Here is a 127,521-nt window from a genome sequence, read left to right as displayed (position 1 = left end):
AAAACTTATTCCAAGCGGCCCAAAACGTCGAAGGCAAGTCCCGGAAAGGCGTGTGACGTGTCGCCCAGTTCTCCGCCGAACTAATGGCAGGGAGCAGCCGAAGAGTGGGACCCACATCGATTAGTGTTTTTTCCCTCCGAAGAAGCATATCCAGAGAGAGAGAGAGAGAGAGAGAGACGTATAAGTCCGGGCTGCTTAGCTGGTTGGCCGTCGTGAGAATCACGTGTCAAATAGCTAAAGCAGCCGCATATTATGAAAAGAAAAAAGGACTGCCACAATTGCTTCATGCATGTCTGAGTTACGCACGTGTTAAAGAATTAAAAAATATATTTAAATTATTTACGATTGAATTTGATCTCACAAATTAAATCAGGGTAAATTATAAGTTTAGTGACTCAACTATTATATTTGTTCCGTTTCGGTTGTTTTGGTCATTCAATAATTATTTTTTAAATTATACATATCGTTACATTTTGATTTATTTTCATAATCAATCGTTAAAAATTTGACAAATCTAATGACATGATATTTTAAGAAAAATGTCAACAATTGCCAATGATCAACTATTTTTCGCAACAAAATCAATACTAAAATGTTTGAATTTCACTGATCGTTCATCTTATAAGATTATTTTTCTAGTAGATCACTAAAAAATAACGAAATTAAATAAAAAATATCATTTTTAAGATGTTTGGAGATTTTTTAGTTTTATATGATTTTTAATGTTTGTTTAAAAATTAAACAGTGAGAAACATTATTTTTAGAAGACGAAAAACATAACTCAAAACTAGTCTCATCGAATGATAATTAAAAGAGATTTGAGTATTAATATGTTAAACTTTTAAATGATTTTTTGTCAATTTTGAATGAATTTCGTAGAAGACTAATTCTTGAAGAATAAAGATAAGTGAAATGCGTACGTTATGGTACTTATATTGTCGTGAAATATGACTAGTGACAAACAATGATTGATCGTCGGTGGCGGTAAGAAAAGTAAAATATTTAAAAGTTCAATGACTAAAACAACGTGCCACTAAAGTTTAGTGTCTAAAACGACGTCGTTTTGAAAATTAATTGTCATCACCAAAACGATGTCATTTTTGTGCGACCGACCATATCAACAACCATTATTCATGTTATTATTATGTTATTAACTTAACGGTGGAATAACATAATTAATATTTAACGTTATAATTGTCAAAATTAAAAATTTAATTATATAAATGAGTTAACGAGAAATAATTAAAGTTCGGTAATATCTAAAATAGTTTACCCTAATTTTATATACCATCAATAAAAGGTAAAATTTTAAAAGTATTATCACAAGCTAAATTTTTTGGAACTTCCCAGACACTTAACAGAGACAAAACATCTTGAAGGTCGTTGAACTTATTCATCAAAACTGCTGCATCACCTTCTGTAATTGTATCGTCCCAACTCTTTTCCATTGCTAATCATTTTAAATTTTGCTTTCGGGGGAGAAAAAGCTTGAAGTAGGAGAAGCAAACGCTAGAAAATGGGAATCATGTGCCAGAATATCCATTGCCTTTGCATCTAAAGTGATGGTTGCTTCAATGCCCTTACCATTCTCGTTCGCTTTTAAGACGAAGTTATTGACAAATGGATAGTAGCGAGTCTCGCTCCACCCCAGGCGTAAAGGCATTGGCTGTCCCCATCCGAAATCGACGCCGTTTCCTCCGAGAGTGTTCATCCAACTGCTGCAATCGAAGCAATCCACAAACCATTTCTTCTTCCCTTAACCTTTAATCCTTGCTTTCAAGAGGTAAGAATTCATGATTTGACCTTTCATACCCTGCCTCAGTATGAAATCATACGTTTTGGGAAGCGGGTCAGAGCTAGAATGCACTAGGGTCTCGTCCATACCAAGAACAATGGTTCTGTTCGTCTCTAAGATTGGTAGTGAAAGTAAGCAATAGTTGAATATAAGAGTACGTGGAACGATTGAATTGCTCCCAATTCCATGATCTCTTTTGGGCTTTTGGACCCATGAAAGCAACGTTTAATTGTCAGATGAGTTGCTATACACTTCGAGAAAAGCCTCACAAGGTGACGATTGTATGTCTTTAGGGACTTACTGAGTCTGATGCAACACATGGGAGGTACAATTTGTAGGTGTTGTCGTTAAGGTGCGAGTGAGGGTTATAATTTGAGATATATGATTTTAGGTCTATGATTTAAGGGGCAGTCCCAGCATTCCGTGGGCATCCATTCATGAAAAAACAACCCAAAATCAATCCAATATCCAGCCAAAACTATGACAAACAAATCGGAAAAGTGACATGAGGCTTACCCCCAACGACAGACGGACGGAGAAGCGACCCACCAATTGGGTTTTGGTCGCAAGGCTTCAGGGAGCCTTGTGGTGACGGCGGTGTGGTGTTCGGGCAACAGAGGTGGCCAAAAATTACAAAAAACAGTTGCAAACCTTGATTTTTTTTCCAACTATCTTAGAAATTTTCTCCACAACAAACGACGACAACTTATGACGAAAGGTCAAAGGGGTTTTGGTTTCAGTTGCCAGACACTCCTACTGGTGACATTATTTAAAATTTGAAGATATTATTTTTACTAATTAAATGTACAATTAATTAATTAATATATACTTTTGTATCATTTCATCTCTAATTAATCATTTGTTTACTAAATTTTATAAATATATTTGATGCTATGGACGTGTTTATTAGTATAATGATATAAGGTTAGGCAAACGAAAATGATCTTTCAAAACCCCAAAAAAATGAAAAATATTGGACTTGTATAACGAAAATGATTTTTTTTTTAGAAAAAAAGGAAGTGATGAATTTAATAATTTATTACTATAGTGATTAAATCCTACATGGAATAATAATAAAACTATATTTACTGTATTCTCTAAAAAAAAATTAAAATTAAGATACTTTCGTTTGCCTAAGCGTATATAATTATAATAGTAGTAAGCACGTTGACAACATAAAATCATACAAAATAGCACAAGTATAACGTTGGGCAATATAGAAACAGGTCGATAACATTAAATATATTTATAAAACTTATTCAAAAACTAATTTATTAGAGATGAAATGATTTATAAATTTATTAATTATATATTTAAATATTAAAACAATTTGTTTAAATTTTGATTAATAACTTTTATTTATTTTAAACTATAAAAATATATAAGCACGTTGATAACATATAATATCTCAATGATACGTTAGGCAATTAAATACAGAGACAAGTTGATCGCGTCAAATCTCCTTATCAATGAAGTAGCTTGAGATAAAGCATTGCCTTAGCAAAGCTTATAAATACGTGTTTCAATGCCATAGTTTTCATTATCTAAACCAGCAAAGTATTACCTGTTGTTTCAGTTTTTTCGATTAGGGTTCATTTGGTCACTCTTTGGCCCAAATGTTAAAATTCAAAGTCAAAAAGGTTGATTGGTTTTCAACAAAGGGAGCACGATTTCAAAAATTGGGTATCGAATTCGATGTCCAATTTTGTTGAAAAATGTAATAAGATTAATTATATTTTAGTCCCTGCACACTTTAGAGTGTTTATAAGATTAGTCCTTAAGTTTCAACTATAAATACCTTAACACATTTAGCTTCAAAATCATCCCAAATCATTTCTTGCTCCCAATACTAGAGAGCTTTCGTGTGAGTTGTGGGTGTTTTGTAAACACCTGTAAATTTTCTCTCTTTAGTAAAAGATCTGCAACAGTCCGGAGAAATAGGCAAAATTGGCTGAACTACATTATCAATTTCGGGTATTATTTTTTCGTTTTTATTTCGTATTCTCACAAATCTGATTATATGGAAATTACTCATTTATTTCCCAACAACTGGTATCAGAGCTTTTTATTTTGAATTTTGTCAAATTTTTGTAAGGTTACTATTCACATAAATAGTGAATTTCGTGAATAGTAAAAATTTTGTTGGCGATACGAATTTGTCGACGGAGGTGTTTTAATACACAGTGGTTCGCGAAAATTGTCAGAAACGATCCAAACGAAGCCAGATTCGAGTGGGAGCGATGGCTGCAGACGAAGGGAATATGAAAATTGAGAAGTTCGATGGTGCGGACTTTGGCTTTTGGAAGATGCAGATTGAAGATTTTCTGTACCAGAAAAATCTATATCAATCTCTCTAAGGAAAGCAACCAGAGGGCATGAAGAATGAAAACTGGGCTCTTCTCGACAAACAAGCCCTCGTAGTTATCCGACTGACATTATTCCGCAATGTTGCTTTCAACATAGCAAAGAAAAAAACCACGGAGAGTCTTATGGCTGCTCTCTCCAGTATGTATGAGAAGTCATCGGCCTCAAACAAAATTCACTTGATGAAGCGATTATTCAATTTGCAGATGGCGGAAGTGGCATCAATGACTCAACACCTAAATGAACTCAACACAATCATAACCCAGTTGAGTTCAGTGGAAATTGAATTCGATGATAAAGTTCGAGCTTTAATTCTCTTATCATATCTACCTGACAGTTTGAATGTTACTGTTACAGCAGTCAGCAGGTCGTCGGGAAATAGTAAATTAAGATTCGATGATGTTCAGGATATGGTATCGAGTGAAGAAATTCAACGAAGAGAATCGGATGAAGCATCAAGATCCTCAGCCTTGCATACAGAGTCTAGAGGGAGAACTTCATAAAGAAATTCAAATCGTGGCGATCTAAATCCAGAACGAGAAAGAAATATTTTACCTGTTATAATTGTTGCAAGAAGGGTCACTTTAAAAGGGATTATCGAGCACTGAAGAAAGATACCGACGCACAGGAATCTGCTAACATTATAGAGGAGACAGGTGATGCCATGGTTCTAAGCGTCAACGGTCTGATTGAATCATGGATATTGGATTCAAGGGCATCTTTCCACTCCACCCCATGCTAAGAAATCATGGAGAACTATGTCAGTGGTGATTTTGGGAGGGTTCATCTAGCTGATGATGAAACCTTGAAGATCGTCGGAAAATGAGACATTCGATTAAAGTTGCCAAACCAGACCACCTGGACGCTGAAAGGAGTGAGACATATTCATGGCCTCAAAAGAAATTTGATTTCTGTAGGACAACTTGATGGAGAATGATATAACACAACCTTTTCAGGCTGTGAATGGAAGATTACCAAAGGAGCACTTGTCATTACTCGTGGTAAGAAGACTGGTTCTCTTTATGTAACCTCAAATTTAGATAATATCATTGCAGTAGCAAATACTGATAGAAAATCAAACATATGGCACCAAAGGCTTGACCATATGAGTGAGAAAGGGATGAAGACACTTTTGTCAAAAGATAAGCTGACAGATCTAAAAAATGTAGATGTCGGACTATGAGATGATTGTATCTTTGGCAAACAAAAGAAAATCAGTTTTGTAAAGATTACCCAAGGCTGAAAAGTTAGAGTTGGTTCATACCGATGTATGTGGACCATCTCCAGTTTCATCTCTTGCAGGCTCACTATATTATGTCACCTTCATCGATGATTCTACAAGGAAGGTGTGTGTTTATTTTTTGAAGAAGAAATTAGAAGTCTTTGATACCTTCAGAAAATGGAAGGCCATAGTGGAAAATGAGACTGGTTTGAAAGTCAAGCGGTTATGGTGGTTATGGTGTATTTCTTATTTACACATAAACTCTCCTGAAAGAAGTAAACTTGATGCCAAGTCCAACAAATACGTCTTTGTTGGTTATGGTGGTGATGAGTTCGGTTACCGATTTTAGGACTATGAAAATTGGAAGATCATCAGAAGCAAAGATGTCATTTTCAATGAGAATGTGATGTACAAAGATAGGTCATCCATAGAATCAAGTAGCTCCAATACCGAAGCTGAAACAAATTAATTTACTGAGTTCGAGGAGATTTCTGGAAATGATGTTCAGATCAGTCCTGAAGCAGTTCAAGAAGAACCAAGCACACCAGAAGTGAGACGCTCCTCCAGAATTCCTAAACCAAACCAACGTTATTCACCTTTTTGCACTACTTGTTACTGACTGACAACGGTGAACCAGAATGCTATGATGAAGCAATGCAGGTGGAGGATTCAGTCAAGTAGGAATCTTCCATGAAAGATGAGATGTATTTGCTTATGTCAAATCAGACGTGGGAATTAAATGAATTACCACCAGGCAAGAAAGCGCTCCATAACAAGTGGATTTACAGAATCAAAGAAGAGCATGATGGGAGCAAAAGCTACAAAACAAGATTGGTTGTCAAAGGTTTTCAGCAAAAGGAATGTATTGACTACAATGAAATTTTCTCTCCAGTCGTGAAACTGCCTACAATCAGACTGGTGTTGAAAGTTGTAGCTGCAGAAAATCTACATTTTGAGCAGTTAGATGTAAAGTCAGCTTTCCTTCATGGTGATTTGGAGGAATAAATCTATACGAGACAACCAGAAGGCTTCATAGATGTAGGCAAGAAAAACCTTGCATACAGGTTTAAGAAGAGCTTGTATGGTTTAAAACAAGCTCCTAGACAGTGGTACAAGAAGTTCGATAGCTTCATGAGTAACAGTGATTTTACCAGATGTCAAGCAAATCATTGTTGCTATATCAAGAAGTTCGACAACAACTTCATTATTTTATTGTTGTACGTTGATGACATGCTCATTGTATGTTCAAACATGCAAGAGATTATAAACTTTAAGCAAAAATTGTCGAAGCAGTTTGTAATGAAAGATATGGGCGCTGTAAAGTAGATTCTTGAGATGATGATTAAGAGAGACACAAAGTTGGAGATTTTGATGTTATCACAGGCTGAGTACATCAACAAGTACTCTTCAGGTTCAACATGCAAGATGCTAAACCAGTAAGTACACCTTTAGGTGTTCATTTTAAAATCTCCAAAGAACAATCACCAAAGACGGAGGAAGAATGTGGACACATGGTGAAGATGTCGTATGCCTCAACAATTGGAAGTCTGATGTATGCCATGGTTTGTACTAGACCAGATATTGCTCATGCAGTGGGAGCTGTTAGCAGGTACATGAATAATCTGGACAAGGTACACTGGGAAGTAGTCAAATGGATCCTCAAATATCTGCGGGGTATCACAAATAAAGCATTTTGTTTCAAAGGTGAATATACGATACTCACAGGCTATGTAGATGTTGACTTAGCTGAAAATGTTGACATCAGAAGGAACTACAAGGTATATCTATACTCTAGGATGTACTGCAGTGAGTTGGGTTTATCAACTACAGAAGATAGTTGCTCTCTCCACAACTGAAGCAGAATATGTCGCTGTTACGAAAGCCAGCAAGGAGATGGTTTGGCTCGTAAGTTTTTTGGAAGAGTTAGGTAAGAAACAAGAAAACAATGTATTGTACTGCGATAGTCAAAGTGCTATCCATCTAGCGAAGAATCCGTCTTTTCATTCAAGGACGAAACACATACAATTGAGATATCATTTTATCCGGTCTCTTCTGGAAGATGAGATTTTGAAACTTGAAAAGATTAGTGGAGCTCAAAATCTGACAGACATGTTGACGAAGATGGTGACCACGGACAAACTGAAGTTGTGTTCAACTTCAGTTAGCACGCTAGAATAACAAGACTAGAAATGTTGTTGCATTGATAAAGGTGTGAATAAATATTAAAATCAGTCTTCAAGTGGGAGATTGTTGAAATTGAAAGTCAAAAAGGGTGGGCTAGTTTTCAACAAAGGGGAGCACGATTTCAAAAATTAGGGGCAACGAATTCGTTGCCTAATTTTGTTGGAAAATGTAATAGTGTTAATTAGATTTTAGTCCCTACATACTTTAGGGTATTTACAAGATTAGTCCTTAAGCCATCTCAAATCATTTCTTTCTCCCAATACTAGAGAGCTTTCTTGTGAGTTGTGATTTTGTAAACACATGTAAATTTTCTCTCTTTAATAAAAGATCTGCAGCAATCCGGAGATGTAGGCAAAATTAGCTGAACTCCGTTATCAATTCCGAGTATTATTTTTCCGCTTTTATTTCGCATTCTCACAAATTGAGTTATAGGGAAATTACTCGTTTATTTACCAACATAAAATCGAGATGGGAGTTCATATTATTTCAAAGGAAATGGTTAAGCCATATTCTCGGAAAGTTTATCGTTGGAAGCCATTCTCATTCTCATTGTTGGATCAATTCACTCCATCACATTTCACACCATTCATCTTGTTTTAAAACAAACACGTGACGAAAGCCATAAATCAGTTTTACCCTTTGTGTGGTCGGACCATCGACAACCTCTAGCAATCCGGAGATGTAGGCAAAATTGGATGAACTCCGTTATCAATTTCGGGTATTATTTTTCCGCTTTTATTTCGCATTCTCACAAATTTGGTTATAGGGAAATTACTCGTTTATTTACCAACACAAAATCGAGATGGGAGTTCGTATTATTTCAAAGGAAATGGTTAAGCCATATTCTCGGAAAGTTATCGCCAGAAGCCATTCCCATTGTCATTGTTGGATCAATTCACTCTATCACATTTCACACCATTCATCTTGTTTTAAAACAAACACGTGACGAAAGTCGTGAATCAGTTTTACCCTTTGTGTGGTCGGACCATCGACAACCTCTACATCGGTTGCTACGATAAAGGCATGTCGTGTGTCGAAGCTAGCTGATTCCATTGCAATGCTTTTACATTGTCTCGATTTCAACATCGTCCGTCCTTAGGGACTATTTAAGTCACTGTCTTCGAGTGTGGCGGGATTATCATTGGCTTATGTGGCTTTCACAAGCTCAATGACACCACAATAGGGACAGTTTTCGTAAAGGCTTGGGCTGCTTTCAACCGAGGCTCCAACGACGAAATACGTAATCCCGACATGTTAAACGCAGGGTCACAGTTGTTCCCTCCGATGGAGTCGATCCCTCAAGACCAATTGAATTTAACCGAAACGCTTTTTCCGAGAAGGGTGGCATACCACTAAGAGATTCTTATTCCATGACGATGCAATAGCCACACTAAAGCTCAAAGCCAAAAGCAAACATCTCCAGCATCCAACACGACACGTAGCCCTCACAACATTCATGTTGGCTACTAGAGCATCATCGGGACGTCCGAGACCTTCGGTGTTAAGCCAATCAGTGAATTTACGACAGATCTGAACATGCAAACTTTGCATGATTCTCATTCTTAATCATATAATTCTCATTTCAGCAGTACATGGTTTTATTTGTCTACAATATTGTAAACTTTGCATGATTCTCCACAGGGAGGCCATTCGAGTATTCAAGCAACATAGCAACGATTTCGAGCAAATTTTTACTTGTCGGGGCTAAAGAAAATGTTGATTGTCTATGTAAAAAACTGTGATGTAAGCCAACAGACAAAAATCAAGCATGCGGCTAAGCTCGGTTTCCTATAACCATTACTGGTCTCTAATCAGGCTTGGGAAATAATTACCATGGATTTTGTGGAAGGTTTGCTTAATTCTCTGCAAAAAATTACATATTCGTAGTGGTCGACAAAGTAGTATGCCCATTTCCTAGCATTGCCTCACCCTTACACTGGGGATGTTGCCAAAGTTTACTTAGATAATGTCTACAAATTGCATGGTCAACTGAAGATGGACATTTCTTGTCGAGACAAGACATTCAAAAGTCTCTTCTGGAAAAAATAATGAAGCAACTAGGAACGAGCACACTCTACAGTACAGCCTACCATCCTGAAACGGATGGTCAGAGTATCTATGGGGGTTATACTTCTGCAAGCCATCTACTTGGGCTTGCTAGTTATCGCACACTGAGTGGTGGTGCAACACGACGTATCACACAACCCTCAACTTAACCCCTTTCGAAGCCCTCTACGACTATAAGCTTCTCACATTAGCTTGGCAAACTGATTCTACAGTACACAATGTAAATGACATGTTGGGTGATAGAGAACAACTACGAAAGTCAATCAAAGATCAATTGCAACTAGCCCAAAATCGAATGAAACAACAAGCTGACAAACATAGAAGTGAATACGAATTTCAAATCGGGGACTAGGTATACTTAAAGCTACAACCCTATCGTCAATCATCTCTAGCACTGAAAAAATCTGAAGTTATCAGCAAAATTCTATGGCCCTTACAAGGTTTTGGAACGAATTGGGAAGGTTGCATACAAGTTAGACTTACCAGAACAATCGAAGTTCCATCTTGTATTTCACGTCAACTTGTTGAATAAGAGAATGGGTGAGTCCATCGTTCCCTCCACTAATTTATCTACAATTGGTAATGATGGTCAGATTATGGTCTACCCTTTGAAGATTTTAGGAAGAATGGTAGTAAATTGAGTTAATAAACCAGTGACTCAACTGTTGGTTCAATGGACAAATCTCGATTCCACACACAATAATTGGGAGGATTATACCACTCTGCACGCTCAGTTTCCTGAATTCGATCCTTGGGGACAAGTATCCTCTCATGTAGGGGGTATTGTTACTGTTGAAAGAGAAGATGGAAGACTCGATGATAAGAAATTGGGGAAATTGAAGGAAAAAAGGGTTTGGGATTGAAAACACTGAATTGGGGGAAATTGCTATTGCCAAAGAGGAGAAACACATGAGTCACACACGTGAGAAACATGAGAAGCATGATACCTGCTTGCTGAACAAAGACACAGGCCTACAGCAATCCAAAGCCCATCATGGTAGAAATGTTCACAGCCTGCACAGATTATTCTAACCGTTAGCAAGGACAGCCAGTTGTAGATATTAGGTGAATTAGTACATTGTAGACAAATAAAACCATGTACTGCTGAAATGAGAATTATGTCATTATTGAACGAGAATTTATTTTCTAAAACCTAGTATTTTCCTTTCTATTTTACCCTCAAAATTCTCTGTTTTTTTATGTTCATAATAGATTACTATTGCTAGAAAGAGGAGAAACCTCAAGAGCAGCTACTACATAACTGTGAGGAGCACCAGTTTTTTTGGTGAGAATGCTTGTGCTCATGTTGCCTGTACAAAAAAAATTCTTCAAAAAAATTAAGAAACAAGAAACCAACCATTATTGTCTAATAAAAGATTGATTAACCATAATTAAAGTTTAGCCTATATGATTTAAGAATACACACTTAAGAAGTGGCATCCAACAAGTCTAGACTTTAAATTTCAACACTTATAACCTCCTCCATTATTCCTAGGTTGCGATCTCCTTTAAGAAAACTCAACTAATACAAGTTCATACTGCTTCAAACACATGGTTACCTTCCATCCTGAGAGTGATCATTAGCTTTAGCACCATTCCCTGGGCAGAGAAGAGGAAGTTAATTATATTCCCCATGTCAAGCATATCAAAAATGTATTAGCACTGTACTTAAATTTCACAAGGATCTCAAGTATTAAATCTGGAAATGTTATTTGATTAAATGACACCCAAAAGCACATTTGGATAGAAAAATTCCATGGAAACTTACCAAGTAAATGCAACATTTAAGAATCCTAATCTAGTGCAACATAAACTATTAATATTTACACCTTCCATTTTGAATTTTTTCATTATTACTTCAATAAAAATTGAGACATGGTTAACATAATTTGATCAACAATATTAATGTTTCATGAAAGAACATAGCAATATAAATGCCACAAAGTAAATAAGTGCATACCAAGAAGAAGTGTCATCCTCATCAAAAGCACGGTCTTTACCATAGCTCCTAGATCTTGTGTCTATTAATAATCATCAACACTTTCTACCTCGGTAGTGATCATCCCTGTTGTAGCGATCTTCATAATCTTTGTCATAACAATCTCCATCACAATTGTTTAAATCCCCAAATCTACCATACTTATCATCATCGCTATAACCCTACTCAAGGTCTTTTTCATGACCATTATGATCATCATAATCCCTGTTTCCATAACGATCATAATCATAGTTGTAGTCATATCCCCCTGAATCTGGCGTATACATTCCACATGTTGATGTATTTTGAAACCTATAAAACAAACAATAAAATATTATGAAAGAACTCAACATCCCTACTAATTAATATTCTCACATCAAGAATGAAACTCCAAAACAATATCTTTAACAAATTGTTTACAGGTTTGATCATGATCAAGAAATGTAACTAGAACTTACATGGAGCTTTTTTATTTGAGTTCCATTTATATGCTAATATTCTCAAAGTTTTATTACTCAAGAAAGGAAGAACAAATTTATGTCAACTGGTGAATGCATGAACAATGAATATCTTATAATTAAGGCAAGGAGAGAAAATACAATGCACATTTGGAGAAAAACCACTTTAATCGATCTCAATAATTTTCCATGGACAAATTAATGTGACATCAAAATGTAACTGATGTGTAGCATAAACGTGTCTCATGTTATGTGAACAACATATACACATAACACATCAAGTACTAAAGTTCAACCTATAAAACAGATAATGTTTCATCTAAACCTTACAAAGCAAATACATTTCATCTTAAGAACCGTTAAAACCAAAATAAACTTCAAAAAAGAAAATGTCTGGAAATTCATATAAAACTTAAGTCCTTGAAATTAAATGAATCAAAACAACAACAAATAGAAAGATGCACATTGATATCAGCACCACAAGAAATATTTGAAGATCTTTGATAGATGAAAATAAAAACCCCTTGACAGAGGTAGTGCCCCTAAACTTATTCCATTATCATTTTAGTCCCCTAAGGAAGTTGTTTCTTCTTCTAAGGTGGAATTATCGGAAGAAGCAACAAATGGACTGAATTTTAATTATAAAATTACAACAAGACCGGTTATATACAGAAAATAAACAAGATAACTAGATCCTAGACAATTTACCTCTGAAGTTGAACTTCGTGCTATAGCAGTAAGGAGTACATTCGCACTTGCAGTATTGCAGTATACTTAAAAACAAGGTTAACAGACAAAAGAGTCCATACCTGTCAGTAGAATAATTATCAAAAAACCACAAACCATATTCAATATACTTGTAGACAGAAAACAAAATTTACCATCTAAACCATTATCTCACTCAAGATGATCCATAACAATTTTTCTAATCTTATGGAATTAAAAACAAATCATGTCTGCAATCATTTTGCAAAAAAATAACATTTGAATTTCTAAAATCAAATTGAACAAAAATAAACATAAAGACAATAAGCATTCAAAAATAGCAGGCTTTCAGATGAATTATGTATTCCCTTAATTTTATAAAAAACATGAAGACTACAGAGAAAAAAATAAACATTCAAAAATAGTAAATCGAGAAGAAAGACTCTACATACATGAAGACAATCCAAAACTGGTTCAAGGATTTATATTTCAATTAAAATCAAACTGAAATAAGTCAGCGAAATAGTCTTTTAGGTTTTAATTTAAAATTCTCATCAGTATGTAACTAACAGTAAAAGGTTTAGGTCCCCAAAATATAATATCCCTATTTAAATTACTAACAATTTGCAAAAAACATGTAAACCAAAGATAAAAAAGTACACTAAAACATACCACATGAAAAGTAAATTAAATAATAGAATGAATTGAAGTAACGGAGCATGTCAAACCTAATATTTGGAAAACTAAGAAAACTACACGCTGAGATGTCAAGACAAAAGAACAGCACGTAAACTAAGTTTCATAATTGAAGATGACTATGACCATCCAGGTAATAGAATTAGAACATAGAAACCATTAAATTCATGTAGAATTTCATACTTAAAACTGAACCAAAGGAAGCAAATTCATTAGAGCCTCCACTTGATGATTTCAAGAAGCTGAATTATTAAGATCAAGGGTTGCTTGGTTAGGATTATTATTACTAGCAGCATGAGAAACCTCGGGAGCAGCTGCTACAGAAGTTTGGCAATCCTATCATAAAAGATATTTTTCAGTATGCATCATCAAACAAACACAATTGAAAGTAACATGTCTCTGAAAAGAAATACCTTTCACTATAAGAAGGGTTACCTTCCATCCTGAAAGTGATCATTAGCTCTAGCATAGTTTCCTCTAATAGAGAAGATGATCAAGCTAATTACATTCTCCATGTCAAGAAAAGCACAATCTGAATCTCACTTACTGCTTCTACATAACTACGAGGAGCACCAGCATTTAGGTGAGAATGCTTGCACTCATGCTGCTTGCACAAAAAAATATTTTTTCCAGAAAATTTAAGAACAAGAAACCAACAATTATTGTCTAATAAAAGATGACATCACAATTAAAGTTTAGCCTAGCTGGTTGAAGAATACACACTTAATAGGTGGCATCCAACAAGTCTAGACTTTAAATTTCAACACTTGTAACCTCATCCGTTATTCCTAGGCTGCAATCTCCTTTAAGAAAACTCAACTACTACAAGTTCATATTGCATCAACACATGGTTACATTCCATCCTGAGAGCGATCATTAGCTCTAGCACGTTCCCTGGAAGAGATGATCAAGCTAATTTTTTCCCCATGTCAAGCATATCAAAAAGGTATTATCATCATACTAAAATTCCACAAGGATCTCAAGTATTAAATTTGGACATATTATATAGTGAAATGACACCTACAAGTACATTTGGATAGAAAAGTTCCATGGAAAGTTACTAAATAAATGCAACATTTAAGAATCCATACCTATCAGGTAGAACAATTATCAACAAACCAAAACCATATTCAGTATACATGTTATAGACAGGAAAAATTTTACCACCATCCAGTGTGACATGTCGACAAAAGAACAACAAATGAAGTAAGTCTCATAATTGAGGGAAACTATGACCATCCTATAATAGAATTGGACTAAAAACCACTAAATCCATATAGAATTTCATACCTAATTGAACGTGAAGATTAATTCATCAAAGACCTAGACTTGATGATTTCGAGAAGTTGAATTACTAAGATCAGGGGCTACTTGGTTAAGATTATTATTGCTAGCAGGAGGAGAAACCTCGGGAGTAGCAGCTAGGTTCTATATAATTAAGAGGAAGCTAAACATTAACAAAAAAATAGAACCTAATTATGAGAAAAAAAATATAGATAAATGGATAGGATAATGAACATATATGTCATGTAATAGACTAGAAAGAATTATATTATATTGCCTCCTATTTACAGTAGACTCAAATACCACCATCAACTTATACGAATTTAACTTGCAATTCTTAAAGCACCCTCAAAATCTATTTCTTTATTGGTTAGTCTATATATACATTGAACCATGATCTATTTAGAAAGAAAAAAAGTTTCTACTTGCTTGTCACCGACAACTCTTTCACCCGGTCCCTAATTCCTGTGTTTGTATGTAATTAATGCATGATGCAATAGAGAAACATATAACCCGAAGATAATGTCCAAGGATGTTCTCTTTTTCTTTTGAAAAAAATTATTTAAATTGGAATTAAAAAATTGGATTTAACTGATGCGAGAAATTGCTTTATGTTTCATTATTGTCTTTTAACTCTTGAACAATCAGAACATAACAGCACACAGATTCAGGCGTACCATATATACTTATACTAGCGAAGTTGAAATACCATATTTGATCGTGTGAATTACCATTTGAAATCGTTGCTCGGTAATGGCACTGGTTGTTCAGATTTGAGGTTGTCTGTCGTCTTGCTCAGAACAAAATAGCTTCCAAATCCAGAACATAAGAGAAGTTGAAGATAGATCATCACCACCGGCACATTTGCGTATATTCCTGCAAACATCATAATTATGTATCATGATAACTTCAAGAACAAATGCTGATAACCATATCTATAGTTTTACTTTTGGCTGATGTTTAGCTATAGTCCATAGTGGTCAGAATGGTGTAACTATATACATTAAGGACAATTATGACTATATACACTAAGGACAATTATGACTAACTACATAAGATTATCATTTATGTCTATAGTCATAAATTCATTTATCAACATTTATCACAATTATGACTACATATTCCTGAAATCATGCTACTTGATGTTTAGCTATAGTCATAAATTCAAGAAGTATCGAGAGAAAATCTCGAGCTTCTTTTTTTCTTCGGGAAGTATCGAGAGAAAGTCATTGTGCAAAAATGATGCAAAATTAGGATTGGCTGCAGTGATTAGCATCGGGTTGAGGTTGACTATATGGATTAGCACTTGGCTGCACAGATTGACCACAAACATAACCCCCGCTGTGCAGACAAGAAGCTGGAAAAACATCAGCCAACAAATCATTTTTCTCATTTGGAGTTGAAAATTCTTGAGGCAGAAACTAGGAGTTTTGATGGACGTTGAACACTAGACACACTAGGTGCAAAGTAAGCATTGGCAGAGAATAAGTCCTCAAAGATGAAGTTTACGGCAGTCTCCGAATCCACAAAAGGGGGTTGAGGAATAAATGCATTTTGGTTTTTCGCAGAACGAAAGTAGGCATATAAGTCGAAATTAGTTGTGCAGCTAAGAAAACATCAATTGAAGGGACAACTTAAAAGGAACATCACCAAATGGATCATCAAAACCTGAATCAAGAACAATATAACATAAATATAGATGAAACAGATTAACTAAAAAAATAAGGGAAAGAGGAAATAGGGGAAATCTTTAAAAGTCCCTTAATTAAAAGAATCATATAGTCCTGATATCTCCTTACCATAGTAGAAATTTGAAGAAAAAATTCTGCTATAATATATGCACCTTTGTACAACAGGTGTAAATGTTGACCGCAATTGTCTGCCCGCCTGTGAGCTCTATCATCCTGTAAGAGACATGGAAGGGGAAGTAAGACAACTTATCAAATTGAAAACCCAAAAGTATATGTTTATAATGCTCTAGAGAAGACATGTACTTAAGCAAATTTGGGATTAAAAGATAAACTATTAAAAGAATTTAAGAACTCTCTCTAAGCTGCCTCCTTTCCTAGACAAGGTTCACAGAAAAAAATTAAAGAACTCCACAACCTTAATTTTTTTTAAAGCTTTATTTTCCAATTCAATTTCTAGAATCCAGTTTCTCTTTGCTTTGATCTCTCTTTCTTCAACAAATCTCATTGGACATATGCATTAAGAAAAATACAGAAATGATCAACTACTTTGTCTTCAAGACACTTTAATCTAGCACCAATTTTTTGCATATCTCATTTTTTTCAGCTCTTTTAGCAACATCAATTATCGTGCCATAAAATCTAGCAAACTGCCTCTAAAATTTTACTTCCATTTTATTTGTAATCTGCCTTCACCAATCAGAAAAAATATAAAGGAAAAAATCCTTTTGCAGTATATAAAAAACAAAAAAATATTTTGGAAAATAAAAAATAATGGTTTAAACAAAAGAATAACAAGCCAGTTGGTGATTCAAAAGTGCCACAAATCTGAAACTCCTACCAGCACTAATAAAAATAGGGTCAGTGCAATAACCTTGTGAATATGTTAGGTTTGAACTTTGAAACTCAACCTCTAAATATTTAAACATTTAACATTATTCCACGCACACAAAAAATTCATCGAGACTCGATTTCCTTAAAAGAGTAGTGGCTATTATTCAGTAAAACTAGCAAATTCTAACATGCACAAACCTGAAGCATCAGTGATGGTGACTGAGGCAGATCCATTCACTATGGGTAGGAATATGAATCCCGCTTGCTGCTTCTACATAACTAGGAGCACCAGCATTTTGGTCAGAATTCTTCCTGCTCATGCTACACATCAGGAAACCAAATATTAGCCAAAAGCTTAACCTAATTAAGAGAAAAAAATAATATGGATGAATGGATAATGAACATATGTGTCATGTAATACACCAGAAAGAAATATCTCATATTAACTCCTATATACAGTAGACGATTATGGCTCAAATACCACCACCAACTTACACAGATTTAACTTACAATTGTTTGAGCGCCCTCAAAATCTATTTCTTTATTAATATATATATATAGATATATTAATATCTATATATATATAATATATATATATATATATAGATATATATATATATAGATATATATATCATTGAACCACGATTTCATTTAGAAAGAACAAAAATCCAACTCGAAATAAAATATCTTCCGTATCCAAAACATAAGAGACATATCAGGTACCGATTCCAAACATTTATATTTAAAAGACAATACAACCTTATTGCAAAAAATAAGTAAATTCCACTAATGTGGAAAGGAATATCTAATTGGATATACCTTGAAAGAATTGCAAGTGATCTTGCACTCCAAACCATTAACCATTTTAAGTCCTTTAGACAACCGACATGTTGAAGATATTACAGAATGAAAAGAGTGCTACAACAAAACTAGAGAGTGGTGGCCACAACTATCTTTTTAAGAAGAATTAGATTTAGAGATATGAAAACCTTGTTGAAGAAACCAAATTAGCTTATTCAGAAGCAGTAGTCCACCAAAACCAATGAAATCATTAAAAACCTGAAAAAATGTATTTGTAGTAGTAAAAACTTAAATTCATATAACTTCAGTCGAGGATTTTTCACTTTTCTGCTAGGTGAACCCCATAATTCCCAATAAATAGGTACACCTCAATTTCTCAAAAATGTTTTAATGCATATGGAACACAAAGATATATTCAACAAACAAGCTTGTATTGTTTTTTCAATGAAGCATAAATAACTTCCAGAGTCATCAAGCAGTCCTAAAGAGTAAGAATACCTTTAATAAACCTAGACGAAAATATGGCCATCCATAAGCATAGAAGATTTCAGCAAGAATTAATTTGTTGATCTTGCCAGCAACTTAATAATTTTTCATGACATGTAGAAGGATCCATATTAGCTGGCAGCAAAAGCAAATCATCAAAGTAAAGCTGCATTAGCAAACCAGAATCCATTATGGAAGTGATTGATTTGAACACCATATGATCCCAAAAGCCCTGCATGCTTCTCTTTAACAACCGAGCAAACATAAAAAATAATAGTATCAGTTTATTTAATTTAGAAAATAAAAAAAGGGAAAACAAGACACATTTTGTACTGAAATACAAAAAATAAAAACAATACGATTTGTCACAGAAGTTTCTGGGATAGCTATGATATGGACAGCTGCTAAATGTGATGCAAAAGTCAAGAAGGCCTTGTCGAAGCAGGCGTGTCAAATAGATTCACGTTATTCAAACTAGGTAATTTTAAGACGAGCATTTCAGTGTAAGGCGGAGATACATCAGTTACTGGGATCTCCGTACAAGTGCACATGCAATCATCACGCCAAGCAGAGAATTATTATTTTCAGAGTATAGACTAAGTATGCATTTCATCAAAAGTAATGTGACTTTTTTTAAAAACTGAAAACTAAAACCATAAAATTGGATTCCATGAAAACGTCAGAGTTCAGGATTAAATTAGCTTCTGTGAAACTCAAGAAAATCTTAAATCACCAAATGGAAATAGTACGTTAAGAGTACATAATAATCCCCAAGTGTCTGTTTATATTCAGATGCATTCTTGGTGCTTCCTAGCAAGTTTTGAACAGTTTACTTCCAACAGATGGCTAATGGTAGAGAGCTCAACATGAATATCAAACTAGTGTAAAATAATTTTCCATTTACCATATCGACTAAGTTTCCTAAAAAAAATTGCTATGGGATTACCCCAAATTGATTTGCTAGGAAGAATTGACATTGAAAGTAAAAGAATGTGGAGGATCCAAACTCTTTTGGTGTAAGAACAAATAAGAAATAACACTAATAAGAGCACAGTTTTTAAAAATTATTTCTATAAAAATACAAATCAATAAACATTAAAGGCTGGGAAGCATGCATGAAAAAGTTGAGAAAACCTATGAACAAGCCATATCTCTCCTCAAAGTACTTTCGTCCTCAACCTCATGCGCTTTACCTCGGTTGTCACTTCGTCCGGAAAGAAATCACCTTTTAGCAGAAAAGAGTAATTCAAGCAAACGAAAAATTAATATGGATAAAAAGTAAAAGGAACCCCACCCCCATTTCCCTGAAATAAAGTAGAGTAACATAGTTAGTATACATTGTGTATATATCATATATGAAAGTAAAGTAACCTGAACCAAGAAGGTTTTTTTCTTTCTTTGGGGGTAGTGAAAAGTGTTTTTCATATATTAAAATAGTTTTCAAGTATGCGGTTGTTAAATTTTAATTTAATTAAATATAAACAACTAAACAAGATTTATGGAAGGAATAGAGACATATCCTTGAAGAAACAGCCATATGCATGCTGATTATAGGCAAAAATATCATATGAATCCTGATATCTCCCTACCATAGCCTGAAATGTGATGGGTATCTATGAATAGGTTAAAAAAAACTTCAAAACAGTGTAAGTAGACAATGCCACTTACACCTGCATCTTTGCCATTCTCATTTAGAAAGAATCCAAACTCTGCGCTATACATCCCGCACACAAAAATACAGTAAAACTATGTTTTTAATAAAAGAGCAGTCCATAAATAGTAAGTTGTCACTTTTTTTGGGTATTGGAAGGAGAAGAGATAGAGTAGATACTTCAATCTCTTTCATTGCTTCATATTTTTCATTTGTTGTGGATGAAACATGGTGAAGACTCTTCTTTAGATTTCGCCAATGTGACTCATCCAAAGTATCATGTAGTATGAGAAAACTATAAACCACATAAAAAATTAATTGCAGACAAATTTGAAGAAAATTTCTGCTATAATATATGCACACTTTGCACAGAAGATGTAAATGCTGATCCACTTGTCCCCCGCCTGTGAGCTCTCATATAACATTTACAAGAAAATACAATCTTATGGGAAAAAAAAAGTAAATTGCACTAATGTGAGAAGGAATATCTAATTGGATATACCTTGGAAGAACTGCAAGTGATCTAGCACTCCAAATCATTAACTATTTTAAGTCCTTCAGTCACCCGACATGTCGAAGATAGATCATCACTACCCGCACATTTGCGTATATTCCTGCAAACATCATTATTATGTAGCATAATAACTTCACGAAGTAAATGCTGAAAACCATGTCTATAGTCCTTAGTGTATATACCTTTTCAAGAAAATCTCGGGCTTCCCCTTTTCCTTGGGAACTACCAAGAGAAAGTCATTGTGGAAATATGGTACAAAATTAGGGTTGGCTGCTGTGATTAGCATTGGGTTGTGGTGGTTGACAATAGGATTAGCACTTGGCAGCACAGATTGCCCATACACATTAATCCCCCGATGTGTAGGCCAAGAAGCTGGAAAAACATCAGCCAGTAAATTATTTTCCTCGTTTGGAGTTGAAAATTCTAAAGGCAGAAACTGGGAGTTTGTTGATGGAGGTTGAACACTAGACCCACTAAGTGCAGAGTAAGAATTGGCAGAGAATGAGTCCCCAAAGATGAAGTTTGGGTTTGTCTCTGAATTCGCAAAAGTAGGCATGCAAGTTTAATTTGTTGCACAGCTGGAAATAGATCAGTTGAAGGGGCAACTTTAAAAGGATCATCACCAAATGGATCATCAAAACCCTGAATCAATAACAATATAACATAAATACAGATGGCAACAGATTAACTAAATCATCAGGCAGCAACACTGAAGCAAAGGGATTAGTTCCTCATCTAAGGGACGAATAAACTGATAACCAAATGGGTATTGCCAGTACCTCTTATGAAGGTAAACTTCCATTACTTGAATTTAACTCAAGTCCACCCTGAACTGCAGCATTACCAGGTCTGGAAGGAGTAGCAATACCTTGCAACAAAATATATTTCAACATTCCAGTTAACATTCTAGGAAAATTTAAAATTCAATTGCACAACTAAGCTTGACATAAAAAATGAATACTTTAGAGGCATAGGAAAACCTGAAGTATTCTCTAGGCAATAACAGATACATTTGAATTAACCAACCGCTAACTGGAACTAGCTTGTTTACTGACCCCTGCTACTTCACTGCCGTTAGAGGGACTAACCTGCATTCTATCTTGTTGAGGAGCATCAGAGGAGGAAACATTTTTATGACCAGCATGTCTATATCAGCAGAACTTTCTTGCTGAGGTCGTTATCCCCATTCCGCTACTAAGACCTACAAGAACTGGATTGCTCTGGTGGAATACTTCATCTTCATGTCTATAAGAATATTAAAAGGAAATACATTTTATACATTGTTGAACTAGATCATACCTGTTGAGCTTCCATAGCATTGTCTTCACTTTGTTTCACCTCAAAATATGCCTTTCTAAACTTTTCTTCAAAGTGAAGAATATATTAATATAATTTAAATTATATTTTCTATAATATTTTAAATTTATAATTTAAATATTAATATTATTATATTTATAATATTAATAAATTAAGAATAAATAACTTTAATTTAATTAAAGAATAAATTAATTTAATTTAAAAATAAATTAATTTAATTTAAGAATAAATTAATATATAGGGAGAACTAATTTTAAAAAGATTACTATATGTTTATACCAATGCCAAAATACATCATGATAAATCATGTGAGTTATTGCACACCAATAATATTTCCAAAAACAGTTTAGAAATTTAACATTAGAGAGGAAATAGTGCCTACAGAATTTTTCGCTAAAAATGTGTCCGGACGTTAACAGCCGTTAAAAGTCTAAGTTAAGTGACACATGTCACATTCTGATAATTTTGAGAATTTTTATTTAAAATAAAAAATATATTTAAAAAAACAAATCTTAAAAAAAACTCAAAACTTTAAAAACCATAATTTTAATCCTTTGCCACCGCCGGCCACCGCCAACACCGTCAATCGACCAAACACCCAACGACGTATGACTGGCCAACCACCCACGATGATTAACGACGTTGGTAGCGGTCGGCGGTGGCAACGGGATTAAAATTAAAGTTTTGAAAATTTTGGGTTTGTTTTTCAGATTTGAAAAAAATTAAGGGTTTTTAAAATATATTTTTAATTTTAAATAAAATAAAAATTCACAAAATTACCAAAACGTGACACGTGTCACTTAACGAATATTTTTAATGGCGGTTAAAGTCTGGGCACCTGAAATGGTAACAGAGAAAACGTTAAATACCTATTTTTAACGGAAACTTTTTTTGTCACTAAAACGTTTTTCGAGGTATAGTTTAGACACAACAAAGAAGAAAATAAACATTCAAAAATACTAAATCGGGAAAGAAAGACTCTACATACATATAGACAATCCAAAGCAGGTTCAAGGATTTTATGTTCTAATTTAAAAATCAAAACTGAAATAAGTCACCAAAATAGTCTTTTATGTTTTAATTTAAAATTGTCACTGGTAATAACTAACGACAAAAGGTTTAGCTCACCAAAAGTAATATCTCTATTAAAATGACTAACCATTTGACAAGAAAAATGTAATTCACATATAAAAAATTTACTAAAACCTACAACATGAAAAATAAAAAAAATAATAAAATTGAATGCGAAGCAACAGAGCAAGTCAAATTCTATGACCATCCAAATAAAAGAATTGGAACATAAAAATCATTGAATTCATATACAATTTCATACCTGAAACTGAACCGTGGGGATCAAAAATTCATCACAGACCTCCGCATAATAATTTGAAGAAGTTGAATTTCTAAGATCAAGGGCTGCTTGATTAGGATTAGGATTATTATTACTAGCAGGAAGAGTAGCCCCGAGAGTAGCTGCTATAGAAGTTTGGCCAACCCTATCATAAAAGATTTTTTCAGTATGCACCATCATAAAAAACACAATTGCAAGTAACATATCTCTTAAAATAAATACCTTTCACTATGGGTAAGAATCTGAATCACTCTTACTGCTTCTATTTAACTAGGAGCACCAACATTTTGGTCAGAATGCTTCAGCTCATGCTACACATCAGGAAGCTAAATATTAGCCAAAAGAATAACTTAATTAAGAGGGAAAAATAATATGGATGAATGGATAATGAACATATGTGTCATGTAATACACCAGAAAGAAATATATCATTATCTCCATGTACAGTAGACCACCACCAACTTACATATTAAACTTATAATTCTTAGAGCGACCTCAAAATATATTTCTTCATTTGGCTGGTCATATATATGAATGACACTACATTGAACCATGATTTCAATTAGAAAGGAAAAAAGTTTCCATTTGCTTGCCACTATTAACTCTCTTACTCGGTCCCTAATGCATGTGTTTGTATGTATTTAATGCATGAACAGACAGACAAACACAAAAATCCAAAAATAACATCCGAGGAAATTTCTTCTTTTTTGAAAAATAATAAAATCGGAATATAAGAAATTGGATTTAACTCATGAAAGAAATTGCTTTATGGTTCAATATTGTCCTTTAAGTATTGAGCAAATAGATTCAGACATACCATATCTACTTATGCTAGCGAAGTATATACCAGGAGTAATCTCTGATATCGTTGTAGCCTTCGTAGTCTAATTGAATTACCATTTGAACCCATTGTTCGGTTATGGCACTGGCTGTTCTGATTTTAGGCTACTTGTCGTCTAACTTGGAGCAATCTGTATCCAAAACAAAAGAGACCCATCAGATACCGATTCCAGTCATTTAACTTATCATATACTTCTATTTACAAGAAAACATCTTATGGGAAAAAAGAAGAAAATTCCACTAATGTGCGACGAAATATCTAATTGAGTATACCTTGGAAGAATTGCAAGCGATTTTGCACTCCAAACCATTAACTACTTTAAGTCCTTCAATCGCCCGACATGTTGAAGATAGATCGTCACCACCCGCATATTTGCGTATATTCTTGAAAACATCATAATTATGTATCATGGTAACTTCACGAAGTAAATGCTGATAACTATGTCTATAGTCCTTAGTGTATATACCTTTTCAAGAAATTAGGGTTGGCTGCAGTAATTAGCATCGGGTTGTGGTGGTTGACTACATGGATTAGCACTTGGCAGCACAGATTGCCCATACACATTAATCCCCGGATGTGCAGGCCAAGAAGCTGGGAAAACATAAGTCAGTAAATTATTTTCCTCATTTGGAGTTGAAAATTCTAAAGGCAGAAACTGGGAGTTTGTTGATGGAGGTTGAACACTAGACCCACTAAGTGCAGAGTAAGAATTGGAAGAGAATGAGTCCCCAAAGATGAAGTTTGCGTTTGTCTCTGAATTCGCAAAAATAGGCATGTAAGTATAAATTTGTTGCGCAGCTGAAAAAATATCAGTTGAAGGGGCAACTTTAAAAGGATCATCACCAAATGGATCATCAAAAACCCTGAATCAATAACAATATAACATAAATACAGATGGCAACAGATTAACTAAATCATCAACCAACAACACTGAAGCAAAGGGATTAGTTCCTCATCTAAGGGACGAATAAACTGATAACCAAATGAGTATTGCCCATACCTCTGATGAAGGTAAATTTTCATTACTTGAATTTAACTCAAGTCCACCCTGAATTGCAGCATTACCAGGTCTGGAAGGAGTAGCCATAAGACCTTGCAACAAAATATATCTCAACATTCCAGTCAACATTCTAGGAAAATTTAAAATTCAATTGCACAACTAGCTTGACATAAAAAATGAATAGTTTTAGAGGCATAGGAAAACCTGAAGTATTCTCTAGGCAATAACAGATACATTTGAAGCAACCAACCACTTACTGGAACTAGCTTGTTTTCTGACCCCTGCTACTTTACTGCCGTTAGAGGGACTAACCTGCACTCTATCTTGTTGAGGAGCATCAGAGGAGGAAACATTTTTATGACCAGCACTGTCTATATAAGCAGAACTTTCTTGCTTGAGGTCGTACAAGAACTGGGTTGCTCTGGTGGAATACTTTCATCTTCATGTCTATAAGATAAGATTAAAAGGAAATACTATTTTACACATTGTTGAACTAGATCATACCTGTTGAGCTTCCATAGCATTGTCTTCACTTTGTTTCACCTCAAAATGTGCCTTACTAAACTTTTCTTCAAAGTGAAGAATATATTAATATAATTTAAATTAATATATTTCTATAATATTTTATAATTTATAATTTAAATATTAATATTATTATATTTGATATATTAATATAAATTAAGAATAAATAACTTTAATTTAATTTAAGAATAAATTAATTTAATTTAAGAATAAATTAATATATTAGGGGAACTAATTAATAAAAACACAATTGCAAGTAACATATCTCTTAAAATAAATACCTTTCACTATGGGTAAGAATCTGAATCACTCTTACTGCTTCTATTTAACTAGGAGCACCAACATTTTGGTCAGAATGCTACGCATCAGGAAGCTAAATATTAGCCAAAAGAATAACTTAATTAAGAGGGAAAAATAACTAAATATTAGCCATAAATAAATATATATATCTCTAATGTACAGTAGACCACCACCTACACAGATTAAACTTATAATTCTTAGAGCGACCTCAAAATATATTTCTTTATTTGGCTGGTCATATATGAATGACACTACATTGAACCACGATTTCATTTAGAAAGGAAAAGGTTTCCATTTGCTTGCCACTATCAACTCTCTCACTCGGTCCCTAATGCATGTTTTGTATGTAATTAATGCATGAACAGACAGAAAAATCCAAAGATAACATCCGAGGAAATTCCTTCTTTTTTGAAAATAATATTTAAATCGGAATATAAGAAATTGGATTTAACTCATGCGAGAAATTGCTTTATGGTTCATTATTGTCCTTTAATTCTTGAGCAAATAGATTCAGACATACCATATCTACTTATGCTAGCTAAGTATAGACCAGGAGTAATCTCTGATATCGTTGTTGCCTTCGTAGTCTAATTGAATTACCATTTGAACCCACTGTTCGATTATGGCACTGGCTGTTCTGATTTTAGGCTACTTGTCATCTAACTCGGAGCAATCTGTATCCAAAACAAAAGAGACCCGTCAGGTATCGATTCCAGTCATTTAACTTATCATATACTTCTATTTACAAGAAAAACAAGAACAAGGGAGTTTGTTCCGTACGATTACATGGAACTCCAACCAGCAATTTCATTTTGAATTGAGCATATAAAATTCAAAACAAACAACAAAGGTTTAGCTCCCCAAAAAGTATATTCCCATTTAAATGACTAACCATTCAGGTTGGAACATGTTACAACAGAGAAATGAACAGCATCTACAAAAACAATGTAATCTTCAACCTTGCCCGAATACCTTTCCACAAGAAGCTTTGTTTTCTTTATTCGGAGCATTTTTAAGGTCAGGCATGATGGCTTTAAGTTTTTTCTTTGCTTTGGTCCACATTGACCTTCAATTCAGCGCATTGTTCTGTAGTAATGACAGCATGACAAGCCACACAAAGAGTCCTCATATTCTAGCCTGCATTCACATGGAATTTTGGATACATAATGAAAACCAACATTAAGCTCAATTTAACAGAATAGCAGTAAAACAAGTAGTTAAGAACAAAGAAAAGGTATGTTCTTGAACAATAATATACCTCCCCCTCTACAAACAGGGACAATGTGGTCCGCATGCCATGCATTGCCCTCATAAGGATCACTAACAAACCCTGCAGAAGGTAAATTAGGAAATTGGTTCATAGAAATTACTGTGATCTGGAATGTAATAGTGAACGACTCAATTTATGTGGACATTTGGCAGCAAAGTTGTTCAATACTTGATATGTCTAGGAGATCTCTTTACATGAAAACTCAAACTGTCACTGCATAATTTTCTACAACAAAGTATTCTGCAGTAAATAGGAAACTAGGAATCGGTAACTTATCCTGATTGATATACAAGCTCTTCTGACTTGCTATCTTCGGTGCAACTTTGTTTATATACTCCCGTCGTTTCTATAAGGATAAAGGTTTTAAGTTCTTGGCATTTCTGTAAGAAAGCCAGCGACATATGTTACAAATGGTACAGGAAAAGAGTAATTAGTTCTTACTCTCATGGTTTTGGGAGAGTTTGCAGAGTGGTTCATCAGTCAGGGTCCAACCCTGAGCTCACTGTTCTCTCTTTTTACTTTAACTATGCCGTAGATGGACCTTTTTCCAGACAACATTGGGAGATAAAGAAACATCTATCTCATAAAACGGTGTTGTACGCCGCTTGCTCCCACCTTTCTGCAATCCCTGCAATAGAATTACAAAGCAACACCTTAAGTCATTTATAATGAAAGAAAGAAGATATCCCAGCATAATACATGTTCATTCATACATACCCCCACTGTTATGGTTAATGCTTTCCTTCAAGTAGCATAACCAAGCAGACAAAGGGAGTTGCAACTTGCAAAGGCTTTCCACGTAATTTTCTTTGTTGGGTCTTGGTTTATTCCATTCATCAATGAAGGCTACAGAGCATGCATGCCTCCGCCGGAGATAAAGCAGATAGCTCATCAGCCGCTCCCAATTAAGCCTTCAAATCTCCGACGCCCATTACCTCCCCCGTAGATGCCTCCGCCACTATTGCTTCCATCAACGCCACCAAAAACTCCCCCGCCGAACCCCCTCAATTCCCTATCTCCTGATTCAACTCGCCTTCTTTCAAATCCTTGATTTCGTTTAGGGTAGAACGTAGTAGAAGAAGATCAAGAAGAGCACCGAGACTTACAAGATTTACATCTTCATTGGCCACCTTGAACGTGAAGGATCTCACGCATTTGTTTAGGGAAAGAAAAAGGAGAAACTGGAATGAAGAGAAAAGAGAACAAGAAGATTTGGAGGAAAATTGAAAGATGAATGGCGCTGCAACGGATGGTTTTTATTTATATTTCGCAGGTCGGTGAATTTTGTATCAACGGCTGAAAATAATAATAAGTAACGGCTGGAAAATAATAAATATGTAACGGCTGGAAATAATAAATAAGTAACGGCTGGAAATAATAAATATGTAACGGCTAGATATACTAGAATAAAAATAAATTATAATTTCAGAAATAACTCGTTTTACAATTAAATTGTTGTTGTAATTATTCTAATTCACGCGTTTTGTGGGTTAAATAAAGATAAAGTAAATAGGTTTAATTTTAGTTTCCATCCTTGAAAATTAATTTTTTTAATGTATCAAAACTTGATCTATTACCTTACTAAATTTAAAAATTTGTGTAATTATTTATAAATGCAAAATTTGAGTTGTTGATTTTTATTAATTTTTTATTTTAAATTGTTAAGGCGATTTTTACTAGTTATTTCAAATAAATATAAAATATTATTTTTTAAATTATTTAATATTAATATTAATTATACAAATAACAGTTGTTCATAATTAATTACGTAAATAACATCTATTCATGATTAATTCATGAAATGATATGTGACAGAAAATGGGTTATATCTTACAAAAGTTTGGTCAAAATGAAAGAAAGGAGAAAAGGACATAAATAATATTCTTATAATCTAAATTAATTTAATTTGAAATAATTTAAGAATATATTACTAAAATTGAATTTAGTTTAAGAAAAAAAAAACAATATATTATAGAACAAATACTAAAAATTCTCTAGAAATATTTATAACAATGCAAAATACGATAAATCATGTGAATTATCTGGATAATAAAATCTCCCTTAAACAAGTATTTGACTGCTTGATTAATAAATTATCTATTTTTTTATTTTCAATCAAATTGTTATTATTATTACAACAAAATTTCACTTCTTCGTTTCTTGAATTATTTCACCTAAATACCTAAATTCTATATTTGATTAGGAATCTAATTTTTTAAGCTTGTCCATTTTTTATTTTTCAAAAATAAAAATTGATTGATTTGTAAAAAATAAAATAAAATAGATCGGTTTATAAAAAAACCAATACTAAGCATTTTATTGCCCACGCTAGCAAGTATTCAAGTTTTATATATACTCAATTTGCAGTATGCAAAAAACCAAATATCAAATACTTTAAGCATCTAAACATGAGAATATCCGATAAGATTATCAAAATGTAATATTACTTGACATATTACTAAGAATGTTATAATAATTTGTAAGATTATCAAAAGAAGAAATTCGACAAGTGATATTCTCACTGGATGGCAACTCCGCTCTATGTCCGGACCGTTTTAATGTAGGTTTTTTTTTTAAAAAAGTTCTCACATTTTCTTAAAGAGGATATTGATAACTTCTCTAATGACTTTATCATCATCATAAATGAGAATATTGCATTAACTATTCATTTATCACTCTTACTCCTAAGAGACTAAATCCATAACTGTTTCAAGATTATCGTTAGATTAGCTTAGTAGGAGGGGTTCACAAGATTTTGGCGAAAGTATTGGCTAATAAACCTCAACGATGCATTGAGTGTTTGATCAATAGATCTCAGTCTGCATTCATCCCGGGCAGGCATGTCCTAGATTGCTCCTGTAATACCCCGAATTTTTATCTAATGACCAAAATGAATAAATTGAAAGTTTAGTGGCTAAAGTATAAAATTAAAAAATTAGGTATCAAAGTGTAATTTTAAAAAATTGTGTAATCTAGTCCCGTAAATGAATATTTTACCCCCAATAATGACATTTTCGTGGGTTTCAGATTTTTCGTACGAATTTTGTATTAAAAGCTATAAAGCCATATAAAGTCAAGGAAAATTTCGGATAATTTATTTTCTCGAAGCAATACAATTATATTTAATTATACAATTTTAAAATAATGATATGCACAAATTTTTAACTAGTGAAACACATACCCAATAAAATGAGGATAAGAGTTCACGCCATTAGAGTTTCTCCACGGTATATAGCAACACTAGAATTTAAATCAAAGGACCACTCTTAGATGTATTCAAAATAAACTTTAAGTAATTAATATATAATTATAAAATCTAATTAAACTCCAAGAACACAATTTTCATAATTAGAATCAATTCGTCACCTAATTATAAAATCATTGAAATCATATTTTCGTTTAAAACTAAGAAAAATAACTTAAAAATAAATAAATAAATTTATTTTAGAAACCAATGAGTAAATGACGTGAACAATACAAAAATTACATTTGTGAAACTATAATTGAAATTCCTCAATATTATAAGAAAACGCATTTTTTAAAAAAAGTAATCATTAAGGTCAAACTAATTACATTCCCGAGAAGAAGCCCCAGAGCAGCTGCTACAAAAGTTTGGCCAACCATATCGTAAAATATATTTTTTAGTATGCATCATCAAGCAAAACAGAATTGAAAGTAACATGTCTTTGAAAAGAAACACCTTTCACTATAAGAAGGGCTACCTTCCATCCTGAGAGTGATCTTAGCACCGCTTCCCCTGATAGAGAAGATGATCAAGCTAATTACATTCCTCGTGTCAAGCAAACACAATTGAAAGTAACATGTCTCTTAAAAGAAATATCTTTCAATATAAGATGGAATCTGAATCTCACTTAATGCTTCTGCATAACTGCGAGGAGCACCAGCATTTTGGTGAGAATGCAAGGTTTGTTTTTCCTGCAACCAACCCACACCATCATGTTTCTTCTACAACTGTTGTTGAATTCCTGAAAACAATGCCACAATTTTGACAGTGAAGGTGCTGATACTTTTTGAAACATACATATATATATATATATACCACTATATCAATGCAGGTCTCAATTGGGATTTGCAAGTGTTATAAAAAAAATTAAGCACAGAATTCTCTCCTGTTTTCATCAGTTGCCTTTGGTATAGTGGATCCAGTGTAAGATCAACTATTTGTTGATCTTGTCATTTTATGTAGTTGATTTGATTTATTAAGAATATCTTATTAGTTCTATTACAATCTTTGCACTAGTTAAAGGTCATAATCACTTTGGTTATGGTAAAGAGTTAGACCTTCCTTAAATAAGGTCTCGGGTTTGAATCTTGTGAATGAAAAAGACCAGTTTTGTTTTCATTCAGGGTTTCAATCCAGTTCGACTCTAGATATAGTCGTAGTCTTCATGATCAACAGACTCGATCTGGCTCGACTCTAGATATAGTCGGAGTCTACTTAGCAAAGGGGAAAACCATTTCCCTGATTATGTGAGAATTGTAATTTACAATTGTTTAAGACTGCTTTCCTCTTGGGGAATATGCATATAGAAGCGGTAATCTTTTAGTGGAGGTTTTTTAACCAACAATTATTACATATAGTAATTAAGCACATACACATTATTAAATAATTTCTTGAAATCTTGTACAAATAACTGAAGTAATTAGACATCCAAAACTTATGTAAACAACAACAGACTCCTCAATTTTTACAAAATAATTAGATCTATTTTAGGCATAAAATCAAGTTAAACTAATCAATAGCATTAGGGGGTTATTGCTTGAAGTCTTCGCGAATCGAGAACCCACCGATGTCTTCTATATCGCTCTCGGATAACCTGCAGAAACGTAGCAGTCAAGCCTGCCACTCCATTGAACGGTTGTTCAAGACCATGTTCTCCAGGTTTTGGAGAAAGAAGTGACATAGATTCGGTATGTGTAATGAAATGAAGAAAATATCGTAGTTGCAACTTCGGGTTTTCATGATTATTCAACGTGATTAGTTTTACGATGGGAAAAAGCCGGAAATCTTCAGCTGGTTGATCGATTTCCGGACTTTCTCACCATCCAGATCTTCTTTGGCAGCAAAATGAGGCCGATCCTTGCTTCATGGAAGATCATATGTCGATAATCCAATCTAATACTTCGTATGTTTCGGAGTAGTAAACATTAAAGATTACCTGAGCATGTCTCCTTTTTGCAGTTGCGGTCCACTTAATGCGGGTGAGATGCTGAAAGCATTGCCGTCGCTGTAAATTAAAGGGTGGGCAAGAGACATCGGTCGATCGGGAATCGGGGGGACTTCGATATCACCTTCCAACATTTTTAGTGCATCCAAAATGGTAGGCCTTAAAGCAACCATTACATGAGCACACAAATCCCAACCTGCAGAAATCTCTCCATTATAGCCTTTGGATTCGAATTCACAGAATCCTCACTATCATCAACGAACGATCCAAAGCCTCATCGACTTTTCCAGCCTTCATCAACGACCAAGCCCAATCGGTTATCAAAACGCTCGCGGTGAGCTTGATGAAGACAAATCAAGAGCTTTTCTCCCGCACATTATCTCCAATACAACGACACCAAAACTGTAAACATCGCTCTTCTCGGTCAGCTGCCCATATAGAGCGTATTCAGGGGCCAAGTATCCATGAGTCCCTGCCACTCTAGTAGTAAGGTGAGACTGCCCTTCCCTACTCTGCTTCGCCAACCCAAAATCCGACACTCTCGCTCTCATATCAGCATCGAGCAATATATTCGTAGCCTTAATATCTCTATGATATATCGCAGGCTTCACTCCGTAATGCAAATAAGCCAACCCCTTTGCCACATCCAAGATTATGTTCTTCCTCTGAGGCCAACTCAATGGTTTACTCCCCGTTTTCAATGGGAACAAATGGTCGTCGAGGTTCCCATTCGGCATATAATCATACACGAGATACCTCTGACTCCCTTCTCATGATCATTGATTCCAATCTCATCATCATCGATCATACAACACCCTCTAAGAGGCACAAGATTCCTATGCTTCAAGTTACTGATAATCTCGACCTCGTTGCAAAACTCTTCGTCGCCTTGAAACTCTGATTCTAAAATCCTCTTAACAGCAACCACCGTCCCATCAGGTAAAACCCCTTTGAAAACAAAACCGAAACCGCCTCTCCCTATGAAATTCTTCTTCGAAAAATTGTCGGTAGCCTTCTCAAGATCATGGAGTTTGAACCAAATCGAACCTGTATTAGGCCTTAATCTAGGCCTAGACCCTTGCTCCTCTAAATCATCAAAATTAGAAGCAGAGCTACCATTTTGTTCTTTCCAAATCGTTTTTCATACCAAAAGTAAAACCCCAGTAAAGTAGAGGTAACAAGAACAGCAACAGCAGCACCAGTTAAACCAAAAACAAGAGCCGAATGTTTATTACTCGAACCAGATTTTCCATTCAAAGCTAAAGAAAAGCACACGTAACAGCACCATTACTTTCAGGTCCAAATTCATTAACAATCCCAGCAGCATAAAGAACAATGAAATCGAAACAATCGGTGCCGTGGGAACTATTACCATCGATCGAGACCAACCTGGAATGAACCTCGGTCCCGGCACGGAGACAAGTATCACAAGCCGTGAGATCACTGAGATCGGCCCTGCAACCTTGGTCGAGAGCCGTGGATTCACCTAACTTAGCAACCCAATCTCGAGTTGTTTGTATGTTGGCGCAAAGATCAGGCGTGATCACGAACTGCATCGGGTCGAAACAAAGGGAAGCGACGTTATTGGGGAGAGAAAGAGAGTCGAGCTTCGCCTGGAAATCTCGGAGACAAGTGTTGGAAGTAGGCAAATCCGGGAGCTGAAAAAGGGTTGTTTCTTTGAGATGTTCGGCGAGTCCAATGCCGAATACTGATAATAGAGCGACACAGCAGTTTTGCTTCGAGATTTCTGCTTTGGGTGTCGAGTTAAGTGGGTGGAAATCACGGCAAACAGATGAGTTCCATGGGATTCTCGTCACGTAATTGAGATCCATTGGACATGAAGCAGCAGAGGTGAAGGAAAGGGTTGAAAGGAAAACAAGAAACGAAACCTGTAAAGCAATGATCTTCATTGATTCTTCTGTTTATGAGTGTTTTTCTGTGTTGGATTGAAGATTTTGGGGTCTGGGTTTTGGATTCTTTTAGGTGAAAAAGGAAAGGGAAGATTGATTCATTGAGGAGGTGCGATACAGAGGAAGGTGAAGTTGATGAGATCGATGGACTGAAAGTGACCCATTATTAGTCAAAGCCTCTTTCATTTCACTCTTCTTTGGCAGCTGAGTTTTGTTGTGTTTCTACTTTCATCGGCGGCGCTTGTTAGTCACGTTCAACAGATTGATTATACGCTGTTTATAGACCGGGCCGAGTTTATATCTGAATAATTTTTAAGGCTAAACCACATATTTAGTTACTCAATCATTTGAGTTGTTCAATTTCGGTCCCCAAACTATTTTTTAATTATATAACGTTACGTTTTGGTCATCCACCGTTAAAAATTAATACAATTATTGTCGTTAAATTTTTAATTTTTTCAATGATAACATGATATTCCCTTATTATGATATATCATTATCACTATTACTTTTTTAAAGGTGTGTGATCAAAATAAAACCAAAACGTAATATTGATATAATTTTTAAAAAATAGTCAGATGGTCAAAATAGAATTGCATAAATAGTTAAATGACTAAATACATAATTTATCATATTTAAAATATGTATATATTAAACTTTATTTAATTTTTTTTTAAATTCATAAATGATTAATCTAAATTCATTTTCGTTTCATATATATTTAGGGGTGTGCAAAAATACCCGACCCGGTTGACTCGACCCGTCGAACCGGATCTAAAAAAACCGGGTAATTCTCTAAAAAAATTACCCGGCCGGGTCGGGTACCCGGCCCGACATTTCCCGGGTCGGGCCCGGGTCACAAAATCTAGTTTTTCCGGGTAGTGCCCGGTTAGATTTTATTTTTTTTATTTTTTATATATTATAAAATATAATAAATTATTTATATTATGGATTATTATATTTTTTATTTTGAACTTTTAATGTTTTTAAATTTTATGTTCGGATATTAGAGTATGTAATTCGAAGTTTCGAACATTTAAATTTGTGTATATATTTTTTTAAATTAATAATTTGAAAATAAAAAATTAAAAACCAGGTATCGGGTACCCGATTACCGGGTACCCGCAAAATCCGGGTAGCCGATTACCGGGTACCCGTAACATCCGGGTCGGGACACGGGCCGAGAAATCGTTGACCCGGAAGTTTCGGGTACCCGGAAATCGGGTACCCGAAAATCCGGGTACCCGGATTTGCACACCCCTAATATTATTATTGTTATTTTAGAAGTAATTATTCTATTTTAAATTTTATATAATTTTTATCGAACTTATTTAACTTTTAGTCTTTTATGTATTAACTATTGAACATATTTTTTAAAGATTTATATTATAATATTACATATTAGCAATTTAATTTTTAAACAATATAAATATAATAATACTATATTATATTATATTAAACTTATAAAATAAACTTCATTTTGTCAAATTCGTATATTGAATGTTCGAGTATTGAGTAAGTATTATAAATAAGTCTAATATTTTTGTCCGGACAAACCTTCAATGGATATCTCAGCCGTTGAACAAGTCAAATGGACGGATGGAAATGGCTTTGGATTGGAGCGTTGATGACACGCTATTTGATTCACGCCATCTAATTTTCTTTCCATGATTTTTAAAAGGGTTAATTTCATCCTAACTTATCAAACTACAATTTATATTTTAAATTCGTCCAAATTTTTTAAAAAATTAATTGAATATCGCATCATATTAATCAAGTTTTTCTGTTAATTAGCAATCGTCTTGGCTATTAAATTGTAGCTCAAATCTTACATGGAGCAAGTAGCATATTCTATGTGGATCAGAATTTAAATATTTATATTTATTTATTTATTTATTAGAAATTAATTAAATAGATGTTGTAAAGTGTTGTCGCATTTTATGAAAATTTTAATTTATTATATAGTTTAAATATTTTCTTTATTTTTCATTAATAATTTAATTTTACACTCATAAAATTTATAATTTTATAAATTATATTTGTACATTTGTAGACTTGTCTAGATAACCTCAAATATTTTTAAAAAAAATATTTAAAAATGAAGAACAATTAGATTTTTAATAATATATTTGATCACATGGTTTTTCTCTTACATTAAAAATAAGGGAAATAGGTGAAAATTAAGTTTCAACAGAGAAAATACAGTTGACAATATTGACATTTTGTAATAAAACAAACATCTGACACACAATATCCAAAACGTGGGTGTTGTTGAATTACAGAGAAATCATCGTTGAATTTCCTAAATATGTTGTAATTAATTTCATGATGACTTAATTGTTTTCTTGTAATTACAACTCTGTGTTTTTTTCCTTTTATTTTCTTTGCCTCCATAATTCTCTCATCTGTAAAAATAAATAAATAAAGTTTTTAGTGAATCGATTCATGTTGACCATTAAGAATATCGAATTTTAATAAAATTCTCTCATCTGTATAATAAATAAATAAATAAAGTTTTCTCGTCATTAACAATGGTCTGATTTGGAGGAAAAAAATCAAATTTATTTTGATAATTATTAAATTAAGATCGAACTCAAGTTCATTGAGTGAACAAAATTTGAGTATCCCTTATGTTTGACTCTACCAGCACACGAGTTCGATCAACTTCTTTTCTTAAAAAATGATTGATAATAAAAAAGTATCAATTTGAGTCAAGTAGCTCGAGTTATTGAGTGAACCGAACTCGAGTATCCCTTACGTTTGACTCTACCAGCACATGAGTTTGATCAACTTCATTTTTTTAAAAAAAAAAATTCTCAATTTGAGCTTGAACTAGAAGTGACAATCAAGTTAACTGAACTTTGAAACCCAGATTTCGATCGAGGTTACTTCATTCAGCTCAAGCTCGGTTCAACTCGGTTACATTCCAGCCCATCATTATATACCATAAAAAGTATGCATGTTTTCAACTCTAAATATGGACATTAGAATACCACAAATATGAGCAACATCAATACAACGAGATAGTTATATCCGTATAATTTCAGTTGAATCAAGGCCTGGTGTTCTTTACCGGAGGAGATTGTCGAGAAAGAAAAGGAACATTTACAACTGTCCCGGTAATATTTTCTCCGACAATCACAGTGTCTCCATCTGAAGCTGCTTTTCTCTTGATGTAACCTAAAGCAAAATGGTCACAATCCTTTCTTCCAGTTGTATAGCTTGTTAGCTTCCCCACCTGCAGGAATTTAAAGAATAGCTTAATGTAAATTAGTTTCCAAAACCGATGTTACTCGGACTTGGGCATGAGTGCGGATACGGGTATGTATCCGGCAAGTTAGAATTAGTATTTTCTGAACCTTTCCATGTATTTAGTAGATCCTTGGATATCATATCTCATATCCATGGGTGGGACAAGACGTGTACTTCAATGAAACCGAAGAGTCCAAGCAACATAGCCGTAAACTACCCAAAATAGAAACCATACATATCACTTCAGGGAAAGAGTCAGATTAGAACCTTTTTCCCACCAACTGTAATGGGGCTGCCAGGTTCAGCTGGTGCGGACAAATGAATACCCCATATTCTCTGTTTAACTCCATCATATGTGATGAGTCTTGATATTGTCTCTTGTCCCTTGTAACAGCCTTGTTCAATGGTAAGTACAAAGTTTTAAAAAAAGCATGATTTGTACTTTTCTCAGCAGATATTCAATGGTAAGTATTAGGTACCCTTGTTCAATGAAATCGAGTTCCAAAGGCCAGCCTCCAGAACATTAAAATCATTGGTTAGCTCCTTCCCAGGAGCTGGTCTTCCTGCACAATTAAGTTAGATTTTCCAAAGAACTTGTTACAATAAGTCAACCATCACTAAACAACAAATCAAGAACTACCACCTTGTGTAACCCTTAGCTTTTCCCAGGCATTAAAACCTAAAGGAATAGCACCGTTAGATAGAAGAGTTTTCCAGACTGGACTAGCCGCCGCTGGGGACATCAACAATGAAAACCCATCTTCAGAAATGATATTTCCCACCCCAACAGTTAAAGGCATACCATTCACCTGAAATTGGATAACAATCTTCATTTTGATTCACTGAAATAAGCATTAAACAGAATGAACTTTTACTATTTTCTTATCCCAAGTATTGTTTTGACATTAGATTACCTCATACTACTACAAAATATAGAAGTACAGAATAGTTCATATGTTTAAACATTTACAACTTGGCATTGGCAATATGAAGATATCTTACACTGTAATGACGGTTTGTGCCGTATGGTTGTCCAACAAGATCGCCCAGATTCAAATTAGCCATCACCTGTTTTCACATTACAACTAAAGTCATTCAAGATTACCAAATCCAAGCCAACAATTAAAGAGAAATGCCATGTAAGAATACCGATTTATACGAAATTCCTTACTTGGGAGCACTTCGGACCTGCTAGAGCAAATAAGCAAGTTTGCTTGGTGATATCTTGAATCTCTACCTTGTCAGCAAAAAATATGTACCTGGACAAGAAAAACTAATCACTTAGTACTTTGTTTTCTTCATAAATGAAGGATCTAAAAGAGATTGATGCACTTACTTATTTAGCATTTCAGTTATGTTTCCACAGGTCTCTGGTGAAACCATCAGTATGACTGACTTTTTCTGTGAAAACATAAACAAAACTGTAGTAATTCAAAACCAATCAACTAGAATCAATCCATTTCTATGAGGGGAACCAAAGTCATTAGAAATAGTAAAGAAGACTACCATAATCCATGCATAAGCAATGTCAATAGTCCTCGCTGTTGGTGTAACAAAAACTGTATCACATCCCTAAGAATTTCATCAAACAGAATCCAATCAATTTGAACCAAAGAAGCAAAAGAGAAGCAGGAAAAAAGGGTAGATCTATCACCTGCCCTTCACTAAGACATTCAAAATTGGCAGTGGTTTGGTTATGAAGAAACTGAATCCGATCATCTCCGCTGACTTCAACAATTCCATCCAATGCATGTGTTCATAAGAATAAATTCATAGTTAAGCTTAAATTAATTGAAGTAGTAAAATAAGCAGTGACACCGACCTCTTATCCTTCCAAAATGCGAAAGGTCCATAACCTAACCAATTCGTCAAATCAAAAACAAAGAAAATTATTGGAAATACTAGTAAGCAGTAGACGACGTTGAAATTTAAAAGTAGAATCTTACCGCCCACACCATTATCGAATGCATCCAAAGCTTCATCGTCATTGTCGAACGTTTCTATTATCCCTTCATCTGAAACCTTTGCACCTTCAGCAGCAACTGAATCCTGCAAAATTTTTAAAATTAAATCACATAACCATAATATTACTTTTCTAGAGATTAAAGGAGGCAAAGGGGGATATACTAGGAAATCATGGTCAATAGGGGGAGGGGAGAGTTCGAAAGGTAAAGCGGCGATAGTAGATGAAGCATTTCTCGACGAGAGCTTGCTCTTGTACTCTTCTTGGTCCAAAACGCGGCGTTCCGGTAAAAAAGAGGAGCGAGTGCGGAGTATTGAAGACGAGTGGAGGAGCGGCCAACCAAGTGAGCTGCGTAAGGCGTCGTTGCCGCTGTCGCGGTCGCCATTCCTTCGTTGTATTGCAGCGGATGCCGGCTGGAAAGTGGAAAATGCTAGAATATAGATAGAAAACAAGGGTAAACTACAATCATGACCATTTTATTATTAGAATATTTTAATCTGACCACTAATCTTCTAATTTATCAGTTAAATCACTTAATTATTTAAATTATATCCATCAAACAACGGTTATAAACTCCCCTAATCAATTCAACATTCCGCTCGTAATAATCCTTAATTTATAATTATAATATAAAACGAATACGCCAACTTCATGATGGGCCGGCTTTGACTTTTTTTTGACCCGGGGTAAAATTAAAAAAATGGACTCTAATTTAAAAGAATATTAAAAAAATACACAATATAAAATTTTAATTAATTTTTATTAAATTAAATAAATATTAATTCATTACAATATTAAAAATGTCAAAATATATTTAAGCATATTAATATTTTAAAAAACATTGTCTTCGAGCATTTCTTTATGCAAAATCATTGATGATAGTGTCAACATCAATGCTTTCCAACATATTTTTCTCAATATATAACATAGCGAGTCCATTCAATCTTTCTTGTGACATTATTGACCTCAAGTAATTCTTCAATAATTTCAGCTTTGAAACTTCTTTCCGCGGATGCTACCGTTACCGGCAGTGTTAATAACATTAGGATAACAATCTCTAGCTTTAACAAACTCAAAAACTTCAAGCACTAACATGAATACATTTGGCAAAGTCAATTGTAGCACTTTCATTTCAGAAAAAAAATCATCTGCATCAACATCCGACAAATTATTATGAGAAAAAATAATCTTAAAATTATTGCAACATTCTTTTAATTTATTGTCATCCAATTACTTCAACCTTGTATAATCAACTAAAAATCCAAAATAATTTTCAAAAATCTTTAATTGTTCAAATCTATCTTTCAAAGAAGCGAGCGTCATATCAACAACAACAACAAAATAATTAACTTTAAAAGACTCCTCTGCTGATTGCATTTCTTCATCGTGGTCATTCTCATCAAATTGTCTTTTTCTAAAAATACGATGTTTAGTCGAAAAAATTGGCTCTATGTTCATATCTAATGCAAGACTTTTAGCAATATATACTAGCTTCGAACTCCTTATTTCTATAGTTTTCAAAATATGACATTACACCTTCCAACTCCTTTATGGTAGTATCAATGCACATTGATTTATATTGTAATTTCTTACTTACCGTGTTGATAGCAAATAAAATATCATACCAGATAACCATTCCAAGTAAGAATTCAAAACTTTGAAGGGCACTAGCTAAACTTTCTACTTCACTTTTTGCTTTTGCATCATTACCACAATATTCATATAATTGTAACAAAGCTAACCTTATTTTAGGAGTATGACATTTAATAGCTTTGACACTTTTAATTCGACTTTCCCATCGAGTATCAGATAAAGATTTCACAGTTTCCGAAACATTATCACATAAAATTTTCCACCTTTTGGTAGAACTTGCGAACAATGAATATATGTTGCACAATCCCAAAAAAAATAGCTTTAACACAAGAATGTGCTATATCAAAAAGAGAAAGATTAAGATTATGGTATATAAAGCTCTAGGATTTATTTCAAGCAATCTCTTTTGAACACCTTGGTGTTTTCCTTTCATATTAGAACCATTGTCATATCCTTGGCCCCTCACATCATCAACGTTCAACTCTAGAGATTGCAATGTATTTACTAATTCATTGAAAAGCCCCAATCCAGATGTATTATCCACTTTCAATAACTCTAAAAAGTATTATTCTATTTTTACTTTGTTGTTTGACATATTTACGCATCGCACTATTAGAGTCATTTGTTCTTGATGACTTACATCAGGGGTACAATCAAGAATAACAGATAAATACATTGCCTTCTGAATGATCTTTAGAATAGAAGTTCTAATACTATGAGCCAAGAGAGAGATTAGTTCATTTTGAATTATATGACCAAGATAATGATAATGAATATTTTCACTTTGAATACGCCTAATATGGTCTTGCATAGGCAAATCGAATTCAGCAATCATTTCAATTAATCCTAAAAAATTTCCATTATTCTCATCGTAAATTTTCTCACTAGATCCTCGCAAAACTAAATTATTTTTAGCAAGACATTTTACAACAAAAACTATTCTTATTAAAACTTGCCTCCAACGTTCTTTCTCTTTTGAAATTCCTTGTTGTAAATCTTTATCAAGTGTTTGATTAGTTTTTAATCTCACTCTTAATTCACTCCAAATATTCATGGTAGTCATATGTTCAATACTATTTTCATGTTGTTCGAGTCTCTCACTAAGATGCTTCCAATCATTTAATCCATCATTTGCTAAATAACTCTTATTGTTTTGTTTGTAAACAATTTACAACAAAAACAATAAACTTTGTCCACATGTTTAGAATAGACCAACCATTTTCTATCGCTAATCTCTCCATTACTCAACTTTTTAGAAAAATAAGCATATGAAAAAGGCCTAGAATTATTGGCTAAGGGAAATTTCAAATTCAATTCTCTTATATGCCCCTTTTCAACTAAAATATCTCTAGATTTGTTATCAAGATTACCCCAATTTCTAGGATCATAAATGTCTACAAAAGGGACTAAGGTGGTGTTTGTTTTTGAAGAGGTAAAATGTCTGCAGTCTGCGGACCACATCTGCAGGCATCTGCAGCAGAAGAGGTGGACCAAAAGTCTGCAGTCTGCAAGAAAAAGACTGTTTGTTTTTTAACGTCTGCAAACTGCTAAAATAAACTGAAATATAAATAAACTGATTTTTTAAACTTAAAAGAGTTTTGTAATACTGATATTTAAATAATTTTAGTTTTACAATACTAAAATTTAAATAATTATACAACTACAATATAATTTTTTTAAAAAACAAACACTACCTTATTAATTCTATTATACGTCGCACATAATCACATGTATTATTAGTTTTATAAGTTTTATAGAATAAAATTTATAAATGATCATTAAATTATATGATTTTTTTAAATATGTAATTTTGTAATACTTTTAATTTTTTTAAATATATATTCATAATTTTTTTTATAATTATATGATATTTTTAGAAAATATTTTTTAATTTATCAAATTATTTTACAATAATAATTTTTTTAATTGTGATTATATTTTAAAATTTTAAAAACATAATTTATAATTTTTTATATTTTAAAATCTTAATTATCAAACAATGAAATTATTTTTTATTAAGCAATGTGGTTTAAATACTTACACTTTGTATAAAAAGTTTAAATATAATTTAAAAATAACAAATCTAAAAAATATATTTAAACTTAAATCAAAATAATTAAAATAAATATAAAATTTTAATAATATATAAAATAATTTATATGATATAAAATTAAATATCTATAATATAATATTAAAAAATTAATATTTAATTTATTTAAAAATTAATATTAAAATTAATATCTATAATATAATATTAAAATATTAATATTTAATTTATTTAAAAATTAATATTAAAATTAAAATAAAATATATATAAATTAAATAAAACCTCTTTGAAGAGGTTAGAAGACGTCTGAAGACATAAGACCACGTCTGCGCCGCGCAGACCACGCGCAGACGTTAGAAGGGCTTCTGTCTTCTAAAAAACAAAGGGTCTGCGAAGCTCAATGTCTGCGCGTGGTCTGCGCGACGCAGACATAAGAGCTTTGCAGACCTTACACAGTAAAAACAAACACCACCTAAGTGTTGATCAATCCCAACATCTTCAACATTAGACTCATTTTGTGCATGATTATGGACATTTAAATTAGACTCATTTGAAGAACTATCAAGATTATTTAAATTCTCAGTAATATCATTTAAATTTTCATTAGAAGACTCTCCTACTCTATTTTTAAAGAATTTATCAAGAGTTCCCTTTTGTGATTCTATTAAATCATCTATTTGTTTTTTTTTTCTTTTTTCACTACCAGACAAATGTTTTTTAGGAAACATTATATAACAATGCAACTAATGTAGAAAAGAACAATAACATCTGTAAATGGGAAGATCCTCGATCGAAGTATTTATACGCCAAATTCGCAACACCGTAATGATTAAACTTAAAAGGAAGATGAAGTATATGCATATCCACGTTTGACATTTCATATCCAAAATTTATGAAACAAAAAAAAGAGAATAAGTTTATCTATAATTTAGAAATATAAAAATAAAATAAAAGAATTTGAAAACACAAACTTACTTAGGATTTTAAAAATATCTTCAATGACCACAATTGATGATAAGTAATTGTGTATGTGAATTGTGAATTGTGAAAAATATGAGAAATTGAAAATTGAGAACAATAAGAAATAAATTGATTTTACTTCAATGTTCTCCTATCATTTATAGGAAATAAAAAAAAGTAATCGTTAGCCCTCTTGGCTCTTGGCCTCTTGCATTAACGTTGAACATCCAACAACTTGCATTAATTTACACTAATATTTATGAGTCATTTGGCATTAATGTAGAAATAATATATTAATATTTGTTATGGGCCCTTGACTCTTGCATTAACGTTTATAAGATGAGAACATCCACAAATTTTAAATTCAACTTGCATTAATTTATATTAATATTTACGAGTCATCTTGCATTAGAAATAATATATTAATATTTATGGTAACCGGGCCCTCGTGATCATGATGAGAAATCATTTAAAATTGAACATTAATATTTATGGGCCTTTGCATTAATATAAAAAATAATATATTAATATATATGAGTCATGCTTTTAATTTAATTTATTAAAATATAATAAATTAATATAAATCAAAATTATAGGCCCTTGGCCTGCCCAGAGCCGGCCCTCATGATCACATAAACAAAACCCTTTCTTGGATCATTTGATAAATCGACAAGGAACACGCCATTGAGCCAAAACATTGTTAGCAGGCGATTCAACCTAAACTCCAATCTCGTCCGAGTCGCCATTAATGGACATTTTCAAACCTTCTTCTATAAATACTCACTTCCAGGCCGGAGCATCTCGTTCATTGCTTTCGTATCGACAATCCCAAAGCTAATAACAAAGCAATAGAGAATAAGCAAAAAATGGTGTCTCAAACGGATTCGAACGCGCGAGAGAGTGTGATCGTCGTGATGGATGCTAAGAGAAACAAAGGGATGGTGGATGCGCTTGACTGGGCACTTAAACACTGTGTTCGCCGGAAAGACACCGTGATTGTGATCGGAGTTTTGGGTGAGATGGGAAGAAGAACGCTGCTCATTGCTTTCCGTTGAATATGGGGATTAACATCTCTGGAATATGTGAGTCTTTTTATTTACAACTCCACATGTTTGTTGAAATGCTTCACCTTGTTTATGTCTCTTCGCTGTTGAATTGTGGGGTTGGGACCCTGGCGGATATCGGCAAAAGAGTATGTGGGGTCTATCTGAAAATTTAGTGAACTAAATAATTTATTTTAAAGATTTTAAAGGGTTTAATTTAAATTGTTTAAAAAATTGAGGATATGACTTTTTTTTTTTTTGAATTGTTCAGAGACTTAATGAGAAGTTTTAAAAGTTTTAGGAGAATGTTTACTTAAAAATATTAAAAAAAATTGAACATTTTAAAGATATTTAAGAGTTTAATTTAAATTGTCAAAAAATTAAGGGATGTAATTAAAATTTCTAAAATTTTTGAGAGATTTAACAAGAAATTTTAAAAGTTACGGGACAGGGTTTACTTTAAATATTAAAAATGAAAATTTTTAAAATTTTGAGGGACTAAACTAAAAAATTTTAAATTAAGAGATTTAAGGAGAACTTTTAAAAGTTTTGGGAGAGACTTGATTAAAAATATTTAAAAATTAATGATTTTTTTTAAATTAAAGGATTAAATTAGTTTTTTTTTCTTTTATGATTTTGAAGGGAATCAATTGTTTAAAAAAATTTAGGGATCTAATTAAATTTTTAAAAGTTTAGAGAACTTAACGAGAACTTTAAAAAGTTTTGGGAGAGGGTTTAATTAAAAACATTAAAAAATTTAAAAAACCAAATTAATTTTTAAAGGCAATTATGGGTTGAATATTCCATCATGTGTGCCCATAATAGGCATGCTAAACAGGTACGTACTTTAAATTGCAGTGGAGAAGTTGGAGTTTTCATCAGGACATACAGAACTGAAACCCAGAGATCTTGGAGAAGAACTCGAGAGAAAAAGGGAACAATACCAAGCTATCCTTCAACCATTCACTCGAAAATGTAAAAGAAATGAGGTAACCCAAATCTCATTTTTTCCAACAAAAGATGGGTTTTTACCAGCATCTCATCTGAAACTTTGGGTTGATCAGGTGAAGTTGGAGGTCAAACTTGCAGCAGGGATTTGTCCCATAGAAATAACACTCAAGAAGCTCAAAATTCCAACACACGATGGATAGTTCTTGATAGGTATTCATGGCAACAATACACTTTCGTTGCTTCTATTTTGCACTTTTGTTAAGAGTGTCGTGCCAATAACATGAAGACGATAACTTCGATGCTCCAACAATTCTAATGTATATATATTCTTGAACGGAAAAGGGGATTGAATATTGATGATTGTTGTGATGTTCTTGATTCTTGACAGCCATTTGAAGAAGTACAAAATGTGTATATACTGGAATGTTGAATGCAATGTTGCAGTAATGAAAGGAAAAGATGTTGCCACTTTAATGCCATCGAGAGCTCCCAAGCCCAAACACTCGCCGGTAAGTAGCGAAAGAGCGGATGCCGAGACTTGGCCCGACGATCAACCCCTGAATGATCCAGAAAATGTGAATCAGAAAGCAGTCGAGGAAGGGGAATCACCTATACTACAAACTCCACGGGGTCCCTCTTGGTATCCGTTGCAATATAGAGCCGGTTTCCCTAAAGAATTTTCGTTGGACGAAATCGAAGAGATTACAAATGGCTTCTCTGATATCATTTGTGAAGAGGGGAATCTTAAAATCTATGAAGGTGTATTGGAGAATACCCCTGTTATAGTCAAATCTATTCAAGACGATGAACGGTTTTGGTCGATGCTTACGATCCTCTTCCGTGTACGCCATCGCAACATCATGAACATCGTTGGATATTGCCTCAGTGGTACAAACGGATTACTCATATCCGACTATCCGTGTTTGTATAATTTTGCAATGAAATTGCAATGTATGATACCTTCAACTTATTGGCGTTCTTTTATCAGTTTGGATTCCACAGCCTGAGAGCAAAACATTCTTAACATTGTGCAGGTGATATTTCTGCAATTAACCTGACTTGGAGAGCAAGGTGGTATACCGCCATTGAAATAGGTGGCAGCTTGCGCTATCTTCACGAAGAATGTCCCGATGGACCGATTGTTCACCAATCGGTCTGTTCATCTAATATCGTTTATTCCCATGGTTACTCACCTATGGTAAGTATATACAAAACTATATGTTTATCTCAATTTTATCAGAATTTGCATGCAAATTACTGACTGATTCATATGGTTTTATTTTACCATATTGAAGCTAAGTAATTTTATAACATCTAAGTGGCACAAGGGTGAGGTTCAATGTAATGGGAATTCAACTGGCAAGTAAGAGAACTTTTCTTATATGATGCTCGAGCTTGAATATAATGCAATTTTCTTTATATATTGGAACTTTAACACATCTGCTATGTCAAAATATTTGATATAATTTCTCACTTTGGTGTTTGAAGATGTCCAAACCTAGAGGAAGACAAAAGGGTTTATGTGGATGTACATGACTATGGATTGTTCCTTGTGGAGCTTATTTCTGGAAAAGTTGCAGGTTGCTTTCCACATGAAAATGAGGGTCAGACCTTAAAGGACTGGGTAAGATGTTTGATCAACTTGTTTCCTATGCTAAGGCGGCTTTCCTTTCGGAAAGGTGTTTAGTTGTGGTTTTGATCCTCGGATTTTGTCTTTCGTACCGCACTTGGGGTGTAGGGTGTAAGAGGTGCTCCCATGTGCAGTACGAGAGATAAATCCTGGGGTTAAAACCTCATACAGATCAAATACCGGACCTGTTGAGAGGTCTACGATCGACTATTTGTGGACAAGACTTCTTCCAAAAGAGTCGGAACCCATCAAAAGAAACATTTTCAACTGTTTTAAGGAGTTTTGCCATGAAAGTGTTCATGCATTATCATGTTATACATACGCAGAGGCTGATTCTAGGAAGTTTGTAGGCATCTAGCATTCCTGAACAGACTATAAATTATATTACCGGATTTGGGTAAATGTCGAATACATGTGTCTAATAGGGGTATATTCGATTTTTTAAGTTTTGTCAATGTATCGGATGCATAAAAAGTTCAGTGACAGAGAATATAGATGTATTGTGAAGTATTATGATCCATTGATGACACTCTTCTACTGTGAATTTTTAATGCAGGCGCTGCCACTGCTTGAAAGCGATTCAGTCACTCACCTGATGGATCCAAGATTGTCTGATAAAGATGATGATTTGAAGGTCGTTCATTGTATGGCTCGGGCGGCATTGCTCTGTTTGAAGAGTGATTCAGGCCGCAGTATTTCCATTAGCGAGGTCTTAGCTGTGGTTCGAGGTGATCAGCGTGCAATACTTCAATTTTGAACCATTCCAAGAGCTTGTAAATTATTGTTTGCTCTCATGAACAATGAAAAAGAGATCTCTCTGTAAAAAAGAATACTGTTGAAGGAATAAAGAGCAGCACTTTATAATTGCAAATTGTTTGCATATGAACATCGGGATCAAACTGGGGCAATCATCAAGCCCCGAATTCTAAAACTCTGTATCCGTACTTGTATACTCGTAATTCTCGGATGATTGTACTTGTATTTGTATTTTTGAAAAACTGGGATTAAAACATCACTGCCCGTTCATTAAATAGAATACATCAGTTACATCTGCCATACTTTCACCTTAAGATACTCAAAAAGAGTTTCGTAAGGTTATGAATGTTTAATTTTTGCACTAAATTCATCAAAACAGTATCCGAACTACCAACTATCCCTTAAAAAATTCTAGGCACACAAAAATTGCAGGTTAGTAAGACCTAACTGTTTCCGAATCCAGTAGGATCAAAGGGTGAGGAGTAACCATCTGCTCCTTTCTTCCATGATGATGCTGAGATTCCAATGTACAGTACTTTTTTCGGTTGCTTGGAGACAAAGAGCAACACTAAAAGGAAACAGGTACTCACCTGGTAAACCTTATTATAGGTGATCGTATAAGAATGAATGAAAAATTCTATTCACAGGTAATAGAGACTACTTTGATCAGACTGAAGATAGGTTGTCTTGGGTAGTCGGCCGGAATGAGCTTCCTGCAACTGCTGTAGATACATGTGTTAGAAGAGGTAGGAGCCATAGGCCCCGTGGATCTTGACATTGGTGGCCTGTCAGCAGTCATCCTCTCAGGAGGCTTTGCGACTGAATTTGCAAAGTTTGTTGCGATTCTATTTGCAGTATTTGCTGGATGCATAGCTCTAGAGGAGGAAGCTGGCAAGCCCAATCAAGCTGTATCTGTGTTCGCTCATGGTAAAGCTTCTGCCTTGACCTGTCTATTTGCTCCTTTACCCTCATCATGACACCCTCCATTTCGTTAAAGAAAGCTAATTTGGCTTCCATCTTATGGAACTGCATCGAATTCCAGCTTCTGAAAATTTCAATTTTGTCCCAGTTGCAAATCTAGAAAAAGGAGACCGCACTGTTTTTGCAACTAAATTACCTGATTTTCTATCAATGATATCGTAAGTTGCCGGATTTGATCCTCTTCCTGGTCTGCCAGAAGTTTTGCTTTCACTTCTGCCGCTGAGAGTTCTGTTACTGCAGCAAACTTTAGTTTATCAATGCTACTATCATCTTTTGTCTCTGTAGGGGCATGACTCTCATTTTTACCTTCTTTAGTCGCATCTGCCCAGAATAATAATAAAAAATGAGACAGATGAAAAAGGTACTTCTTATACTTGCCGTTTATGTTTTACTTTACATCGTAAAGACATTCGCAAGGTTGAATTTCCAAGCTACTGTACATAAAATCAAGAAAGATGGACTATGAATAACCTTGTAGGACTGAGTATTGCATCTCTCTCTCCATGTATATTTTAAACCTAACGCACAAAATGTTTATACATACTCCCACAAAATATTAATAAAAATTTTCAGTGCAATTGGCTTGTGAACGAAAAATTCACAGGAAAAAGGAAAGAAACCTGTGATTGCTCCATTTTCATTTGTAGAATTAGATGTGACTGGTTGCTGAGGCTCATTCCTTTCTGACGGATGAGAACCGGACACCATTTCAACATCATTTGATGCATCTGTAGGCTGAGCAGGCTCTCCACCAGAACTTGATTTAGCTGATTGTTGCTCATTCTTCGCTCTGGAAGGAGAACTGGAAACTGTCTCTACATTTTTCAATGTCTTTGCTGCCTCAGATAGCTCTGCCACTGGCTTTGATGCAGCTGCCTCAGAAGGCTCATTCGTTTCCAATGGAACAGAATCAGGCATATCTACTTCCTTTACTACCTCTGTCTGTTGAGAAGGCTTTTTTGATGAGGCTTCCTTCCCCCCAGTCTCCTCCACAGAACTTGGCAGAACAACGGTTGACATGTTATCCGATCCCCTTGTTAGACTTGGTCCATGATCCTTTTTAACTTCCTTATTAGTTGCAGAAGTGTCTGGCTCTTTCTAATCTGTGGATAGGCCATTGGATGAAGCTGATGTCACCTTTTCTTCTAGAAGAGAAGCTTCCGCATTTTGGTCAGCATGGTTGCTGAGACTTTTCTGATCCTCCTTGAGGCTTTGGTTTTCTGAGTTTTCGACAATCTGGGCATCCTGATTACCGGCATCGTTGACAACACTGCCAAACTCTTAACTGACATCAGAAATAAGAACCACAAATTGCCAAGGAAATATAAAAGCTTGAAAAGGTTTACTTACCTCTCAGAAACAGTTGGTTCCTTATTGACATCTGGTGGATCTTCCAAAAGAAAGCAGTTCCTTGCAGCCAGTTGAATGCTGGGAGAACTACCAGATAATGCTTTAAGAGAACTCCGGGCCGAAGCAGTAGCTATCTTGTGCCCAACCAGGCATGCTAAAAATCCAGCCTGCGAAGGAAGTACCATTAAGTTGTAACATCACCACTGATTAGACAGATGCAAATAATGAAAAAGTGGAATAAATCAAGAACAAACATTTCAAGAGAAGCTGCAAAGTCGAATTGAAGCAAAAGTTTTATACAGAAGCAACGAAGATTATCCATAATTAAGCATATGTGGGCAAGAAATAAATAAAGGACCTTGTATAGCACAACAACCATTCAAAAAGAAGCAGATTCAAAAAAGAAACCATGAAAAAGCTATTGCAACTGAGAATAAGAGCAAAATGCAACAGCATTTTGGATTTTTCTCATTCATTTGATGACCAAGCAGGCCACCGTAACTTTTACGTTGCAGGTTGGCAAAATATGAATGTAAATCCAAGGATGCTTGGTGCCAATTTCATTAACAATAATTACAATCAATCACCTAAATAGAATCGTAAGGTTAGTTTCACAGATTCATTAACTTAAGAATCAGGTTAAACTGCACAAAGTACAGCTACATTAAGTCCAGTCATCAACCTTTCCAATCAGCTTATTTCACGCCTTGACTTAAATCCATGAACAAGTAAGTATTCTCATAAGACTCAAACCTGATAAAGCCATTTAAATTATTCAAACACAAATAAATCATTCCCAATTATTTTTTAAGATGAGAACATCATTTCAGAAGCCGTGTATAAATTTAGAAAGTTATAGGAAGTTTCTTTTCCTTTCAAAATATCAATTGATGAACCGCAAAATTATGAACTCACACATTCAAATACCAATGCCATGACAGGATTTCCCACATCAGCAAATGAGAGTGTCCTTTCAGATGTTAAATCATAACCAACAGCTTCAAATGCCTCCCTTAGAGCCATAATTGCACAATTTTCATTGGTTTTTTGTCCATCTTTTGCTTCTTTGGTTTGTTCTGGCTTCGATGTTTCTGGACCACCTTTTACGTCAGTTCCAGTTTCAGGTTTTGACATTTCCTCACTAACCCTCACTTCTTTCTCATCTGCAGGTTTTGAAGTTTCCAAAAGTGTAGTCTGGGTGTGATCCTCTTGAGGAGAAGTTTCCAAGAGTAGTCTGGGTGTGATCCTCTTAAGGAGTCATGTTACTCTCTTTTGTTCTAGGGGAATCTTTAGGGACGGATGATCCATCACTTATTGCAGCAAGTCCAGCAATTTCTTTGGAATTGGTGTCTACATTATCATCACAATTATAGAATGCATCCTCAATTGGCATTTGAACAAAGTGCAGAATGCATTGAGCTTTGGTTTTTGTAGCAACATGCTCTGCAATCTCATTCCAGTTTTCTTTATAAAGTTCAAGAGCCTCAAGAAGAAGAAGGGTTTCGTGATCTGTCCAATTGCCACCACTAAGACCAGGTGCATCAGCAGGCTCCATGAGAATAAAATCAGAAGAAGACATTCCAGAGCAAAACTTCCGGTTATTAAAGCAATCAGTACATAAGTCAAAATCTGCCTGTGTCAAATACAAAAATAGTTAGCACCATAAAGAAATGTATCTATAAGTCGATAACTAAAAATAAGCCAATTTACTAAATTAGTTAATATTCTCCATCGTCATCGTTCAATTCATACAAAGCTTCGCTCAATGCTCTATTGTTTAAGTAGTGTGCCAAACATTAAACAATATAAAACAGACTTGCTTCATGCAGATGGTGCAAAAGATTCATGTTGATTTCTTATATGATGCAAACCTATTTCTACACCACTTAGATGGGAAGCGAAAGCTAAAAAGGCTTGTGGACTTTTTGCTATCATTTGGCCTAAGAAAAAGAAGTCATAAAAACTAATCTTTTAGTGGTAGAATTCTTTCTTGCTCCGTTAGAAATATAAGTCCCGTGAAAAAAATATATAACAACAAAGGGAGAACTGGACAGACATTATTGGCGCAGTTATTTTCTTGCATAATGCAAGAAATGTTTTGAGGTTAAAACTCATTAATCACTATTCACTAACCTGCTTCTGGCAATGGTAACGCTTCCGAGAGCAATCAGCTGAACATGAGTTGCAATGGTAATCCACAGATGGTCCCTCGGGTCTCAGCAAGTCATCAAAAACTCCATATTCTGGAGGAAACCCAGATGATGCAGATGGAGTTGAAAGATTAGGTTTGGGAACAACCGGTGGGCGTGATTCAATCACCTCAAAGTGAAATACCTTTTCAAGCATAGAATCCTTTTTGGCTGTCCCATCACCACTGTCATTGACCACAGCTGAATCAGCTGGAGGGAATGGATGGAAGTTAATCAAACCCCAGTAGTCCAGGAACTCCAATATTCCAACTTCAATATCTGACAGATCTTTCAACTCAATTTGTCTACTTGGATTCTTCATAATCCTATTACGTATCTCCAAGTACACATCAGGGGTACGCATTGGGGATTTCCCGTTAAAGAATAAAGGCAACACACTCTCCTCCAAATGATGAACTTTCGTCCATGAAAACCATCCTGTGAGTACATAAAAAAGGATGAATACAAAAACTGACGGCAGGAGGAAACACCAAAGAGTAATATTTCATTTTCTTCTCCTTCAATATTTATAACATCAAATTAACAGGCATCCATGAAGCTAGTTTATTCAGAGACCTACTTTGTTACTGAAAACTATGATCAACATTCTCTAGCATGACTGACAAACAGTGAGCAGAATACTTATTATCATTTCCTTGTGAGAGAGTTCAGACAGAAAGACTTTCGAAGAAGAAGAAGCGATAGCATTTTAATCGCAAATGATCAAGTACATCACCGAAAACAATCACACCGACAAAGTAATCCCTCTCCCTAGCTGAAGTCATCGGAAAAATCTTATCCAAGATCCTCAATTATCATAAAATGCACACGTTGATGCAGAAAATAACTCAAATATCGATCAATTTAAAACCCGAGATGTTAATTTTCTCGATGTTGATCTCTATGACATCATCCAATCATATCATCATATAGTCTTAAATTAGTATAGAATTAGAAAAACGATATATATGAACCAAAGAGTGGCGATGGGGAAAGTGAGGATGGTGGGGCAAAGAGTAATGATTTTAGCATCCTGAAAACGCAAGCAAATGGATAAATCACAGGAGAACATCGACCAAAAAACGTGGACCACAGGGGGAAACGGCCAACCAAAAATGAGACCTTCAACATTCAACAAACCACGTTGTTGTGGGTAAGAGTGGGGCATTGGCACTGTTCCCATCAAACATATCGCTGCAAAATCTTTCCTTGTTTTGCCGCACACCGCATGGGACTCGGGTCCCAATTCTCCCCAACCCATCTTTTTCGAAAACGCTGACACCAGTTTTTAGATGTTGTTCGCGTCCGGTTTTTAGATGCATCCGTTGTGATTACAATGAAATTACCGTTATGCTTGTCATTCTTCTCTTTTGTGTTCTCTGTTTCAATCCAACGATTTTTTTTTTTTAGTTTTTGTCGGAGAAAATGACTGCTGCAAAACGAGACGTTGATTTCACATACGAAAATGACTGTTACAATGAAATATCACTTAAATCCATGTTAATTTCAAAATATGCAATTGGTCATTTTCAACTAAAATTATAATAAATTCCATTAAATAAATAAATTATCAAGTTAATTAATATATCAAAAGATTTTATTTAAAAGATTTTTTTAAATATAAAGGACACTGAATTTATTTGCCCTAACTTCAAATTTGGTCATATCACATACGATGCTAGGAGCCATGTAGGGCCCTAACATTGAAAATTCTTATTTAATTCTTGAAAATGTTCAAAAATTTTAGAATAATATAAACTTAAAATTGTATTTTGACCCACAAATATGCTAATTCAGAATTTAATATTTTTAAAAATTATAAAACTTTAAATAAAATATTGTATTTTGACCCTCCAACAAAATTAAAGATATTCGTCCCCAATAATTTTTTTATCTTCGTCCTTGAATTATATTATTACGCAGATTTTCATTTGATTTGTTTTGTAAGTTTAACTTGAACAAATTAATTTGATTTTATCTAAATTTTATTTTATTCAATTTAATTATACTTTTTAAAAATTAAATTAGAATAATAAAATAAAATTCATTAATTTAAATAATTTAAATTTTTACTTGTTTCAATTTAACGCTCATTCCTAATAAAAATAGCCATGTCTTCACATGTTTTTTAATTTTACTGATTTTTGAAATTCTAGAGCCAAATTTTAATAGTCGGTCGAGTTTGAATGGGTTTCACGAGCAACTCAGCTCGTGATTTAATTACATAGATGCGGTAGCTGGAGTTACGATGCACCACATGTAGCGTGACGTAGTTGTTACTTTCCATGCCAATCTCAAACTGTGAACAGAACATTCGTATTATGACTTGGACGGTAAATAATTCGGTTAAGTTCGAATATTGTTGAATTTTATTTAATTTAAAAGATTTAAAGTTGAATTTTACTTTTTTGAGAATTCACGTATTTAAAATTAATAAGTTTGACTCGAAATTAAAATAAAAAAAATAAGATTAACTTGAGTTAAAAAAAACTTAAAGTTGAAATATTAACACTTAACTTGATTGAAACTCGAACCTAAACTTTAAATACATGAAAAAATTATACTGCATTTAAAAATTAACATATAAACGTTAATATTATAAATAATTTAGTCTAAAAATATGGTATTTTTTGAATTGATAACAAGCTTTCCAAGTATGGTATCAAGTAGTTCCCTTCGATTCGTTAATAACTCGAATCGAGTTTAGACTTGAGTAAAATCCAAAAAATAAGAGTGTTAATTAAACTTTGATCGAATCAAACTTAAATAAATTATAACATGTCTCGTCTCATTTACAATATCAATTAAGACTTTAGAATTATATGTGTACTTATACACGCCTATATTGAATTTATGTTAGTATATATTCATATTGTTTTCCATATGTTTATTAAAACTGAACATTAATTAAATTAAGTTGAATTGTGGATTTAAATACAAAATAAACTAAAAATAAAACAAAAATTTCAAATTCATTCAACCTAATTCAGTTCATGAAAATATTTCAGATTTAACTTGTTGATTTTCATAAGATAAAGGACAGATATTGTTTCCTCAATGGTACCACAAGTGGTCCTAAGTGATAGAAACTCTTGTCTTCGTCTTTAGGATTGTAAATAAGACCAGACAAATCTCAAATTAATTGAATTTTATCCGATCAAAGTCCAGTTAATATTTTCGGTCGATATTTAGATCAAATGGACTCAATTTGAAATTAAATTCAAATAGAGTTATTAATGAGTCGAACAAATTATTTGATGTCCGATTCGAAAAACTCGTGAACAACTTAAAAAATAATATTATTAGAATGTTTAATATAAAAATAAGTGTTTAAACTATACATATTTTCTCATTTAGGTGTCTAAACTTTTTTCAATCAATATGGGTGTCTAACGTTACAGGCTTTATTATTTTAAATGTCTATGCCGTAACGGTCATTAAAAATTATTGTTAACCACTCAAAATACGACATATGGTGCATTTATAATTTTTTGAAAACTTTTATTTGAATTAAAAACTTAAAATTATTTTTTTAAATCCTAAAAGTTTTCTAAAATTTCAAAAAAAAAAAAAGCAAACCTCTAAAATCTTTAATTTCAAACCTCCATTACTGTCGCCAAACCATCTCCGGCCGTCACTACTGCCGTTGCATGGCCACTCACCAATCACCGATCACCCATCGACAATCACCCTTATCGTCGTCTCAAACTTTTAAACCTCAAAATTTCCAATAACTAAATCCCTAACACTAATATTTAAATTCGTAGAAAGGGTATGATTCGTAGAAAAATTGTTTAAATCCCTAGAAGTTGCTTAAATCTCTTAATTTTCGTTGGCAGAGATGTATGATTGCAACAATTGTTTTCGTAGAAAGGGTTTTCATGGTGGGGTGTTTCGTTCGTAGAAGGGGCTTATACGTGGTGGGGTGTATTTGTGGGAGTGGGGTGTTTGGCGACAAAGATGACGAGTGGGTGGTTGTTCAGCGATTGATGATAACGACGACGATATGAAATGAGACATGAATTTTAGATTAGGAATATTTTTAAAATTTTATAAATTTTAAGGTATTTTCTGAAAAATAAGAAATTTAGAGTTTTTTAAGATTTATAAAATTTATTTTTTAAATAAAAGAAATGAAAAATTAGGCTAACGAGTCAAACACTTATTTATTAACTGATTTCTAAACAATTGTTATAGTGTTGATACTTAAAATGGTAACGTTAATAATGTTAGACACCTATATTAACTGATAAAAAAATTTAAACTCGAGAAAAAAATATAATTTAAATTGTTTCTATATTAGGCCTAATTAGAATTAATGTGATCATTTAATAACAAAAAATATGGAATAATAATAAATAAATAAATAAAGGAGGGAAAAAGACGAAATGGTTTAGGTAGGAAGTTTACATTAGATATTCACATCCAACCTGGACCAAGGATGGGCATGGGTTGGGTTAGATCGAGTTTTTGGTCCACTCGATCCGATCCGAGAATAAGAGAGTCTTCACCTGAGATCCTACTCCACCTAATTAAAATAAGGTTTCACTTAATCCGAATATATGACTTATAAATCCGATCTGATCCGACCCTAAATAATAAAAATTTTATTTTTATTCAATAAAAACGGATTTAATTGAAAAAATATATATATAAAGGGTATTATTATAATTATTTCTAAATATATAAGGTAAAAATATATTTTTTCGGGTCGAGTATTTTTCACCCTAAACCCGAATTCAAACCCGATTTTTTTTATAAAAAAAATTCGACCCGATCGGATCGAGTTCGGGTTGAGTGCCCAACTCTAAACCTGGTGCAGTGTTTTAACGACAAATGACAAATGGGTTGTTAAAATATCCATGGAAATTCTACTCTGTTTTTAAAATTGTGATCTACGTAAAGGGCAAACTTGTCATTGACCCTCTAATGAAGGATGTTAGTTGAAGAAAAAGAAAACACAACTTTAATTTAACCAAATTCTAAAATCTTAATGACCTGGAGAATCTTTGTTCGAGAATTAAAGGACATGAAAGCCACGTTACTATTTGTATAAACAATAAATTCAATTATATATTTAGCCCTAAACAGTCAAATTTAAACTATTTTTGTAAAATTAAATCCAATTGAACAATAATTAACTGGACCATTATAATCTTTATTGCAATTAAAATTAATAAATTTAGAGTCATAGATTCATGCTAATACAAAAATTGCATTATTTACAATCGTCATTTTCAACTGATATTACAGCGTTTGGATATACATATATAACTTTTGATTTTTTTAAATGTATTCTAAAATCTAAATATATTTATTATTTATCTTAAATTCAAGTAAAATTAGACGTGAGATCAATTCAATTTGTTTTTGCCCGATTTTTATTTTTAAATTAAATTTCGTTTTTTTATTTTTTATCTTTATTTTGAAAAAATATTTTTTGATATTTTTAAACAAAATGACAAAGTATTTTTCATAAATTAATTTTTTATTTTTTTATGTATTTAAAATTTTTATTAGACATGACATGATTTGATAACAATAAAAATAAAATAATAATATATGAAATAAACTTAAAATATGTCACTTAAATCAAACTGAAAATTAGATTAAAATACAAAAAAAATATTAACACTTTTATTTTAATTAAAGCCGCTAATTTAAAAAAAAATTTAAATTACAACGAAGGTTTTTACAAATATAATAGTAAATTAAACATGTGATAAGGACATTTTTCTATAATTATTAACAAAATAAAATTAGTCACTTAAGATCATATAAGGAAAATATTAAAAATTTAACCAAATAAACTTGAACAAAAGATAGATACGAATAGATCTGATCGCTTTGATAAACGAACCACAAAGAGGATCAAGTTATTGAGAGATCATTGACAAACCGTTAATTAGATTTGTACGATATGAAAAAATTATCCACGAATATAACTCGCATATCCAATCCAAAGGTCCAAAACATGGAAGATCAACATGATAATAAATAAGTGTCATATTGATTAGTCGTGATGATGCCAAATTCAACTTTGAGAAAAAAGATAAACGAAAACAACATCAAAACGACCGAAAACGTGTAATAAAGGCAGAGAAAATCGTACATTAATGGCAGAAGAAAGCGTGACATAAAAACATAATTATTAAATTTAAAAAAAATATATACCATAATAAAATAAAGTAAAAATCATGAAAATCAGCGGTCGACGATCAACATCAAAACTAATGCCGTTACTAATATAAAATTAAAAAAATTTAACTATGATAAAGAAAAAAAGAAAAAAACTAGAACAAAACCCTAGAAAATCCAGTATTTCAAATATTAGCGAATAATAATGCTAAAGTTTAAACAATAACCCGTTACAAAATAGGGATATGAAGTTACTAATAGTTTTTTTAAAATTATATTAACACTTAAAATTAAGATGTCTAAATTAAAAAAAATAAACACCTATAAATATTCAGATTTGCACTATGTGTCTTTAGTCGTTCGATGTCATTTTAGTCATTTGATTAATAGAATTAGTAAGTGGCATTCTCGTAATAGATCCGCATAATCAAACCCAAAGTTATACAACTGATCCTCTTCTGCCTTCTTCACGCTCTTCCTTTGTTTTGTATCCCCGTTCGAAAGTTGAAACTTCACTTTTCTTCTTTCTCTTTAAAGCAACCAAACCTCTCCAACCCTTTAAATTTTGTTTCCCTTCCCAATTATAATTTTCCTTTACTTTCCCGAGAAAAAAGAAGAAGTTCCATATCTCACCGGATCCAATGCCGGTCCCCGGCGAAACCGACGGCAAATTCAACAAAACCAACTCCGTAGCCCACATTCTTTCCTCCAAAACACCGCTGTTCCATCTTAAGCTCTACGCATTAATATCGATTCTCGTGGTCTTGTTACTTCTTTTCTCTTTTATGATCTTCCTATGTTTGCGTTTGAACAGAAACGCGCGCAAGCGCAAAGTGAAACATAGCTCCGGTCTAATCCCGTTGGTCTCTAAAGAGATATTGGAGATCAAGGCGTTGAATCAGAACGCCGATTGCTTTGTCGAGGAGGGAAAGATCGGAGTCTCGGTTCCCAGTAAGAGTAGTGAGGGAGTTAGCGATGATGTATCGGGAGCCAGTGACGTGTCGTCGGCGGATGCTCAGAATATCGGTTGGGGTCGGTGGTACAGCATGAAGGAGCTGGAGATGGCAACACGTGGTTTCGCAGAGGAGAATGTGGTTGGTGAAGGTGGGTACGGCGTCGTTTTCCGTGGCGTTTTGCAAGACGGTTCCGTCGTCGCTGTAAAAAGTCTTCTTAATAACAAGTACGTAAACAGTAAAAATATACCTCTTATGATCGTTTCGAGATATTGTGCTTTTGCTCTGTTTGTTTGCCGGGAAAAGACAAAACATTTTCTGTGAAAATATTTCTCTTTGGTTATCTTATTCATGCATGATAGATCCAAGTCTGACCGTTGGAGATTATTTGTTTTTTTGTTCTTATAATTACTGGTTTGACTTTGCCTTTGCTTCAACATTTTTCTAATAATATTAAAAAATAGTATTTTCTGGTTCAATTATGCTCCTAATCACTTTATCTTTGCACATTTAAAATTTAATCTCTTTACTTTTAACAACAATAATTTAGTTCCTTTATTCTTTTGATTTAATAATTGAAGTCCGATTGATAATACTATCAAAGTAATTAAGTTAAATTAGATTATATATGTTCTATTTAACAGTCATTTTGCTCATATGACCAATGTTAAATGCGTGAAGACTGAATAAGCAAATAAAAAAATTAAATATGAGGATGGATTGTAAGGTTTCTGATTCTAAATCTGGGGTCGTAAGATTCCACGGTATTTTTTTTTCAGAGGAGCAAAGTTTTTTACTTTCTACCTAGAACTAAAAGTAGATAAATTAAATTGCAAATGTACGAAAAGTACAGGGACTAGAAACAGAATTAGACCATTTTTCTTGTTCTTATTTATTTCTTGAGCTTACTCAACATTTTTCCCGTCTGCACTTATTAGAAGAACCCTTAATTTTTTAACTTTATAAGTACTTTATAAGTAGTTTATAGGTACAGGGACTAGAAACAGAATTAGACCACTTTGTTTGTTCACAGGGGACAAGCAGAGAAGGAGTTCAACGTGGAAGTCGAAGCCATTGGCAAAGTGAGGCATAAGAACCTGGTGGGTCTGGTTGGGTACTGCACGGAAGGTGCTCAAAGGTAAATTTTTGTGTATGAATACGTCGACAATGGGAATTTGGAAATTAACAATCGAATACTAAATCATAACATTATTCATTCAAGGATTCTTGTGTATGAATACGTCGACAATGGGAACTTGGAACAATGGCTGCACGGTGATGTTGATCCTGTTAGTCCTCTTACGTGGGATATACGGATGAAGATCGCGATCGGAACCGCAAAAGGGTGGGGAGTTCCATCTTTTGTTCTGTCATTTTTCATGGTCTCATGAAGCAGAATGTTGAAACAGTTAGCAGAATGGTTTTGGTTTTAGCTTTTAGTTGTTGTTTTCTTGTTTATGTTTGCAGATTAGCCTATTTGCATGAAGGGCTAGAACCAAAAGTTGTGCACCGTGATGTCAAATCGAGTAATATCCTTCTGGACAAGAAGTGGAATGCTAAAGTATCAGATTTCGGATTAGCCAAGCTCTTAGGATCCGAAGCGAGCTACGTGACAACGCGTGTAATGGGGACATTCGGGTTTGTTCTCTTACAAAATCTCATGTCTATATGAATTTTTATGTACCTTACATTATTGATTCTTATTTTGGTAGTATTTGTTGTTCTCTGCAGTTATGTTTCACCTGAATATGCTAGCACGGGTATGCTGAATGAGGGAAGTGATGTCTATAGTTTCGGGGTTCTACTGATGGAGATCATTACAGGGAGAAGCCCGATCGATTATTCTCGGGCACCTGGAGAGGTGAACACTGTGTTTCTCTTGCAATGCTTTCATTGGATGCCCGGAGGCCTGAACACCATAAACAATGCCTTTTCTGTTTTGCTGTGCATTTCAGATGAACTTGGTTGATTGGTTCAAAGGTATGGTAGCAAGTCATCGTGGAGAACAACTCGTGGACCCTTTGATCGAAGTTCAACCCTCACCTCGAGCTTTGAAACGAGCCTTGCTAGTTTGTCTCCGATGTATTGATTTGGATGCCAATAAGAGACCGAAAATGGGGCAGATTGTTCACATGCTCGAAGCAGATGATTTTCCCTTCCGCTCTGTAAGCCCTCCTATCACATGCATGCAGCCTGGTGCACAACCTTCATAATTAATACTTTAGTATAAAGAGAATCATAGTTTCATGTTCCGTAAATGAAAGTTTCATTTTATGATTATCGACCGATGTTTTCGATGTCGGTACTCTTTTATTACACCACAACACATATTAAGCACTTCAGGTTGGCCCCAGGGCAGCAGTTGGTGATAATACGCCTATGGAATCCCTTAAAATGCTTTTTATTTTGCAGGAGCACCGACTGGCACGGGAGGGATCCTCAGTTCCATCCACTGTGCCGATATCCGCAAGAGTTCCACACCCGAAGAAGCACACCGAGAAGGTTGATGCCATGAAATCGAGAAGGAAATGATTGCTTCTTACTCAAGGCATTATGGTTACTGAGGTCAGAATATATTGTAGAATAAGTTTTCCATTTTGTCCAAAATGAAGACTGATTAAAACACCTTGGATGTGCATATATATATATATGTTTTCTTACTCGGTTACTTTTTATCGCCATTTTTGGTTTCCCCGAGCCTTGTATATATGGACTTGCTTCAATATTGATATAATACCAGAGTCTGTTTAACTCTGCAATATCAAAGTTCGAACTTCAGATTTATCGGATCGAGTTAAGTTTGGGGGTCGATCATAGATCAAATTGTTCGGTTGAACGGTTACTCTCGGGTTAACAGAAGAGGAAATGCTTGGATATTCGGTTTTTACCTAACCTGGTAACCCTGTTGGTTTCACCAACATAACAAGGCACAGGCAGCGCCTTTTTGTTTGTTTTGGAACGATGATGCCGTGTTAAAGTGCTCTATGGTTATTATTGTGGATGTGGACACCGAATATCTCGTTGTTTGTTGAAATAGGCCTATTTCTCCGTAGATTTTCAGCATGAAAATGGCAACTGCCGTTTGGCACAATGGCTGGAACAGCTTAAAAGAAAAATCACATTGCTGATTCCCTAATATATATATATATATATATATTCGTGTGTAGTACTCGAAGAAGACCACGAATTTACAAATATGTTTAAAATTAACACAAATTAAACAGATATCAGTTGTTAAATGGATGATTGTTATTCTGAGATATATTGGGTTCAAGTACATTGTATGCAGGGGTGTTTTGTGTTTGAACATTCATTATCAAATAGTTGAGTTGTTCGAATATGTATTATATTGTAATTATCCCAAATTAATAAAAAAATATTTAAATTATTAAATTAAAATAAAAAAATGTTTCAATTAATAGATGATGTATATTGTGATATTTGTCACTAGTAACACTATTTTTTAAATAACCTTAGAGAATCAGGATGGATTAAAACCTATTGAGTTCGAATCAAATACTCGTCCCTAATTTTCCCTAACTCTAAATTTCTTTAAAAAAAAGAAAAAGGCAAATGAAATTCTTGGAAATAGGAGTTAATGGACTAAATTTTCATTGTGTGAAGAGTATAGGGACTTAAAAGTATCATTAAATCTTATATTATTTTATTTTATAGTATATAAATTCTGTTTAATTTAATCCATTTGGTACATAAATCCACTTGACTGACGTCAGTTTTACGATGCAGGAACAGACGTTAATCGAGCTTTATACGACACGTGTCACTTTCACATTCAATATCTTAAAACAACTAGTTACCTCGTCATTACACTACACGTGTACAAAAATCAAGCCCCCTTAAAAATTGCAAATGAAATTAAAAAGTTAGTTATTACGACGATCCCTTCAAACTCCCCTCATTTGCTGTGTGGAAGTTTGGAATACATTTCGAGCGTTTCGTAGAGAAGAGTGTGTGTGGAAGTTTATTTTGCTATGGAGGCGAAGTTGGTCGAGAGGTTAGAGGCCGCAGTGGAGCGGCTGGAGGCTCTAGGCGCGGGTGTAGGAGTCTCCTCCAGGGGCCTTCCGGATATCGGTGTCGATATGTCTTCGGATCCGTCTATCATTGCGTTTGACGATCTGATTGATCAATATGCGGCGAAGGTTTCCGATGCGGCGGAGAAGATCGGAGGTCAAGTGCTGGATGTAACTAAATTGCTTCTCGAGGCATTTTCGGTGCAAAAGCAGCTTCTTAAGGAGATCAAGCAAACTCAGGTTACTGTTTTTTCTTTCCTTTCCTTTCCTTTTTATTTTGTTATAACTTTTTGTTGTTATTGCGTTTGTTTGAGATTTTTTTCCGGACGAATCATGTGAAATCCAGTGAACTAGATTCCGGCGCAATTTATCTTTAGCTCAGTGTGGTTTTGGCGATGAATTGTACAAAAGAGGGAAATGCGAAAAGATATCTTAGTCATTAGATAGCTTTCTTTCCAACCTGAAGAGTGTCCATTATGTTTATGAAATTTGACTATGATTGTTACACGACCTTAAGAAGCATTAGAATTATTGAGAAAATACAATATTATTTAGCAATTTTTTAAACCAAATAAATAATCACGAAGCATTTCACTGATAGAGTTTATAGGCAGCTATCCTAATAAGATGTTATCGAGGAGGAAGTTAACATTTGGTGGCTTGAGTGTTTCATATTGATTTTTTTGAATAAGTTGGTTCTAGCTACTATATGCTTTTATCCATTTATTCTGCAAGTATTGTATTCAGTGTGGCTACATCTTGGTAAATATTAATGAGACGTTTGAATGCGTTGCTCTGTTTGTACAGAAACCTGATATGGTAGGCATGGCTGAATTTCTCAAACCATTGAATGAAGTGATCATGAAAGTTACTGCTAAGGCAGAACAGAGAGGCTCCGAATTTTTCAACCACTTCAAGAGTGCGGGGGAAAGTCTTTCAGCTTTAGCATGGATTGCTTACACTGGCAAAGATTGTGGTATGTGAATGTATGTTGTGGCCTAGTTGCTCATAGCTATTTCTGCATTAAGTAGCCACTTTTCTCAATGATGTGACTTACGTGTAGGGTGTAGTGTACCATAAATCTTAACCAATTTTGAACAATGCTGGCGTCTGTTTCACACATCTGTTTAAAGTGTCGATTTATATTCCTGCCTTTGTTCAATGCTAGAATTAGGCTCATGCTTTCAACTAATCACAACACAGGAAAAGTGTGGCCTCCCTTCTCACTTTCATGCTTAGGCCTTTTGTAAAAGAATTTGAGAGGTGCTGCTGCTTGTATGTAACCATATCGAGTGAAGTTTGTGTTATGTGTAAATAGCCATTCTACAATTTTACATGACATTAGAATATGATCTCCTGCTTCTTGTTTGATTCTTTGTAATGTTTTCCTTATTCAAGGTTTGAGCATGCCTATTGCACATGTGGAAGAAAGTTGGCAAGCCACTGAATTTTACACCAACAAGGTACTTTTTATTTCCAGCAAGCCAGCAACTCAAGCTGGAAACTGTGATCCACTAACTTGTTTTCTATTATTTTGAAGCTAACGAATAAAATTAAGGAACATCATTGGATGCATAGCATAAAAGGGTGTTAAATCTTCTTATATTTATTTTGTTTCCTTTTCTCTTAAAAATATGGATCGATTATGATATTGTTGTTAGGCAGATTAACCTCTCTTTTTGATGCAATTGATCTATTTCCTCCAAAAATATGAAATACACACAAACACGCACATATTTATCAGAGTAGAAACTCTAATAAGTTGAAATTAGTAGTAAGTTGTGATTAACACATTATCTTTTCATGTAATGGTGTCAATTGAATTGATATGATCATATATTTAAGCAAAATGTCTAGTTGATCGGTATTAAAATATGTATTGTAAATTTCAGGTTCTTATGGAGTACAAAAGCAAAGATCCAAACCATGTTGAGTGGGCCAAAGCATTGAAGGAGCTGTATTTACCAGGTCTGAGAGATTATGTCAAAAGTCATTATCCTCTTGGACCGGTATGGAATGCCTCTGGTAAGAAGGCATATGCTGCTCCATTGAAAGCTCCTCCACCAGGTGCCCCAGCAGCTCCTTGTCCTCCACCTTCATCTTATTTCAGCTCAGAATCTTCTAAACCTTCTTCATCACAACCAAAACAAGGGTTGTCGGCTATTTTCCAAGAGATCAATTCCGGGGATGTCACTGCTGGTTAACCTCTTACCCCTCTCTCCCCCCTGCTTTCTTGACTAATTTTCACTTTGATGTTGAGCAACTATGATCTGATTCTCTTAATGTGTAGGCCTGAGGAAGGTTACTGATGATATGAAGTCGAAGAACCGTACTGATAGATCAGGGGTTGTTAGCACCAGTGAAAAGCGACCACGTTCCATCCCAGCTACTACTGCTCCAAAAGTCGGACCACCAAAACTAGAGCTGCAAATGGGTCGTAAGTAAGTCGGCATATTTCCTGTGTTAACTTTTATTTGGGCGGTTGATACTTGATAAAGGTAGTTGATTTATTGAGTGTCTATTACTTGTAATATTGGTAGGTGGGCTGTCGAGAATCAAATTGGAATCAAGAACTTGGTTATTGATGATTGTGATGCCAAACAGTCCGTGTATGTTTTTGGATGCAAGGATTCCGTTTTGCAGATTCAGGGTAAACTTATTATATCCATGGATGTAATATATTTATTTTTTTGACAATGCAATGTACTTTCTTTACATGTATGGTTGTTTGCTTTATCTCAGTGCTTTTTTTTTTTTTTGGTTCTATTAGAAAAGAGATGACTGTTGAAAAGTCATATACAACTTAGCGTTGTTATATTATGCAGGGAAAGTTAACAATATAACACTTGACAAATGCACGAAGATGGGAGTGATATTTAAGGTTTGTAGGGCAAGATCTACTTTTTACGTATATATCTTCTGAAGCATAATATGTACTCATTATGCCTTTTAAATCGACAGGATGTTGTGGCTGCTTTTGAGATAGTAAATTGCAATGGTGTTGAGGCACAGTGTCAGGTACATTCTTCATCTGGTCCTGTTCCGTGCTCTTAGCTTGATAATTTTACCATATACCACTGCTGTGGCCTGTACTTGGTGATAATTTCTATACCTGTGGTTATCTACTTCGTGTCTGTTCTAGGGTTTTGCTCCAACAATTTCAGTGGACAATACATCTGGAGCTCAGTTGTACTTGAGCAAAGATTCTTTAGATGCATCTATAACAACAGCAAAGTCAGTTGACGTCAATGTATTAGTACCTGGTGCCGACTCTAATTCTGACTGGGTAAGTTTTCAAGTTTTCGAACCTTTTGACTTACGGTTTTATTAATTACATAACTCTTGCTTCCTCTGTTTGGAATTCATTTGTTTTACTTATAGATAGTTGAGCTTGAATTATGTTGATATCCGTTTGATTTCCGTGTCTTATTTTTATGAGTTAATTGCATCATACATCCCCAAAGTATACCCAAATTCTCAATTGACCCCAAACTTCAAAATATTCTAATTGAACCTTTAATCTATCAATATCATTTCAATCAAGTTCTTTTAGTCCAGCAATATGTTTGAGCATTAAATGTCAACTTGGATCTGATGTAGAGTATGTCTAAAACACTTGGATCAAATCTTAAACACTTGTGCACATTCTACATGGATAATTTGGATCTGATATGTAAAAACTATTTGTGTAATTAAATTCTAATAAGGTTATTTCTCTTTTTAACACGTTAAATTCAAGTTGTTCATGAAGTATTTGTGCAAAGCTTAAAATTTTATACATGTGTTTTAAATATGTTCCGCATCATATCTAAGTTGACATTTAATGTTCAAGCTTATGGCTTGATTGACATAATGACATTGATTGCTTAAGGGCTCACTTATAATGTTTTGAACTTTAGGAACCAATTGATAATTTGATCCATAGTTTGGGGACCGCCTGCTGCAATTTACTCTTGTTTTAAACTGCAATATTCATGTGCAGTTAGAAGTTCGTTCTGCATATAAATTGAAAGACTATTAATAGCATGGCTAGGAATTGCAATTCTAATTAGAATTCGGTTATAAAATCGGAAGTATAACAATGGGTTAGCTTGTGGTACATTTGATACAAATACATAGGTATGCTCGATTGATTATGTCTTGATAGTTGATTCTTAATTTCAGTTATCGACAGTGTTATGATCACACATTCTAGAGACTAAGAAATAAAAATTATTTGAACTAATTAATGATATTATAAAAGTAGTGGGAACAAATATTACCTTGAAATCATCCTAGATTAATCAAAAAAATTATGTCAAATTAAATATAGTGACCAAATTCCAAATTTGAGCATAGTGAATGGACCAAAATTATAATTTAACATAGATTAATCTACGAGTAGTTTAATGCTTGTCATGTTCCATTCGGGGATATGCACTGCATGGTGCTTGGAAGGGCTCCTCACTTCTATGGTCAAATAGCATATTTGGTCCCTATAAGTTTAAATGTTTAATAAGTCCTTATTTTTTAAAGTTAAGCAATTTAAGATCCTAGTTTCGTCCCCTGTTCCATTATTATTTTTGTTTACCGTGAACGGATGGCTTACCATGTTTTTGGTCGTATAGGTGGAGCATCCTTTGCCGCAACAATATATCCATGTATATAAGAACGGCCAATTTGAAACTGGTCCAGTCTCGCACTCAGGAGCTTAAAGTAAGACACTTCAATCTATTTTTTTAGCATGTTTCTATTTTTTTAACTTAAAAATCTTTTATTTCCTTGGGATTTTGATCTCTTCTTTTTCTACCCTTAGATCAAATTTATGACACATACCTATATGTCATCATCTGAGTTTATTTCTTCGTTTTACTCGAAACAATTTGAATATCTTCCACGAGGACCTTTATGAACTCTTTCTATATTATGTTGCAATTTGAACTTCAATTTTGCAATGCTCAATTTTTCTTCTTCTTCTTTTTGGGGATTTAAGTTGCTTACTTATTTACGTTGTTGGATGTCCTGGAAAGAAGCTGGGTGATAAAAATATGAAAACGTGAAATGGGCTGCTTATGTTTCTGGTTATCGAGTCCATGTAAAGAGAAATAGTAAACCGGTATTGATGGTTCGATCGAAACTTTCAATATCATTGCTTCTCCAATTGGGTCATTCAGTCCTCCAAATTTGCTACTTATGTCTTTTAAGTCTCCAAACTATTCAATTATATTTTTATAACATTCTGTTCAAAACATTGGGGTCTTCTTAATCAAGACACTCCCAAGAATAGATAATTTTTTAAAGTTGAAACAATATCAAACATCATGGGAATATAATATTCTTTTATTTCTTATTGTTAAAGATTTAGACTAATATAATTGAGAGATCCTTCATAAATTTAAGTTAACATAAATATAAATATAAAATTTATTTAAATATATAGTTATTTAATTCGAAAATCTTTAAATTTAAAAATTAGTGTAAAGTACACAAATGGTTCATGACCATAAGATATTATTTTGTTGAGTTTCCTTACTATTGAAAGTTATAAAATGATCATTCGACTATAAGAGATTATTTTGTTGATATAAGAGATTATTTTGTTGAATTTTTCGACTATTAAAAGTTATAATATGATTACTTGACTATTCATATATTTCAAAATGATCATTTTTTATTAAAAAAATTGACGTTTGTCTGGTGATTGAGATATGATAAAATCTGAGAGTGAAACTCAAACACTTTTATATTCTCTCTGACCTCTAAAAATAACAATTATCTCTTTAATCACTAAGAAATTTTCATGTATTTGTTAATAAATTTTAAAACTCTAAACTAACCCGACACGTATATTTTACCCAAAATCACTATATGCACGCTTGGTTAATCAAATTTAGTTACTTTTCACCCTCTGCCCCCGTCTACTGGTGAAATGGCCGTTGATGAGAGGAATGGTTGGTGGACCACACGCACATGTGCGTCCTCCAAATAAGCATGACGCGTCTAGTATAGTTTTCTGATTTTTTTGGTATTTGGTTCTTTTTTTATTTACAGGATTGGTGTTTGAATTTGAAAACTGGTGTGAATGGGTCGGGATTTGACGTGTCGCAATACACAGCCACGCTCTTTCTTCATTCTTTGTCGTTGTCAAGTTAAAGCACATTGAATCGGATCGGATGGATCAGTTAAATTAAAAATAAATGTTTTAATCTATTAAATCGGTGGCTCAAAATTTACAATGCGGGTTTACTCCATCATCTTCCATTTCTCTCAACACTTGCGTCCATTTTAACTAAAACCAGAGCCAGGTAGGAGAAAGAAACACTATTTCGTTCTTTCAACTCAAAACATAAATACATAATCCGAAAAATTTACCTTCCCTCTAGAACTCGTTATTTACTTGACATTTCTTTGGTTCACATCTTGTCAGTTTTCTTCCTCCCCTACCTAAGGGTGAGCAACGAAACCGAGAAAATCGAAAAATCGATACGAACCGAGTAAAACGGTTCGGTTTGGCTTTAAACGGTTCGGTTCAGTTTGGCTTTAAACGGTTCGATTTTTGGTTCGGTTTAAAGGCTTCATTTTTTTGATTCGGTTCGGTTCGGGTTTTCCATATGGAACCCATTTGTTCCATATTAAACCGAATAGGCAATTTTTGTAAAAAAAATTATAGTTTCAAGTGATTTTTTTTATTGAAAAACCGAAAAATCGAACCGAACCGAACCGAAAAACTCGAACCGTTAAAAACCCGAACCGAACTGAAAAAACCGGTTTCGATTTTTTCGGTTTTTTAACTATTCGATTTCGGTTTCGGTTTAAATATTGAAAAACCGTTTATTTCGATTCGATTCAGTTTTTAATAAAAAATCGAACCGAACCGAACCGAATACACCCCTACCCCTACCCAACACTTTTTTTTTTGTTGTAAATTTTGGATTTAAGGCGTGAAAGCCCTTCGAGTGCAAATGAATCAATGTTTTGGTATAATCGCCACCTTATAAAAAAAATTTATATTTTAATATTTATATTTTTCATACTTCCATATTTTTAATATAGTTATTTTTAAAGGGTAAAATACATAAATGATCCCCGTCTATATGACATTATTTTTTTGAGTCTCTCAATCATTAAAAAATATAAAAAGATATTTTAACTATATGACATTGATTGGTGAGTTCCTCAATTATTAAACATTATAAAATGATTACTTGATTATTTATATGTTTCAAACTCATCATTTTTCGTTAGAAAATGACGTCGATCAGAGTTGGACGTTAAAATGTTAACTGAGATATGCTAAAATATGATTCTAGAATCTCAAACGACTATCATATTTCAATCAGCATGTTAACGTCTAGCTCAGACGACTGTTAACTTTTTATCAAAATAATAAGTTTGAAACATATGAATAGTCGGATGATCATTTTTAACTTTTAATAGTTGAGAAACTCAACAGAACAATGTCATATAATCAATAATTATTTTGTAATTTTTAATAATCGTCATTATATAATTAAAAATATATTTATATATTTTACCCTTTATTTAAAATTTCATATTTAGAAAGTGGAAAGCCAAATGACGAAATACAACTTGATTGGCGATTTTAGACAAAACACCATGAAAGTTTCTTTCATGCCCATCTTCCAAAGTAAGTTCAACAGTAGAGAGACATAAAACACACATTGCGGTCCCCGCATAAAGAAAAGAGCAGTGAGTGCATTATTCAATGGTGGAAAAATGGACAATTGGTCCCACCTCCCCAACACGAGGTAGTTGAAATGTTAAATTCTCATAACCTTTTTAACCGTTAAACGATATCCATATACATATACATAGCCTACACATTTTCCCAAACCCCACTTTCCTTATAGGGGTGTATTTGATTCGGTTTAATTTTTTATCAAAAATTGAATCGAATCGAAATAAATGATTTTTTAATATTTAAATTGAAACCGAATAGTTAAAAAATTAAAAAAATAGAAATCGATTTTTTTGGTTCGGTTCAGTTTTTTTAAATGCTCAAATTTTTCGGTTCGGTTCGATTTGGTTCGTTTATCGGTTTTTCAATGAAAATATCACTTGAAACTATAATTTTTTTTACAAAAATTGCATATTCAGTTCAATATAGAACAAATGAATTTCATATGAAAACCCGAACCGAACCGAATCAAAAAAATGAAACCTTTAAACCAAACCAAAAACTAAACTGTTTAAAATCAAACCGAACCAAATCGAACCATTTTACTCTATTCATATCAATTTTTCGATTTTCTCGATTTGATTGCTCACCCCTACTTTCCTACACAATTTCTCCCGTCATCTCTCTCCTCCACCATTGCAAATGTATATTGCATCTTCAATCAACATTTACAGCATGATTTTTTTTTAAATTAATAGTTTCTTATTATATTTAGATTATTTGAATTAAAATTTTAAATTAAATGTAACATGTAAATTCAATTTTTAAAAAAATATTAAATTTCTTACTATTATCTACTTAATAGATAGCATTTTTATTTTCATATTACGAGCATAAAAGAGTTTTGGTATACCTTCGGAAAAAATCATTCTAAATCATCGAATCTTCATTAACAAAGACCTTTTTATTTTTATAAACAAGTTCATATTTGATATGGTTGTAATGTATAAATTTATATATTAAAAATGAATTATATATTATTATTATTAAGATCATATCCTATAAATAAAATTAATCATCAATAATAACATAAAAATAAATGGAGTACAACAACAACGATATATAGATAATTGATTTTATCACAAATCAAGCATGATTTATTTGAATAATTTCACATATCTATAAATATAAAAGAATTAATTTTAAGTCTTAGATATAAATTAATAAAATAGCTAAATAAATATCAATTACGGATGTGAGATTAAATTTAAACTTAATAAAATATGATATATAAAAGTATATGCAAAAAATAAATTAATATCTAATAAATATAAACGAAATGCATTTTGAGTTTATTAAATGTGAATAATAGTTTTGCCCTTATATCAATTCATCCCTTTCCCAGCTTAAGAAATAAGCAAATACCCACACTCTCTCTCTCCGTCTCTCTCCGTCTCTTTAATGGCGACTTTAATCCTTTTCTTCTACCTCCTCCTCCTCTGCATTCACTTCTCAAGTAAGTTTCTTACTCCCAAAACGGCACCGCTTTCCTTTTCACTTCACCAAGAAGCAGCATCACCTTCAGTTACTGAACTTTCAATTTCCAATTAATAAATTTGTCTTTTTTTTTTCTTTCAAAAATAGGTGCTGAGCCGTTTATAGGAGTGAACTACGGCCAGGTAGCAGACAACTTACCTCCGCCGTCAGCCACCGCAAAGCTTCTGCAATCCACGTCAATAGAGAAAGTCAGGCTGTACGGTGCGGATCCGGCCATCATCAAAGCTCTAGCTAACACCGGAATTGGAATCGTTATCGGAGCTGCGAATGGAGATATTCCAGCTTTGGCCTCCGATCCCAACTCAGCTTCTCAGTGGATTAACTCGAACGTTTTGCCTTTTTACCCTGCTAGCAACATCATTCTCATCACTGTTGGCAACGAGGTCACTTTCCACAAATTGCCTTTCGCCCTTTACACTCCCTTTTCATTTTTGAAAAAAAAAAAGGTTCCAAATATTCTTAAATTTTAGTAAAAGTGAGCTTTTGCAGTTGAAAAGAAGCTGGAATTAATAGAATTTGGTTGTGTTTTGATTCGATTTTAATATTCTTATTATAATCAAATTAAAGCAAATTTTAGTTTTTTTTTTCCAATTCATAAATGTTATTATTATTTTACCAGGTTTTGACTACAAATGACCCGAACTTGATAAACCAACTGCTACCGGCACTGCAAAATATGCAAAACGCCATTAACGGGGCGAAACTCGGTGGTAAGATAAAGGTCTCAACTGTTCACTCAATGGCGGTATTGAGTCAATCCGACCCGCCCTCTTCCGGTTCGTTTAGCCCGAGTTATCAACCGGCATTGAAAGGCTTGCTTCAGTTCCATAGGGACAATGGATCCCCTTTTGCCATTAATCCTTACCCATTTTTCGCTTACGAAAGTGACTCCAGACCTGAAACGCTTGCTTTTTGCTTGTTTCAACCCAACGCGGGACGAGTTGACTCGGGAAACGGCATCATGTACATGAACATGTTTGACGCTCAGGTTAGTTAAAACACCATTACTCGGTTTCTTAATTAATCCTCAAATTAGTTTCAACATCTTATCAATTATTCCGTTTCACATATTTTAAAAAAATATTAATGAAAGTAAATAAAAACTTGATATTCGATAAATACACACACGAATGAATGTTTCAAAAGATTATTTTTTTTCTAGTAAATATGTAATTGTCGGTGGAATTTTGTCATTCTCATCACGTGTGAACAAATTTTAACCTTTTTTTTTCTGTAATGGGCTGAGCTGTGCTTTGTTTTTGGATCGAACCCAGTTTAAAAGTGGGATCCGAGTCAACCAACAACAATGACAGTATGGAATGAACGTGGGGACTACTTTAATTTTAGCCACTGGTCCATGACATTGACGTAGGATGTTTAGGGATTAGATTGCACGAATTATTATTATTATTTTAGACTAAAATCCGCAATTTTATTGTTCTTTCTTTGCCTAATCCTACTTCTTTTTCTTTTCAAATCAGGATGTTATTATTAGTGACGAATACAAGATTTTATGTCAGTAGAAACAAACTTTTATAATTTAAGAGATGACGAATTTATAAAATTTTAAGAAAAAAATAAATTACCAATAGAAAATATATAATAATTTAAAATTTTGAAAGGTGACAAATGTATCTAGCCGCTCCCATGTCCATCCCTACAATGATATTGATATTAGAAAATGTGGTTAGATGCAAGGTTTATCTCAGTGCATTTCCTTTAGGAAATAGCTGGTGACACTGACACCCTTAATCATGTATAGTCGATTAATTACTCTTAAAATAACGTAGATGATTGTTCATTCTGTCTTGTCTTTTCCATGGTTTTGATGAGGTGTTTTTTTGTTTCTTATTCCATATATCACTAAAATACAAATGAGGTGTTTTTGTTCCAAAGTTTGATTAAATTCATTATTTGTTACAATCTGCCAAGTATCATGTTATGGGGTGGCACCAGGGGTTGGTAAAAGTGTTATTTTGATCCCAAAATTGTAGAAATTTTATTCTTTAAAATGGTACTCTTTTGGTTCAAAATTGTAAAATGTTTAGTTAATAATACGGTGGATTTGCTCTTTGCGTACCCTAAAAATTTAGCAATTCAATCTCCATCATGTGAAATTATAGGCATTTTTCTGGGGCCTTTGCATGAAATAATTGTAGGCCGTAAGTGTAGTTGATTTGACTTATTGTGCTTGGTTACAGGCTGGCCATTGCAATAATTCTAAATTTAGCTCCATACTTTTGATTATGATTCTGCAGGTTGATGCCGTGCATTCTGCTCTGGGTGCTATGGGGTTCAAGGATGTCGAGATTATGGTTGCCGAGACAGGATGGCCGTATAGCGGTGACAGTAACGAAGTCGGAACTAGTGTCGAGAACGCAAAAGCCTACAACGGGAATTTGATTGCACATTTGAGATCAATGGTTGGGACTCCATTGATGCCTGGAAAATCTGTGGATACTTACCTCTTTGCTCTCTATGATGAAGACCTGAAACCGGGTCCTGGTTCCGAACGTGCATTCGGACTTTTCAAGCCTGACCTTTCCATGACATATGATATCGGCATTTCGAAGAGTAGTCAGGTGAGATATTTCTTAACCTTTTGAACTGCATAATCCATTGTAGTGGCTACTGTGGTAAGTGACATTCTTCCATAATTTTCCCTATGTTCCAGACTCCATCGACCCCTACAACTCCGGTGACTCCCCAACCAAAACCGACAGCAGCTGGCTGGTGCATGCCAAAAGCTGGTGTTTCTGATGCTCAATTGCAGTCAAGTCTAGATTATGCCTGCAGCCAAGGCATCGACTGCGGTCAGATACAACCAGGAGGTGCCTGTTTCGAACCGAATACGGTAGCATCACACGCTGCTTACGCCATGAACCTTTACTACCAGTCTTCTGCCAAGAATCCATGGAATTGTGATTTCTCACAGACGGCAACACTAACATCCCAAAATCCTAGTAAATATCTTCACTCCATTGACATCTCAAATCTATAGTATCTGTCTTTTACACAAAACTCAGTCGTACACGATACGAATATAATATCTGACTCACCCGAATCCGAGTAATATAGTAACGTAACACAGTATACACTCCTTTCTCTCATACACGCAACTCTATTTCCTTTAATTGCAGGTTACAGTAATTGCATCTACCCAGGTGGGAGCACTTGAATAAAAGAAGTCACATAAATGGGAACACTTTTAACTGTAAAGTTCTTCTCCTTTTAAATTATTTTATCTAATAAAGTTAGGGTTGGGATATTGAAGAACTTAAGTGGTTAAGAAAATGGGGTCACCCTTTGCTTCATGCATGTCTTATGTACCATGTTTTCATGCATCCAGTTATGTGTAAAATGTATTATATTATGGTCAACGACTTTGGCATTTTTAATGCCTAAATTCTCTAGATTTATGTCAATTCGTCTGTTGATTTTGATCATATTCTATTATTGAATATTGTATTATGATTAAAATATTATTCTCGAATCAAGTCATGTATTTTTCATCATGAACTCCAATTTGATCTGTCTTTGTTATTAAATTCAATTTGATTCGAATTTAATTTTTTAATCTAATTTTATAAATTAAATTAAATCAAAATGTCAAATTCAAATTAAATATTCTTCCCATTAGCAGCCATTCTAACCAATAGTATTAGTATTATTATTAGGATGATATAATGCATTGAAATCAAACTTCTACCTCTCAGCCATGGCTTTTGTTTCCTTTTTAACAGAGAAAAAATTTAATATAAAAAAGTGTCTAAATTATATTTTTTTTCTTATTTAGGTGCTTAAATTATTTTTTGGTGAATTTAGATATCTAACGTTTTCAATATTATCATTTAGGTGTCTATGTCGTAACGGTCGTTAAAAATTCATGAAAAATAAGTCAACAATCAATATTTTACACGTGACTGATTTTTTTTTATTTTCTTTTAATTTTTTAAAAAATAAACATAAATTTCAAAAAGATAAAACTTAAATTTTTCTATTTTTCATAAAATATTTCAATACATTCAATTATGGTGCTTACCACTATTACCGTCGGTGATCATCCACTCACCTATCAGTTATCATCCCGCCACCACTCACCTATAAGTTATCAACCTGCCACCACTCACCCACCCATTGGCATAGACGAGTGTTAGAATTTAGAGATTTAAGGTTTGGATTTAGGTTTAGAGATTTTGAGGGTTTGAAGTCACAATTGACGACCGATGATGGAAATGGCAACAACAATAGTCGACCAACGAGTGAGATGGATACTTTAAGATTAAGAATTTTGGGATTTATTTGAGATTTTAGAAATATTTTAGGGTATTTTAAAAATAATAATTTTAATTTTTTTTAAAAAAATAAAAAAATAAAAAATTATCACGTCACATTTTGAATAATTGACAATTTTTTTATGACTGTCATAGATCAGACACCTGATTGATAATATCGAAAACGTTAAACATTTTATTAATAAAAAAATAGTGCCTAAATGAAATGGAAAAAAAAAATATAGTTTGAACAATTTTTATTCTATATTAAGTCAAAAAAGAATTAAGAGAATTTTAACCTTGTTAACGGTGTAAAAGAAGGTGCAGCGGACATCCACGTGGAAGAGTGGTTGGGCCTGGCGGCGAAGTCAAAACACAATCGAAACACCTACCCATCCACCACCACCAGCCATAAACTCACCCTTTCTCTCTCTTTCAGAATCTTACAACAATCAATCATCAGTTTCACTAATAAAAACCCTTCCTTTTTCTGGGTTTTTTTATTTCCTTTTTGTTTTTCAATTATGGATCCATAGATAAAGAGTTGAGAGAACAATGTTTCCCTTTTGATTTAAAAAGTTTTCGAAGGAGAAAAAAAAGGGTAAAAAAAATGTCTGTTGCAGAGCTGAAAGAGAAGCACGCGGCGGCGACAGAGACTGTGAATAATCTGAGAGAACGATTAAAGCAGAGACGCCAGCAGTTGCTCGACACTGATGGTAAAAAAATCAATTTTTTTTCCATTTTTGGGTTGTTATAAATTATTTAGATTCTAAGATCTGTTTTGGTATTGGGAAAATTATGTGTAGTTGCCGGATATGCAAGATCTCAAGGAAAAAGTCCACTCACTTTTGGCCCAACCGATCTACTTTGTTGCAGAACCTTGCAAGGTCACACCGGCAAGGTAAATTTTTTTAGCCTATTTATTGCAAATTTTTTGTTTGATGATTGTTTTTTAAGCTTTAAGAAAGTTAAAATGTGCTAATTTGGTTAAAATTTTCTTCTTTTCCTGCAATTTTCTAGTGTTCTGATTGTTTTTTAAGCTTGAAGAAAGTAAAATTTTCTGCTTTGATGAGATCCCCTGAAGCAACCTTTGACTTCTTTTTTTACTGCATTTTTCTAATGTCATTTGGATAGTTTTAGAATTCTGCATGATGATAGGAAGGAAAGAAAATCAAATTAATTATGATTCATTTGTAGATCACTTGTTTTCGTGCCGATGGCTATCAATGAAGTTGTGTATTTGAACTTAATGTATATGAACTATGCAGGTATACTCTTTGGATTGGACTCCGGAAAGGAACCGAATCGTTAGCGCTTCTCAAGATGGACGCTTGATTGTGTGGAACGCCCTAACAAGCCAGAAAACACATGCCATAAAGCTGCCTTGTGCATGGGTCATGACGTGTGCTTTTTCTCCAGCCGGTCAGTCGGTTGCCTGTGGGGGTCTCGATAGTATGTGCTCTATTTTCAACTTGAATTCTCAGACCGACAGGGATGGAAACCTACCTGTATCGAAAACCCTTAGTGGGCATAAGGGTTATGTCTCATGCTGTCAGTATGTTCCTGATGAAGACATTCATATTATTACCAGTTCGGGTGATCAGACTTGTGTTCTATGGGATATTACGACTGGCCTCCGTACTTCTGTTTTTGGGGGAGAATTTCAATCAGGACATACTGCTGATGTGCTAAGGTATCTTACTTTTTTCGTTTTTGTTCTCTTCGTTCGATCTTATATGGTTATCAGCTTAACTATAGCAAAAGTTCATTTTCCGGTATCTGATTGGTTTGTTCTCGTTTTATTGGTATGGTGGACCCTATGACCAGTGATATTCATGCTCATAGAAACTTCTGATGAAAGATAATAAGTTCTCTTCTATACCTTTTTTTATTCTTTCAGTGTCTCGATTAATGGATCAAACTCAAGAATGTTTGTCTCTGGTTCATGTGATGCAACTGCCCGATTGTGGGATTCACGCGTGGCAAGTCGAGCGGTGCGTACGTTTCATGGTCACGAGGGTGATGTTAACACCGTGAAATTCTTTCCAGATGGCAATAGATTTGGAACAGGATCGGATGACGGAACTTGCAGGTTGTTTGACATAAGAACTGGTCACCAATTGCAAGTATACTATCAACAGCATGGTGATAACGAGGTTCCACATGTGACCTCCATTGCATTCTCCATTTCTGGAAGACTTCTCTTTGCTGGATACTCAAATGGGGATTGCTATGTATGGGACACATTATTGGCTAAGGTAATAACTTAACCTCGATCCACCCCTATTTGTCTCACTTTCTTCATCTTTCGATCCCTTTATATGATTCCCGGTATTTTCTTTTCAAGATGACACTTCTCCACTTTTGTTGGTTTTGACGTTCGTCTGAATCGTATCGGCATAGCCTCGATATGGTTTCGCCTTTTGCATTGTTAACATAGATGTTTAGTATGAACTACTTGCAATTATGCACTAGCTTTAATTGTTTACAGCTGATTGGGTTTGACATATAGCAGGCACCGTTTTATTTATTTATTTACTTTATCTGTTTTGTCAGGTTGTTTTGAATCTGGGATCCGTCCAGAACTCGCACGAGGGACGGATTACCTGTTTGGGTTTATCGGCCGATGGTAGTGCCTTATGTACAGGAAGTTCGGATACAAATCTCAAGGTTAGTCTGTTGTTTCTTTTATCACTTGCGTTTTCGAGTATGGACTGGTATGAATTGGTAAAATGAGAATTCAGAATTTGTTTTTAACGTGGAATGGATCTTGTAATGGCAGATTTGGGCATTTGGAGGGCATAGGAGGGTGATTTGATTTGTAAGACGGGAAACCGATTCGATATTGCCGAGTACTCTCCGTCTCAGGTTCACCCTACTTGCAGTATCCTACATGAATCCTAATCCTTTGTATTTCAGTCATGTCCATGGTTTAGGAACCCCTAATCTTTGTACTGTTGCTTGTAAACAAACTTCCATGTCTAAAACCCCAATTTGATTAGCGCATAGAGAGAGATTTTGGACCTTTTCCATCCCTATTCCTAAAAAGGTTACAAGTGATCCCACAAACTATTTTAAATTTGGTATATATATATACTGATTTCTAGGGGTTTTCAAATAGTCGGGGTCGGTTATTAACAGAACCAAATTCTTAAAGTTTTTAACCATTAATTGAACCAAAATTTTATAAAATATCATTAATTAAATCGAGTTAAGTTCTGTTGGTTTTTAAACTATCCAATTTTTTTGTTTTTTTTTAGTTTTTTTTAGTTTTGATTAAAAATAACAATTCAAGTAGTAATAAATTGAAAATGAGTTTCTTTTATTGGATATCTTTTATTACTAGTCTTTGTTTTTTTTCTTCTTTTGGGTTGGACTTAATTATGGAATTAAAATATAAATATTAGATTTTAGATATCATGAATCACTGATAAGATATTGACTTAAAATTAGAAATATATTAATTATATATTAAAATTTTGTTTATTCAATTAATTAATCGACCTCTAAATAAAGCAAAATATTGATCCTCTACAATTGAACCCCACATAAGAAATTTGTAAAAAATTAAAACATAATAATAAAAACAAAAATCCTTCCTATGGGCTTGATTTGCATGGTACAGGGTATTATTGGTAGCTTAAAATGTAACCCAAAAACCCAGAATCAATCGCATGCAATCTCTCTACAATTATTCGACTTCGGAGCACAATACAAAATCACCCCAAAAAAAGAGAAAAAACGACAAAACTAGCCGCTGGCTACAATCTCGTGAATGGCATCACTAACAGTTTCATCCTCGGACCTAACAGCGAGTTTCATGGCCACGTCCTTTGGTCCATCGAGTCCGAATTGCAGTCGTACAAGCACCTTCACATTGCCTATGTACACTCCGGATAGAAGACAAGTGTGTGACCTTGAATTTGGAGAGACAACCTCTGTGCCCTGAACACCAAAAGATAAAACATAATCATTATAAAGCAAAAACTGGGACAAAAGAATCAAACCGGTACTTACCTCACAGGGTTGCATGCCAAGAAGATCAACGACAGCATTGACGGCTTCAGCTAGGCTATCCCTAGGGCCAAGGCCATATTCATCTACACGTTCGAAGTCTGCGCCCATGCTTTCCCATGCATTCCTGAAATTAGAGACGCCCACCTTCAACATATAATCAGCTGCGACAACTTCAAGGTCCTCCAGTTGGTACTCATCCTCAACTCCATCGTCCTCAGCCACACCAGTACTTGGATCAACCAAGCGGAACCATTGCAAGCATGAGATATAGGAAAACAACCCAAAATGTTCTGTCCATTACGGAAATTCCTCAATGCAAGGTGAGAGAGAGAGAGAGAGAGAGAGAGGAGGGAATATAAATGAGATTTGCAAAACATGTTATCATTCAGAACCAGTTTAAACTTGATGTGCGGGCTTTGCAAAAATTTGTTACCATTCGGAACCGAGTTAAATCTGGGGCTTGGCAATCGTACATTCAAATAGTGGAGCAATAAACAAAAAGCACACATTCTTCCGGAGAAAAAAAGAGAAGACAAACCTCTTTTACGATAAACCTCAGCATGTTTGAAAACTTTCCAACAGCTGGGACCCCATCTGGCTTCTGAAATGCCACAAAGGTCTGTCCAGGTGAATCATATGGAAGCGACCTTAAAGGCTTAGAAGCTACTTCAGCAAATTCCTCAGCCTCTGAAGCATCCACAATAACGATGACCTGGTAACAGGCAGATTAAGTTATCAAAATAGTCTATCAGATGTTTAAGTAACTTATATAGATGCTCATGTAATTTGAACATTACATTCTCCAACAACTGCTCCGGTATGGTATTGGTACAGTTATACTGAAACACAACATGACCATCAAAAATATGTTTGACAACATTAACTGCATATTCTGTTTCTGCTTCTGTCAGCTCCACAGGTGGAGAGGACTGGCCAATCACAAAGCATCGGTAAGTTCAAAATCGGAATAAACGTATTATAAGCAATGAACAAACGGCAAAGTCAATGGTCGTACCTTGAAAAGCTTGCCAAAGTTTGCAAACTCAGGAATTGATGAAAGAAGCTTCTCATAAGCATCAACAGTTGATGACGGGCTAGGGGGAGGAGCACCAAGACCGGTTGGTTTTTTACCTGGAGCTTTCTTCTCAGCAAGTGGCTGGATCTTGACCTCCTTTGGCACGGAACTAATGTCAAAAGGCTTTTCTGATGGCTCCTGCACCCAATTTACACACATGAGATCATATGATCTGAAAGGAAGACAAAACTGTCGCAGAAATTTAGAAACTTACATAATTTTTCAAACTGTTCTCTAAGTTCATCAGAGGGATATCTAGTGAACCGAAGAGAAACTCCTTTACATCTGCACCAGTTTCAACAACAGCACCATCACCACCGAGTGTATTAAGATAGAGTGTAGCCCTGTCACGAACCTACAACACAAAAGATGTAGAACATGAAATTATTTGAATATTAACACACACACACACACACACACACACAGAGAGAGAGAGAGAGAGAGCAACACATTTGACTTCCCAAAAACACCATATTAAAAATGCAACTAACATAAATAACAAATGATCGGACAATAACACATATTACAGCATTTAATACAATTGTGAAAGAAAATGCAAAAAAACAGCAAAAACTATTCATGATAGACTAACCTCATCAGTGTCAAAGAGACAGCGTCTTAAGAGAACAAATACGTGGGGCTGAAAGAGATAGTGCAAGATTGTCCGGCTTAAATATGTGAGAAAGAGTCAAAAGTTGAGATTACACCAGAAAAATGAAAGTCATTAAAATTTCAAACCTTCAATCCATCAACCATAGCACCAAATTTTGCTAGGGTGCTCACTGCACCAGCCCAAACAGTGGCATTCTCAAGATGCATGCGGTTGTAAATATAACGTATATATTTGCTTGGATCAGAGGTTTTTGGGCCTTCAATCCCCAAGAAATGAAGTATCTATAATACAATGTTAAGACAATTAACAGAAACTCAAATATGGGAGAAAACTGGAAAAAAAAAGTAAATAAAAACAGAACATGACAAAGGTGATGCAAGATAACGGATGAAAATGCTACCTGTGTAGAAAGATAGGTGAATTCACAATCTTCAATGAACTCACACAAATGAAGCAATCCAGTCTCCTTTGCTTCAGGGATATCTCTGATTAGAATCACAATTGAATCTACAATGGCCTTTTTGTACTCAAAGCCACCTTCTTCCCTTAGAATATTGCTTAAGAAATTCATCCTGAATATAACAATGGATAAAAAAGTACTTTAAGGGACTAGAAGAGAATCATTTACTGAAGCCTACTAAACCATAATGCAAAGCCAAGTGTCACTTACAAAGATCTGTGCTTCAATGGAAACTTTAAGCACAGTGATCTTATAGCTTCCACAACAACAATTTTAAATTCATCGGCAATATCAGACATAAAATTAGTTATCTGCTTCATCAGGCGATCCACACTTGACTCATTTCCAGTCTTGAGAAGGGTAGTGATTGCAAGTGTGGCAATGCTTCTATTTTGGTCAGAAATCAAACTCTCCATGTCAATATTGCAGTTTGTGACAGCCATCGGATGAGTCATTGCAACCTAAAAGGAAGATAAGTCACAAAGTCAAACAATCAGGATGCACATAAGCTTTCAACATGCTCCATAAGCATGTTTGAACTTCTGAAATTTGCAGATAAAACTATCCAGGCCACTCCGACTAAAGTGCTTTGCTGAGCTTCTTCTGAGCCAACAATAGATCTAATAATAGAGAGATATATTAATTAGCTAAGGAAAATAAATAAACCTTGTTCAGCGTACGAACTGCAGCAAATCTAAGCACTGGCTTAAAAGAGCTTAAGAAAAGCTGAAGAACTGTGATTGCTGGTGTCAATTCTCGGCTTGTCACACCATTGAGCTCCGTGATTGCTCTAGCAGCCTCAAAAATCACCATCTCAGCCTTGTGGCGCAGACACCCCTCTAGAAAATCATAAAAAGGGCGATCCCCTGTTTGGGTGTTATTGGCTGACTCGCGAATGACCTGCAGACTCAACAATTACTTGACAATTTTCATGAACAAAAAAGGTCAGCAGAAGGGAAAGATATTTCAGAGTTGGGAAGTACCTGACTGGTATAACGTATCAAGAGGCATTGGGCTATAGGTGAACGCACACTTCCCCTAGTCAAACTACTAACCAGCTTATTAACAGCTAGTCGATCATTTTGTCGTACCTGCAAGTATGAAATCACATAGATTCATCATAGATGTGAATCAATTTAATGAGCATTGCCCCAAATCAAACCATGCATATAGACAGACATGCAAGGATGAAAAAGTACCATGGATTTGCATGAAATTACTATACTTTCCTTTGTCACATACATTTTAATATCTACATGCTGCACTATGAGTTAAATTGCAGTAAAAAGATAACGACAGTGTGCTAAAATTTGTCTGAAGAATACAATACCTGGTGGAGCAATGCTAGAGCATGAAACTGCACAAGGGCTGCTCTTGATTGAACAGCTTCTTGAACCTCATTACTCCATCTTTTAACAATCTCAGGGTTTGTCTGCCAAAATGTTTTTGACATGTTAATAAATCATAGATGTCTTGTTATTAATTTAAAAACTATGTGTGCGCATGTGTGTGTGTAAAGCAACCCTAAGACAATTGTTACCTGCAGTAAGTGGATACCACTGACTAAGGCTGCACTTGCAACAACTGGGTTTTTGTCAACAATTGCTTGTTTCAAGTATCGTTCAATCTGGGTTAGAAGAGTTCCATCTGTTATCCGACAAAGAACACGAATTGCATTTGCTCGATACATATCAGTCTTGCTAGTCATGTCCTTCATGAGAGAGCTTGTAACAATAATAACCTATTATCAACAAAAGGAAGGATTAATTAGTACCTAAATACACAATCATGCATGCACAAATGCACAAAAAGTTATTCAACGAACATGGAAAATTCAACACATATTACCTCATCTGCTGATGGAGATAGCTCCTTTATCATCACATAGACCATTCTCCTCAAACCTATATCCTTTGATTGGAACAGCTTTGTCACAGCAAAGAAAACCTCTGTCGCTTCAACCTATCCATATAACACAAGAAAATTGTCATTCAACAAGGGAAATTTTAATTACGGTAGAGCACATTTCCTTCACCATACATACTTAACTACAGATGAAATCCATACTTAAAAAAATGGATTTGATCCTTTTCAAAAAAAATGGATTTGATCCTTTCCCGTACAATTAGAAAAGAAAGACCAACCTTAGTGAATGCTTCTCCTTGGTTCAGTAGATAAAGAAGCTTTGTGATAACCTACATAAAAAATTATAAACAAGCATTCCTCTATAAAATGATAAATCAAACACAAAATAGAAAATCGAGACAGACTAAAAAAAGAAACCTGAGAGCATCTTCGAGGATCAAGCTAAGGGTCATTGAAAACTCTAGCATCTTGAAGAACAGCACCCTTCTCAATCCCCAAAAATGGAGAGTAATCCGCTGTTTAACAAACAAAAGTGCAATAAGAAAAAACATTCTCCAAACACCAAAAAGCTAGAAGAACTCAACAACACTACAAATAAAAATCGAACAAAATGCATTCATAAAGCCTCGAGATCCACGTCATATCCACTGAAATCACACGCATCCATCCAAACTAACAAGCTACATTTCCCCTTCAAAAAGATAAAATCTAGTATACCGATAGAATAAATAAGATCAACCGAGAAACTAAAACATTACACTAAAACTATAGCGTAATCCCTCGAAATGAAACCTATAGTCACGCAATGCATCTCTAAATCAATTGAAAAGAATCAAAAGAGCACAGATCTAGAAGCTAACAGCTTATCTAACAAAATCGCGAACATAAGATTTACGATTAATTAAATACGAAACAAACATTCTATTCGGAGTAAGAAACAAGATACATAAAAACTGTGAAAAAGCAGACAGAAGATGAATCGAAGGGAATGAGAATTGAATTTACCTTCCTCGTCGCGATCATCGTCTTTCTTCACCAAAGGCTGTGCCATCGCTAATCGACAATTTGAATATTCGAGATCTAACCTGACTTAAACGAATATTCTCTAATATATATATATTTACAGGCGCGTCAATATTTTCCCTCTTTATTTCTTCTCTCTAGCGCTCGGTAGCTCCCTGCTATGCTTTTAACGCATTTGTTTTCCCAAACGAGGGGGGCGGAGGGTGTTCTAGAACGCAAGCAAGTGAAATGGTAAACAGGTGGGTGATTGGGTAGATCTGGTAGTATATTTCACAAGTTAGATATTTATATATTATTTATTTATATAGTTAAATAAATACATATAAAATTTCTATAAATTTAAATAAATACATATTCAATTTATTTATATTCGTTAATAAATTTATTTGTTAACTTTTATCAATTTATTTATTTAAAGTCAATACTTTCTTCGTAATACTTAAAACTATTTATTTTTGTTATATTTATATATATATATATATAAATATTCATTTATAATTGTTTTTTTATTATTTATGAAAATTTTCTAATTGTTTACAAACATATTAAATTATATATTTATGAAAATATTTATTTAGTATTCATTTAATGTGTGTGAACGTATTAATAAATATGTTTGTGGATATTAAATATACAAATATTAAATAAAAATATAAACAAATATAATTTTAAATAAACGACATGAATAAAAACTTTAAATTCTTAGCGAATATGAGATAAATTCAAATATTTTTTTAATAATTTCAACATAGGGGAGGGGAAGGGGAATTTTTAGTATTAATAGGTTATTGACAAACTTGAACAAACTTAAAAATAAATAAATAAATATAAATTATAAATTTAATAATAGATAATAGAAATTAAATTTATTATTAAATTTTTTTTATAAGAAAATATCATAAAAACAAGTTTAATTAAAAAATAAGTGTTCAAATTATATTTATTGTTGATTTTAGGTGTCTAAAGTGTTTTATTTATTTATTTAGGTGCCTAACATTTCAAAGTTATCATTTAAGGTATCTAACAATTAATAATCGTTAAAGAAAATCGTTATTCAATCGGTGTTTGACACGTAATATTTTTTATGTTTTTATTTTAATTAAGAAACTAAAATCATTAATTTTCTAAAAGAATCCTAAAATCTGGAAAATCTCTAACCATAATCTTTAAAGTCTATATGCAACTACTAATCATCCACCATCGATCACTTCTGTTATCATCAAACTCCTATCGATCGATCGTCTCTCTTGTTATCGCATGTCGTATGGTGACCATATTTAGATAATTTGATAAGAACGAGACAATTGAGGGAAATGAAGTATATGTCTTGAATCATTTGATGCTTTTCATTGTGTGTGTCAAAACTACGTCTTGAATCATTGTATGATTTGGGAAACGCTAGGCATTACACGAACTTTCGACTGTCGCTTGTTGCTTGAATTCTGATTGTTTAAGATAATTTGAAGATTTAGGGATTAGAAGATTAGATATTTGGAGGAGATTTTTTTTCCTTCGGAATTTTTATGTTTTTTATCTTTGAGAAATTAATTGTTAAGAAATTAATGTTTCATGTAAAACAATAATTGAATGGTGTATTTTTTTAACTTGTGCTTAGGGATGGCAAGCGGATACAATTTCGTTGATTCCGCACCGCACCCGTTCCAATTGGGGCAGGGATAGGTATAATTTTAGTGGGTAGTGGGCGGGTGTGGATTTAGAAAGTGGTACACGTCGCGGGTAGTGGGCGGGTAATGAGTTTGAAGACCTTACCCACCCCGCCCCGCATCCGCACCACATCCACCCGTCCCACATCCGCCCGCCCAACTAAATATCCATTAAATTTTGAACCATTATGAATTTAGGTGTAATTTTAAGAGACTAATTTATAAATCCTAATATTTTATAAGATATAACTTGTAATTTAACCAAATATTAGGGATAAATTTATGCATAATTTTTTTTTCTTTCAAACCTCTTGTCTTCACTCTCCAGCTTATTCAGGTATGTTTCTTCCATTTTTACTTAAAATTTAATTTTTGTAAGAGTCATTTCCGTAGTCATTTCGTTTTAAGCTCCTCTGCATTTCGTTTTAAGAGTTTAATTTTTATTTGCTCGTATTGATTTTTTAAATATTTTTTAGATTCATCTCAATGTTTGTTTTAAGCTTAATTTCTTAATGTTCTACAAATCAGTATCTTGTGACTGAGCACCCACGTTTTTGACTAACAGAGTCAGATCATTGCTTCTCAAATCTCTATTTGTAACGCCACTGAATAGAATTAAGTGTTTCAATTGAAACTGACCTTTTCAAATTTAAATTTCAACCGAGTATTTTGCAATACTGGTGTTTTATTATGGTCTTTTATGAGAATGATGATTGTAATACTGGAGTATCAGATGTCACAAGTATTGCTTGAAATTTTAGAATGTTGTGCCAAAGAACAAAAACATTATGTGTTTGTCATTTATGTTTCTAGACTTTAATTATGCCTTTTATTATGATGTTTTATGCACTTTAAGATTTATATTAACACTTAACTCAGATAATCATTGGTTTATTGTATTATGTTTCTTGTTTATGTATAACTTAAGTTTGTTGTCTGGCGGTTCTAGCTGGGTACGTCTCCAGTGGGTAGAGGGTATGAGGATGGATTTGAGAATGTACCCGCGTGGGCGGGTATGGATTTGAAAATTTTTACCCATCATGAATGGCAGACGGGTGGTAGATTGAAAAATATTAGGTGTGTATGGGGATGAGGATGGGGAAGGGGTATCCGCACTCGACCCGCCCGTTTGCCATCCCTACTTGTGCTAATGGGATGATCTTAAAATGGTAACAAAATAAATTTTTAGACACTAACGAAAAAAACATCAAGCACATAATTTAACAAAAAAAAAATTTAACACTTAAAATTAATAAAATATATTTGTAGCTCTTTAAAAAAATAATTTTTTCATATAAGATGTTAGGGAAATTATTTTGTTATATAAGATGTTAGGGTGATTATTTTGTCTTATAGTATTTTTAGATACTTATATTTTTATTATTTAAGGATGACTTTTGAAAGACGTCTGAAAAATTCAACGATTTTCGACGATTTTTAGAATATATCCAGAAGACATAACGTCTTCTCCAAACATCATGTAAGTTAATAAGATTACGTCTTTTCATAAGACATTAACCATGTCTTTTAAGCATCTTTAAAAAATTATCAAATTTCTTAACGTATTTTATAGAACATTAAAACATTCATCTTAAATCAAAAACTAAACATCCTAATTCCTTGCATGAGAAACTCATTTTTCTCACAACATTAATCAAACCAAATTTGTCCTAAAAAATTAAACTTATTGAAGTAAATTAAAAATACAACATCAAACAATAAAATCCTATTTTCATATGCAATGGGATAAGTGGAGGTACGATAGTAGGCTGTCCCCAACGCTAGATTGAGAGTAACTTCCGTGGAAGACCTCCGGCAGTCAGAAAGTTAAAAATAAATATAAAATGCAATGCATATATAAATAAATAAATATATAATTAAACAATCTTTATATGTAATCTTCATATACACGTCTATAATAAAAAATAATCCCTGTAAAAATAGGTTACCTTCTTTAAATAGACTTTATATTGGGTCGTTCTGCGGTGCGGCGCCTAAAAAACGGCTAATATACGGCGTGACCGGTTAAACAAGTGACCGGTTAAAATTTAGACCGGTTATGTTATATTATTTAACCGGAAATATTATAAAGTACAATAACATACTAGGTAGCGCTTATATAATGTAATAGGTAGCGCTTATATTTACCTATTTTATAAGTAAACCAGTATATTTATACCGATAGCATTGCAAATTTACCTATTACATTATATTATATTGAAAGTGTCCATACTTTTTATAAAAAGGATCGATACTTTAACAGTGTTTCATGTTTTCCACCTACAATATTGATTTAATAATTTCATTTGCACAAAAAATTATTTGATTGTTTTGATATTTTATAAAATATTATTTAGAATTTTTAATTTAATAATAATATATACCGTAACGTAAAAAATAAATCATTAGACGCCTATAATTACTAAATTAATATCTTAAAACTCACTCAAAAGATAACCTTAAATTAATGTTTTCCACAGTGAAAAAGTATGGACACTTTTATAAAAAGGATAGACACTTTACAATATAACCATTACCTATTACATTATATAAACGATACCTATTACATTATATAAGGGCTACCTATTACATCATATGTTTACCTATTATATTGAAAGTGTCCATACTTTTTATAAAAAGGATCGATACTTTTTTTTAAAACTTATGTAATTTATGTTTCAATTTTTTTAACAGTGTTTCATGTTTTCCACCTACAATATTGATTTAATAATTTCATTTGCACAAAAAATTATTTGATTGTTTTGATATTTTATAAAATATTATTTAGAATTTTTAATTTAATAATAATATATACCGTAACGTAAAAAATAAATCATTAGACGCCTATAATTACTAAATTAATATCTTAAAACTCACTCAAAAGATAACCTTAAATTAATGTTTTCCACAGTGAAAAAAGTATGGACACTTTTATAAAAAGGATAGACACTTTACAATATAACCATTACCTATTACATTATATAAACGATACCTATTACATTATATAAGGGCTACCTATTACATCTTATGTAATTTATGTTTCAATTTTTTTAACAGTGTACTGCGAATTTAAAATGATAATATACTTGTAGTTATTGTACATACCTAAATATGTACTGCGAATTTAATGTTGTACCCACCCTTTAACTACAGAAACATGTTCAAAATGAACCTTCGTTTACATATCCATCAACTCCTGGAGCACTGAACTTGCACAACAAAATTTTTGCCATGGATAATACTGATATAGACAATGTTAAGCCAACCGAGGAATGCCATGAAGTACATAATGTTGATGAATCTGACAGATTGGTTGGTCAGCTCTTCTGTTCACGTGATCAAGCTTGGCACTTTTACAAGGGATTCGCACGGGAACATGGGTTTAGTGCACGTAAGGGAACAACACGGCTTGACGTGGAAGGGAATGTGAAGACACAAGAATTTTGTTGTTCCAAAGAAGGGTTTCGAGTATCAAAAGTCAATACTGTTGATCGTCAACGTGCTCATACGCCAGTCACAAGAACAGGATGTAAGGCTAGAGTCGTAGTTACAGCAACAAATACAAACGATCAGTGGGTTATAAGTAAGTCTGATCAGAAACATAATCATGCATTGTGCACATCTGCTATGACACCATTTATGCGTTCTAATCGAGCTGTAAGTAAGGCTGATATCGATGAGGCAACAACATTGAAAGAGGTCGGTGTTGGCACGTCACAAGTAATGAACTATTTAACGCAGCAGGCAGGGGGCTATCATAATGTTGGATTTACACATAAAGACCTCTACAATGCACTTCAAAGAGGTAAAGCAAAGGAAATCGTCGATGGGGATGTGAATGCGCTTATGTGTTTACACATAATGTTGTTTCTAACGAAGTCCGGAACATTAGAGGCCTTCAACAAATTTTCCAAATACTCTCGTATGTTTCCGCCTTTTTCTGAGGACATACATAAATAATTTCAATTATCAAACTAATGAGGTGCAATTTTACTAACAATAAATTAAATTCGCATAAGCATGAATAAATTTGTGTCATACCTAGAGCTTTGTCGTTCGAATGGGAAGCAGCGTCAAAGGTATGTGGACATATGTAATTGTATTTCTATATAAACACATAAGTTGTTAAAATAATCAATGTCTGAACACCTGTTCAACTGATCAGAAACATATTGCATAAATGCAACCTACCGGATTATAAATCATTTTTTCCGCTGAATCATCGACCAAAAGTGTATTTAGCTCGTTAAAATCTGGACACGCGTTCCAAACATCATTGAGATCTTTACAATAGGTAACAGAATCGTATGTTTTGCATTTTTTTTGATCCTGTTCACAAACAGTCGAACATAAATATGTAGGAATCATAGACAAGGAAAAGTCAGCAAACTGTAATGACATTCATCTTACCCACACGAATAGAAAATGCTCGGAAAATACAGGTAGTTTCTCAAGTACACGGTCGACGTTATGCCTGAGATTGTAATCAAGATTGAATGTTAACATTCAAATGTATATTAACGATTTTGACTACAGTAATTCAATTGCCTCAAACATGTTCTAACCTCATCTTTGAAGACCAAAGGGCAACAACAAAATTGTCGACACAAAATTGCATAAATTCAAATAATCCTCTTCTGAGGACAACATCTACAACATGAAGAAAATGAGATTAAAGTTCTACGCTTATATGTTAAAATAATGGATACAAAAGAATAGAATTAAAACCTGCCGGCAGTCTTGGGATGTAGGCAAGGACACCATTGAGATCAAAAATTAAAAGTTTTCTTGAAGGCGGCGTTGCAGACACGATATACTTGTTTGGATCATCATCTTCATCATCATCGTCATCATCATCATCATCGTCATCTTCATCGTCAGCTTCATCTTCTGCGACCGATTGGTTGTCCACATCTGTTAAAAGAAAATAAAATAAAGTTCAGAACGTGTAAATGTTAAGAAACATAGATAATGAATTACCTAACTCGTTTGATGTCGTTGACGTAATTCGTTACGCAACATGGAGACTTCACGTTGCAATGATGAAATATCGGATCGCATTCCACTCACAAGGGAATCAATATGCTCCCGAAAATTGACCATGTATTCCATCACGGTCTTAATTGTGACATCCTCTGCAACTGTTGCTTCTTCCATCATTGCGTCTCCACTTGGTTGCTCTTCTTCATGGCCAACGGGGTCCATTTCCTCCCTCTCTTGATCTAATCCGACCTCCTTGACACGCTTCCAACCGAGTTTTTCAACAAAATCATATCCCGCTTTTTTAATAAATACCATGTCAATCTTGCGGGTTAATCGAACAGGGGCGTCATGCGAAAAATCAACTTCCTTCTTCTTCAACAGATGGGTGATGACACATCCATATGGTAGTGTAGTTGAAATTGTTGCTCCCTTTGTGACCATATATACAATTGTATTAAATATGAGTTTTGCAATGTTTGGAGCCGTTTTGGATTTATACTTTGCTATCCACCAATAATCGCTGTCTCGAAGCGTTGAATGTTTTCCCCCACTAGGCCGGATATACCATGTGAGCATTTTGTGAAACACTCTCGACTCTACATCGAGGTGAATTGGGCTATTTCTAGTAACCCGTTTAATTGTAGACCAATCTACACCATTTTCATCTGAATCCCCTGTATTCGCTACACCTAAACCCTCCGCAATAGTTTCTGGAGATATATATATCCTTCCCCATGACATGTGTATTAATTCCTATTATATTAGTCTTATTAGGCTCGTGCTGTAAGGAAGCATTGTTGTAGAAGACTCTAACTAGGTTGGGATAATATCTTGGTTCTACACCAAGGAATTCAAGCCAACCCCAAGATGTAAATGTGGATTTAAAACTAAATGCATATTTATCATCAAACAAGAAACCCAGGTCAATGACACGTTCGGGACGAATCTTCCTTACTTTAAAACTCGTCTGCCATCTTTGTTTCTCCATGTCGGATCTAAAGTTCAGAGTTTCGAAGGACCTGATTTCCTCAGAAGAATCGTTTGTTACAGAAGGAGGTGGTTGAGAAGAACTGGGTTGAGAAGAGCTTTGAGAAAGACCTCGCTTCTGACGCTGACGTTTTGGAGCCATTTTGGTTGGATGCTACCCCTATTACAATGGAACACAAACACATTCAGGATAAAAACTCCAATATAGAAATCAATCAAACCCATAAAATATCGATAAATTTACCTGAATATCTGATCGTCACTTATGATAACGGTAGAAGGAAGAAAGAGGAGAGGAAGATCTGCCTGCTTGCATTTATGTTTAGGGTTTCTCGATTAAGAGTACTATATAAACGGTGGAAAACACTTGATATTTAAATTAGTATCGACACAAAATATATTAGTGTCGACACATTATTTAGACATATTCTCTCATAAAACCGGTATTATTGTACCGGTTAGATTGAAAAATTACATATTACATTATACTTTTGGGTTCGATGATTTTGGGATCGACACTTTTTATATATGGATCGACACTTTATGGGTGCACCTTGTTTTTAATTCATTCTGGGAAAAAAATATCGACACAAACTATATTAGTGTCGACACATTATTTAGACTTATTCTCTCATAAAACCGGTATAATTGTACCGGTTAGATTGAAAAATTACATATTACATTATACTTTTGGGTTCGATGATTTTGGGATCGACACTTTTTATATATGGATCGACACTTTATTGATGCACCTTGTAAAAATTCATTCTGGAAAAAAAATATCGACACAAACTATATTAGTGTCGACACATTATTTAGACTTATTCTCTCATAAAACCGGTATAATTGTACCGGTTAGATTAAAAAATTACATATTACATTATACTTTTGGGTTCGATGATTTTGGGATCGACACTTTTTTATATATGGATCGACACTTTATGGGTGCACCTTGTTTTTAATTCATTCTGGGAAAAAAATATCGACACAAACTATATTAGTGTCGACACATTATTTAGACTTATTCTCTCATAAAACCGGTATAATTGTACCGGTTAGATTGAAAAATTACATATTACATTATACTTTTGGGTTCGATGATTTTGGGATCGACACTTTTTATATATGGATCGACACTTTATTGATGCACCTTGTAAAAATTCATTCTGGAAAAAAAATATCGACACAAACTATATTAGTGTCGACACATTATTTAGACTTATTCTCTCATAAAACCGGTATAATTGTACCGGTTAGATTAAAAAATTACATATTACATTATACTTTTGGGTTCGATGATTTTGGGATCGACACTTTTTTATATATGGATCGACACTTTATGGGTGCACCTTGTTTTTAATTCATTCTGGGAAAAAAATATCGACACAAACTATATTAGTGTCGACACATTATTTAGACTTATTCTCTCATAAAACCGGTATAATTGTACCGGTTAGATTAAAAAATTACATATTACATTATACTTTTGGGTTCGATGATTTTGGGATCGACACTTTTTTATATATGGATCGACACTTTATTGATGCACCTTGTAAAAATTCATTCTGGAAAAAAAATATCGACACAAACTATATTAGTATCGACATGACCCTTAATGTGTATAAGAAACATGTACAACAACATACTGCTAACTTTTCTCATCTCATTCATAATTATATTCACATAAAAAAAATAAATCGTATACAAAATTATAAATCGTATACAAAATTATAAATCTTATACAAAATTAACTCGACATTTACATCATTGCATCCTTTTGTTATTCTTATGTAATATTGCGGCTTTTGTTATCTCCTGTCTTCGTTCATTTTGATTGTGGCTTACGAGATCATTTAATACTCGCGATCGATCCCAGTCTCCAACAACCTATATTCAAATTGTCAGAACGTTAAGTATTGTCAACTACAGCATTCAATCTACGGCTTTTAACAATTTTACCACAAACAATTTTTTCTATCCACTTACAAAATCACCAGTTGCCCCTGTAGAACCGATCGATTCCATCCACATCATCACATACATGCCGCAATCATATCTGTTACAAAATTTGAAAACCACACATGTCAATTATGATGAATACTGCATAAATTAAGCTTTCTATTTGTGATAACATCTCATACCCATTCAATTGCTTATTCTTCTTATGCTCCACAAATTTGAAGTTTTTCAAGGGATACTTTCCTAGAGATCCACATGACTCAACCCAAATGCGTTTCTTATTATAAGAATCTAATATTTTAATCTGCATTAAAATAGAAGAAGTTATGCACCAAAAAAATTATGCATTATAATTTACATAATGTCCTTTCATACATACATACATACCAATCTCTTAGCATCCTTCACTCTCTGTTTAGCTGCTTCAGTTGTAAACATACTATCATATATTGTTACAACATGATCTACCATATCCAACACCAACAGATACCAGTGTGAATTATGGTAGTTTATTGTGATCATTATCTGCAACAAATTTCACACCCAATTTGACAAAATTCAACATTCTATATCCGAAAACATCATTTGCAATTGGTATGGTGTCTTACCTTCTCACAGTCCGTGAATTTCACATAGTTATCCAATATGACACCCCAGAAGGTAGAAATATTCTCAACACTTTCTTTATTGTTGGCTTCCAACGCCTGTTGCTGTAATTACGCAACAAACATTATTAATTTACCGTCTATAACACTACTTTTCAATATTTATTAATTTAACTCACCACTAAGAGGTATGGAAGGTAGCCAATCCTCCGGTGTGACTTTTGAGAATCGTAGCATATGGTCCAGGCGAGCAAATCGATAACCTAACAAAATTAATTACACAATCAGAACATATTCAATAAGTTTTATTTATTTTCTACTTTCTACTTACCACACCGCCAACCCATTCTGTAGGCTTCAACGTTGCAACGTCGTATACAGTAGCGAATTGATTTCCCATTGATATTACAGAATATCTGTATGAATCATTAGGATTAATATCTTGTCATGAAATATTTAAATATCACTCACAAAACAATATATTTCACTTACCCCGATTCTAACTCGCTATTCCATAAATAATCACAAATTGCAGCTTCGATGTCATCAATTCCAGTTGGAATGTCCGCTTTTTCAACCTACAATTTTGCATACAAATTTTTGTCACAACAACATAATAAAAATCAAATTAAGTATTCTTTTATTAAACTTACCTTCTGCTTCTTCTTCTGGGGTGCAGGACATTCCGAATCCAACACTGCTGCTATGACACTCTCCGGTGTATAAAGCACATTGGGCCTCTCCTTCCTCCTCATTTCTTCCATCTCTTCTTCTTCCTCCTCCCTCTTTTCTTCTTCATATTTTTTCAGTTCATCGTACTTTTTTTCTACATAGCTCTTCATATCTTTTATTTCACCCTTCAATTGAGCTCCTTCATCCGAGTATTTATCAACCACCCCCTTCACCCCCGTAAGTTCACTCCTCAAATCAACAACCTCCTTCACCACTCCCTCAAATTTTTCTCCCGTCACCATCTTAATATCACCCCTTAACACCGAAACTTCTTTCACCACTTCACCCCTCAACACCTCTACTTCTTTCACCACTCCATCTATTTTTCCTTCCACTACCCCCTTATGCCTCTCGAGTTTCTCTACGACTTGATCAAGTTTCTCTTCGACTCTTGATTGTCTTTGCATGATTTCAAATTGGATTTTTTGATATCAGCCAATTCAGACATCAAAATGTCGAAGTTACTCTGTTTTGCTTCACCGTCGTCCCACTCACCTTCATCCCCCAATACAACCATCCCTTCTTTCTTCTCCTCTGCCTCCACTGCCTCCTCTACATCCTTGCCAATAACCTTCAAAAAATTAAATTACAATATTAAGACATTGATTATATTCTTAATATTATTTAATTACATTTATTACCATTTCTTGCTTCTTCCCTCTATCCAACTTCAACTTCACCATCACTCTAACCACCTCTTCCTTCCCCCATGCACGGATGCGTGCCACTCCGGTTCTTTCATAAGCCGGCACTGCCTCACAGCCCGACCAAAAATCGAACAGTGCAACCTGCATTTATAATAAAATTAGAATTTTTATATAAAAACACAAAAAAGTGATTCAACTCATTTACCTCTAAGATTGCTATGCACCCTTTGAGGTATCTCTGGCTGCCCTTTTTAAAGGTGATAATTGATTCAATCAATCTCGAATGGATATATTCAGCCCAATTGAATTCACCCTTCAAGCCTTCATCGCAAATGAGCTTCATATATTCCTTGTTCGTTGACGTATCACCCGTTGGACAAAGAAATATACCGACAAGGTACAATAGAACTCGGGCCTTCAGCTCATCCCCCAAGTAAGATCCACTTTTGATATCCTCTTCAACTTCAGTATATGTCACCTTATGATTCAAACCATATTTGGAGGCAAGTGCTTTCCAGTTCTTACTCCTACAGACTTCTATAACACTTTTGCCTTTGTTTTGTACCCCCAATACGGCTGCAGCAGTCGATACCCCCAGAGGGAATGAATAATCACCATACTTAGCCATACATTGACTGACGTCAAATTGTGCCATCAAGGATCGACACAATTCCCTCCGAATAGGTCGATCCCTTACTCCGATCAACGATCCAAAACCTATTTCTCCCAGCACATTCAACTGACCCTTCTCCTTAAGGTGTTTAATTAATAAATTCACCCTTTTAATGCTGCATCTTGTCGAAACTTCCTACATTTTTTAACAATATATAATGTTATAGTTCTTATATATTTGTATCAACGTATTTACAAGTTTAATGAATACCTTATTTTCATGTGCTTTCCTCCGTTCTTTGTATTCTTTACTATCATTCCTTGACTGTGTGATGTAAGGTTCCTTTTCAGCATCACTCATTGAATTCCATTTGGACCTCACATCTTTTTTCACCTAATATTAAACATAAACGTTTCTTAATCAATACATTAACACTAAATACTAATACTACTCAATGTCAATTTCATTTTACATACCGAACCGCTCTGTGTGCCATCTCCCTTCATCCTTTTGCATTCGGCCATACTGTTAACATTTAAAATTTGTAATCAATTTAAAGTTTATCGATACTTTAATCCAATTACCATTTCAACAATAATAACAAAAAGACATTGATACTTACTAGAAGTACATATATCCACCCTTTGGTTGCTTTCGAGTCTCGGCCTCAATTTCAAAGTCATCTGCTCCACCAACAATTTTCCAACCCATTGACTCCATTTTTCCTTCATATATCAGTTTACGCAAATCAAATTATTTTGTTACATACACTTTTCAATATACAAATATAGATAACTACTCTTGTGGTAAAACGGTTTTCTTCAAAAGAATTTGAATGGCCACACCAAAATGTGTCGGCACATTTATACAACCTATAATATCATTTTCTACCTATAATATTTAATAAAAGTATCGACATTTATCGTTTTCCTTGAATATCTATTTCTACCTGCAATCGGTCCCAAATGCTTCCTTACTCCAAAACCCCAAACAACACATAAAAAACCCTATCGCGATTACTGTAATAATAAAAAATTAGGGTTTCGACAACATACTTTTCGATTCGACTGCAGCAACAAACAAACAAACTTCGCTTTAGAAACGCCTTCTGAAATGCAGCAACAATTACTCTTCGATTTCAAAAACTCGTCCGTTCTATCTATTTTCAGAGGATATTTAGCTTATATTTTCATCGGATATGTTATTTATATTTAATCGATACAAATACAAAAGTGTCGATACTTTTATGTCAGGTGTCGATACTTTCGAAAGGATAATTACCTATTTCTTTGAAAGTGTCGATAATTTATTACACGTACTTACGAAAGTATCGACACTTTCAATATATCCGGTATCATTTTACCGTTTTTATCATTTTGATACCGGTTTTATCATATTTTTACCTGTTATATCGTTGTGGATCGATATTTTTTTTTAAAGTATCGACACATTATAGGCGCTATAACTGCTTCTCTTTTAAATTCACAAAGTGTCGATCCTTATATAACGTATCGACACTTTTAATTTTACCGGTTTTATCATTTTGTTACCGGTTTATCATATTTTACCTGGTATATCGTTTTGGATCGATATATTTCTTAAAAGTATCGACACTTTTTAGGATTTAAAACTGCTTTTAAAGTTATGTAATTTATGTTTCAATTTATTTAATAGTGTTTTATGTTTTCCACCTACAATATTAATTTAATAATTTAATTTACACAAAATTTTATTTGATTGTTTTGATATTTTATAAAATATTATTTAGAATTTAAATTTAACAATATTAACCAAATATAATAATAAATATGTTTTCAACAGTGAAATAAGTATGGACACTTTTATAAAAATGATATATACTTTTTTGAAAGTTATGTAATTTATGTTTCAATTTTTTTAATAGTGTTTCATGTTTTCCACCTACAATATTAATTTAATAATTTCATTTACACAAAAAATTATTTGATTGTTTTGATATTTTATAAAATATTATTTAGATTTTAAATTTAACAATATTAACTAAAGATAATAATAAATATATTTTCACAGTGAAATAAGTATGGACACTTTTATAAAAAGGATAGATAATTTACAATATAACAGGTAAAAATATGACAAAACCAGATTCATTATGACAAAACCGGTAAAATTTACTTGATATGTTAAAAGTATGGACACTTTTATAAAAAGGATAGATACTTACCGATAACCAAAATTTACCAGTTACCAAATTTTTTAATAGTTTTTCATATTTTCTACCTAAAACATTATTAGTTGTCAACATAATAGGTACCGCTAAACCGAATTTATTAAATACATTTTAATGTATCCGGTAATGCTGTATATTAGCCGTATATTAACCCGCCTTTCCTGAGACATTCCCCTTTATATTTAATTTTAAAAATAAAATAAAACAGAAATGCCGAATTACCGGTCAATTCAGCTTTTGCATGACTCACAAGAGAGAGAAAATAAGTAAAGAAGAGAGAGAGAGAGAGAGAGAGAGAGAACACTAGAAGAAACTTAGAAAAAAGGCTAGAAGGTTGAGCCAATTTTTTTTTTAGACAAACAAGTCCACAAGCCTGTCCTTTACTCGCTTTCTCTCGTCTAAGATTTAGTAAATTTTCTTTAGCCTTTCTCTCGATCTACACATCAGCCGATCCCTTTGTGTTTCTTACGATGCCGTCTCGACGTAGAACCCTCTTGAAGGTCATCATCCTCGGTGACAGCGGGTTCGTTGTCCCCCCCCCTTTTTTTAAGACCGTCCGTACAATTTCTGCGTGTATATTCGCATGTTTTTTCATTTTTGAAAGATTTCATTTCTAGGGTTTCCGCACGGATCTTTCGGTTCTAATAGCCGGTCTCGTTTGTTGTTAATCTCTAGTTAATTTTTGAAATACGATGTTGATGATTGTGATTTGCAATTGATTTTTATTTTTTCAGGGTAGGGAAGACGTCTTTGATGAATCAGTATCCTACAGCTGTTCTTATTTCTAATTATTTGAAAAAAAAAATTGAGGTCTTATTTGTTGTCAGATAATTGTAATTATGTTACTATTAGTTATGGTTGTGCTTTCCCTTACATTTTACTTTAGATATGTAAATAAGAAGTTCAGCAATCAGTATAAGGCTACGATTGGGGCTGATTTTTTGACCAAGGAAGTGCAGTTTGAGGATAGGCTTTTCACCTTACAGGTTAGATTTCACACTTATATCCATGTTTGATCTGATGAAATGATAGTACCCTTTTTTATTGTGCACGAATACAAACATTTTAGCATTTTGCTGAGCTTGCTTTAGCTGTTGCATTTGTATTTTTGGGATCTTAATTTCCAATTCTGAGTATGGCTTGTTTTTATGGGTTTTTTTTGGTACAAAGAAGAGGCTTGATTTTCATCCCTAGCTCATGAACCGAGCTTTAGCTTTGACAGACTAGAGCCTAACCATGATTTTTCCATTACATAAATGTATCTCTGCACTATGATATTTGTTAGGTCAAAACTGTCAATGGCAACCTTTCTTTATATTCATTGAAAATCGCATGGCTTCTTTTTTCAGTAGTTAAATCATCGATGAGGAGTGGATTTGCGATGTTTGACTAAATAATTATGTTGTTCCACTCATTGATTAGGCTTATGTTGGCTGCCACATGAAGTTTGTTTATATTAATCAGCTCTATCTTTGATGGACTAGAGCTTAACCAGGATTTCTTCATTACATTTAAGATCTGTAACAGATGTATCTCTCCAGTTAACTCAAAATTGCCACGGGCAACCATTTTTTACATTCATTGAAGAACTCAATGGGTTTTTTTTTCTTTTTTTTTCCCTGTAGTTATATTATTTTACAAGGAGCGACATTTTGATGATTGACTAGAGAATTATGTTGCTCTGCTCATTGATTAGACTTATGTTGAGTTGTTGACTACTGCATGAATTTTGTTTTTATCAACAAGTTCTTTGTATTTTAGTATTAGGCAATCTTATGGGCCACTATCTTGAGTATATTATAGAAAATTTTAGCATAACATTCTAAAAATATTCAGGTTTTCTTTAAGTTTTTTTTTGGGCGTTATTTGAGTGGCCACTTTGCTCAAAATTCATGAACATTCGTGTTCTCCTTTTCCCAGATATGGGACACAGCTGGACAGGAAAGATTCCAGAGCCTCGGTGTTGCTTTCTACCGCGGTGCTGATTGTTGTGTTCTTGTATATGATGTGAACTCAATGAAATCGTTTGATAATCTGAACAACTGGAGAGAAGAATTTCTTATCCAGGTATATATTCTGAACTTCTGAATGCTATTGAAAACCATCAGCCAGCTCTCTGGGATTTACTATCGTAAATTGATGATTTGAAAAACCTTGCAGGCAAGCCCTTCAGATCCAGAGAATTTCCCGTTTGTTGTTTTGGGAAACAAAGTTGATGTAGATGGTGGAAACAGTAGAGTTGTATGTATTTTTTTAGTTCTTCCCTCCCTCTACAATCTCTCCCCCCGCCTTGACAAAGATATAAGTATCTCATTTGTTTGACTCTCTAGGTGTCTGAGAAAAAGGCTCGAGCATGGTGTGCGTCGAAAGGAAATATCCCATATTTTGAGACATCTGCCAAGGAGGGAGTTAATGTGGAAGAAGCTTTCCAATGCATTGCAAAGAATGCCCTGAAGAGCGGGGAAGAGGAAGACATGTAAGTTAAACACCATTATCAGTTTTCTTCCTGCAGGCATTTACATTCCCTAGCATATTTGAATTATGGGAAAAACCTTGAAGTATACTTGGTAGTGTCAGTTGTAACACTAGTTGGTTGCATTGACTATTTGCATGACATATTTGATTTTGAGTACACATAGTTAACATCTTGGCTTCTGAAGTTAATTTTTCCATTAGTTTTTGTTTAATTCCGAACTGTCTGATTTATACATAATTTCATTTTTTGTTTTCTCATGTGCGTGGATGTTTAACTTGTGAAGATACTTGCCCGACACCATCGATGTTGCAACCAGCAGCCAACCGAGGTCTAGTGGATGCGAATGTTGAAATGTACCATGTGATTTTCCCCTGGCTCAGGAAATAAGTACCCCTAAAGTGTTACGAATGATTTGGTCTTACCATTTACCCAACCAATTTTATGGATTCATAGTGTTTGTCTGATAAACAAAAATGGTGTGTTTATGCTTTTGAATTGGTTGGATTTAGTTGTGTGGATTCTTTGTAATATTCTATGTTCCTCATTTGTTTTTCTTTGTTTGAAATCAGATTTTATGCTATTTCATAATCTCAAATGTTACCCCCAGTTTCACTTGCATTTAAAAGCTTGCTTTAGATTGTTATTGTTCCAAACAAATTTTCATCAGACGGCTTGAATCGACATCGTTGTTCTTCTTTGTTTTGCTAAGGCAATGACCTACTCTGGCTTTCTTTGGCGGTTGAGAACTAGGAACTCTAATAGGCTTATATAGGTTTAACCTTACATTTTTCTAAAAGAAGTATTATTTTATTCATTGTATAGATATCTTTGTCCGCGTAGAATTAGGTTCAATCTAGTGTTTTTATGGGATATAGGATAAATAATTTATATTTGTAGGATTAAATATGTCAAGGGACCCTGTACAATTTCAAATTTTAATTTTAATCATTATATATATATTTTTAGCAAAACTTGTATCAGTACTATATTTTAAATAATAATACCTCCCTTAATTTTTGTTCAATTTTATGATCCTTCCCTCAACTTATGTTCAAATATATTGTTACCTATTGATATGATAGATATAAAAAAGGCAAAATGACTATTGTAATCCTCTACATTTACATTTGTTTTTTTTTCAGTTTGACCCTTAACCTTTAACAATAAATTGAAATTTCTTTTGAATGGATTATCAATCAAGTTTTAACCTCACTATTTTGAAACAAATTCAAACACAATATTACTCCATACACAATTTTCTGCCACAGGTAGGAAACGATTCTCGCAAAGAGATGAGAGATGCAAAAGTTAGCCATGAAAGGGAAGGAAAAAGGATAGGGCAGATCAAACTGTTGGTCGAATGCAAGCCAGTTAGGTTTGGAATGACTGGAGCTCTCACTCTGTCACCGAGGAACTGCAAAGTCTAAGACATAACAACGAAGAAATATGGAAGATAATCAGTAGAAGGAAAAGCTCGACCGAAATATTTTCCTTTAACTTTTCTGATTACAACAAAAAGTATGAAGTTGAAGAAGAAAAGCATGCACGAATTGGATATGGAAGTTAACAGGAAGGGTATATATCGAAATCTGCAAGAACATTCTGGGTTCGAGATAAGCCAGGTATAAGGACATCACTTCGGAACTGGTTAGAGACTGATATGGACACCCAAACTATATGAAAGGCCTAAAAGTCCTATCATGTCGTAAAGGTTTGAGTACCCAAGCAAGAACAGCATGACATCTTACCATTCAACTCAGCATAAAGCAACTCGACGAAACAAATTGAAAAGGAAAAACATAGCAAAACCAACAAAAACAAAGGAATGTAACTAATCGATCTCTAGGATATTATGGTTTTGGAGCCAAAAAGATTTCACTTATGCAGAAAACAAAAAATACAAAGCTAAGTTAAAAATACAAATATAAATCTGCAAGCAATGCATGATTTCAGAATACAAAGACAATCTCGAACAAATTGTTTTCAATTCCATAGGTTTCTAAAACGATCCTATGCTTTTATTTGTCGAAGAAAGGATCCAGCCTTGTCACAATGGTGTTGCAAATCCTATTTCATGAAGTAGGAAAACAAGTTACAACATGCATTTTTAACATAAAGGATGAGGCAATGCAAACTACAAGCAGTAAAAATTTAAAAGAGCATCACAAATCATTTCTGTCTAAAAGTTCTACTTTGGGTTCTTGAAAAATCATCCAATCGCATTAAAAATTTAAAAGAAAATAAATTTTAACCTTGAGAGAGCCAGCTCCAGCAGGAGGAATCAACAGCAATGCTCGATTGTAATCGAGCAGAAGCAATAGCACTATGAAGTGGTATCATTGACTCCACTCCTCCCAACACCGATAGGATCCTTTAAACCCAGAAATAATTTAATAATTTGAGACGAAATTTAGATGGAAAAAGGAAAAGCTAAAAAGAAAGTACCTTGAAGCACAAGGGAGGGCTCTTTTTGATGGAGAAGAGAAAGGCGGAGAGATTGATTTTGGGGTTAGGTTCTTTAAAATAAAGGCTTTGGATCGAACAGAGAGGGATCTAGAACCCGCCATCACCGCTGACCTGCAAAAAGACGCCATTTTTTGCTTGATTCTGGATGGTGAAACCAGAGGTTGAAGGAGGAGGCTAGTTCAGCAGTTCGTTTCCATTTCATCCTTAAACCCTATAATTTGGGTTTGAGAATTTAGGTTTGGGCTTGCTAAAACGACGCCGTTGCCGGACTTTACCTAAGCCCAATAGCATAATAGGCCTGCAATTGCCGTACAGAAAACGGCACCGTTTGCATCCAATGTTTTTAAAAAGGTGGAAAATATCACACAATGAAACAGGAGGTTTTCCAGTCACAGCTCCGATCGGCGAAGACCTAATCGTCTTTCATCCGTTTAATCACACTTGCGACCGCCAAGAAAAAAATATCAATGGCTGCGATCTTCGCTCGCAACTCTCTCAATGCTCTCCGAGCTCGACATCTCGTAAGAACTTACTTTCTTTTCCTCCTCCAAAGCTAACGAATTTTCTTATTTTTTGTTTGGGTTTTTCTTTTCAGCGATACCCTAGACTTGTATTTTTCATGATATCGATTATCATTTCTCCATTGAAAACTGTTGGTTATATAGATTTGTGGGAGTTAAAAGTGTTAATTTTATGGCATGTAGTAATTTAATTTGGAAATGAATTAAAGAAAAGGGCAAGGCTCCGTCGTTAAGTTTAGGTTAGAGACTTCCTCTATCTTGTTGTTAATATGGTTTTTTTTCTTCTGATTTTCGATTTCTTTCAGAATTACCGTTAACCAATGCAATTTTATTAATTGAGTTTAGCAATTATTTGGTTATGTATGAATAGGTTTTGTCAGGGAAAGCGTTGCAGGGTTCACAACACTATGGGTCGCGACTCGGTGCACACTCCTACAGCACCAATAAAGGTTGCCCTAATCTGTGTAATTCAATTTTATTTGTCCTTTTTTTGAAAGGGGAAGTATGGATAATTCTTTGGGATATGTATGTGAAGTTAATAATATGAATTATAGCGCAATTGTCTTTGCTATTAATTGGAAGGGACTGAGTTCCTTTGTGTTTCAAAACAGCCTGCAATGAGGAATGAGTCCTTTCTGGCACTATTGCACTTGGAAATCTCTCTAAGCATGCCTGTTATAGCCTTTTTTTCAATACATGGTCACTGATCCCGGTGCTGTCTACTTTGTTTATGTTTTCATGTATGTAAACTGCAGATGATGAAGAAAGAGAGCAGCTTGCAAAGGAGATTTCAAAGGACTGGAGTTCTGGTAATTTAGAGCACTGAAATGTTTGAGTTCCGTTACTTGTATGTGATTTATTTTAGGTAATAAATGGTTTCTTATGCTCTACTAAATTGCAGTTTTTGAGCGAAGCATAAACACATTGTTTCTTACTGAAATGGTCCGGGGTCTCAGTCTGACACTCAAGTACTTCTTTGAGAAAAAAGTTACTGTAAGCATCTTTCTGATCCTTTTTTATTTATATTTTTTTTTTGAGGGGAGGGAGCGGATTGTATGGATATTGAAGCAATGCATGAATTATGATACAAACCTGGCTTTTCTTATGCAGATTAACTATCCATTTGAGAAGGGTCCATTGAGCCCTCGTTTTCGAGGGGAGCATGCTCTCCGACGATACCCAACCGGAGAAGAACGTTGCATTGCTTGTAAACTTTGTGAAGCTGTAAGTTGAAGCTTCATCTAATTGATCCCATTATCTGAGTTTCCTTTTTATTGGATGAAAATGATAGCATCATGCGGTGCTTCAATATGATGATAAATATTATCATTTGGGGAGAAACCATCCATTGCTTTCTGGTATCGACACCTAACTGGAAATGGTAATATTGATACTTAAAATGGATATTATGGTCACTGCATTGATTCTTTTTGTATCATGCATCAAACATTGGTTTCTATATTTCTTGTGTATATTAGCTGTATTACACTTTCTGGTTATAGAAGGGTTGTATAGTCTGCCATTGTTTATCTTGGAGAGAAAGCAATCTATGAAAAGTTGGATCCAGTCAAACTGATATATTGTTAGCTCTGATTAAGTTTCTTTTATCTTTATTAAATATGGATTTACTATCATGATTCTCATGAAGTGGTGGTTTATCAGATATGCCCAGCACAGGCTATCACAATAGAGGCTGAAGAACGAGAAGATGGAAGTCGTCGGACAACAAGGTTAATTCTCTCTCCTGCTCCTCTTCTTCTTCTTCTTCTCTGTTAACGCTTTCTTCTTCCTCTAACATTAGTTCAATTTTGTAGGTATGACATTGATATGACCAAGTGTATCTACTGCGGACTTTGCCAAGAGGCATGCCCTGTTGATGCAATTGTTGAAGGACCCAACTTTGAGTTTGCCACCGAGACTCACGAGGTTCATAATATTTTCAGTTTAAATCTACGGTCGCTTGTATGTTGAAGTAAATTTGTTAATCGTTGGTGTCATTGCAGGAACTTCTTTACGACAAAGAGAAGCTGCTCGAGAATGGTGACCGATGGGAAACTGAGATCGCAGAGAATCTCAGATCCGAAAGCCTTTATCGCTGATGTGGCCCTCTCCTTTCTTGCTCAGACCAGCTACTGCCTGAAAAATAAAATGATACATGCATGTTTCTTGCAATGTCATATACCATGTTTTGCAAGCATTTATATTGCGTGAATCCATCCTATGAATTATTTTGTTTTAACTACATTCCATAGCAATGATGGATAAACAATGACCACGTAGCATGATTATTATACTTATAATTAAAATTTCGTGTTAATTGTATAAAATGTCCTCAAATTATGGCTTGAATCTTAAAATTTCTGATTGACTGTAAGAAATATCAAATTATGTATTGGTTTTTTAATGCCTAATTTTCAAACCATGGCTCAAATTTTAAAAATTTTATTCGAGTTATTGTCATTATTTTAACTATAAAATGCTTATTTACAAATTTAAATTAATTATAAATAGAATTTAGCTCGATTAATTATAACTTTTAAACTTTAAAATGCTAATGTTAAGATTGATTTTTAGTTTCTCGAATTATTTTCATTTTTAATTAACAGCATTGAGGTTTTTGGGATATTTTCTTCTGGAGGTGATCGTTTTCGTCTTCTTGGTTGGGTAGTTAATTTCATTCGATTTGAGAAGTATACTCTTCTATTCGAATTAGATTTGATTTGAATTCAAAAAGGTCTCATCCGATTCAAAATTCATTTTTTTTATAAATATTTATATCCGACTTGATCCGATTTAAATATATAAAAAATTATTTTTATTTTCGACAAAATAGAGAGAGAAATATCATATCAATTATCTCTAAATATATAGAAAAAATACTATTATCTTGGACAGAAGATTTTTCACCTTACACTCAATCAAATCTTGATTTTGCTTCGTATTTGGTTCACGGAATGTAAGATTACCAGTGAGAATAAAAGATTATCAGAGAATATGATTACTGTGAATGTTGTATTTTGTGTTTGGTTAGTTTAGCATGAATGTAAGATTACCGTGTTTGGTTAAAGGAATAAAATATTATTGGTATGTATATTTGACCAAATTGTCCTTATTATATATTTGTTTTTTTTAACAAGTTGAATTCTACTATAATATTACTATAAGATATTTATATATTTTCTTTAAAAAATTTAAATTCATAAAATTTATATAAATTTTTTTAAAAAATTGAAAATATAAAAAGGTTTAATGAATGGGTAAAATTTTATTTTAACCACTGAACTTCATATAAAATTTTAATTATAGATTTTTTTTTTTGTAAATCTAAAATAGTTTAAGGATAAATTTGTAATTTAACATTCGTAGAATTTTTATTATTCAATGACAGAAGAATGATATTTTTGAGAAAAAAATTAAGGGCATTTTAGTCCAAAACGCCGGTAATCCAACAATATCTAACGGAAGGGAGGTAATGATATTCCCGGTAATAAATCCAAAAAAATCCACTATTGCTAATAAAATATTATCGGGAATGAGATTCCTGGCCAACCAAACAAGGGAATGTAGATTACATTCTCATGGGAATCCAACATTCGCCAAACCAAACAGCCCCTAAGGGTGCGGTGCGTTTGGTTCACGAATGTAAGATTATCATTGAGAATAAAATATTACGAGGGAATAAGATTACTAGGAATGTTGTATTTTGTGTTTAGTTGGTTTAGCAAGAATGTAAGATTACCGTGTTTGGTTAAATGAATAAAAGATTATTAGAATGTATATTTGACCAAATTGTCCTTATTATATATTTGTTTTTTTAAAAAGTTGAAAAATATTTATATATTTTCTTTAAAAAATTTAAATTCATAAAATTTATATATTTTTTTTACAAAATATATAATTTAAAAATGATTTAATGAAAGGGTAAAATTTTATTTTAACCCCTAAACTTCATATAAAATTTTAATTATAGATTTTTTTTGTAAATCTAAAATAGTTTAAGGATAAATTTGTAACTTAACCTTCGTAGAATTTTTGTTATTCAATGACATACTAAGGATATTTTTGAAAGAAAAAAAAATTTAAAAGCATTTTAGTCCAAAACGTCGGTAATAACAGTACCTAAGAAAAGAGAGGTAATGACATTCTCGGTAATATACCCAAAAAATCTACTATTGATAATGTAAGATTATCGGAAATACATTCCCGGCCAACCAAACGGGAGAATGTGGATTTCATTATCATGAGAATCTCACATTCCCCCAACCAAACACACCGTAAAAGATTTAACTTTACTGGATCAGTTCGGAATATGTCGGCTTCGTGAAATTTTGGTCTTTAGGAGTGGCAAAAAGGCGTTATTACTATTGTAATAAATAAGACAAATGCAAAGTAGGTATCCGAAATGGGTTCCAAGGTCTAGTAGTCAGGACATTAGGCTCTGAATCCAGTAACCCGAATTCAAAGCTCGGTTGGAACCTTTTGAAATTGCCAACTCTTGTTGGTGGATCTTGTTTGTGGAATACATGTTTTCTTCTTCTTCAGCTCTCGTTGCTTTTGGTGGATCTTTCAATGGAAAACATGTCTGTCTGTGATATATGAAGAAATCCTGGACAATTACAATTTACACTGCACAGCTTCAATGCACATCTTGGAGTCCCAAATTCGATGCAGGCATTGAGCTCGAAAAAGCCCGACTTACCTCGTTGAAACGAGCTTCGTCAGGTGCCGACCAGCAGGCATTCGAATGGAAACACCGCCAGTCTTATTGAGAACAAAAAATGAGACCACTCTCTGCTGTTAGTTACAATCCTAGTCTTTCGATCTCTTGCGCTTCCTGTGGCTCCGGGAATATCTCCTTCAAATGCCATTGATGTAGGACCGAATGGTCGCCTCCTCCTTTCCGAGCACTACTGCCCAGCGAACCCGTTGTTCCCAAATGTTTGAAACTATTTCCGCCTTCTGCTTGAGCAGCGGAGGCTGCGGGAGTAACTGCTATATCCGAAGAACTTTGACGGAAGCTACCGAAAAGAGCAGCATTCCAAGAACCTCTTGAGGATACTGTCCTAAGCCTTGCTGAGCTTGAATTATCCTCCCTAACCACCCTCAATGGATTTTCCAAAGCTTTGAGAACATATTTCATTAGGGGCCGCCGAGATGATTTCGGATTTAGACACCGTCTAGCCACAATGGCCATGGCCCAGACTTCCTCCAATAGGTCCTCGTCCACGAGTAGAGACGGATCCAAGATTTTCGTCACGAGTTCCCTATCGTATATACTGATGCATGGTAGTGTCTGCTCTAACCATTCCTTCATCCTGGTCTCACTTGACGCACTGATGTCGAGCTTTCCGGTTACCAATCCGAGTAAAACCGTCCCGAAGCAGTATACATCGTATGCACATAATGCTGCAGATGAATCTAGCCGTTTTACAAATAAAAATGAAATTTCAGAGAAAAGCCCAAGGATATCACAGCAATAAACATGTTGAAACTAACAGCTAACAGATCGAAGAGCAAAAGGCGAGGAGATAACGATTGTGATCTAAATATGTACACATACCTGAAGAACCCTGTTCCGATGACCTGCAGGCAACAAAGGAAAAGCCATATGAAACTGGTACATTTTGTTTGAAACAGCAAACATCGGAAACGAGAACATAGAGGCGCAGCAACTGTTACTCGGGTTACAATTCGACAGAATACTTACCGTGGCAATCGCTTTAATCTTGTAATTCTATTTTGATTACCACTGCCTTCTTGAGGGCAGGCCTTGCTCAAACTCCCGAGTCGAACTTCGAACTTATCATCGAGAAGTATACTGCTAGCTTGAACATCTCTTCAACAACAAAACAGAACATGTCACTGCCAGTTCTTGTCTAAATGTGTATTGCACAACTGAATGAATTGAATACACACACGAGGCAGCCGGATTACATATTCGCTAACCGATGATATGCAGAAGAAAACTGTAAAAATACCTGTGGACAAGCGGAGGTGTGCATTCATGATGCAAATAAGAAAGGCCTTCGGCAGCTCCTATGGCGATTTTCAATCTTGTTATCCAATCTAATGACTTTAAACCATCACCTTCCGAATTGTTTTTCCGGAACAAGGAACTCGATAAGTCCCCATTCGACATGTATTTATAAACCAGTAACTTCTCGTTCTCATTCTCGAAGCAGTGTCCCAATAGCGGAACTACTCGTGTATGTGCAACTTTGCTAAAGAAATCCAGTTCTGAAAGGTACACTTCCTTTTTAATCGACTGCAAATCGATCCTTTTGACGACAACGGGAAGCCCGCTTTCTAAGACACCCTTGAAGAGATCACCAGATTGACCATGCTTGATGAGGTTCGCATCGGTGAAATCAGCGGTTGCTTGAAGAAGTTGCTGATATGTAAACAGATCACCTAGGCTCGAAAAATTACTAGCTAAGCCAGATGAAGGATGTGTTGCTTCAAGAGTAACTTGTCCTACATCAATTCCTCTATGATTTACTTTCTTCCGTCTGCGGACACATCGGACCAGCAATAGCAACGACATGATTAACACGATGAATCCGAATCCTCCGAAGACTGCAGCCAATATAATTCTGTTTCTGTTGCTGCTGCTGCTCCTATGTCTGGGAGCTGAAGGTTCCGAGGAATTCGGGCGCCCGAAATTATCGAAACTTAGGCCCCTCTCAGCATAGAATGATACACAATCCGTCAAAGTCCTCTGGCTCGACACATCTTGGAGACAATTAGTACTAAGAGATGCATTCACAGACACATAGTCCAGAACCCTGCCTTCGAAGTAGTTCCCCGACAAATTCGAAGAACTAAACCTTCCGACTATGGATGTGAGACCTCCGTAGAACATGTTGCGGGAAACGTCGAGTACAGAGGCAATGCCATTATCATCATTTGAAGAAACATTAGGGAGCCTCCCGGTGAAGTTATTGTGCGAGATATCGAGCAGGTTCAGCCCGGATATCAACCATATTACTTCAGGAAGTTCACCAATGAAACTATTGCTCGAAAGATTCAGGATTCGTAGTCTTGAAAGCGTCCCAATGCTCGAAGGAATTGATCCGGTAAGCGAATTCTTCGAAAGATCGAGAACCGATAGGCTTAACAATTGATCGAAAGTCGAAGGAATCTCCCCGGTGAGCCTGTTATCGGACAAATATAGACGTGACAAGCTACTGAAATTGCCAATACTCAAAGGCAAAACACCAGTGATGTTACAAGAATTGAGATCCAACACTTGAAGTTTCAACAGCCTTTGTCCGAACCAATCAGGGATCGAACCAGGAAGCAAGAACTGGGAGGCATTAAAAGAGATCAAACCGGTAAAATTCATAAGAGAATCGAGGGCAAACCGTGGGTTTTGTTCACCGATCCGGGTTCTTCTAAACCCAGAAATGTTAATCCCGGAAACACTACCGTTTTCACATCGGACACCGTTCCAACCCGAACAAGGGTCGACTCTTCTAGGCCAATCCCTTCTCCTAAGACCCAAAGACGATCTGAGCTCAAATAAAGCTGCTAACTCGCTTCTCGAACTCAGTCGCTGCTCAACTGTAGACTCAAAGAACGTCAGCAAAAAGAGATATAACAAAGCTAATACCCCCATGCTTCTCCGATTAATCGCCATTTTCATCTAAACATTTTCTGAACAAAGCTGTGATCTTGATATCCCAAAACTTCAATTTTTTATTTATAAAAAGTTGTTTAAAATTGCTGGTAAGCAATCTTAATCAACTTCTCCTCTTCTTTGTGTTTTGTTTCCTTGTTTAAAATTATGAATTATTTCGTTGACGAAAGAGAGTAAAAACAAATCTGAAATTGATTATAATTTGATTAATCAATGATGATGGTATTAGAGAAAAGGTGGTGGGCGGTCAAATACTGAAGTGGTGGACTTTGAACACTCTTGTCTCTGTCTCTTTCCTCTTTTGAGTTCTGACAAATCAACTTGTGGAAAAGATTTTTCAGGAAATGGAAAGAAAAAGATGAACCGGTGGCTTACTTTTCCAGCTGTTGATTAACAAAGACACCCCAATTTCAGCAATTTACAACAATATATTTTAGAGAAAATCGCCTCAGTGACCAAAAAAAAGTTATAATATACGATTTTAATCAATTTTTTTTGGATTTGCCAAAATGACCAACAAAATCGCAACGCGAAATAAAAATCGCAACGCGATCCCCAGAATCGCAAATCAGTTTCCAGAATCGCAAATCAGTTTCCAAAATCGCAACGCGATTCTTGAAAATCGCGATGCGATAGTACAAATTCGCATTGCGATTTTCCATAATCGCAACGCGAATATGAAAATCGCAACGCGAACACATAAATCGCAACGCGTATCCGTAAATCGCAACGTGTATCCGTAAATCGCAACGCGTATGGGTAAATCGCAATGCGTATCCGTATATCGCAACGCGTATCCGTAAATCGCAACGATAATACATAAAATCGCAACGCGTATCCGTAAATCGCAACGCGATATTTAAAGCGCCATTATAATCGCTACGCGTATTTTATTTTCAAATTACAAAAAGAATATTAAGACAAAATCCCGTAATCGCAACTCATAACCTAAAACCTAAAATCACAACTCAGTCCCATCTCCATCTCTCACTCTCTACGGCGAAGAAATCCGTCCCCATCTCCGAAGATTTCCGTCCCCATCTCCGGCGAAATCCCTCACAACCATTCACGGTCAGAAATCCCTCACAATATTCAGAAATGGAAAATCAACCTCCGAGGGTTAGTTTTTTAATTATTTTTATTTTGAAATGTTTGCATTATTGTAGGTTTTTCATATTGAAACTGATGATAAGTTTACTGGTCATTTCAATAATAGATTAACCATTTCACTTAGATTTCATTTCGCGTTACGATTCTGTCGTTGCGATTTTCATTTCGCGTTGCTATTCTCTCGTTGCGATTTTCAAGTTAGTATTTGTCTTTGTCTTTGTCTTTGTTCTGTCTTTTGGTTGAAGTAATGCAATCCATTCAAGTTTCAATTTGCAGAAGAGTCGCAACGAGATAAATGAAAATCGCAACGAGAGAATGACTGTCGCAACGAGAGAATCGCAACGCGAAATGAAAATCGCAACGAGAGAATCGCAACGCGAAACCAAAATCGCATTGCGATTTTCATTTCGCGTTGCGATTCTCTCGTTGCGATTTTCATTTCGCGTTGCGATTCTCTCGTTGCGATTGTCATCTCGCGTTGCGATTCTCTCGTTGCGATTTTCATTTCAACCAAAAGACAAAACAGTGTTGCAAATTTTAGTTTCAAGAATAAACTACTACTTTTTATGTTTATTGTTTTTGGTATATCTTCACAGTGTAGTTTTTGGTATATCTAACTTGGTATGTTTATTGTTTTTGTAGAAATTTTTTTCGGCTCAATTGACCTTGAGAAATAAAGTCAGCCTGGCCACTACAATTGCAAAGAAGCTTTCACCTGCTCAAAGACAATTGTTTGAGGAAACCTGCTTCGGGCCATGGCTGAGAGTACAGCATCCGGGTGGAGATGCTAATTTGACCCATTTGTGGCTTCAGACCATGACATCAAATCTACCCGACAGTATACAACGTGGTGAGGAAGAGATATGGTTTCATTTTCCACCAGCGTATACTTGCTTTGGGCGGAAGGAGTTCTGCTTAATCACTGGTCTACGATTCGGACACGATGATGTAGGCCGGTACACTCGTCATATCGCCCGCCCATCATGGTTATCCCGGGTTTTTCCGGATGAGTCAATGGAGAAGCCGAACCTACATGTTGACGACCTGAAGAAATTATTTAATAAGAAAGCTGGTTTCACTCGGATGGAAGACGTCGATGTTGTCCGAGTATGCCTTCTACTACTTGTGTATGCCGGCTTTTTAGGCAGAGAGGCCAGACAACCTATTCATCGGGAGCTAATAATATTGGTAGAGGACCTGAATGCATGGAATCTGTTTCCGTGGGGTTCGTATATATGGAAAGCTACCTGGACTAAGTTGTCGTCTGCCTTTGATGACCGCAAAAGTTTGCGGGGCGATGGGTCCAAATACACTTTGTCAGGCTTTGTTTGGGCCTTTAAGGTAAGAATTTCTATATAATGTTTCTAAAATTATAATTAATTATTTAACAATTACTAATTTTGTTATTATATTGTTTGTAGATTTGGATATTCGAGGCTTTCCCCAGCATGCGTACATATGCAATAAAAACGTCAAATGATATTCCCAGGGCTATTTCCTGGAAGAGGAAAACTCTGTTGGATTGGGAAGACTTAATACCATATGCCACAATAAATAATGTAAGTTAACACAAATACTTTCATATAATATATAAACAAGTTATTAATAGTAGACGTTTAACTTTGTTTGAGTTTTTATATTTTAGGAGGCCAACATTCCATTACAAAGACTGACACCCACGGAGGAAGAGCTTGCCACTGATTGGTGGCAAGCTAGTCAGAATTTTTTTGATGGCACGGATGATGAGCAGCATCCACTTCCTCCAATTCGAGAGCCATCACCTCACCTAGAGCCATCACCCGATCGAACCGACTATACACCTCTAGAACGAGAGCCATCACCTATCCCGTCACATCATCGAGCCTCTTCTCCACCATCACCTCATGATAGGCGACCGGCAAAGATGCCACGACTCCTATCTCCCTGTTCTCCACCTCCACCTCAACGGGATGAGTCAAGGGAGTTACGTGATGAGGTCAATGCCTTGCGTGAGGAGATCGGTACTCTACGCGATAACGATGGTGCATGGCGTGTGGAGGTGTCAACTTTACGTGGTGAGGTTGCCGCTCTACGTGAGATGATAGTATCGTTGCAGAATGAGGTTCATACTCTACGCAACGAGGTAAGTTTAAGATTTTCCATATTTAACTTAATGATAAATTTACTCGTAATTTCACTTAGATTAGCCATTTCACTTAGATTGCTTAGTAAATTTATTCGGTTGCTGCCAATTCTGCTAAACTGTGTATTCTTTAACACTGTGAAATAGTATTTGTCTTTGTTTTGTCTTTTGGTTGAAAGTAAATTTGTTCGGTTGCTGCCAATTCTGCTAAACTGTGTATTCTTTAACACTGTGAAATATATTTGTCTTTGTTTTGTCTTTTGGTTGAAAGTAAATTTGTTCGGTTGCTGCCAATTCTGCTAAACTGTGTATTCTTTAACACTGTGAAATAGTATTTGTCTTTGTTTTGTCTTTTGGTTGAAAGTAAATTTGTTCGGTTGCTGCCAATTCTGCTAAACTGTGTATTCTTTAACACTGTGAAATAGTATTTGTCTTTGTTTTGTCTTTTGGTTGAAAGTAAATTTGTTCGGTTGCTGCCAATTCTGCTAAACTGTGTATTCTTTAACACTGTGAAATAGTATTTGTCTTTGTTTTGTCTTTTGGTTGAAAGTTTCAATTTGCAGAAGAAGAAATAGTTTACTTTCGCAACACGAAACTTAAAATCGCAACGCGAAACCAAAATCGCAACGCGAAATGAAAATCGCAACGACAGAATCGCAACGCGAAACCAAAATCGCAACGACAAGATCGCAACGCGAAACCAAAATCGCATTGTGATTTTCATTTCGCGTTGCGATTCTTTCGTTGCGATTTTCATTTCGCATTGCGATTCTGTCGTTGCGATTTTCATTTCGCGTTGCGATTTTGGTTTCGCGTTGCGATTTTAAGTTTCGTGTTGCGAAAGTAAACTATTTCTTCTTCTGCAAATTGAAACTTGAATGGATTGCATTACTTCAACCAATAGACAAAACAAAGACAAATACTAACTTCAGGGTATTAGTTTGAAACATATTTTTCTTTGTTATCTGATGCATTTTGTGAACTATGATAGAATAATGACTTGGGTGAATACAATGCAAGTTTGAAACATATTTGTCTTTGTTTTCACTGTTTAAATATCATGTCTGTTTATTTACTGATTTTTGTATTTAATTATTTAGCGGCCCGATAGAGTGGATGCTTTACGTCGGGTTATGCTTGCACGACGGAGTTCACGCATCAGACAGCGTGCACGTGCTATTAAGTCTCCGTACACCCCAATAGTGCGAAGACACCGCAAGAAGAAGCCCGACTCGCCTGTCATCCCTCAAGAGTCCACTCCTATCGTTGAAGAGGCCCCCCATATCATTCCTCGAGAGTCCCCTCCCACCGTTTAAGAGGCCACTGTCATCATTGAAAAGGTCCCTCCCACCATTCAAGAGCCCGATTCACATGGCGTCATATGTAGGCTTCTTGAGAAACCCTCTGACGTGCCGGACATGATGGATTCAAGTTGGCTCTCGTATGAGTTACCGGCCAGTACCATACCGGTATCTGAAGAGGAGAGGGAACAACTACCGGACACAATTTTGGATAACACCCTTTGGGCTAAGACCGCAGTTGATTTTTATCTACATGAGCGGAGCAAGGGGTGTTTCACTGACATATGCAAGCTCACCGATGATATCTTTTTGTTGCTTGAACGGCCTTGGTGGGGCGTATTATTAGGGGTCGAAGACAATGGCTATTTCGATGGGGGGGTAAGTCTTATATTTTTCTTATATTTCAATTTGATTAATTTTTTTTTTAAATTTATGTAAGTCACTAATATATGTCTTTTTTTGTAAAACAGCATATCGATGCGTGGGTGACACGTCTTCTAATAATAAGAAAACTTAAGAAAAATAAAATATACGATATACAATAATGCCGACGTCTTTTCACGCCGTTCACTTGAAGAATGCACGAGATGAATCATTTGATTTGGGCAATGGACAAGCTAAACTTTATCCTGCATGGTGGGAGGTCGATAAGGTTAGTATTTATTTTAGATTGAGTTTAAAGGTTTTATGAAATAAGTGCGCAAATGAATGAATTATTACTTATGATTGCAGGTGTTTATCCCTGTTTTGGAACGTAAACATTGGATTCTCGTCGAGCTTCAGCTCCCATCCCTTAAGACAATAGTGTATGACAGCATGATAAATTACATATCATTGGCTGATTTAAGAGATGTTATTAAGGGATGGAGCTCTCATTTGGCTAAATTCTTGGATGCGATCAATTATTGGACTCGTTCTGGAAACAAGAAGCCAAAGAAGCTCAATATTACAGTTATTAGAGACGAGACCGCGCCACAACAAACGAGCGGAGCCAGAGGAGATTGTGGTCCTCTCGTATGCTTGGCGTTGGAGCGTTTGACGACGGGAAGCATCAAGTATCTACCTCCCACCGATAGAGATAAAGCTGCAGTAGGCTTGTGGTTTCGGCATTATATGGCTAAATCGATATATACGAGACGCTGCCTACCTGCATCCGCGTTATAAAAATGTCCATAAACAATTGGTAAGTTTATATACTTTTGGTTTGAAAATGTTTGGTTAAGTAACTAGAATTCAATAATTTGCTGTTTGTAGGTTTTAGATGTGTAGAAAGTGTTGTTTGAACAAATGTTTGGTTTCTGCAGGTTAATCTCAGAAGTGAACTGCGTGAAAATGATGTCGAGCTGCAAAAGTTGATTCAATAGTTTAATTGATTGTTTTTTGATTGTTTAATTGATTTGTAAAAGTTGATTCAATAGTAGATGATCGGAAATAAGAATTATTGCTTATTTTTTGATTGTTTAATTGATTTGTAAAAGATGATTTGTAAAAGTTGATTTGTGTAATTGATGCGAACATAATTCTTATTTGTGCTTGTTTAATTGATTGAAATGTAATGGTTGATTTTGTTGATTTCAATCTGCATTATGTTGAAGGCAAAAATGACTATCGCAATGCGAAATGAAAATCGCAATGCGAAATGAAAATCGCAACGAGAGAATCGCAATGCGAAATGAAAATCGCAATGCGGAAATGAAAATCGCAATGCGTTTATAATTTCGCATTGCGATTATCTCGTTGCGATTTTCATTTCGCATTGCGATTTTCATTTCGCATTGCGATTCTTTCGTTGCGATTTTCATTTCGCATTGCGATTCTTTCGTTGCGATTTTCATTTCGCATTGCGATTTTAATTTCGCATTGCGATTCTGTCGTTGCGATTTTCATTTCGCATTGCGATTTTCATTTCGCATTGCGATTCTCTCGTTGCGATTTTCATTTCGCATTGCGATTTTCATTTCGCATTGCGATTCTCTCGTTGCGATTTTCATTTCCGCATTGCGATTTTCATGTTGGGATTTTCATTTCGCGTTGCGATTGTATTTTCCGTGTTGCGATAGTCAAATGCATGCCTAATAGTGATAACAACTGAATAACAAGAGTTGGTTAAGTCAAAATGGTTGGCCTGAGTCATTAATTCAACTGAAAATGTTAAAAGTTCACACATAAAATCCACATAATACAACGTTTGCATTTAAAAATCACCTAAGTTAACAGTCTCAAAAGGTGAAGCCAATCGTGATTGGGATTTTAAAGATGATTGCCTTTTGCTTGACACCATATGAGCTTTGGATTTTGATGAGGATCCATATTTTGGTAGAGGAAAAGATGATTTTGATGGCACTGGTGATCCACATGTCAACCTTGTATGACCACTTTCCTTGCACCGACTACATGTCGATCTCTTCTTCTCTTCACCCTTAGACGGTATACGATCGTGACTTTTTGGTCGGCCAGGTAGCCTTCTGTCCATGGCTGGTGGCAAAACTGTTTGTAAGTCATCTGGTATGTCCCACTCAGAAGGATGTGGAATAGGGTAGACAATCTCGGCATAAGTCTGTCGATAAACTTCTGTAGTGTAGCAATCCATAGCGTATGCGCTTGAATCATCTTGGTTTAAATGAAGAGCAACTTTTATAACATGGCCACACGGATAACCAGATGTTTGCCATTTCATACAACTACACGTCTTTGCATTTAGATCGACTAGCCCATTTAAGTTATTATCCAATACTTGAAACAAAGTGTTTGAACATGGTTCAACTCTCCATGACGTTGACTTCACAACACGTTTCGTTATCTTTTTTTCAGTCCATGGTGTAACACGATGTTCCAATGTTCCTGTAAATTTAAATAAACAATACTTAGTAAAATATAAATATGATAAGTTACGAATTCAAAGAAATAATACCTGCATGGTTTCTTTTCTTGTAGTACCACTGTTGAATAGAGGCTCGAAAAAACTCCATTAACATAGTAATGGGTAATTTCCGGGAATGACGACTTAGAGCGTTGATTGATTCTGCACTATTAGACGTCATGAAACCATATCTTGCTCCAAGTTGATGTACTCTTGACCATCTTTCAAACCCGACATCTTCTAGTGTTTGAGCACACTGAGGCAAAACACGTCTTAAACAATTTATATGCTTATTGAAATCCACTTCCCGATAAGCTTTTACAGCCTTCCAGTATGTCCATTTGTGCTTTTTTATACCAGCAGACCTTGATTTTAGATTTCTATACAAATGAACACCACAAAGTCCATGAAAAGCATCTGGGAAACACCTTCTAACAGCGTTGTCAATTGAGTTTGCCCTATCGGATATGATTGTCAGATTGCTAATAGGACCTATGCAATCCCTAAGATGCCCCATAAACCATGTCCATGAATCAGAGGTTTCAGATTTGCCAACCCCGTAAGCTATTGGCAATATCCCATTGTTAGCATCCATGGCTACTGCTAATAAGTTTACTCCAAGGTATCGACCTTTCAAATGTGCTCCGTCAACTATAATAACTGGGCGCATGCAAGTAATAAACGAACGAATCTACAAAATAATATACACAAGAAATATAATCATTTAAATGTGAAATGCATGTAACTAACAAAAATGAGTCAACAAAATTATATTGATTTACTAACCGTAGCACCAATGGCGATAAACAGCAACTCAAAGCATCCATCTCTATCTGTTTTGATATGAGTTACCGACCCAGGATTTTTCAGCTTTAAATTGTGACAATAAGCCGGCAGTTGGGCAAACGATGCTTCTGGCGACCCCCTCAACAATTCCAAGGCATAACATTTGGCTCTCCAAGCTTGAGAATATGATATACTAATCTTGAACCGAGCATTCATGTCAGTCATAATTTCATGTCCCCGATATACCCTGCCATTCAAAAACATTAACTCAGCCAGAAAACCACCCAACACCTTTTTGTTTGCCTGTCTATGGTGAGGAAAAACTTGGGTTCTTGAACATGTATGTTTATCAATAAAAGTCCTAACTTGAAACATTTTGCAATCTTTTATTCTCTTTGCAATCATACGCCACGTACAGTTTTTGTCAATCATACACCTTGTTTCGAAACGATCTTTGCTTGATTTGTTAACTTTTAGTTGATAGCCATCTTCCACACATTTCGTATATAAAGCTATCTTCAAGTCTTCCTTTGTATCAAAACAATCATCTTTCTTGATACGAATAACTTTTGTGTAACAATCAACTGCTTTCTTTATCAACTCTTCTTCCGGTATCTGAAGTAATTCTGGCATATTCCAGTTATACGCCCGTGGCATTTTCTTTTCTTCGGGGACTTTTTCTTCTTCTTTTTCTTCTTCAGGATTATATGAATTACAGAATGGATGTTCAACATGTTCATTCACAGTCGTAACTTCCTCCTCATTATCATCAACATTACATTCTTCGGCAACGGCTGTTTCATCATCAAAATTCGGGTATTGACCAATATCAATATCATTACACGCATGGTCTGTTTGTTCTTCTGAAACATCATCAAAATCCGTGTATTGACCAATATCAAAGTCCGGATATTGACCAAGACCAAATTTCGAATACTGACTAGTACTCACAATTTTTTCTGTTGGCTCATCATCGTCTAACTGGTCAATACGAAAACCGGAATTTGGTGCTGAAAGTTGATTGGGATTTGGATTAGAGAAAGGTTGTGGGTTTTGAGAAAAACTTAGTTGATTACTACCCGCTACTGACCCAACAATACTACTTCTAGGTTCAACAACATACAATGTAACATCATCTTGTGAAACACTAATGTAAGCAATGAATCGTTCAACATCTTCATTGTCGGTTAACAAATAAACTTTACCATTTCTCTGATAAGATAGCCTAAATCCACTTAGGGGCTCTAAATTCAATTTATTTGAAACACGTAGCATTAGAGTTTCATAAGTTAACTTTTGTAAAGACAATTTTAGTTGAAGATTCATGGGTAAAGGCATATATTGTAAAACACCATGAACATTATCCCATGACCCTCCAAAACACAAATCTATCCAAACATGATCAACATTAGATGATTTCATGGTTGTAAATTAATTTACTAAACAGACGAGCTGCGAAACTAAAACCTGTTGCCGGATTGGGAAGGATGTCGTTGGATATAGGAACGGATGTCGCCGGAGAGAGTGATAGATGGAGATGGAATGAGTTGCGATTTAGGGATTTAGTTTATGATTTCAGTGTTATATACCCAAAATTTCAGTGTTGTGATTTACAGATTCTCGTTGCGATTTACGGATTATCGTTGCGATTTACAGATTCTCGTTGCGATTTACGGATTATCGTTGCGATTTACGAATACGCGTTGCGATTTACGGATTATCGTTGCGATTTACGGATACGCGTTGCGATTTACGGATACGCATTGCGGTTTACGGATACGCGTTGCGATTTACGGATACACGTTGCGGTTTACGGATACGCGTTGCGATTTACGGATACGCGTTGCGATATACGGATACGCATTGCGATTTACCCATACGCGTTGCGATTTACGGATACACGTTGCGATTTACGGATACGCGTTGCGATTTATGTGTTCGCGTTGCGATTTTCATATTCGCGTTGCGATTATGGAAAATCGCAATGCGAATTTGTACTATCGCATCGCGATTTTCAAGAATCGCGTTGCGATTTTGGAAACTGATTTGCGATTCTGGGGATCGCGTTGCGATTTTTATTTCGCGTTGCGAATTTGTTGGTCATTTTGGCAAATCCAAAAAAAGTTGGTTAAAATCGTATATTATAACTTTTTTTTGGTCACTGAGGCGATTTTCTCTATATTTTACCTCTGATTTCACCGGATGCCTCTTATCTTAATCCACCCCATCTCTGCTCATGAACATCTATTATATGTATGGTTCCGATCATCATAATTTACCACTCTTTATCCAAATTAAAATTAAAATCCTCATAATCTCTTAGTTAATGTTAATTAGGGATGACTGTAGATAAATTTTGACCTATCTAATTTTATAAGATTGGTTTTTTATTTTAAAAAATTCAAGTTTAGATCAGGCTCTTTTTAATGACATTGATTAGGGGTGTGTAAATCCGGGTACCCGGATCTTCGGGTAATTGATTTCTCGGCATGTATCCTGATTCGGATGTTGCAGGTATCCGGATATCCGATTTTTTTTTCTTCAAATTATTAATTAACAAAACAGACACAAATTTAAATGTTCGAAACTTCGAATAAAATAATTAAAAAAATGTCATGTTAGTATCATTGTTCATTTTTAAATATGGGTGATCAAAACAGAATCAAAACGTAACGTTTGATATAATTTTCAAAAAAATAATAATCGAGTGACCAAAACATAAATTAGATAATATCGAAGTGACCAAATAGGTAGTTTACCCTAAATAATATATACATGAATTATATTAGATAATATATAATTGACCAAATAGGTAGTTTACCCTAAATAATAATCGAATGATCAAAACATAAATTATATAATATATAAGTGACCAAATAGGTAATTTACCCTAAATAATAATCGAGTAACCAAAACATAAATTAGATAATATATAAGTGACCAAATAGGTAGTTTACCATAAAAATTCCCTAATTTGGTACTCGGGTAACCGGGTACAATGAAAAATTCAATTTTGTTACCCGGGCCCGACCCGACTAGGTAATTTTTTGTAAAAAATTACCCGGCTTTTAGGTTCGGGTTGACGAGTCAACGGGTCGAGTATTTTTGCACATCCCTACTAAGATAGTCGAGTTATGGTTTATGATAAAAATAATTTTTTTTAATTCAACTCAAAATGATAATTGTTTTTTATATATTTAAAGATATGGGTTCAATACAAGTCGATTAGAAAAAGAATAAACTATTAAAATCTAAATTAATTCAGACTAGAGAAGAAAAACTTTAATTTAAATTAATTATAATATAAAATTACTTAAATTTAAAATAATTCAACTTAAAAATTTCGAATCAACCCAAATAAGAATGACAAAATTTGTTGAAGTCCACGTCAACCCATCCAGGTTGAACGATTCAAACCATCTCAATAGATAGGATTTATAAGTATTTTATAATTTAATTAAATATCTTAGTGTTTATTTACTGAATTTAATTTTTTCCAACTTAAATATATAACTCAAATTTAACATTTTTAAATAATTAACTTAATTTAAAATAAATTTAAATAGAGTCGTAAAACAAATAGACAAAGATACTCGTGTTTAAAAAAAAAACTATACAATAATGAATTAATGCGTTTATTCAAACTCTCTGCCATTTTCTTTGAATTTTTTATTATTGTTAAATGAACTGATAAACTCTACGTCATTTAATAATAAATATTCACGTATTCCTATAAATAGGGACGGACTTAAAGGGACAGGTGAGGCGGTCACTCTTTAAAAATTTTAAATTATTATATGTTTTAGATATTTTCTTTGTATTATTTTATAAAAAATATATTTTCGTCCCCTAAAATTCTATAAATTCTCTCATACTTAAAATTTTATAAGTTCGTCCCTCCTAATATAAAATCTTGTGTTTGTCTTTACTTACAAACTTAGTGCTTAAATTCGAAATCTCAAGATATACTTGTAATCGTCAATTATCTTTTATAAAAAGGGAAAAAAAGTGTTTGCCTTTCCAGCACACCATTGTGAACTGGTCAACGAATACTTGGCGTGAGATTATATAATTAAATTATATATTCAAAATTATTTTACTATATCTTATATAAATATCATATTAATAAACAATATTATTAGGAATAAATATGAACAATGAAAATATATTTATGAGTCAAAAGATTTTATATTTTTAATTACAAGACTTCCGCAAAATATATTTTATAGTTTCTATTACTTAAAATTCATACGGAATTAATGTTTTTATTTAGTTAAAATATGTTCCAAGTCTATGTACTCATCATATATTTAAATTTTAGGAAGCATTCATAGCATCACCTTTTCAGGAGATCGACTAGAATGTCTAGTGTTTTCCAACAATGCGATAAAATCATAATAGGTACACTAATCAAATGATAGTTCAGTAAATCTCATAAACCATATTATAGTGGTGCTTTTTAAACTCGTATTTTAAAACCATCATATAAAGAGTTAACCTAAGGGAATATCTTAGGGCCTGAGAGTCTACCCAAGAAAGTTCGGGGCCACGGGGCCTACCTAAGAACACATCTTAGGGCCGCAGGGCCTACCTGAGAATGATCTCAGGGCCGCAGAGCCTACCTAAGAGTCACATTAGGTCCATAAAAATTTTTCAGCTTGATTCAAGTTGTACTTTACAAATATGTATCTCCAAGATACAATTTATACAGTGATCTAATTCCATAAGCCATCACCGTTAATTCGGTGCATCCATAAAACGGTAATCATAGATTTCAGTGTACCACATGTTAAAACAATAAAACAATTTATTAATACATAGGGAACACACTAGAAAATCCAAGTATTTTTCAGAGGTATTTTATAGATATCAATATGGTTAACATGAAACTTGTGGTTAACATGAAACTTGTGCAATCTGATCAAATTCCAGGAACGATGTCCTATTGAAGAAAATCAATTACTAACCGATCTAATCAGACATTTAAGGTTGATACTTTAGAATCCCACTATGTTTTCAAATGCATCAAGAGAGCGTTCAGGTATGACCGGAGTAATTTGAGTTGATAAAGGAGA

At 34.3% G+C, this 127,521-nt stretch overlaps 11 protein-coding genes, 1 long non-coding RNA gene and 2 pseudogenes across 15 annotated transcripts; 7 read left to right on the top strand and 7 right to left on the bottom strand.

The window, feature by feature from the left end:
* Positions 1–23,534: 23,534 nt before the first annotated feature.
* LOC120215016 lies at positions 23,535–25,060 on the bottom strand. Its single transcript, XR_005524915.1, has 4 exons — positions 24,702–25,060; positions 24,508–24,618; positions 24,212–24,365; positions 23,535–23,706 (listed from the first exon to the last, which is right to left on the bottom strand). It is a non-coding gene; the product is annotated as an uncharacterized LOC120215016 (long non-coding RNA).
* Positions 25,061–32,046: 6,986 nt separating this feature from the next.
* Positions 32,047–34,541, bottom strand: LOC120214849 (annotated as a pseudogene).
* A 2,796-nt stretch (positions 34,542–37,337) lies between these two features.
* On the bottom strand, positions 37,338–40,038 carry LOC120214848 (putative transferase At1g60990, chloroplastic). Of its 2 annotated transcripts, none has more exons than XM_039212650.1 (12): positions 39,806–40,038; positions 39,625–39,727; positions 39,501–39,534; positions 39,333–39,406; positions 39,185–39,250; positions 39,015–39,079; positions 38,850–38,937; positions 38,681–38,746; positions 38,322–38,487; positions 38,158–38,232; positions 37,946–38,073; positions 37,338–37,664 (listed from the first exon to the last, which is right to left on the bottom strand). In XM_039212650.1, the coding sequence occupies exons 2-12, from the start codon at positions 39,664–39,666 to the stop codon at positions 37,479–37,481; spliced, it is 990 nt and encodes a 329-aa protein (XP_039068581.1). In that variant the 5' UTR covers positions 39,667–39,727; positions 39,806–40,038; the 3' UTR covers positions 37,338–37,478. The 2 variants fall into 2 exon arrangements, with proteins under 2 accessions (XP_039068581.1, XP_039068580.1); XM_039212649.1 differs by having other exon boundaries at positions 37,347–37,664; positions 38,158–38,241.
* Positions 40,039–46,148: 6,110 nt separating this feature from the next.
* LOC120215018 (proline-rich receptor-like protein kinase PERK10) lies at positions 46,149–48,622 on the top strand. Its single transcript, XM_039212823.1, has 6 exons — positions 46,149–46,445; positions 46,624–47,186; positions 47,270–47,433; positions 47,531–47,598; positions 47,724–47,859; positions 48,422–48,622. Exons 2-6 carry the CDS (start codon positions 46,643–46,645, stop codon positions 48,620–48,622), a joined length of 1,113 nt encoding a protein of 370 aa, XP_039068754.1. The 5' UTR covers positions 46,149–46,445; positions 46,624–46,642.
* Positions 48,623–48,864: 242 nt separating this feature from the next.
* Positions 48,865–54,463, bottom strand: LOC120215017 (annotated as a pseudogene).
* A 5,330-nt stretch (positions 54,464–59,793) lies between these two features.
* Positions 59,794–63,019, top strand: LOC120214845 (probable receptor-like serine/threonine-protein kinase At4g34500). The gene is made up of 7 exons (XM_039212645.1): positions 59,794–60,459; positions 61,266–61,370; positions 61,455–61,577; positions 61,700–61,870; positions 61,964–62,093; positions 62,188–62,397; positions 62,645–63,019. Exons 1-7 carry the CDS (start codon positions 59,921–59,923, stop codon positions 62,762–62,764), a joined length of 1,398 nt encoding a protein of 465 aa, XP_039068576.1. The 5' UTR covers positions 59,794–59,920; the 3' UTR covers positions 62,765–63,019.
* Positions 63,020–64,177: 1,158 nt separating this feature from the next.
* Positions 64,178–69,025, top strand: LOC120214844 (cyclase-associated protein 1-like). The gene is made up of 10 exons (XM_039212644.1): positions 64,178–64,503; positions 65,071–65,239; positions 65,662–65,726; positions 66,156–66,462; positions 66,554–66,704; positions 66,804–66,913; positions 67,089–67,144; positions 67,225–67,281; positions 67,406–67,549; positions 68,871–69,025. Exons 1-10 carry the CDS (start codon positions 64,225–64,227, stop codon positions 68,955–68,957), a joined length of 1,425 nt encoding a protein of 474 aa, XP_039068575.1. The 5' UTR covers positions 64,178–64,224; the 3' UTR covers positions 68,958–69,025.
* A 4,257-nt stretch (positions 69,026–73,282) lies between these two features.
* LOC120214846 (glucan endo-1,3-beta-glucosidase 7-like) lies at positions 73,283–76,617 on the top strand. The gene is made up of 6 exons (XM_039212646.1): positions 73,283–73,397; positions 73,526–73,821; positions 74,058–74,426; positions 75,697–76,020; positions 76,113–76,401; positions 76,579–76,617. Exons 1-6 carry the CDS (start codon positions 73,343–73,345, stop codon positions 76,614–76,616), a joined length of 1,371 nt encoding a protein of 456 aa, XP_039068577.1. The 5' UTR covers positions 73,283–73,342; the 3' UTR covers position 76,617.
* A 1,700-nt stretch (positions 76,618–78,317) lies between these two features.
* Positions 78,318–83,224, top strand: LOC120214847 (guanine nucleotide-binding protein subunit beta-2). 2 transcript variants are annotated; one of them, XM_039212647.1, is made up of 6 exons: positions 78,318–78,428; positions 78,519–78,613; positions 78,981–79,405; positions 79,613–79,970; positions 80,269–80,382; positions 80,495–80,735. In XM_039212647.1, exons 1-6 carry the CDS (start codon positions 78,323–78,325, stop codon positions 80,528–80,530), a joined length of 1,134 nt encoding a protein of 377 aa, XP_039068578.1. In that variant the 5' UTR covers positions 78,318–78,322; the 3' UTR covers positions 80,531–80,735. The 2 variants fall into 2 exon arrangements, with proteins under 2 accessions (XP_039068578.1, XP_039068579.1); XM_039212648.1 differs by lacking the exons at positions 80,269–80,382; positions 80,495–80,735 and adding an exon at positions 83,203–83,224 and having other exon boundaries at positions 79,613–79,983.
* On the bottom strand, positions 81,291–86,963 carry LOC120214843 (coatomer subunit gamma-2-like). Its single transcript, XM_039212643.1, has 18 exons — positions 86,749–86,963; positions 86,161–86,258; positions 86,022–86,072; positions 85,726–85,839; positions 85,418–85,618; positions 85,208–85,309; positions 84,861–84,968; positions 84,544–84,777; positions 84,088–84,338; positions 83,818–83,989; positions 83,543–83,698; positions 83,397–83,444; positions 83,019–83,159; positions 82,745–82,942; positions 82,527–82,658; positions 82,268–82,441; positions 81,730–81,969; positions 81,291–81,657 (listed from the first exon to the last, which is right to left on the bottom strand). Exons 4-18 carry the CDS (start codon positions 85,768–85,770, stop codon positions 81,463–81,465), a joined length of 2,397 nt encoding a protein of 798 aa, XP_039068574.1. The 5' UTR covers positions 85,771–85,839; positions 86,022–86,072; positions 86,161–86,258; positions 86,749–86,963; the 3' UTR covers positions 81,291–81,462.
* Positions 86,964–101,496: 14,533 nt separating this feature from the next.
* On the top strand, positions 101,497–104,256 carry LOC120214842 (ras-related protein Rab7-like). The gene is made up of 7 exons (XM_039212642.1): positions 101,497–101,688; positions 101,900–101,926; positions 102,052–102,151; positions 103,086–103,232; positions 103,326–103,406; positions 103,496–103,641; positions 103,925–104,256. The coding sequence occupies exons 1-7, from the start codon at positions 101,636–101,638 to the stop codon at positions 103,989–103,991; spliced, it is 621 nt and encodes a 206-aa protein (XP_039068573.1). The 5' UTR covers positions 101,497–101,635; the 3' UTR covers positions 103,992–104,256.
* Positions 104,257–104,896: 640 nt separating this feature from the next.
* Positions 104,897–106,365, bottom strand: LOC120214830 (protein NONRESPONDING TO OXYLIPINS 2, mitochondrial-like). Of its 2 annotated transcripts, none has more exons than XM_039212631.1 (3): positions 106,087–106,360; positions 105,894–106,012; positions 104,897–105,064 (listed from the first exon to the last, which is right to left on the bottom strand). In XM_039212631.1, the coding sequence occupies exons 1-3, from the start codon at positions 106,233–106,235 to the stop codon at positions 105,045–105,047; spliced, it is 288 nt and encodes a 95-aa protein (XP_039068562.1). In that variant the 5' UTR covers positions 106,236–106,360; the 3' UTR covers positions 104,897–105,044. The 2 variants fall into 2 exon arrangements, with proteins under 2 accessions (XP_039068562.1, XP_039068563.1); XM_039212632.1 differs by lacking the exon at positions 104,897–105,064 and adding an exon at positions 105,571–105,708 and having other exon boundaries at positions 106,087–106,365.
* A 114-nt stretch (positions 106,366–106,479) lies between these two features.
* On the top strand, positions 106,480–108,812 carry LOC120214840 (NADH dehydrogenase [ubiquinone] iron-sulfur protein 8-A, mitochondrial). The gene is made up of 8 exons (XM_039212641.1): positions 106,480–106,628; positions 106,999–107,077; positions 107,384–107,437; positions 107,530–107,621; positions 107,739–107,852; positions 108,291–108,358; positions 108,443–108,554; positions 108,632–108,812. Exons 1-8 carry the CDS (start codon positions 106,575–106,577, stop codon positions 108,725–108,727), a joined length of 669 nt encoding a protein of 222 aa, XP_039068572.1. The 5' UTR covers positions 106,480–106,574; the 3' UTR covers positions 108,728–108,812.
* A 2,353-nt stretch (positions 108,813–111,165) lies between these two features.
* LOC120214839 (probable LRR receptor-like serine/threonine-protein kinase At2g16250) lies at positions 111,166–114,282 on the bottom strand. The gene is made up of 4 exons (XM_039212640.1): positions 112,607–114,282; positions 112,336–112,464; positions 112,189–112,211; positions 111,166–112,046 (listed from the first exon to the last, which is right to left on the bottom strand). Exons 1-4 carry the CDS (start codon positions 114,271–114,273, stop codon positions 111,430–111,432), a joined length of 2,436 nt encoding a protein of 811 aa, XP_039068571.1. The 5' UTR covers positions 114,274–114,282; the 3' UTR covers positions 111,166–111,429.
* Positions 114,283–127,521: the final 13,239 nt, after the last annotated feature.

The sequence above is a fragment of the Hibiscus syriacus genome, unplaced genomic scaffold, assembly GCF_006381635.1.
Source record: "Hibiscus syriacus cultivar Baekdansim isolate YM2019G1 unplaced genomic scaffold, ASM638163v2 tig00110109_pilon, whole genome shotgun sequence".
NCBI lineage: Eukaryota > Viridiplantae > Streptophyta > Magnoliopsida > Malvales > Malvaceae > Hibiscus > Hibiscus syriacus.
This window is presented reverse-complemented; position numbering and strand designations above follow the sequence as displayed.

What these genes read in the sequence shown, in the direction of transcription:
- LOC120214840 (XM_039212641.1), top strand. Translation starts at nt 106,575, where the DNA reads ATGGCTGCGATCTTCGCTCGCAACTCTCTCAATGCTCTCCGAGCTCGA. An exon ending in TTCAAAGGACTGGAGTTCTG is followed by an intron (nt 107,438 to 107,529) that starts GTAATTTAGAGC and finishes ACTAAATTGCAG; the next exon opens with TTTTTGAGCGAAGCATAAAC. An exon ending in TTGCCACCGAGACTCACGAG is followed by an intron (nt 108,555 to 108,631) that starts GTTCATAATATT and finishes GTGTCATTGCAG; the next exon opens with GAACTTCTTTACGACAAAGA.
- LOC120214848 (XM_039212649.1), bottom strand. Translation starts at nt 39,666, where the DNA reads ATGACGATGAAGCTTTGGATGCATTCGATAATGGTGTGGGCG. An exon ending in CAGGTCCGAAGTGCTCCCAA is followed by an intron (nt 38,747 to 38,849) that starts GTAAGGAATTTC and finishes ATGTGAAAACAG; the next exon opens with GTGATGGCTAATTTGAATCT. An exon ending in TTACAGTTGGTGGGAAAAAG is followed by an intron (nt 37,665 to 37,945) that starts GTTCTAATCTGA and finishes AAATTCCTGCAG; the next exon opens with GTGGGGAAGCTAACAAGCTA.
- LOC120214846 (XM_039212646.1), top strand. Translation starts at nt 73,343, where the DNA reads ATGGCGACTTTAATCCTTTTCTTCTACCTCCTCCTCCTCTGCATTCAC. An exon ending in GCATTTCGAAGAGTAGTCAG is followed by an intron (nt 76,021 to 76,112) that starts GTGAGATATTTC and finishes CCTATGTTCCAG; the next exon opens with ACTCCATCGACCCCTACAAC. An exon ending in ACTAACATCCCAAAATCCTA is followed by an intron (nt 76,402 to 76,578) that starts GTAAATATCTTC and finishes CTTTAATTGCAG; the next exon opens with GTTACAGTAATTGCATCTAC.
- LOC120214830 (XM_039212632.1), bottom strand. Translation starts at nt 106,235, where the DNA reads ATGGCGTCTTTTTGCAGGTCAGCGGTGATGGCGGGTTCTAGATCCCTC. An exon ending in GCCCTCCCTTGTGCTTCAAG is followed by an intron (nt 106,013 to 106,086) that starts GTACTTTCTTTT and finishes CTGGGTTTAAAG; the next exon opens with GATCCTATCGGTGTTGGGAG. An exon ending in CTGGAGCTGGCTCTCTCAAG is followed by an intron (nt 105,709 to 105,893) that starts GTTAAAATTTAT and finishes TTCATGAAATAG; the next exon opens with GATTTGCAACACCATTGTGA.
- LOC120214844 (XM_039212644.1), top strand. Translation starts at nt 64,225, where the DNA reads ATGGAGGCGAAGTTGGTCGAGAGGTTAGAGGCCGCAGTGGAGCGGCTG. An exon ending in TTACACTGGCAAAGATTGTG is followed by an intron (nt 65,240 to 65,661) that starts GTATGTGAATGT and finishes TCCTTATTCAAG; the next exon opens with GTTTGAGCATGCCTATTGCA. An exon ending in CTGAATTTTACACCAACAAG is followed by an intron (nt 65,727 to 66,155) that starts GTACTTTTTATT and finishes TGTAAATTTCAG; the next exon opens with GTTCTTATGGAGTACAAAAG.
- LOC120214845 (XM_039212645.1), top strand. Translation starts at nt 59,921, where the DNA reads ATGCCGGTCCCCGGCGAAACCGACGGCAAATTCAACAAAACCAACTCC. An exon ending in TGCACGGAAGGTGCTCAAAG is followed by an intron (nt 61,371 to 61,454) that starts GTAAATTTTTGT and finishes TATTCATTCAAG; the next exon opens with GATTCTTGTGTATGAATACG. An exon ending in GCGATCGGAACCGCAAAAGG is followed by an intron (nt 61,578 to 61,699) that starts GTGGGGAGTTCC and finishes TTATGTTTGCAG; the next exon opens with ATTAGCCTATTTGCATGAAG.
- LOC120214843 (XM_039212643.1), bottom strand. Translation starts at nt 85,770, where the DNA reads ATGGTCTATGTGATGATAAAGGAGCTATCTCCATCAGCAGATGAG. An exon ending in CTCTAGCATTGCTCCACCAG is followed by an intron (nt 84,969 to 85,207) that starts GTATTGTATTCT and finishes TCATACTTGCAG; the next exon opens with GTACGACAAAATGATCGACT. An exon ending in TGAGGTTTATCGTAAAAGAG is followed by an intron (nt 81,970 to 82,267) that starts GTTTGTCTTCTC and finishes TGGTTCCGCTTG; the next exon opens with GTTGATCCAAGTACTGGTGT.
- LOC120214842 (XM_039212642.1), top strand. Translation starts at nt 101,636, where the DNA reads ATGCCGTCTCGACGTAGAACCCTCTTGAAGGTCATCATCCTCGGTGAC. An exon ending in ATCATCCTCGGTGACAGCGG is followed by an intron (nt 101,689 to 101,899) that starts GTTCGTTGTCCC and finishes TTATTTTTTCAG; the next exon opens with GGTAGGGAAGACGTCTTTGA. An exon ending in ATAGGCTTTTCACCTTACAG is followed by an intron (nt 102,152 to 103,085) that starts GTTAGATTTCAC and finishes TCCTTTTCCCAG; the next exon opens with ATATGGGACACAGCTGGACA.
- LOC120215018 (XM_039212823.1), top strand. Translation starts at nt 46,643, where the DNA reads ATGTGTATATACTGGAATGTTGAATGCAATGTTGCAGTAATGAAAGGA. An exon ending in TTTTGCAATGAAATTGCAAT is followed by an intron (nt 47,187 to 47,269) that starts GTATGATACCTT and finishes AACATTGTGCAG; the next exon opens with GTGATATTTCTGCAATTAAC. An exon ending in AATGGGAATTCAACTGGCAA is followed by an intron (nt 47,599 to 47,723) that starts GTAAGAGAACTT and finishes TGGTGTTTGAAG; the next exon opens with ATGTCCAAACCTAGAGGAAG.
- LOC120214847 (XM_039212647.1), top strand. Translation starts at nt 78,323, where the DNA reads ATGTCTGTTGCAGAGCTGAAAGAGAAGCACGCGGCGGCGACAGAGACT. An exon ending in CATACTGCTGATGTGCTAAG is followed by an intron (nt 79,406 to 79,612) that starts GTATCTTACTTT and finishes TTATTCTTTCAG; the next exon opens with TGTCTCGATTAATGGATCAA. An exon ending in GGGACACATTATTGGCTAAG is followed by an intron (nt 79,971 to 80,268) that starts GTAATAACTTAA and finishes CTGTTTTGTCAG; the next exon opens with GTTGTTTTGAATCTGGGATC.
- LOC120214839 (XM_039212640.1), bottom strand. Translation starts at nt 114,273, where the DNA reads ATGAAAATGGCGATTAATCGGAGAAGCATGGGGGTATTAGCTTTGTTA. An exon ending in ACACCTCCGCTTGTCCACAG is followed by an intron (nt 112,465 to 112,606) that starts GTATTTTTACAG and finishes TTGTTGTTGAAG; the next exon opens with AGATGTTCAAGCTAGCAGTA. An exon ending in ATCGGAACAGGGTTCTTCAG is followed by an intron (nt 112,047 to 112,188) that starts GTATGTGTACAT and finishes TAAAACGGCTAG; the next exon opens with ATTCATCTGCAGCATTATGT.